General features: G+C 38.0%; 7 protein-coding genes across 9 annotated transcripts; 1 reads left to right on the top strand and 6 right to left on the bottom strand.

Moving 5' to 3' along the window:
- Positions 1 to 12249: 12249 nt before the first annotated feature.
- On the bottom strand, positions 12250 to 12988 carry LOC135157919 (uncharacterized; the record flags this gene model as incomplete). The annotated part of the gene is made up of 2 exons (XM_064115114.1): positions 12250 to 12339; positions 12371 to 12988. Coding segments are annotated over 2 exons (708 nt in total), but the record flags the coding sequence as incomplete, so codon positions are not given.
- A 3730-nt stretch (positions 12989 to 16718) lies between these two features.
- LOC135157918 (golgin subfamily A member 6-like protein 25) lies at positions 16719 to 20884 on the top strand. Its single transcript, XM_064115113.1, has 2 exons — positions 16719 to 18794; positions 18833 to 20884. The coding sequence occupies exons 1-2, from the start codon at positions 16719 to 16721 to the stop codon at positions 20882 to 20884; spliced, it is 4128 nt and encodes a 1375-aa protein (XP_063971183.1).
- A 556-nt stretch (positions 20885 to 21440) lies between these two features.
- On the bottom strand, positions 21441 to 22627 carry LOC135157917 (uncharacterized; the record flags this gene model as incomplete). The annotated part of the gene is made up of 2 exons (XM_064115112.1): positions 21441 to 21803; positions 22346 to 22627. Coding segments are annotated over 2 exons (645 nt in total), but the record flags the coding sequence as incomplete, so codon positions are not given.
- A 9045-nt stretch (positions 22628 to 31672) lies between these two features.
- LOC135157916 (uncharacterized) lies at positions 31673 to 42397 on the bottom strand. The gene is made up of 9 exons (XM_064115111.1): positions 42073 to 42397; positions 41141 to 41347; positions 40430 to 40774; positions 39647 to 39718; positions 38839 to 39047; positions 33927 to 34026; positions 33430 to 33545; positions 32713 to 32902; positions 31673 to 32457 (listed from the first exon to the last, which is right to left on the bottom strand). The coding sequence occupies exons 1-9, from the start codon at positions 42395 to 42397 to the stop codon at positions 31673 to 31675; spliced, it is 2349 nt and encodes a 782-aa protein (XP_063971181.1).
- A 3096-nt stretch (positions 42398 to 45493) lies between these two features.
- LOC129283232 (retinol dehydrogenase 8-like) lies at positions 45494 to 53967 on the bottom strand. The gene is made up of 6 exons (XM_064115012.1): positions 53540 to 53967; positions 51758 to 52033; positions 50274 to 50453; positions 49311 to 49404; positions 47521 to 47623; positions 45494 to 46505 (listed from the first exon to the last, which is right to left on the bottom strand). The coding sequence occupies exons 2-6, from the start codon at positions 52020 to 52022 to the stop codon at positions 46305 to 46307; spliced, it is 843 nt and encodes a 280-aa protein (XP_063971082.1). The 5' UTR covers positions 52023 to 52033; positions 53540 to 53967; the 3' UTR covers positions 45494 to 46304.
- Positions 53968 to 57127: 3160 nt separating this feature from the next.
- On the bottom strand, positions 57128 to 66610 carry LOC129282949 (uncharacterized). The gene is made up of 7 exons (XM_064114849.1): positions 66411 to 66610; positions 65470 to 65585; positions 64804 to 64873; positions 64167 to 64283; positions 63069 to 63251; positions 61108 to 61218; positions 57128 to 59833 (listed from the first exon to the last, which is right to left on the bottom strand). The coding sequence occupies exons 1-7, from the start codon at positions 66564 to 66566 to the stop codon at positions 59645 to 59647; spliced, it is 942 nt and encodes a 313-aa protein (XP_063970919.1). The 5' UTR covers positions 66567 to 66610; the 3' UTR covers positions 57128 to 59644.
- Positions 66611 to 74999: 8389 nt separating this feature from the next.
- Positions 75000 to 95296, bottom strand: LOC129282952 (uncharacterized). Of its 3 annotated transcripts, XM_064114928.1 has the most exons (9): positions 95081 to 95296; positions 94330 to 94493; positions 93688 to 93864; positions 91907 to 92022; positions 90466 to 90535; positions 83812 to 83928; positions 83138 to 83323; positions 81107 to 81217; positions 75000 to 78611 (listed from the first exon to the last, which is right to left on the bottom strand). In XM_064114928.1, exons 3-9 carry the CDS (start codon positions 93844 to 93846, stop codon positions 78408 to 78410), a joined length of 963 nt encoding a protein of 320 aa, XP_063970998.1. In that variant the 5' UTR covers positions 93847 to 93864; positions 94330 to 94493; positions 95081 to 95296; the 3' UTR covers positions 75000 to 78407. The 3 variants fall into 3 exon arrangements, with proteins under 3 accessions (XP_063970998.1, XP_063971000.1, XP_063970999.1); XM_064114930.1 differs by lacking the exon at positions 94330 to 94493 and having other exon boundaries at positions 75564 to 78611; positions 95081 to 95169; XM_064114929.1 differs by lacking the exon at positions 95081 to 95296 and having other exon boundaries at positions 75564 to 78611; positions 94336 to 94412.
- Positions 95297 to 102310: the final 7014 nt, after the last annotated feature.

Below are 102310 nucleotides of genomic sequence, written 5' to 3'. Positions count from 1 at the left end.
TGCCAATCGTGTTTTTCAACCCAAAATCATAAATATATGATTATTTTTACTTTTGTTGCTTTAAATGGATTTATTTTATGCTATTTATGATCGCAAAAGTGTCCCCGACTATTAAAGTTCATTGGAAAAAACAATAAAAAACAAAGGTTTGAAAAAACAAAGAAATACATAAGAGTTTCAAAAACAATAAAATACATAAGAAAGTAATTATATTTTTGCAATTTTTTTGTAGATATTTGTTAGAAATGTAAAAATGTATACTCTCACCAAAAATTAGCATTCTACTAGCTACATAAATTGAGTTAAAGGCAAAAACATACATAAAAAACAAATTTAGGGCAAATTTCATACGCAATATTTGCATAATTAATTTCAAAAAAATATATAAACAATCAATTTTTAGAAAATTATACTATACAGTCTTGTAGTTTACATCTGGCTATACGCGCATGCAAATTTTCACGGCGATCGCACAATCAGCGGCCGAGATCTGGAGAGGGGGGGGGGTCAAATTGACCCCTCCCCATTATATCTTGGTCTGAAATAGCCCAGTTAAGATAGTGTTAAGGTCCCCTTGGATTGTTAGGGTTAAGGTTTGCCCGCTGACTATCTTATTCTGTTTAAATTACTTTTCTTCATCTTTATGAAGCGCAAAGTTTCACCTGCTTTCGTGTGTACCTCAAAAGTACAATGTCAGTTTTATAGTCGATTTTGTTTGTGTATGCTTGTGCAACACTTCCATTTCATTCAAGTATTTAATGCTATTACATGTAGTCTACATGTATTTGAGCTTATTTCAAATAGTGTTTCTTTCCCTGTCCAAAAAGTGAGCACAACACTCAGATATAGACTCTATTTGTTAAAATGAGAATATTTATATATATGGAATGATGACATGTGCACGTAAGAACAGGGAGGAAAAGAACATGACAAAGCAATGGAGAAAGGGAGAATAAAGGGGGAAAGAGAAAGAGGAGAAAAAGAGTGGTGTTGAGAAAGAGTTTAATCAGAAGAAAATAATACACCACTTCAGAAATAAAAGTATTAAAAAATTACTGGTAATTTAAAATCACATCCATCAATTTACAACACACAAGCCTATGCGGTGTTTTAAAACACGTTTTTTTTGTTAAAAAAACAGGTGTTTTAAAACGCGTTTAAAACATGTTTTAAAACACACCGTTTAAAACGTGCCAACCCTGCCACTGTCGGGTATCCGAATATTGAAATATCCGTTTCAAGTCAGGCCTAGTTTTGGGAGCCCAGCTTTAGAAAGGCCATTGGCCTACATTGTATGCTGGCTCCCCCATATTCTAATTTTTTTCTCTCTCTTATTTATATTTCCATTTCGTATTTTATTGGTATACAATGTATTATTGGTTTGAATTGTACCCGGGAATTGTATGTTATAATTATGTTTTTAATGATAATTAGAAATAAATAAATTTATTTGCTCAGCTCTCAGCCAATGAGATGTACACATACATTTAGCTTACAAAAAGTGCCATTGAAAATCACTATTTGTGAAATGCTTTCTTAACTCTGGACAGACTAAACAGCAGCCATGAATATAATATACACCTCAATATAGAGAAGAGGGTACAAAGTACCTACCAGGATATTTGTTACATGAATTCAGAAATGTTTTGTTCAAGTTGCAAATTTGAATAATGGTGGAAACTGCCTCAAAAGCGATTGTAAACAGTGTACCCGAGAACTGGTGTTAGCTGGCTGTAATACATTGGAAACTTGACATCAGCAAAATGATTTTTTTTTTTAATTGAAACAGTCATGCATTGCACACAGATTTGAATGGGACTAACATGTACATCCTAATTGTTGGGACAGTTTGTTGTTTTTCCTTTTTATTTTGTTTTTATTGTAAGGCCAATTAGCAGCTTTTTGCAAAGATTGGTCTTTATTATAAAAATGAATAGCATTCTAGAGAAAGCTGATAGCCTTGAAAAAAATTAACCTCTGGACTTTATTAATCCGGGTTATTTGAATTAATTCCTGGATTTGCTTTGCATGTACATGTATTGCAGGGGTTTGACTTAATTCCTGGATTAGCTGTAGTGCTGTAGCCGAACCGCCGAACCGAACGGTAGTTCGCCGAACATGGCACTTCCGAACCGAACAGAACCGAACCGAACACTAAGACTTGGTTCGGAAGTTCGGCAAAAAAAAAAAAAAAAACGGCTTTCAGCTAATAAATTTATAAGTTTACACCCTTTCTAATCATTATATTTGCGCATTCTCTATTTAATCTTCTTTGCAATTGTATGTTGGAAGTATGCGCTTATTTTGCGGTTACTAGATTTTGTTTTCATTTTCATGTTGACATTGTGGTTTTTACGGCCCTGATTAAGAAAGGAGATCCGATGAACGATGTTGCGCGAGCTTGCGCTATAATCATTTTACTGGCTTTCATCATCTCTCGCTCTGTGGCCGAATCGCCGAAGCATGGTAAAGAAAACCAAAACTGTTTGAGTGTTCATTGGTTAAATCTAACTATCTAAAATATTGTTGTTTTTAGGTGGCGAACAAGATTCTTGTTTGAAAATCTTCAAAGTATTTTGAATGAACGAGCTCAATAAACTGAAAGTGAAAGATGAAGTACCATTAATATTACGAATTACGATACGATGTGATTAAGATCGTAACTCGTTTATTGTTGCGGCGGAGAATAAAGATCTGATTGAGGTGATTTACATTATTATTGAGGTGTCGGCTCGCTACTGTCTAGTTTTCATGATTTAGAGAGAAGTAAAGAGTTTTGAAAACGAGAGATCCAGTGAAAGTGGGAAATAAAGTGAGTGACTGTTAGAGATGGAAAGGAGAGACGCAAAACAAATAATATAGAAATGAGATGAGGTGAAGTTATCTTTTTTATTATTAACAATCAGATGAAAATAAAAATCAAACACTCATGAATGATTACGGTATAGAATATAGCAAGATCCCCTTCCCCTCGTTGACAAGTTAAATGAAGATAAAGCCATGCGGAAACATTCATCTCTTGGGGGAAAATGACCCCCATTCTTTACTTTTTTCTCCCTTTCTTATCAACTTCTCAAATTAACCATAAACAATTCGATGATCACTCTACTCCCCCTATCCCATTACAGTCGTAAAACTTTGCATCCCACTTGGTCTGTATGTTTATGGTCGAATGAAATCTGACCAATGAAATCATAGAAATCTCGGGAATTGCTCTTCAATCAGTGAGCTGAGTTTCGCGAGCAGACAAAGCACGTGGCTGTATGTACCGATGCGACAATCAGCGACATGCGATTGGTGGTTTAGTTCACCCATCGAGCCAATTAGCGAAAGGCGCATTACATAAGCACGCTTTCTTCGACACGCCCCTGGCCCGACTATGCCTACAGTTCAGTGCACTGGCGCTGGCCGCCTCGTATCACGTTTGGACGGACTGTATATATAAATATTCATGAGCTCAGAGTCCCGCTACTAGCTAGGGACTGCATGCGCTGGCATGGCCTAGCTGGTACGAGTGCGAGCGTAGTTAATTTGGCAAGTATCCAAAGTGTGGTCCAGGTATGGACGACTAGGAAGAGTCGCCATTTTAGAACTGTGAGTTACCCAATAAATCTGTCATCAGATAATCAAATTCGAGATAACAGTTGATTCGTTGAGCGCTATAACTTTCATAGTTTCATGTCAACAAGATAGAGATAAAATGGTTTGATGTGACAGAGGTACACGCGAGCACATGCAGTCAATCAAGTACAAATTGCTACCGGTACGCTACGTACCTGAATGAACTATAGCTTTATCAGTCTATCATTACCGAACCCCGAACCGAACCAATGTTCGGCAAATTTCTGCCGAACCTTGCCGAACCGAACCGAACCCGAACATGGCGCCTGACTTGCAGCACTAATTAGCTGCATGTATTGTAGGGCCTAGAGCCATAGTGCTTCAAACCTAAGGCCCCATATACATGAAGGGATCAGAGAAAAAAAAATAACAACCAACTTTTACTGACAAAAACGGCATGAACTTTTCCTACTTTATGTACACTGTACAATGATTTTCTTACAATAAAAAAGTATCTGTCATCTCCTCACTGCCATGTATTCATTTAAATCATCACCTACAATACAATGCAGGCCTACAGACAACACAATTACATGTGACCTTGGGTCTAGACTACTTTGTCACCACAGAAATTAGATCACCATGAATTTCATCAGTGTGTGAAAAATCAATATTATTTTTCACACATGTTTTGTTCCTTTATATCACTTTTGACTTGCTGGTGACAAAATATTCATAGAACCTCGATCGTAAGGGCCTTTGTTGCCAAGTCACACAAATGTCCAGAAATTGGTAAAACAACGGTCTCTCCGCACTGAACTCTAAACTATTTCAAATTTTAGAGAATGCACTGAGAATAATCTGAAAAAGTTCTCTGAAGTCCCTTCTGCAAACATTTCCTGCCAAAAATTTAAAATATATAACAGGTAAGGTCTTCAAGACTCCAATCTGTATGTTGGAGCCTTGGAGGGCACTTTTTTCAATAAGGGAAAGTCCAAGAATTCATGCGCGTTACGTATGGGACATTTCAGAGGCTTTTATGACCTGAAAAATAGTGTTAAATGACTTTGATTAGATTGAATACCCTCATGATGGTAGACATCTAGAAGAATAATCATGCAAAAAATGGTGACATATGACCTAATGTTAGACCTTTTTTTAATGAATTGTTTAAAAATGAAATCAAATATCGTAGACGTAGAAATGTCGGAAATGAAGTTGTATCCCACGGGCATAAACTATAAAGTTTCAAGTTTTTGGGCAGTGCGTGTAGATGTATGTAGCCTGGAGGCGTCTGGGGAGTAAAAGTCATCTACTCTACGTAGGCTTACTCCCCACTGACGCCTGAGACACGTCTAAGGCAAGTCTAGACAGCTGGCAGCCGTCTGTTTCGAGGAGTTTTTTAACCTTTTTTTTTTTTTTTCTCCTCATACACAGACGGCTCGCTATCGTGCAGCCACCATTAGGGGACTTACAATGCAAAATTCCCATGTCGGGGCTCTTCAATTTTTGTCTTAAATGAATCAAACTTTTGAAAATAAACCCGACCGAAATGCAAATTGATATTCCCTCTTTGCATTAATTGCCAAAAAACAGGGAAAATCAATAAAAGGAACAAAAACAGTGACTTACCTCGGCTGTCGCGCAACTTCACTGCCCCGTTTTATCCGAACTTAATAATACACATAAACATATGGCCATTGAGTCCCCACTCACACAACATGCGAGGTAAGTATACTAACCTCGCACAACACATGTGATTTCATAGTGCATTTTGACGTTTTCATTCATCACACGAATGTGAGGGACTAAACTACGCCAAACCTTTCAATATTTGTCCACTATGTTATTCTTGATCGTATGATTTAAATTTATTTGAAAAAGGAATTATAAATTATTTATTAAAGTGTTTTTATCGCTTACCTCCAAATCTCAACCAGGATACTTCGTTCGATCCGTCCTTAGTCATCCTCATACTGCACTGGAAATTACGCAAACAACAATCGAAATGCGAAATTTTCCTATCGAACATTCTCGATTCAAGTCGTCGGCGCATGATAGGAAATTGTACCAAAAATCAACAGGTTGCAATCTCATGTATATACTTATAGGTTACATTTCATCATCGCTGATGGCGCTACAATAGAAAATACCGCTTGACAGCAAAAAAAAAAACAGAAAGAGGAAAATAATGCTGAGCGTCTAAAATGCAGCTAGCAGTACAAGCTGCAGAACCGTAAACAAACATCTTGTGAATAATATATCGCGCGCCCTCTTTAAGCAAAAGTTTACAACCACGATGACCCTGCGGTATCTACGTGAAGATCACGAGAAAATGCTTTTTTTTTCTTAAAAACACACCAAAGAGAAGTCAAGAAACGATCCATATGGTTCGGTAAGTGTCATAGCACAATTAGAAACAATATTTTAAAAGGAATGGCATAGTTATTTTAGTAAAAAGGGTGTGAAAAATTCGCGTGCACCATGTGCATATGAATCCTTCGCACGCGAGATGCATTGATCCCATGAGTGTTGAGTCCCCTGTACAGATCGCGCTAGTAGAACTTCGGTCTCTGTATTTGGTGAGTGAAGCCAACGGAGTTCAGCTGAACAACCAACATAACAGAGACCTAACCTTTTGGTCTAAGACTAAGGCTAACCCAGGGAGCTCCCGCCCGCTGCGCAGGCGGTAGCCCAGGAGCTTACCGTGTATTTGACCATAGTCACCGGACTAGGGTGATTTATGGTCTAAATATTTCTCCAAATGAATTGTGAAAACAGAAAGTATACAATTACCACGATTATATGGATGAAGGTCTAACGAGTGGCAGTTTCCTGACATCAGGGGTGGTATTCTGAGATCCATTTTATCTCAGATAAAATAAAATATTTTATCTCCGTTAAAATCAGTGAGATAAAATACCCTTAAAATCTCTCCGAATTGGTATTCTGAGAACAATTTTATCTTCATTTTATCTCTGTAAGACACACCTATTTTTTAATCAATATCCAATTAGAAACGCGCTTTTATAGCTCTCTCATATCACTCAACCAATGGAAATCCATTCCGCTAGGAGGTGTGGCGAAGGAGTGAGATTGCGTCAATTTATTGACTTCAATACGCTTGCACTATACGCTTGTGCGTCTTTACAGAGATTTCTTTTTAACAAAAATGGCAATACTCTCATCTTTTTTTCGAAGTCTATATCGCATCTTTTCAAGCATCATTTCAAAGACAATATTAGTCAAGAAAAGTCTTATGAAATGCTTCCTGATTGTACAGGAATAACTTTAAGGTGTTGTTCTCAATGAAGATATCATTTTTTTTAATTTTCATGCCAACATTTGGAGTTAATTCACTTAGAAATATTGACGAAATGAACGTCGCGGAGATAAAATAGCCCCTACCCTCTTTTAAGTTTATTTCATTTTTTCTTCAAAGTAACTTGGGCGTAAGCACATCACCCGCGTTGCAATGGCCAGATACGCGATGGGTATGTCTACGCAGCCACTGCTCTGTTGCGTATCATCATAAATACGCAAGATAAAATTTATACGCAACATGAAATTTTAAATTTTATCTGAAAGATAAAATGTCATCTCAGAATACCAATTTCATTTTAAGAGATAAAATAAAATATTTTAAAGATAAAATGACCTCAGAATACTGCCCCTGGGCACAAACTGGAACCTCAAAAAAACGAAAAGTTCTCTACTTCTAGTTCTACCCCCGTCTCGATCGGCCATTTTTGTTAAAAATCGTAACAAAATGGCCGATCGAGACTGGGGTAGAGGAGAGAACTTTTCGTTTTTTTGAGGTTCCAGTCTGTGCCCAGATGTCAGGAAACTGCCACTCGTTAGACCTTCATCCATATAGGCCTAATCGTGGTAATTGTATACTTTCTGTTTTCACAATTCATTTGGAGAAATATTTAGACCATAAATCACCCTAGTCCGGTGACTATGGTCAAATACACGGTAAGCTCCTAGGCTCCCGCCCGCTGCGCGGGCGGGAGCTTCCTGGGTTAAGACTAAGGCAAGTCATGCACGTACGGCCACAAAACCTGAAACTTTCGCCCCCGAGATTTCTACTACTAATTCTACTTTCCCTCAGCTCTGGCTCTGAAATATCTAGCCCTAAATCATGTACATGGGGTTCAACTTCATTTCCAACATTTCTGCGATATCGATTTAGTTTTTAAAGAAGAATTCATTAAAAAAATGAGAAAAATGTTATGAAATTTGAAAAGATGGGAAGAGCTTACGAGTTACGCCAAGTTACGGCCGTGTTTTACGTCGCCATCTTCAATCTTGATTTCTTTGTCTTCCGCTTGGCGACAGCACGCACATCGCGTACACCCGACCCCCCATCCTATAGTAGGCTGATTTTTACTCTCCAGGAGCCTCCAGGCTAAAACTAAGTATAGGCCTAGATCTTGACCCAAGGCAAGAGCATTTTGCGGGCCTCTCTCACGTCTCTCCCACCCGTACACCCGGGTACCGGTACCGTACCCGTGGTATCGCTTCTCAATTTCCGCAGCACGACCCCATGATAAAGAATTACACGGTACACCCCCGATTCTACTCACCTTTTCTGTTGGAATTCCATGGTTTATGAGGTACATAAACCCCACCTTTGTCAACGCATCATGGACTTCATCAACAAGCTTTTCGAATTTCTTCTGGTCAGTTACTTCTGTATCTAAACGAAAGCAATCAAAGTCGATGATCGCAATGCTCTTCGCCATTTTTTTGTTCAGCAGTGTGCGATGGATGTGAAATATATTGATGATGTGATGCAAGATTAAAGAGCACGCAGCGCAGCATATGCATGATCCAACGTGTACGTACGTACCGCTCCGGTACGTACGTACGCAAGTGTCTTGCGCAATGATCGAATCTTACCCGAATTTTTGTTTGGATCATATCTGGAAGGCAAATCCAAAAATGGCATATAAAAATTGGCATTTTGGTGATACTTTCACCACGAGATTATCATCTGCGTGAAGTCATTGTGAGTTTCATAGTAATTAAATAGAGCAAAGCATTTTTAAGTGATTTCTGATTATGGTAAGATAGGTATTCGAGTTTCATATATGTTTCGCGAGGGAGTGTAACGAGCGAGCGGTTATATAATTGGAAAAAAAAATCAAAGCTGTTCGAAGTTGTAAATCTCGTTTTTTGGTCAATTACTGTTAAAAGGGCATCCTTGGGAGGTGTTGCGAGCGTGGATAGCAAGCTCAGACTTTTAGAAATTTCAATAAGAAATGAAAATAAAACATTCTGAGCAGTTAATTTTGCAATCATTAAAAAGATCTGCATCTAACTGAAGAACACGAGCGCGGAGTGCGAGCTGAAATAAATACTGACCAGAAAAGGAACATGTTAGGACTGCATTTAGTGACTCATGAAAAGGATACATCGAATAATGCAAGTGCGAAGCGAAGCTAGCTCATCATGTTCATAATTATCTCTCATTGCGCTAGTCCTGCAAATAATTCATTTTATTCATCCGGTTTAAACATAGACACATGTACGTACATGTTACAAAGGTCCAGGACCAAACTTAGCATGTCTACAATAATTACAACTTAACAAAATAAACTACTGAACATCGAACAAAGAAAATATAAATGCATTCAACAATCTACGATAACGATAGAAGTTATCAAATCAAATATCGCTATAGGGGCTGGTTAATGCTTTTCGAGTTCAAAATGTCCTAACAGATCCATTCTTGATGTTTACCACTTATAAACCTATACACACAAAAATCGCTCTGCGGGGGGGGGGTTGATTGTTTGGACCTCAAACACCCTTTTTTACTAGGGCGGGGCAAAACCTCATCCGCAGCCATCGTAGTCAGCTTTTGGGAATGGGGGGCACACTTTTATTCACATTAAATTCATATGTCTATACATTTTAATATACACATTTTATTTTACAGATGTGGATCGAGCTTTCGCCAATAAGGGGGCCGGGGGGTCAATCATGCACATTTTCCCCAATCGGCTGCTCCAAGCTGTTTTTTTAAGGGGTTGTCCGAACAGTCAGACTTCTTAGCTTTATTCTTATCTTTAATTTTGGATAAACTGTCATAAAGAGGAATTGTTAGGACTCATATTGAATACAATCTTTAACCGTTTCAAAGTTTAAAAATTGATGATATACATATATTTCAAATTGTTTGTTTATGTTTAGGTTTCACTATCGCCAATTCCCAATAATATTTGATCATAAAATGTTCCTTTTGAATTCATTTATTCATAATATCCTACGAGAATCTCAACAAATTAGTACATTTATCAAACCCGCTAACTACCTTAGCCCATTATATAGGTCAATAAGATATACTGGTCCAGATCCTGGAATGATATACCTTTAAAAATAAGTGGTGCTCCTACATTGAATGAATTTAAGTTTGAGTGTAAGTATTCCATTATTAGCACTTATTTGATTTAAGATATTGTTATATTATGTAAGCCTACTTGCACAGGTTTTTTTTTGTATTTATACGTATCTATGTAAAACAAAGTAATATTAATCGATACACGGCTGCCAGGGGCCGCGGAACGATTTTCAAAATGAGGGGGGGGGGCTGACCATGCAAAAATCACAATAATATGGTCATTTTTACTTTTTTGTACACGGTTTTGGAAAAAAGTGGGGGACTGAAGCCCCCAAGCCCCCCCCCCCCCCCCCCCGCTTCCGCGGCCCCTGACAAAATTAAAATTAAAGATAATGTGAAGATATAGGCGGATCTACCTGGCCGGAACGGCTTCAACCCCTATTTGCAAAGCAAAAAAAAATCAAAAGAAATAAACAAAAGGGGGAGGGAAGACGAAAATGAGAATAGTTATCGAGTAGACGTAAATAAGAAGAATTAGCAAAATTTTTTAATGTTAAACATCTATTAACAGGTTCCCTTCCGGGACAGTAAATCATTTATTTATAGAAATTCAGCTCGCGCTGCGGACTCGCATTTAATTGTTTATATCAGATACATAAAAAATATTGTTCTTTTATTGAAAACTTGTGCTCAAACTGTTCAGTTTTCATGTCGGAAAATTTTAAAAGTTTTAAGCTCGCTCATTGCACTCACATCAATTGTGTAGATAAATTACACTATGCCATGGTGAGAAAAAACAATTAGAATGCCCAGTTCGAGGTCGAAATATATATGAAAAGTTGCATTTTCTCAACTCTTACATCCTGAAATACATTCAACTCAACACAACATTTATTTGATATCATCGTTAAAGAAATATCGACAAAATCGATGAATTATTATGTTTTACCTCATCGCAATCGCGCATACAGTTTCCATATTTAGGTTTTTATTATAAATCACCAACGTAATAAAAAAAAATAATGAAACGCATTCGCGCATACATCTTGATTTGACACTCAAGACATTGTGACGTAACTGCTTCATTGACGCACACGCATCATGATCTGCGCATGGTAACAAAGTTTACTTTACAATTTCATCATTATTCACTCTAATTTTTTGATCGCATACCTGGGGGGCGTTTCATCAATATTTTCGTCCGACAAGTTGTCAAATCTGACAACTTTCCTGGATTCTGATTGGTTGAGAAGCACTGTTACTATAGTAACTGTCGGATAAAAAAGGACTTGTTGGATAAAACGTCCGACAAGTCCTTTCATGAAACGCCCCCCCCCCCCGAGCTATTGATAGCGAGATCGGGGTATTCTTTCATAATTTCAGAGTATTTTGGTCTTGAATCAAACTTTCACAATGAGTGACGAACGTAAGTCATATAAAATATTTCTCTTCCACGCCCACCGATTTATGATTTTATATTGAGTATTATTCTCCAAAACATTCTTATATCCTTTCACTTTTTCATCAACCCTTTAATTACATTATCAACTCTGTATCAAAGGCAGAGTAATCTAACCTAGATTAATTTTCCCCTTTGCGTTTCTTTTTTTTTCATTTCAGAAATCAATTATTCAACAGAGTCTACATCAGGGTTGACTTACTTCATTAATTATTTTATATTAAGTTACTATAATACTTAAAATTATTTTTATTACGTTCCATTATTTTTTATATTAATGATTGAAACCTATTCAAGATATTTTAATAAAGCAAAAAGTCAATAAATTTCAAACCATGTACATGTGTACAATAACCTAAAGTAACGGTGTTCTTGTAGTTGTAAGTTTTACATTTGATGAGAAATAACAAACATTGTTTTTATCATTTATGTCTTTTTGTTATTAGCAAATCGTGTGGTGCCGAGATTTCGTCAGGAGCTTGAGAAGGTTCTTGCCTGGAATGCGTATATATTTTGTATGACATTCCGACAAATCTGAATAACGGCTTTGTCAAGTGTCTGATAGAGCAAGGAGAAGAGGTGACGAATGGACAAGAAATCAGATGCAGGAAAGAATCGGAGGAAGAGGGAATACGGGGGCTGGAGACAAAGGGGGAGGGGACACAGCAGGAGATGAAGGCCGAGCAGAAGGTGGATACAGAGGAGGAGATGGTGGAGAAGTTGGAAGCGGAGAAGAAGGAGGAGGAGCTGGCAGAAGAGCAGGTAGTGATGAAAGTAGAGTACTCAAATGAGAAGGAAGAGATGGAAACAGAGGAGGCGAAGGTGGAGATAGAGAAGGACATGAAGGAAGAGCTAAAGGAGGAACTGAAGGCTGCAGATATTAATACAGAGGAATGGCTGGAAACAGAGGCAGTGGTGGAGGAGCTAATGAAAGATGAGGAGGTGGAGACAGGAAAGACAGAGCTGACGGCTAAGGAGGCGGAGGAGGAGCTGGAGATTACAGAGATGACTGCAGTGGAAGGGCAGGGAACAGAGCCGGTGGTGGAGCTGGAGCTAATGGAAGGGGAGAAGGTGAAGACAGGAAAGATAGAGCTGATGGCTAAGGATGAGAAGGAGGAGCTGAAGATTGCAGGGATGACTGCAGTGGAAGGGCAGGGAACAGAGCCGATGGAGGAGCTGGAGCTAATGGAAGATGAGGAGGTTAAGACAGGAAAGATAGAGCTGATGGCTAAGGAGGAGGAGGAGGAGCTGAATATTGCAGGGATGACTGCAGTGGAAGGGCTGGGAACAGAGCCGGTGGAGGAGCTGGAGCTAATGGAAGATGAGGAGGTTGAGACAGGAAAGATAGAGCTGATGGCTAAGGAGGAGGAGGAGGAGCTGAAGATTGCAGGGATGACTGCAGTGGAAGGGCTGGAAACAGAGCTGGCGGAGGAGCTAGAGCTAATGGAAGGGGAGAAGGTGGAAACAGGTAAGGTAGAGCTGATGGCTAAGGATGAGAAGGAGGAGCTGAAGATTGCAGGGATGACTGCAGTGAAAGGGCTGGAAACAGAGCTGGTGGAGGAGCTGGAGCTAATGGAAGGGGAGAAGGTGGAGACAGGGAAGGTAGAGCTGATGGCTATGGAGGAGGAGGAGCTGAAGATGGCAGAGATGACTGCAGTAGAAGGGCTCGGAGCAGCGCCGGTGGAGGAGCTGGAGCTAATGGAAGGGGAGGAGATGGCTCAGACAGGAAAGGCAGAGCTGACAGCTAAGGAGGCGGAGGAGGAGCTGAAGATTGCAGGGATGACTGCAGTGGAAGGGCAGGGAACAGAGCCGATGGAGGAGCTGGAGCTAATGGAAGATGAGGAGGTTGAGACAGGAAAGATAGAGCTGATGGCTAAGGAGGAGGAGGAGGAGCTGAAGATTGCAGGGATGACTGCAGTGAAAGGGCTGGAAACAGAGCTGGTGGAGGAGCTGGAGCTAATGGAAGGGGAGAAGGTGGAGACAGGGAAGGTAGAGCTGATGGCTATGGAGGAGGAGGAGCTGAAGATGGCAGAGATGACTGCAGTGGAAGGGCTGGAAACAGAGCTGGCGGAGGAGCTAGAGCTAATGGAAGGGGAGAAGGTGGAAACAGGTAAGGTAGAGCTGATGGCTAAGGATGAGAAGGAGGAGCTGAAGATTGCAGGGATGACCGCAGTGGAAGGGCTGGGAACAGAGCCGATGGAGGAGCTGGAGCTAATGGAAGATGAGGAGGTTGAGACAGGAAAGATAGAGCTGATGGCTAAGGAGGAGGAGGAGGAGCTGAAGATTGCAGGGATGACTGCAGTGGAAGGGCAGGGAACAGAGCCGGTGGAGGAGCTGGAGCTAATGGAAGATGAGGAGGTTGAGACAGGAAAGATAGAGCTGATGGCTAAGGAGGAGGAGGAGGAGCTGAAGATTGCAGGGATGACTGCAGTGGAAGGGCTGGAAACAGAGCTGGCGGAGGAGCTAGAGCTAATGGAAGGGGAGAAGGTGGAAACAGGTAAGGTAGAGCTGATGGCTAAGGATGAGAAGGAGGAGCTGAAGATTGCAGGGATGACTGCAGTGGAAGGGCAGGGAACAGAGCCGATGGAGGAGCTGGAGCTAATGGAAGATGAGGAGGTTGAGACAGGAAAGATAGAGCTGATGGCTAAGGAGGAGGAGGAGGAGCTGAAGATTGCAGGGATGACTGCAGTGAAAGGGCTGGAAACAGAGCTGGTGGAGGAGCTGGAGCTAATGGAAGGGGAGGAGATGGCTCAGACAGGAAAGGCAGAGCTGACAGCTAAGGAGGCGGAGGAGGAGCTGAAGATTGCAGGGATGACTGCAGTGGAAGGGCAGGGAACAGAGCCGGTGGAGGAGCTGGAGCTAATGGAAGATGAGGAGGTTGAGACAGGAAAGATAGAGCTGATGGCTAAGGAGGAGGAGGAGGAGCTGAAGATTGCAGGGATGACTGCAGTGGAAGGGCTGGAAACAGAGCTGGCGGAGGAGCTAGAGCTAATGGAAGGGGAGAAGGTGGAAACAGGTAAGGTAGAGCTGATGGCTAAGGATGAGAAGGAGGAGCTGAAGATTGCAGGGATGACTGCAGTGGAAGGGCAGGGAACAGAGCCGATGGAGGAGCTGGAGCTAATGGAAGGGGAGAAGGTGGAGACAGGAAAGATAGAGCTGATGGCTAAGGAGGAGGAGGAGGAGCTGAATATTGCAGGGATGACTGCAGTGGAAGGGCTGGAAACAGAGCTGGTGGAGGAGCTGGAGCTAATGGAAGGGGAGAAGGTGGAGACAGGGAAGGTAGGGCTGATGGCTATGGAGGAGGAGGAGCTGAATATGGCAGAGATGACTGCAGTAGAAGGGCTGGGAACAGAGCCGGTGGAGGAGCTGGAGCTAATGGAAGGGGATGAGATGGCTCAGACAGGAAAGGCAGAGCTGACAGCTAAGGAGGCGGAGGAGGAGCTGAAGATTGCAGGGATGACTGCAGTGGAAGGGCAGGTAACAGAGCCGATGGAGGAGCTGGACCTAATGGAAGATGAGGAGGTTGAGACAGGAAAGATAGAGTTGATGGCTAAGGAGGAGGAGGAAGAGCTGAAGATTGCAGGAATGACTGCAGTGGAAGGGCATGGAACAGAGCCGGTGGAGGAGCTGGAGCTAATGAAAGATGAGGAGGTGGAGACAGGAAAGGCAGAGCTGACGGCTAAGGAGGCGGAGGAGGAGCTGAATATTACAGAGATGGCTGCAGTGGAAGGGCAGGGAACAGAGCCGATGGAGGAGCTGGAGCTAATGGAAGATGAGGAGGTTGCTAAGACAGGAAAGATAGAGCTGATGGCTAAGGATGAGGAGCTGAAGATTGCAGGGATGACTGCAGTGGAAGGGCTGGAAACAGAGCTGGTGGAGGAGCTGGAGCTAATGGAAGGGGAGAAGGTGGAGACAGGGAAGGTAGAGCTGATGGCTATGGAGGAGGAGGAGCTGAAGATGGCAGAGATGACTGCAGTAGAAGGGCTGGGAGCAGATTCGGTGGAGGAGCTGGAGTTAATGGAAGGGGAGGAGATGGCTCAGACAGGAAAGACAGAGCTGACAGCTAAGGAGGAGGAGGAGGAGCTGAAGATTGCAGGGATGACTGCAGTGGAAGGGCTGGAAACAGAGCTGGCGGAGGAGCTAGAGCTAGTGGAAGGGGAGAAGGTGGAAACAGGTAAGGTAGAGCTGATGGCTAAGGAGGAGAAGGAGGAGCTGAAGATTGCAGGGATGACTGCAGTGGAAGGGCAGGGAACAGAGCCGATGGAGGAGCTGGACCTAATGGAAGATGAGGAGGTTGAGACAGGAAAGATAGAGCTGATGGCTAAGGAGGAGGAGGAGGAGCTGAAGATTGCAGGGATGACTGCAGTGGAAGGGCTGGAAACAGAGCTGGCGGAGGAGCTAGAGCTAATGGAAGGGGAGAAGGTGGAAACAGGTAAGGTAGAGCTGATGGCTAAGGATGAGAAGGAGGAGCTGAAGATTGCAGGGATGACTGCAGTGAAAGGGCTGGAAACAGAGCTGGTGGAGGAGCTGAAGCTAATGGAAGGGGAGAAGGTGGAGACATGGAAGGTAGAGCTGATGGCTATGGAGGAGGAGGAGCTGAAGATGGCAGAGATGACTGCAGTAGAAGGGCTGGGAGCAGAGCCGGTGGAGGAGCTGGAGCTAATGGAAGGGGAGGAGATGGCTCAGACAGGAAAGGCAGAGCTGACAGCTAAGGAGGCGGAGGAGGAGCTGAAGATTGCAGGGATGACTGCAGTGGAAGGGCAGGGAACAGAGCCGGTGGAGGAGCTGGAGCTAATGGAAGGGGAGAAGGTGGAAACAGGTAAGGTAGAGCTGATGGCTAAGGATGAGAAGGAGGAGCTGAAGATTGCAGGGATGACTGCAGTGGAAGGGCTGGAAACAGAGCTGGCGGAGGAGCTAGAGCTAATGGAAGGGGAGAAGGTGGAAACAGGTAAGGTAGAGCTGATGGCTAAGGATGAGAAGGAGGAGCTGAAGATTGCAGGGATGACTGCAGTGGAAGGGCAGGGAACAGAGCCGATGGAGGAGCTGGACCTAATGGAAGATGAGGAGGTTGAGACAGGAAAGATAGAGCTGATGGCTAAGGAGGAGGAGGAGCTGAAGATTGCAGGGATGACTGCAGTGAAAGGGCTGGAAACAGAGCTGGTGGAGGAGCTGGAGCTAATGGAAGGGGAGGAGATGGCTCAGACAGGAAAGGCAGAGCTGACAGCTAAGGAGGCGGAGGAGGAGCTGAAGATTGCAGGGATGACTGCAGTGGAAGGGCAGGGAACAGAGCCGGTGGAGGAGCTGGAGCTAATGGAAGATGAGGAGGTTGAGACAGGAAAGATAGAGCTGATGGCTAAGGAGGAGGAGCTGAAGATTGCAGGGATGACTGCAGTGGAAGGGCTGGAAACAGAGCTGGCGGAGGAGCTAGAGCTAATGGAAGGGGAGAAGGTGGAAACAGGTAAGGTAGAGCTGATGGCTAAGGATGAGAAGGAGGAGCTGAAGATTACAGGGATGACTGCAGTGGAAGGGCAGGGAACAGAGCCGATGGAGGAGCTGGACCTAATGGAAGATGAGGAGGTTGAGACAGGAAAGATAGAGCTGATGGCTAAGGAGGAGGAGGAGGAGCTGAAGATTGCAGGGATGACTGCAGTGAAAGGGCTGGAAACAGAGCTGGTGGAGGAGCTGGAGCTAATGGAAGGGGAGAAGGTGGAGACAGGGAAGGTAGAGCTGATGGCTATGGAGGAGGAGGAGCTGAAGATGGCAGAGATGACTGCAGTAGAAGGGCTGGGAGCAGATCCGGTGGAGGAGCTGGAGCTAATGGAAGGGGAGGAGATGGCTCAGACAGGAAAGGCAGAGCTGACAGCTAAGGAGGCGGAGGAGGAGCTGAAGATTGCAGGGATGACTGCAGTGGAAGGGCAGGGAACAGAGCTGGTGGAGGAGCTGGAGCTAATGGAAGATGAGGAGGTTGAGACAGGAAAGATAGAGCTGATGGCTAAGGAGGAGGAGGAGCAGCTGAAGATTGCAGGGATGACTGCAGTGGAAGGGCTGGAAACAGAGCTGGCGGAGGAGCTGGAGCTAATGGAAGGGGATAAGGTGGAGACAGGGAAGGTAGAGCTGATGGCTATGGAGGAGGAGGAGCTGAAGATGGCAGAGATGACTGCAGTAGAAGGGCTGGGAACAGAGCCGGTGGAGGAGCTGGAGCTAATGGAAGGGGAGAAGGTGGAGACAGGGAAGGTAGAGCTGATGGCTATGGAGGAGGAGGAGCTGAAGATGGCAGAGATGACTGCAGTGGAAGGGCTGGAAACAGAGCTGGCGGAGGAGCTAGAGCTAATGGAAGGGGAGAAGGTGGAAACAGGTAAGGTAGAGCTGATGGCTAAGGATGAGAAGGAGGAGCTGAAGATTGCAGGGATGACTGCAGTGAAAGGGCTGGAAACAGAGCTGGTGGAGGAGCTGGAGCTAATGGAAGGGGAGAAGGTGGAGACAGGGAAGGTAGAGCTGATGGCTATGGAGGAGGAGGAGCTGAAGATGGCAGAGATGACTGCAGTGGAAGGGCTGGAAACAGAGCTGGCGGAGGAGCTAGAGCTAATGGAAGGGGAGAAGGTGGAAACAGGTAAGGTAGAGCTGATGGCTAAGGATGAGAAGGAGGAGCTGAAGATTGCAGGGATGACCGCAGTGGAAGGGCTGGGAACAGAGCCGATGGAGGAGCTGGAGCTAATGGAAGATGAGGAGGTTGAGACAGGAAAGATAGAGCTGATGGCTAAGGAGGAGGAGGAGGAGCTGAAGATTGCAGGGATGACTGCAGTGGAAGGGCTGGAAACAGAGCTGGCGGAGGAGCTAGAGCTAATGGAAGGGGAGAAGGTGGAGACAGGAAAGATAGAGCTGATGGCTAAAGAGGAGGAGGAGGAGCTGAAGATTGCAGGGATGACTGCAGTGGAAGGGCTGGAAACAGAGCTGGTGGAGGAGCTGGAGCTAATGGAAGGGGATAAGGTGGAGACAGGGAAGGTAGAGCTGATGGCTATGGAGGAGGAGGAGCTGAAGATGGCAGAGATGACTGCAGTAGAAGGGCTGGGAACAGAGCCGGTGGAGGAGCTGGAGCTAATGGAAGGGGAGGAGATGGCTCAGACAGGAAAGGCAGAGCTGACAGCTAAGGAGGCGGAGGATGAGCTGAAGATTGCAGGGATGACTGCAGTGGAAGGGCATGGAACAGAGCCGGTGGAGGAGCTGGAGCTAATGAAAGATGAAGAGGTTGAGACAGGGAAGGTAGAGCTGATGGCTAAGGATGAGAAGGAGGAGCTGAAGATTGCAGGGATGACTGCAGTGGAAGGGCAGGGAACAGAGCCGATGGAGGAGCTGGAGCTAATGGAAGATGAGGAGGTTGAGACAGGAAGGATAGAGCTGATGGCTAAGGAGGAGGAGCTGAAGATTGCAGGGATGACTGCAGTGGAAGGGCTGGAAAAATAGAGCTGGTGGAGGAGCTGGAGCTAATGGAAGGGGAGAAGGTGGAGACAGGGAATGTAGGGCTGATGGCTATGGAGGAGGAGGAGCTGAAGATGGCAGAGATGACTGCAGTAGAAGGGTTGGGAGCTGAGCCGGTGGAGGAGCTGGAGCTAATGGAAGGGGAGGAGATTGCTCAGACAGGAAAGGCAGAGCTGACAGCTAAGGAGGCGGAGGAGGAGCTGAAGATTGCAGGGATGACTGCAGTTGAAGGGCAGGGAACAGAGCCGATGGAGGAGCTGGAGCTAATGAAAGATGAAGAGGTTGAGACAGGAAAGGTAGAGCTGATGGCTAAGGAGGAGAAGGAGGAGCTGAAGATTGCAGGGATGACTGCAGTGGAAGGGCTGGAAACAGAGCTGGTGGAGGAGCTAGAGCTAATGGAAGATGAGGAGGTGGAGACAGGGAATGTAGAGCTGATGGCTAAGGAGGAGAAGGAGGAGCTGAAGATTGCAGGGATGACTGCAGTGGAAGGGCTGGAAACAGAGCTGGTGGAGGAGCTGGAGCTAATGGAAGGGGAGAAGGTGGAGACAGGGAAGGTAGAGCTGATGGCTATGGAGGAGGAGGAGCTGAAGATGGCAGAGATGACTGCAGTAGAAGGGCTGGGAGCAGATTCGGTGGAGGAGCTGGAGCTAATGGAAGGGGAGGAGATGGCTCAGACAGGAAAGATAGAGCTGATGGCTAAGGAGGAGGAGGAGCAGCTGAAGATTGCAGGGATGACTGCAGTGGAAGGGCTGGAAACAGAGCTGGCGGAGGAGCTGGAGCTAATGGAAGGGGATAAGGTGGAGACAGGGAAGGTAGAGCTGATGGCTATGGAGGAGGAGGAGCTGAAGATGGCAGAGATGACTGCAGTAGAAGGGCTGGGAACAGAGCCGGTGGAGGAGCTGGAGCTAATGGAAGGGGAGGAGGTTGAGACAGGAAAGATAGAGCTGATGGCTAAGGAGGAGGAGGAGGAGCTGAAGATTGCAGGGATGACTGCAGTGAAAGGGCTGGAAACAGAGCTGGTGGAGGAGCTGGAGCTAATGGAAGGGGAGAAGGTGGAGACAGGGAAGGTAGAGCTGATGGCTATGGAGGAGGAGGAGCTGAAGATGGCAGAGATGACTGCAGTGGAAGGGCTGGAAACAGAGCTGGCGGAGGAGCTAGAGCTAATGGAAGGGGAGAAGGTGGAAACAGGTAAGGTAGAGCTGATGGCTAAGGATGAGAAGGAGGAGCTGAAGATTGCAGGGATGACCGCAGTGGAAGGGCTGGGAACAGAGCCGATGGAGGAGCTGGAGCTAATGGAAGATGAGGAGGTTGAGACAGGAAAGATAGAGCTGATGGCTAAGGAGGAGGAGGAGGAGCTGAAGATTGCAGGGATGACTGCAGTGGAAGGGCTGGAAACAGAGCTGGCGGAGGAGCTAGAGCTAATGGAAGGGGAGAAGGTGGAGACAGGAAAGATAGAGCTGATGGCTAAAGAGGAGGAGGAGGAGCTGAAGATTGCAGGGATGACTGCAGTGGAAGGGCTGGAAACAGAGCTGGTGGAGGAGCTGGAGCTAATGGAAGGGGATAAGGTGGAGACAGGGAAGGTAGAGCTGATGGCTATGGAGGAGGAGGAGCTGAAGATGGCAGAGATGACTGCAGTAGAAGGGCTGGGAACAGAGCCGGTGGAGGAGCTGGAGCTAATGGAAGGGGAGGAGATGGCTCAGACAGGAAAGGCAGAGCTGACAGCTAAGGAGGCGGAGGATGAGCTGAAGATTGCAGGGATGACTGCAGTGGAAGGGCATGGAACAGAGCCGGTGGAGGAGCTGGAGCTAATGAAAGATGAAGAGGTTGAGACAGGGAAGGTAGAGCTGATGGCTAAGGATGAGAAGGAGGAGCTGAAGATTGCAGGGATGACTGCAGTGGAAGGGCAGGGAACAGAGCCGATGGAGGAGCTGGAGCTAATGGAAGATGAGGAGGTTGAGACAGGAAGGATAGAGCTGATGGCTAAGGAGGAGGAGCTGAAGATTGCAGGGATGACTGCAGTGGAAGGGCTGGAAAAATAGAGCTGGTGGAGGAGCTGGAGCTAATGGAAGGGGAGAAGGTGGAGACAGGGAATGTAGGGCTGATGGCTATGGAGGAGGAGGAGCTGAAGATGGCAGAGATGACTGCAGTAGAAGGGTTGGGAGCTGAGCCGGTGGAGGAGCTGGAGCTAATGGAAGGGGAGGAGATTGCTCAGACAGGAAAGGCAGAGCTGACAGCTAAGGAGGCGGAGGAGGAGCTGAAGATTGCAGGGATGACTGCAGTTGAAGGGCAGGGAACAGAGCCGATGGAGGAGCTGGAGCTAATGAAAGATGAAGAGGTTGAGACAGGAAAGGTAGAGCTGATGGCTAAGGAGGAGAAGGAGGAGCTGAAGATTGCAGGGATGACTGCAGTGGAAGGGCTGGAAACAGAGCTGGTGGAGGAGCTAGAGCTAATGGAAGATGAGGAGGTGGAGACAGGGAATGTAGAGCTGATGGCTATGGAGGAGGAGGAGCTAAAGATGGCAGAGATGACTGCAGTGGAAGGGCTGGGAACAGAGCCGGTGGAGGAGCTGGAGCTAATGGAAGGGGAGGAGATGGCTCAGACAGGAAAGGCAGAGCTGACAGCTAAGGAGGCGGAGGAGGAGCTGAAGATTGCAGGGATGACTGCAGTGGAAGGGCATGGAACAGAGCTGGTGGAGGAGCTGGAGCTAATGAAAGATGAAGAGGTTGAGACAGGGAAGGTAGAGCTGATGGCTAAGGATGAGAAGGAGGAGCTGAAGATTGCAGGGATGACTGCAGTGGAAGGGCAGGGAACAGAGCCGATGGAGGAGCTGGAGCTAATGGAAGATGAGGAGGTTGAGACAGGAAGGATAGAGCTGATGGCTAAGGAGGAGGAGCTGAAGATTGCAGGGATGACTGCAGTGGAAGGGCTGGAAAAATAGAGCTGGTGGAGGAGCTGGAGCTAATGGAAGGGGAGAAGGTGGAGACAGGGAATGTAGGGCTGATGGCTATGGAGGAGGAGGAGCTGAAGATGGCAGAGATGACTGCAGTAGAAGGGCTGGGAGCTGAGCCGGTGGAGGAGCTGGAGCTAATGGAAGGGGAGGAGATTGCTCAGACAGGAAAGGCAGAGCTGACAGCTAAGGAGGCGGAGGAGGAGCTGAAGATTGCAGGGATGACTGCAGTTGAAGGGCAGGGAACAGAGCCGATGGAGGAGCTGGAGCTAATGAAAGATGAAGAGGTTGAGACAGGAAAGGTAGAGCTGATGGCTAAGGAGGAGAAGGAGGAGCTGAAGATTGCAGGGATGACTGCAGTGGAAGGGCTGGAAACAGAGCTGGTGGAGGAGCTAGAGCTAATGGAAGATGAGGAGGTGGAGACAGGGAATGTAGAGCTGATGGCTATGGAGGAGGAGGAGCTAAAGATGGCAGAGATGACTGCAGTGGAAGGGCTGGGAACAGAGCCGGTGGAGGAGCTGGAGCTAATGGAAGGGGAGGAGATGGCTCAGACAGGAAAGGCAGAGCTGTCAGCTAAGGAGGCGGAGGAGGAGCTGAAGATTGCAGGGATGACTGCAGTGGAAGGGCAGGGAACAGAGCCGATGGAGGAGCTGGAGCTAATGAAAGATGAAGAGGTTGAGACAGGAAAGGTAGAGCTGATGGCTAAGGAGGAGAAGGAGGAGCTGAAGATTGCAGGGATGACTGCAGTGGAAGGGCTGGAAACAGAGCTGGTGGAGGAGCTAGAGCTAATGGAAGATGAGGAGGTAGAGACAGGGAATGTAGAGCTGATGGCTATGGAGGAGGAGGAGCTGAAGATGGCAGAGATGACTGCAGTGGAAGGGCAGGGAACAGAGCCGGTGGAGGAGCTGGAGCTAATGGAAGGGGAGGAGATGGCTCAGACAGGAAAGGTAGAGCTGATAGCTAAAGATGAGATGGGGCTCGAGGAGAAGATGATGGCAGGGGAGGATGCATTGGTGATCACTTCATTGAACAACCTCACCAAGGAGAAGGAAGAGGTGGACGATGAACAGAAGCTGCCCGAAATGCTTGAGGAATCAACAGAGTTTGCCGAATCATTTTGGAATGAGATGTGGATGGAGAAAGTGAAGCTAGAGGAGGAGGACAAGCAGAAGAAGGAAATAGAACAGGAGGTTCCAGAGTTGCAAGACTTTAAAGAGGAGATAAAGATGAGCGGAAAGGATGGCAATATCAAGAAGGAAAGTATCGGGGATATCACGGACCAGAGAATCGTTAATGGAAGGAGACTGAAGTGGTGGAAAAGACTTTGCTGTTTTGGTTGGCGAAGGCGTAGAAGACACTCTTGAAAACATTTCATTGAAGAAATTGTAAATAATTGTAAATAAATTGTAAATTAACCTCAAGAAGTATTTAAATTATGATTTCTCTTGCAGTTGAGTAAATTAAGGTAGCAGATAGAGCGAGTGAAAGCGATAGAGAGATAAGAGTTAAAAAAATGAAGAATGGGTGAACAAAATGAAAGGAGAAAACGAAATAGGAAGAGGGAGAGAGAGAAAGAGGGGGGGGGCGGAAGAGGGAAATCGAAAGGGGAAGGAAAATACAGAAACAGAAAAGAAAAAATGATAAAGGAAAGAGAGTGATAAAAGAACATAATGAAAGAAACAAAAAAAATAGAAGTAAGAGAGATAGAGAGAAGGAAAAATGGGACAGGAAACAGAAGCGAAATCAAAGTGGAAGGGAAAAGGAAATGAAGAGGGAAATATCAGTTGTTAATTTTTTTTTTCAACAAACTTGAGAATCATAGGAGCTTAAGCCTTTTTCAAAGTGGGGGGGAGGGGCTTTGGAAAAAAAGTTTTGGAAGCCCCCCCCCCCCCCCCCCCCGCTTCTAATACCTTATTTCATTTTCAGATTAACGAACCTTATTTCGTTTTCGGACTAACGAACCTTCGGATAAACGAACCTCATTTCGTTTTCGGACTGACGAACCTTCGGATAAACGAACTTCATTTCGTTTTCGGACTGTCGAACCTTCGGATTTACGAACCTTATTTCGTTTTCGCAAGATTATCCGCAAGTGGACGCAAGAATCCGCATTGACCTATCGTCCGCATCTTTTTTCCGAAGGAATATAACGAAAAATTGGTGTTGAATGGGTCGATATCTAATCGAATATTTCAAAATATTTTATCTGTTAATAAAAACGTTTCATCCCGATACCTCTCTGGTCATGTAAGTATAACCGTAGGGCCTATACTTCAACCCCATCCCCCTCTCTCTTTTTTTCGAGTCTCCCCCACCCCCTTCTCTCTCTCCCTCTCCCGATCTCGTTTTGTTATTATTAAGACCACCGCACACCTACAGACTGGTCCACACTCCGATTCAAGTTGGAACAAATCGTATTTTGCACATTTTCTGAAAATGTGAATGTAAAATATAATTTTTTATTTGAAGTTTGAACCAACTGAAAGGGTATTAATATAAAAATTTTGGATGATTGCAAGCCTTTATTATTAGCAAAGGCCAAATTATTTTCAAAGCTTAGACGTCATTACGATTAGATGCCGAATTTGCTTTTATTCTATTAGATAGTATAGTCACAGATTTGATTTAGAACATTACACAATAAGATATTCCATATCTCAATATTAGCATCAAATTCTACTACTTTTTATTCCGAAATCGGGTCGCAGACCAATCGTATAAAGGCCACCGCACACCTTACGACTGTTCGCGATCCAATTTTGGAACAAATCGCATTTTGCTAATTTTCTGAAAATGTGAATGGAACATTATCATTTTAATTGAGGTTAAAATTAATTGAAAGAATACTAATATAACCATTTTGACAGATTGCAAGCCATTAATTTTCGAGTAAAGGCCAAATTAGTTTCAAATCGTAGCCAATCTTACGACTGCTATGACGTCATTAAGACTAGATATTAAATTTGCTTTTATTCTAAGAAGGATTATAGCATAGTCACAGATTTGAACATAGGTATTCGTACGATGATTTCGAACATTACACAGTAAGATATTCCAAGTTTCAATATTAGCATCAAATTCTACTACATGAGAATCAGAAAGGGTTTATGTCCGGACGCTTTATCGGAGAAAACATCCGCTTGTTATATGATATATTATTATATACTGAATTAAACGATATTCCCGGTTTATTGTTACTTATAGATTTTGAGAAGGCATTCGATTCAATTTCTCATGACTTTATTCGCAATGTACTACACTTCTTTAAATTTGGTCCGACCATTGTTAAATGGTTTGATGTGTTTTATGAAAATGCTCAATCTTGTGTTTTAATCAATGGACACCTGTCTCCCAGATTTTCAATAGAGCGGGGCTGTCGCCAAGGAGATCCATTGTCTCCATATATTTTTCTATTATGTGCTGAAATACTTGGCGTTTTGTTTCGACAATCAACGTCAATAGATGGTTTGAGGATGCCCTCTGGTAAATGTCATAAAATATTACAGTATGCAGATGACACTCTTCTGACATTAAACGGTTCAGAAAGAGAATTGAGTAGTGCTTTTGACATCTTGGAAAAATATAAAACAATATCAGGTTTGACTGTTAATATAACCAAGACACATGCAATATGGATTGGAGGATATAAGAACAAGAAAGACTGTATTCTTGCCAATAGGAATTTGAATTGGGTATTTGATGAATACTTCAGATATTTAGGTATAGATTTTTGTACAGATCTTCAGAAAATGACGGTGCATAATTACAATGAAAAGTTTAAAGAGATCAAAAGTCAAATGACTTCATGGTTAAGACGTTACCTGACGGTCCTTGGAAGAGTTACGGTTGTCAAGTCATTGTTTGTGTCTAAATTGAACTACTTAATTCTTTCTCTCCCGAATCCAAGTGAGTTATTTCTAAAAGATGTAAATTCCCAATTTCATAGATTCATATGGGGAGAGAAACCAGATAAAGTAAGTAGAAATCAAATGTCTCAGAGTTATTCTGAAGGTGGAGTAAAAATGATAGACATAAATCTGCATTGCCAGTCATTGAAAATTTCTTGGATGAAAAAAATGATAAACGGTTCCATTGACGGTAATATTATTTGTCTTTTTCAGTCTTTTTTGCATAAAACGCAAAACTTGGATCTTTATATGGGAAATAGCTATTTTTTTAGACTGGCACACGAAATTCAAAATCCTTTTTGGAAAGAAATGTTCTTAGCGTATAGCACACTGTTATCTATGCACTGTAATGATATACCTTGCCAACCCTTATGGAACAATGATTTTATCAAAATAGGTAATAGCTCAATTCACAGTAGATCTCTAAATAATAGGGGTGTTCGTTTTGTTAATGATATTTTAGATGTACATGGCAATTTCCTCTCTTTGAATGACCTTAAGGAAAAATACAATGTTCAAATAAATTTTATTTTTTACCGTGGATTATGTGATGCTATAAGAGACGGTTTTAGCAATGGCACACACTTTAGCAAGTTCCAAGAACCTATTATCCCTGATACAATAGCACTTGTTATGAAATATAATAAAGGTTGTTTACACATCTATACGATTCTTAAAAAGAAAAGAAAAGTGGAATGTAAAAGTTTCCTTAAGTGGAAGTGTATATTCGATATGAATGACAAGCAATGGCAATCGTATTGCTCTATTGGATTCAGTTGTACTACCGATGTGAATTTACGTTGGTTTCAGTTCAAAATAATGCAACATATTTTATATACAAATGAAATATTGTTTAAAATTAATTTAGCTCAACAAAAAGAATGTACTTTTTGTAATGTACACCGTGAAACAGTTACTCATCTAATTTGTGAATGTACATGTATTAAACATATATGGGACAGGTTTGAACAATGGATATTTCTTAAAACTGGAAATAGAATTTTTTTCTCTAATAAAGAAAAATTATTTGGTTTAAGAGGTTCAAGTAATTATGCATTAAATTGTTTATTGATAGTGATACGACAGATGATCTATACTTCCAGAGTAAAACATCAATTACCTGTTTTTGATAATATCAAATTTGCACTTCAGAATTATTTCAAGAATGAAAAATATATCGCAGAGTCAAATTGTAAAATGGTAAAGTTTACAAAGAAATGGTTTCAATTACGTGCCATGTTTACATGAAGTGATCTGTTCAGTTCACTTTCCATGTACAATGATACATATGAATATTATTGTTCATTTACTCCTTGCTTGTTCCTTAAATTGTTTACTATTATGTTAACCTGACAGTTCAATTTATATATTTGTTACAATTACTGTTGTATTGTATTTCGTTGTTATTAATTTGATTTGTCATTGAAAAGATATCTTGTTATGTTTTGAATAATAATAAAATCCCTGTGGAGGGGAAACAAATTGAAAAAAAAAAAAATAAATCTACTACGTTTTATTCCAAAATTGAGTCGCAGACCAATCGTAAGGTGTGCGGTCGCCTTAAGGACGTTCGACAGTTATGTTTGTGCGCATTATGATCTGCGCATAGTTTACACTCTGCGCGCTGACGTCACAATGGATGAACAGGTGATTATTAGCTGCGGGTATGAGCTGATTTTTCTCATCTTCTGCACTATAACTGCAGATCCGATGCGTTATTTCATGAAGCTAAAAAATCGAATTATTCAATGGACCATTAAAAAAAAATTCTCTACAATTTTAAAATACTTTACTCTGCAGTGCTGCCAAGAATCACGAATATTACCCCGAGTTTGAATAAACGGTAGAGTGGTTTTGATTTTTTTCTTCACATAGATACAAAGCATTCGGCGCATTTTTGGTGTTTTAAAAAACACATTTTCTCTAATAAAAATGCTGATAGTTTAAAAACAAGCACATGAACCCCTATTTTTTAATGTCTGTACATCTTAAGGCCACCGCACACCTTACGACCCGACCAGTCGCCGACTGGCTTGCGACTGAGTGAGGGGAGATGTGACGTCACAGCGCATGTCAGCTTCAGAGTCGCAGACCGGTCAGAGACAAGTCGCAAGGAAAATCGGAAGGATTTGACATGTTGAATCCTTATGACTGGATCGCAAGCTCAATCCAACTTCCAGCCAATCACACAGCAGAGTTGCACGATGCGTATTATGATAAACAACGCGCATACGCAGTAGTAAGCGCAATTTTTCAGATGCTATGCCAAAAAGCAAAAAGCGCATGCGTGAGTCGCAGATCGGATCGCAAGGTGTGCGGTGTCGAGGCTTATGACTGCCTTGCGATTCATCTCCCCTCACCCAGTCGCAAGCCAGTCGCCGACCAGTCGGGTCGTAAGGTGTGCGGTGGCCTTTAAGGCCACCGCACACCTTACGACCCGACCAGTCGCCGACTGGCTTGCGACTGGGTGAGGGGAGATGTGACGTCACAGCTCTAGTCAGCTTCGAGTTGCAGACCGGTCAGAGACAAGTCGCAAGGAAAATCGGAAGGATTTGACATGTCGAATCCTTATGACTGGATCGCAAGCTCAATCCAAATTCCAGCCAATCAGACAGCAGAGTTGCACGACGCGTATATGATAAACAACGCGCATACGCAGTAGTAAACGCATTCTTTTTGTTGTTATGCCAAAAAGCAAAAAGCGCATGCGTGAGTCGCAAATCGGATCGCAAGGTGTGCGGTGTCGAGGCTTATGACTACCTTGCGATTCATTTCCCCTCACCCAGTCGCAAGCCAGTCGCCGACCAGTCGGGTCGTAAGGTGTGCGGTGGCCTTAAGGTATACCTTCCTCTACAACTCTGCAAATTTTGGTGAAAATGACATGGATTTTGAATAAAGTGCATCATTTATTGTACTAGATTGGGATTTTGTTATCTTTTACGCCATTTTTAAGAACTAATAGTGCTGTTAAACTTAAAATTGCAAACAAATAGCACTATAAATAGATTCTCCATTCTAACGATACAACTATTAACTCTCTTGCGAAATTTGATTACTTTTTCATGTATTTTGAATGAGTAATAGAGGTTTAAACTCATTGCAGTAATCTTGGGCGGTCTAAAAATGCCAAATTCTTTTGAATGCGCAATTCTTAAGAACATCAATTTGGGTGAACTTTGAAGCTCTATAGCAAAAAATCAAGCACATGGACCTATGTTGATTTTTGCATATTTCAAATATTAAGGTTTTAAAGTATCTATGTGCAAAGTTTGGTGAAAATGACATGGATTTCACTTTAACTGTGGAACGTCCTTAAGGTGTACGGTGGTCTTTAAACATTTTACGAATTCTTGCCTCTTTATGCCGGAATCATCTTAAATACATCCATGTCTTTCTCCCTGCAGTCACTCTCCTTCCCTATTAATACTTCTCATTGCTATTCTCTATTTTCATTAATTAAGGTGAAGTCCACCACAAATGAAATTTGATTTGAATAAATAGACGAAAGTAAAATAAGCACAATGCTGAAAAAACAAACCATCAAATCGGATGTATAATGACATTTCAAAGTATCTATTTTCACAACAAGCCTCACACGAGTGGCATGCATATGAAAGAGTCGATGATGTCACACACTCATTACTTAAATGTTTTATAATACTTTTTATGTAAACCATGCAAAAGTTCTATTCTATGCAGATTTGACATTAAGTTAGCTCTGCATGGAATTACAATAGACTGCAATTCATTTCATGCTCACTTATCATACAAGTTGAAGCGATTAAACAATATCAAAACAAAATTAAACTCTAAAATGACGATAAAATAAGATATTCGAATATAATTAAGTTGACATAGATTTAACGATACACATACTGGCAATACATACACATCAATCTTCATTTAATTCGTTGTACACTATGGAATTATGTATGGAAAGTATAATGATCATTTGTTACAAATGAGGGATTGGAGATAAGCTGGAAGAGGCGGGAGGTAAATAGGTGTCAATACTCCGAAAGATATCTACTATAAAATGTGAAAAGTCACTGGAAAACGTTGACCCTTTTTTTTCACCGAAATATCGACAAACGACAGTCGGAGGATTACCCACGAGTAAACAGAGTGAATATTTGTCTGAAGCTAGTTTAGCAAAATGCCGTTTTTACAAACATGAAGATATATATTCAGGAAAAAAGTAAACAAATATAATATTTTTCATTTATCATTAATCAACACCAACGATTACTCTAGAGGAATGTTGCTATCATCTTTTTCATCAGTAATCATTTTAATAAACAAATTTAAAATAAATAACCTTTCATAACTTTTATTTTTATCTGTATTTATCATTTTATATTTATATGTTTCTATCCATATATGTATATACATAATTATCTGTAAATCTGTCACATATCTAAAAAAATAAACATATCTACCAATATACAAATTTGATGAAATTTACCTTTGTTAAAAAAGTAGATTATACAGGCCCTATCTGTTTATTTTTTTTCTTCTATTTTTGCATTAATCACTGTGCAATAAACTCATCCTAGTATAAGGAAGTATACATTTCATTGCTTGAGTAAAATTAATACATTATCAGTATGAACGTAATTATTCATTTAACGATGTTTTAACATATTTTCAGAGATATTTCATTGTTCATTCCTTTGTAAATCTGTTATTGATTTTATACACCTAATGATGAAAATACATGCATACGTTTAACTGTAAAAAAATGATTATAACTCACACGCTGGATCCGTTGGAAAGGACTAGAATTCCGGATCTTGTTCATGTCTCATAGCCCACCTGCTCACGAGGTTTTTAAGTACCCCCATAAAGTTTACTTCGAGGGGTTCGGGATATTCTATTGTCATCATTTTGCCACTTTTGCCTTTGCTATAAAGCCATAAGTAACTTCACAAGACCCGCGGGGGCCCGTTAAACAAATGGCTACGATCAAACGCAATTTCAAAATTCAATCACAATAGATTCAACCAACCAGGGAAGCGTTTCATCAACATTATTTGTCCTACAAGTTGTCGGATCTGACAACTCTTCTTGGCTCCGTAACACAAGGATTAGCGATCAATCGCTAAATTATTAAAATGACCAATCAAAATTAATATCACACATGCATTTGGCGCGAAATACTGACCAGGAACGAATCAGAAGTGTTCTCTCATATTTGCTATTCATCGCTAATCTTTGTGTTACGGAACCCAGATCTTGATTGGCTGAAAAGGCATTGTAACTGTAACTTTCGGATGGAACAGGATTTGTCGGATAAAACGTCCGACAAGTCCCGTTTCCCTGATGGCTGAAGCGAATATTTGGGAGTTGTGCTTGAATTTCTGAACCTCACATATAACTGTTACAAGTCTTCCAGTAATGAGGCCTCCCGCCTTTATGACTTATTTTCCCTTCCCCTTTCATCTCAGTGTATTTTTAATCTTTCATGAAATCGTCAGGTAAGTAGAATCGCATACATTCGTAATTCCGAAGCTTCGTTATTCCGAAGGTTCGTATTTCCGAAGGTTCGTAATTCCGAAGGTTCGATAGTCCGAAAACGAAGTGAGGTTCGTAGTTCCGAAGGTTCGTTAATCCGAAAACGAAATGAGGTTCGTAATTCCGAAGGTTCGTTAGTCCGAAAACTAAATGATTAACGAACCTTATTTCGTTTTCGGACTAACGAACCTTCGGAACAACGAACCTTATTTCGTTTTCGGATTAACGAACCTTCGGAACATCGAACCTAATTTTGTTTTCGGATTATCGAACCTTCGGAATAACGAACCTTCGGAATAACGCCACAAATGTTCGGATTAACGAACCCTTTTACGTTTTCGGATTAACGAACATCGAGGTATAGGCAATTTACGTGTTTCGGATTTACGAACCTTCGGAATAAAGAACCTTCGGAATTACGAACCTTCGGAATTACGAAGTGTAACCAGTAAAATGACCTAAGCCGAAGCAGCAGCATGTACAACAGTAGTGGCTGGCATCTCTTCCTCAGAGTGCCTTTGGCTCATCTGGTTATTGGTTTGCGATCGGCTTGTGTCAAACCAATCGGCGCTTCGTTGAGATCGTTCACGGTATGGAAACCCATATCCTCTCATTGACGGCAACGACCTGGATCCCATCCTCTGATCCCATCCTCCGCGGTGATAACCGGAGTAACGCTGGTACCGCGTCGGATGAGGGCGGTAGGGCGCGACCGGCGCGGTAGCCGCAGGACCCTTGGCGAAACCGCGTTCCCGCAGGAGATTCTCCACTCGTCCCATCTCATGGAAGTACTGCGTCAGCATAACCTCCGTCTCTCTTTTAAACGGAGGCGTGAACGGCGCCGGGGGAGGTGGGCGTGGTCGGTCAACAAATGGGCGGTTCACATGTGGCGGTGGTCTTCGACGCTCCCATGGGCGTGGTCCATCTCGCGTCTCGCTCCATCTCCAGTTACCGTGGTTGCTCCTCCAATTTGGCCGTTGACCAAACCCGAAGCGCCGCCCACCTGATGGTCTGTAGCCTCTCCGCCATGGGGGAGGCTGGATGTAATCATATTCACGCTGCCTGCTCCCCCTTTGCGACCACCATCGCTGCCCACCTTCGTGTTGGTAGAGACCCGATGTTGGGATATCTTCGCTTGATGACGTCGAGGCAGATTGATCTGATGTCCATTCGGGCTGTCTTGGTCGTCGAATGTGGCTCTCCCTCAGAATGTCGTTGTTGGCGTCGATAACGTCACTACTACCTGTTAGGCAAAAATGTTTAAATGGTAAATATCATTTTTTTTGTGCAAAACTCATTAAAAACTTATTCCTAAATATTTCAGAAATAGCTATGACATCTTGGGCGCGTTTTACTCGGAAGATCAGAACCAGAAGCACGATAAGCAAATGATGAAAATAACATGTTCAAAGACAACGGTTTGGTTAAAATCACATGCGTTCCACGTTTAAATGATCACATCTTTTTTCAAAAATTATATTCCAAAGAAAAAGCTCACTTCTGCGATAGATCCTCTCATGTTCACGCTGTGCGGCCTCTTTTGCAACCCGTTCTTCCATCATAGCATTCTGCAAGTGATGTTGTCTGTTCTGGAGCCCAACAAGTTCATTGGATAGGTTGGCGATGTTCTGCTCCAGGCCGTTGTACGTCTGCTGGACCTGGCGAGCCTGACCACGGAGAGCTTGTTCCTGGATAAAGAACATTTATGTGTTCTATTAGAGGAATGAGCGCGGGAAAAAAATACCACCCCCTCCAAAAAAAAAATTATATCAAATACTATATTTTGTTTACTTCAAAAATCAAAGGACATTTGCGTAATGAACCCCAAAATAGAGGGGTTACTACATGTCGTGTCAGTGGCAACGTTTTTTTTTATCCCGAGGGAGCAAAGTGAGCGAGCAAAAAATGTGACCTTGATTTTGTGATCTGTATTCTAACGTGATATTAATAAATTAACATCATATCTTACATATTTTCCTATCTTTTTCAATCGTTTTCTGTATTTTTTTTCTTAGTCCTGAATATTTGAAGTGCAAGCAAAAATTTTAACTTTTTTTTCTTAAATATAAAATGTAATTTATTGGTAGATATTGACGTAATATTCAGAACAAATTATCGTATTTCACCCTTTTTCATTCCCTTTCCTTTTTTTTTCAGGGTCGTCAATATTTCTACATTTTTTTTTTTTGGGGGGGGCATGGCCATTTTGATTTACCTGCAATGTTGCCTGTGTGACTGCAGTCCTCATCTCTTCGTTGGCTGTGTTATAACTCTTGATCTGTTCCTGGTATAGCTCCCTCTGTATCTGGGCTAAAGGAGTCTCCAATTCAGCTGATTTAATTTACGAAGGACAAAACGAGAAGTTACAGTTTATTGGCTGCAGTACTAGGAGTCATCATCATCCTCATCATCATCGTCGTCGTCACCACCACCACCAACAACAACAACAACAACCCCCATATCATAATCATCATCACCACCACCATCGTCATCATCATCATCATCATCATCACCACCACCACCACCATCATCATCGTCATCATCATCACCACCACCACCATCATCATCACCACCACCACCATCACCATCATCATCACCATCACCACCAACATCATCCTCATTATCATCATCATCATCCTCATCATCATCATCACATCATTATCGTCGTCGTCACCAGTATCATTCACATACATCATCATAAAATGTATTTACCACATGACAGATACTCGTCGGCTGGTTGATCTTTTGTCCTTTCCCAAGCTCTCAAGAGGTGACCGGTCTTTGCCTTTCTCAGCTGATCTCTCAGGAACACCTCCATTCGAAATAGAAGAGAGAAGAAAAGAGACAAGAGGAGCAAGTTTTATTAAACACAATTTCCAAATAAAAAGAAAGAAGAGAGAGAAAAGAACGAAAGAAGAAGAAAGGGAAGAGAAGAAAAGTAAGCAGAAAACTTTAACCCAGTTCCAAATGTTGATTTAATGACCAAGTCACTTCAACAAAACGGACCTCAAATCGAATATTATTCGCCATTCAAAGTGATGTATTAGCTTTGATAGTCGGTTTCATTGCACGTACGTGAACCGCCTATAGGCTATGTATCAACTCAGTGGAGCCCGCCATTATAAAAGCCCTCTCGCGGTAGGTCGCCTAACAGTCTTGTTAGCGACGCTTACGAGCATCTTCTTGCTCACTCTCCAAATTGTCTGCGATATTAAAATCCTAAAAACTAATGAAATCGTTTAAATTTAGTAAGACTATGAATGTTTATCATTTATATTGACTATCGGTGTATCAACCTATATCGAAATTATAAGCAAGTGTGTGTAAGAAAGCGAATTACCAGTCATTTTGATGAGTGATACAATATGCCAAAATTTATGAAAATATAGCGTAAATTTTATATAGCATTTCAAAATCCTTATTTTCAATATCCCCATAATTTTTTGTTGTTTTAAAAAATATCTTAATACATTAAATAGAATTTTCCCGACCTGGTAACGTTGGTAGCTTATTTTCTCCATCATTCATAAGAAAATTTTAGGCCTTCAAAATCAGGTTGTTTTTTGTTATATTTCTAAAAGAAAATAGTTAGATTCGAACTACTATACCATTGTTCTCCCGAAGAAGGGTTATCATCTCATAATTTTGTGTATATCGTACATAACATTAAATATTACGAGTGTAGCAATCAATGTTGGATAACATTTTTCACGATGAGTTACGTAATGAACTGACAAATCAAGTTCATTCTTAGCACGCGAGCCGCATAATGCTAAATTTTAGCGTGTGCAGACGAGGCTGATCGCCCTGGCTGTCCGTTCAGATTATCCAGTCCGATACTGGAGTCAGGTGGTATATTTTACGTACCTTTTCCCCTCGCGATGACCACTGTGCAGTTTAAGTGTTTTATTTTGATACTCAGTCTATGAAATTCATACTTTACCGATGTCTAAAAATGCTTGGAATATACCTGACACATAAATTATTTCATTTTCGGTGATTATTATTTCTTTCCTTAATTACAATAAGTCAACTTGATGTCAAGAACATTGACTGTATAGTTAAAATATAGGTTTGGGAAATATCGTGTTAAGTTTGTCCAATGTCATCAGCATCTCGGTATATGTTAAACAGAAAATATAAAACAACTATATGTTTTGTAAATTCCACGACCGCCTACACCATTATGGAACATATGAAGCCGACCTGCATGACCGCCGGGGGGGGGGCACTCAAATTATTTGTTAAAATGAAAGTAAGACCTTCAATATGCCTATTTTACCAGGCTCTTGTGATTATAAATTATAATCATGGTGAGTTGGGGGAGTGAAAAGGGTTGGATGAAATAGATTGGGGAGGGGTCGAGGCCGAGAGAAAAAAAGAATTAAGGGGCCAAAAGGAGATTGCAGGCCGGTAGAATGACAGAGGGGCAAATATTATTAGGGCAAGCTTTATTTGAGGAAGCTTGACCATAACAGGAGGGAATGAATAATAGAAGACAGTGGAAATTTAAATAGGGAGAGCTGATCTTTGAGATATATAAAAGCAAAAACAAAGAAAGAGAGAACAGGGAGATATAGAAGGAGGAGGAGAAGCCCTTGCAATTAAAATATATCAAACACACTTGTCTGGGGCGGCAGTGAGCACGGTGAGATGATGATTATTCCCCCCCCCCCTCCCTCTATCACCTATAGTCAGTAGCAGAGAAAGGGGGCTAATGGGACCAGCAGAAAATTGACTGATTGATCGATGAATTGAATTTGTTTAGCCAGATTGGCTAATAAAATCAATTTATTGACTGTATTGAATACAGTCACCAAAATAAAATACAGTAGCATTAAAATCAGTAATCTCGGACAGCTGGAAAGCTTATAGTAGGATCCCATTATGATAAAAGGTAAAAACTTAATATTTACACGATAAAAACAGGAATTACTATTAGAAATAAGAAAGATAAAGGGATGGTATATACAAAAGGAGGAGGAAGAGGAGCTGGATTGAGAGCCGAAAGGCTTCTCTAATCTTCCCTCCGTTTTCAACACAGAAACTACATTTTTTTAATTCTTAAAATTAATAAACTACTGTTAGAAAGATTTTTTTTAAAGTGCTTTAGATTGCATGGCCGAAAGTATAAAAACGAGACATTTCTCGCAAAGTGCCAATCAGCCCAGGTCATTACGAAATTATGTTTTGCTTTCTTGCAATGGTTATAGGGACTATCCGCCGAATCACGAGAGCCTGGTTTATCGCAGTTGTATGATTCAAAATTGTTGTAAATATTGCCATCATTTTTATTTTAACAAATCAGGAGCCGCCATGTCGTCTTCATGTCCCAGTTCGTGGAGGCAGCCGTGGAATTTACAAAGTTTACAGTCATTCTGTGATCTGTTTAACATACAGTGAGATACTCATGACATTGGGCAAACTTAACACGATATTTCCCAAGCCTTGACAATTCTTTCATTTTTAACTAGAGTATATACAGTCAATGTACACATTCTAAGATTGACTTTTTGTAATTCATGCACGTCGAAAGAAATAATAAAAGTCGAAAATGAGATCAATCATGTGTCAGGTATATTAGAGCATTTTTAGATATCGGTAAACTATTCATTTCACAGATTAAGTATCAACATTAAGCACTATAACACTGGACAGTGGTCATCGCAAGGGGAAAATGTACGTAGAATATACCACCCGAAACCAGCATGGCCAGTATGGGACTAGATAATCCCGTCCGACACACTAGGGATCAGCCCCGTCTGCGCACGCTAAAATTTATCATTCTGCGGCTCGCGTGCCAAGAATGAACTTGATTTTTTATCTTCATTACAAAACTCATCGTGAAAAAGATTATCTAACATGGATTAATACACTCCTAAAATGAATTGCTATGTATCATTTACACAACAATACGAGATGATAACCCTCCTTCGGGCGTAAAGTTGGTATAGTAGTTCGAATCTAACAATTTTCTGTTAGAAATATAACAAAAATTAACCTGATTTTGAAGGTCTGGCATTTCCTCATAAAGCCGAGAAACAGTAATCTATTAACGTTATCAGGTCGGGAAAATTCTGGTAAATGTAATAAGATATTTTTTAAAACAACAAAAAATTATGGGGATATTGAAAATAAGGATTTTGAAATGCTATATAAAATTTACGCTATATTTTCATAAATTTTGGCACTTTGCATCACTCATCAAAATGACTGATAATTCGTAATATAACCGGCAATTGCCTTTAAATTCGGTATGAGTTTGTACACCGATAGTCAGTGTAAATGATAAACATTCATAGCCTTACTAAATTTGAATAATTCCATCAGTTTGTAGGATTTTAATATCGCAGACATTATGGAGATTGAGCCAAACGATGCTAACAGGCGTTGCTAACAGGGTTGCTAGGCCCGAAAATCCGATTAAGCTCCGCCCACTTTTTACACTGAGTTGGAGGGATGAACGTACGTGATTGGTGCGAGTGACACACAAGAGAAAGACGTAAAAAAGATGGCGTCAAAATTAGGAAGTCAATGCTCGAGCATCTGCTTTAGTTTGAAATTAGACTTTGCTTTAAAACGGTTACGAACTAGAGTGGATGTTTGTGATGATGATAATGATGATGATGATCTTGATGACGGTGGTGGTAATAATGATGGTGATGATTATGGCGATGATGTTAATGTCAACGATCGTGAGTAGGAGATAAAAAAGGCTATAAGGAATGATATGAAATGGAATATGAAATGATACGAGATAATGAATTTAAAGGAGAATGAAACCCTTGAAACCAGCTGAATCCATATCAAAGAGAAAAATCAAAGGAACACATTGTTGAAAGTTTGAGGAAGATTGAATGAATAATAAGAAAGTTATGAGCATTTGAATATTGAGATCACTAGTGCCATGTAGATCCTCCTATCGGCAATGCGACCAAGATCTGTGATATCACACACGTACAACTCCCTCATTACTTTAGTACTTATTTCACTTATATTCTCACTTTTATAGAGTCTATCACAAGGTGAGGTGTTCTCTTTATGAGATGACAAGTACAGAGGTTTCACAACATTATATCATTGATGAATCGTTTGTCATATGATCAGAATGAGCAAAAAGAAATGTTTTGGGGTATATTTTCAGTGTCCAAATGGGAGAGTTGTACGTGTGTGACATCACAGATCTTGGTCGCATTGCCAATGGGAGGATCTCCATAGCATTATCTCGACATTCAAATGCTCATAACTCTTTTATTGCTAGTCCTATTTTACTCAAACTTTTGTTGATCTTATTTTTTGATTTTTCTGCTTTCACAAAAGCTAACTTGCTCCAAGAGATAGTGATAGGGATAGTGTGATATACCATGGCGGTGCCGGGCTGTCGAGGGGGCCAAGATAACTTGGCGTCAGGTTTTGTTTCCAACTTAATTACAGGGTTATGAACAAGTTAAACGGACCAGACCTTTCCTTGTGCATATTCTTTGTCCTTTTGTACCTTTTCCCCATTTTCTCTTCTTCCCCTTTTTAAATACTATTTTAAGCAGAAATCATAGGGGGTCGCCCCTGCCCCTATGTAGTACCGCCCCTGGATGAACCCGATGATGAGATGGACAATGATACTCACCACACTTCCGTCTGGCATCACGGCCTCATTGAGTGACATTCGATCTAGAGTGGTCTCCAGGCAATTAAGACTATTCTCTAAGAAATCTGCCTGTGCGTCTAGCTGAGCCCGTGCGTTTGCCGCATCCTGGAGGCTGTCCTCAAGACTACACCCGACTGGGACGTTGTAGTAGTTTAATTCCTGTGCCTCTGGTAGAATGATGACAATATCTAGAAAATACAGATAAATGAAACATTCACCAAATAGCGAAGACAACAATATTTTATAAAGATTTTTTAAAAATAAATATACACCTCTACACCCTCTACTTATTTATTAACTAACACAAATAAACGTCGTGAAAGTCATTCTAATGATTTGTTTTATTATATCAAATTATCAAAAACCCAAAATAACAATAATAAACTATTTAACAAACCTCAGAATAAAGGACATTCGAATCATCGCTGGGAACTAAGCCCCTTTTTAATGCACATTTATTAAGAATAGCGAAAAAATATCTGACTAAAAATCATGTCTCCAGACGGTATTAGCCAAGAGACAAGAGTGAGGGGTGGAGGTGGGAGACGGGAGGATAATGAGAACCACCAGAAATATGAGAAAAGTTCTTGGGAAAAAGGTATATCTTGTGCGCCTATAAATATTTTTAATCAATATATATTATTGATTATAATATTTCAACATAGAAGACCTCAATTTACGCAATTGCACAGAGCCATATGATGAATTTATTTTTTATTTTTGCTTTTTGTTATGTTCGGTTTATTTCACAATTTGAAAAGATATATGAAATACATGAATTGGTTACCATCACAGCTATCATCCAAGTCCTCGTTGCATCCGGTCGGCGGATTTTTTGGTGGCCGTATCTTTTCTTCTTCTGAAAAAAATCATAAGAAATTATTTTTAAAATATTTGATAAATTTCATCAAAACTAATAGTTGTCATTTGTGTCTCTGTAGTTCTATTATTGTAATTACTTGTTTATGAAATAAACCATTTTAAAATGCATAAATAGTGATTCGGTTGATTCTTTGTCTAATTATTTAATTACTTGATAATAATTTGTTTCGTTTATCTATAGAAAACATCTGTTTATTCACTCCTCGAGTACTCGGGTATTCGAAAGTCTAATCGTTACGTTAATCTAAAGTTATTAATTCATCAATCCTCGCAGGGCTTAGATGGGAGGGGGGGGGGGGTGGGGTAGGCAAGGAACCATGAAAATGATATAATTTTCCCCATTAAATAATATAACAGAGTATTAAAGACCCGCACTTGTCTTTTTGTCATTCATCCTTCTTCTGTCTTCCCTTTTCAAAAGCTTATTTTTTCTCTCTTCTCTCTCTCTCTCTCTCTCTCACTCTTATATACTTTTTTTAGGACTTGAACAATCTTAGGGTGGTCGACCCCCCTCGCCATGGTGCGCCGCCCCGGAATTAAAGTAGTTGACATCATTGAAAATTTGTTTTATCTATTTCGCTTCATTATCCTTCATTTAATTATCTAAGGTGGTAATTGGAAATGGGTTAATATGAATCAATACGAGACAGGATAAAAAAATATATGTTTTCTCATAATCCACATTTACCATTATCAATCTCAGCGAGTGCGGCATCTACAGCTGCCGATGATAGAACCCTCGAAATCTCGTTGGCGTAATCATCATCGGAACCAAGGTTGATGACGGATTCTACAACGTTCGACGTCGAGTCTCCAGCCCCAGAATCGACATCACCCTCGCGCCCATCGTCCTCGTCTTCGTAACGCCATGTTTGCATGTATTCACGGACGTCTTCTTCGATGACGGGACTGAGTGTCGGACGTCGAGACGATCCCGCTCGCTTGGACTCCGGGTGTGTCGATGGGGTCGGTAGGAAGATCTCAGGATCTATCTGGATATCGTCTGTTGTAGGCGAGGAAGCGTCAGATTCTGCTAAGTGTTGTGACAAGAGAGAAATATAGATCTGTTGGCGGGGCTTTGACATATAATTCCCGCGTAATATGGAAGTGTTGCATCTGACAGTGTAATGAAGTGACGATATTGTGCAGTTCGGATTCACTGATATAAGGTAGGGTCATTAATAGTTTTTTTTTTTAAATATTCTTGACGTAATGCATAAACAATTAATGAAAGATACCCCAAGAAAATAATGATGGAAATTATTTTAACGCAATCGCAATGTTTTATTGATAACCCGAATATAACCGATCAATGGTCTTGGAAAGAAGGTGGGGGAGGGAGGGGAGGAGGAGGATGAAAACAAAAACGAAACCAATAGGTCTTTTAAAGAAAAATCACCTTCTCCTTCCGGTTGTGGTCGTTGACTTCCTTCTTCTTTCTCTATTGGTTCGTCACGAGGAGGAGTGTGGAGACGAATTCCACGACCAATGACCACGAGAGATGATGGATCATCACATTGACGACGTTTTTTGTAAGTAACATCAATGCCGACATCATCATCGACTTCATCCTCTGTCGACTCAGATTCGTCCATCGGGGAATGATCTACAAGTAACGGACATGGTATTGAGGCTTGGTAGGTCAAGATTATTCTTACGAGTTTGCTCCTGTTTTGTGTGTTATTTTTTACTTCCTTCCACCCCTTTTTCTTCCTTTCCATCCTCTTCTTTTACTTTTACTTCTTCTTATTCTCCTCCTACTTTCTTCTTCTTTTTCCTTTTTTCTTCTTCTTTCTTCCTTCTTATTCTTCTTCGTCTTCTTCTATTCGTCGTCGTCTTATTATTATTCTTCTTCGTCGTCGTCGTCTTCTTCTTCTTCTTCTTCTCTTTCTCCTTCCTCCACCTAATTTTCATCATTATCATCTCCGTAATGATCCTCGACATCACCATTATCGTCATCCTCCTCGTCATCATCACAACCATCACCACACTCATCATTCCCAATAAATATCACCATAACATGCACCAATACCATCACCATCGTCATGGCCAAAGCCCTTACTTTTCATATTTTTCATTATATCGCCGCCGACTCCACCACCATAGTAAGCTCATCATAACCATCGCCATCTTCATTAATCATAATCATCATCATCGTCCTCATCATCACCACCATTAATATCATCATCCTCATCATTATCACTAGATCTAGACACTAATATCAGATATCATATCACCATCTTCACCACCAACAACAACAACGATGATATTATCATCCTTTCGGGCATGAGTGGGATTCATATGAATCACTTCACTTCCCTTTTTACTCACCTTCAAGAAATATTTCTTCCCCTCCTGAATAGCCAGCCGAGAGGGCATCTTCACTGCTGAGCAGTTCTCTCATGTCCTCATACCCAGATATTTCATTAAACTTGGCATTGTTCTCGTAAAATTTGTCAAGACCAGCATCGACTACAGTCTCGACTTTGGCTTGGTCCCCTGCAGCAGATAACTTTGCGACATCAAACCGCCCATGCTGCCGGTCGTCGATGTAGACTTGGGTATTGCTGGCATTTTTGTTCAGAATCTTTTCTTGGAGTTGGACGACTCTTCCATTTCGATCAAAACTTGAATCAAGTGCTCTTTCATCGGTCATGGTTACACGGCCGAGAGATGAGGTTAAGTTCACCTTAAACTACTAACGATTTTTTTTAAAGGACGAATCCTGTTTGAACAATTTTGAAGAAAAATTAATGAACGAAAAACATTGCCCTGTCCTAGCACAAAGTCAACGCAATTTGAATGGAATTTGAAAATTTTGTCGACTCAATTAAAATTATAATTGGCGCGGCGCATGCCAAAATGTATGATGCGCGCGCGCGAATTGCGCAAGGCGCATAGTGTGATATGACGTAATACACGTAGAGTGATGAAATTGATTGGTCGAATGTTTCCACCAATCAAAAACTAATTAAGACATAGAGGAATAGGGGTTCCCATTTCATAAAATTTGTTAGGCCTTAAAGGAGAATGAAACCCTTGAAACCAGCTGAATCCATATCAAAGAGAAAAATCAAAGAAACATATTGTTGAAAGTTTGAGGAAGATTGAATGAATAATAAGAAAGTTATGAGCATTTGAAAATTGAGATCACTAATGCCATGTAGATCCTCCCATTGGCAATGCAACCAAGATCTGTGATGTCACACACGTACAACTCCCTCATTACTTTAGTACTTATTTCACTTATATTCTCACTTTTATAGAGTCTATCACAAGGTGAGGTGTTCTCTTTATGAGAGGACAAGTACAGAGGTTTCACAACATTATATCAATGATGAATCGTTTGTCATATGATTAGAATGAGCAAAAAGAGATGTTTTGGGGTACATTTTCAGTGTCCAAAAGGCAAGAGTTGTCCAATTTTGGACACTGAAAATATACCCCAAAACATCTCTTTTTGCTCATTCTAATCATAATGACAAACGATTCATCAATGATATAATGTTGTGAAACCTCTGTACTTGTCCTCTCATAAAGAGAACACCTCACCTAGTGATAGACTCTATAAAAGTGAGAATATAAGTGACATAAGTACTAAATAAGTAATGAGGGAGTTGTACGTGTGTGACATCACAGATCTTGGTCGCATTGCCAATGAGACGATCTACATGGCATTAGTGATCTCAATATTCAAATGCTCATAACTTTATTATTATTCATTCAATCTTCCTCAAACTTTCAACAATATGTTTCTTTGATTTTTCTCTTTTATATGGATTCAGCTGGTTTCAAGGGTTTCATTCTCCTTTAATCATTTTTTCCATGATACCACGAAGTCTTGCTTTCGATTGGTTACTGAACGAAAATAGGTAACAGACGAGGGACTTGGGGTCAAATGACCCCCATATCTTCGGGACATAGAAAAAGAAGAGGAGAAAATGGGGAGGGAAAGGAAAAGAGGGTGAAATATACTTTCTGAATAATAAGTTAAATGTATTACAAAAATAAATTTTTATATTAAAAAGTGTTGGATCGCTTGCTGCACTCGCCTGCAGCTTTTTTTAAAAGAAATTTCTGGCTCTTTATGACATATCTGCCCCTCAAAAATCTCGGTTTACAACGGCACTGTAAAAAAAAAAAAAAAAAAACTGTGCTATAGACCCCTGATGCCGCTAACGGCTTTTTAAGGGGGGTCTTGTTATGTAAATATGCCTATTTTGATTTATAAATGAATATTTTCCTAAATCTTTTAGACCAATATTTCAAACTATAAAAAAATCACAATGTGATTTCTTAAATTACTCACAAAGTTAGCACAAGTCTTTAAACTAAAAGCAAACGATTTATGTAGGCCTCAGTAGGAAAAATAAGAGGGAGGTAAGTAAAGATTGAAGAATACACACAAAATGGTCGGGAGGTGGGGGCATAAGAGAAGGATAATAAAAAACTATTCCTATTTCTTTAATTTCTCTTGTCAAATAACAAGGAAGATGGAGGTTAGGGGGGCAGTTAAGGGGCCATGATCGTTATACAGTGCGTCCCACAAAAAACGAAACCGAGATTTATCGATAATTTATCATACAATGATACAATAGACAAATGACCTACCATTGTAAAGCTCAGAATCTCCTCTTTCATCTAAAATTACTTAGATTCTTTCTCATTCATGCATGAGTGAGCAAAAACAATTTGAAGAGGGGATAGCAAAAAGTCATTTGGCGGGCTGTATCTGGGTTTCAAAAAGAAAACCACATTTCTAAAAAGTTCAATAGCTGCTCTTTAATTTGATACCTCAATTACAGAAAATGGTCAAGAAATAACAAAGTTCTGGTTATTTGAAATAAGGCTTGAATTTCAATAATTTCATAAAAAATGAAGGGGTTCTGCAGGCTAGCGTTCAAACTCACTTCACACTCCGTTTTGTTGACGATCAGCCATGCATTAAGTCTTTTGTTAACCATGTGGGAAACCGGTGAAAACACGTTTATTTAATGAAATTATGGAAATACAAGAATTGTTTCGAGAGAACATAACTTGTTTACTTCTTGACCATTTTTTGTGATTAAGGTATCAAACAAAAGAGCAGATATTGAACTTTTTAGGCATGCGATTTGCTTTTTGAAATTCAGATACCCCCCGCCAAATGAGTTTTTGGTATCCTTTCTTCAAATTGTTTTTGCTCACTCATGCGGGAATGAGGAATATCAGATGAAAGAGGAGATTCTAAGCTTTACATTGGCAGGTCTATTGTATTTGTGATTAAGTTATGATAAATCATCGCTTAATCTCGGTTTCGTTTTTTGTGGGTTGCACTGTATAGTAGTTACAAAGGTTTGGGCTTGGGGCTGCAAACACGGAATGACACACATGTACGTCACAGATTCATAATTAAATTCAAAATCGTTTATTTATTTCGGTCCAAACAATAACGAAATATTCTCAGTTTGACGATGAAACAGAACAAACACAACAAAATAAGGGAATTTTTTATGTTTATTCACTTATCTATTATTATCAATATGATTATTTTATTTATTAATAATGTTATTATCATCACTATTCATTCATTCATTTATATATTTATTTATTCATTTAATATTATTATTATTCTCATTATTAATGTTAGTGTTACTATCAATTCATTTTTATTTATCATTATTATAATACTTTATTAATTAATTAATTTATTTATTTATTCATTTATTTACTTTATCTATTATTATCATTATTATTATCTTCTTTTTTTTTTGGGGGGGGGCGTATATAAAGTTGCTCGTGTAGGTTACCCGTGGCTTGAAAGACTTTCTTGTGTTAAACTTTGCACCTAATAAGATGCTAAAGTTGTGCGTGACTTTACCAAAAGCTTTATGAAACACATTACTTGAAACATAATATACATATTATTTGGCATAAAAAGTATTACGAATATGGTTACTTTGTAATCATGACCAATACAATGGTCGCAGGTCTCAGCAGCCTATCACAATTAAGGTTACCATGACACGTATAATAATGACAAAGTTACATAGTTGTAAATATTTGTGAAAAGGAAACCGCGAAGGAGAACGTTTCACCAACACCTTTTTTGTCCGAAAAGTTGTCAGATTTGACAACTTTCATTGATTATGATTGGCTGAGAAACACTGCTATTATATATGGTAACTGACAGATGAAACGGGACTTGTAGGAAAAACGTCCCTTTGCCCTGGACGCGATTATTTTTTCCTACGAACATTTTCTTCCCGACATCACCGGAAAGATTTAAATTAATTGGCAATGATTCGAGTAAAACCGGTCAGCGTAGCGCAATGGGATAATCCTTGCGCAATGGCTATGTCCAGGTTCCAATCCCAATGTAAAGGCAAGTACTTAAGATTAACAATTTCTCAATTTTTTACTTGAAAAAGAAAAAAAAGGGGAGGCTTTGGACAAAACAGAAGTCAATGCCATGTAGCCTAATTCAAAGACTCCGAAACGGCTTATCTGTGGTATACAGAAAGATAAAAGGCCGACATTTCCGTAAGAAAAAAAAATCGCCCCGGACGGGACACGTGCTGATCTTAGAACCAACTCTCCGTGCCCGTTACATCTTCTGTGACGTATCTCTTGGCTAACCAATCACCTACATTCGGACTGGTTGGGTAGCGTAGTCGTGGTTTCTCGGCCTCAATGGCTTTAACGATGACATCAATGACCGGCTCGGCTGTCTGAGGACTGAGGATGTCGGGATTGCTAATAATCTTCCGAAACTCCATAAATTGCTGCAGGAGAACAATAATTATAATGATGATAAGACTGGTAAACGTAGTTTTGATTTAAAACAAGCTAATTCAATTTAATTTATTAAATATAAATTATTATGTATAAATAATTATATATATATATATATATATATATATATATATATTGCAATATTTGTCTGGTATTCTTTCCCCTTTCCTTTTGAGGCCTTTATCAAATTCAAACTCTAAGCTTAAGGTGAAGGTCTCCCACTTTTCAAAATGTATTATGTCGATATACATGATATATGTATATATTTTTTTTTTTCTGCTATTTGTTTTAATAATTATTAAAAAAAAAATTATCAGGTTGAAATATATTTCAATTAGATTGTTAGAATGTGTATATGCATATGTTATTCATTATGTAATTTGTGTACTGTTATGTTATGTTAAGAAAAAATGATTACACTTGCACCCACTTGTTCAGTAATTACCAATCTTAGTCACAAACCCTTTTTTATGAGGCCGCCATCAATTACAAGCTTAACCGCTCACGATGGTGGCGGTCTCCTGCGTTCATTTGTTAGTGTTCCTTTTTTATCATTAAAATGTGAAGTATGAGCCCACACCATTTTTTTCTAATTATGTATTATGTTTACATCATTTTTTTTCTAAGTATGTATTATGTTTATATTTTATACATTATGGATTATTTTGTATATTACAAACAATGTAAATATTTTTGATATTGTATTGTGAGCGCAGAAATAAAAATAAAACAAACAAACAAGCAAATATACTCTTGTTATTGGAATGTCGAAATAAATAAATCAAATCAAATCAAATCATGTAAATATATATAAACATATATGTAATTTCAATATCTGCTATGCAGGCGAGACAAACGTAATTAGCAATGTGTGTTCATTTGTGGTAATCTTAATTATTATCATAAGAATAGAGGAAAACGGATGAGCAACGTAGAGGGCGTTAACACTACTGTGGCTGAAGGGCGTTGACACCCTCCCTCTGCGTTCGTTAGATGGAAATTTACCTTCTTTGTATCTTCGGATACACTGTTCTCATCTAAATCAGAGATCGCCATCATATTTTCTCCAAATTTAGTCAATACGGGCCCAGGCTGCACAGTGCTAATACTGCGAAATAAATTAATCGAAATGGAGGAGTTGGGAAACTAAAATATTTGTTTTAAATTAATTGATGAATCTACGGTATGTATTATACATCAATCATAAATTCATGTATGATTGAAAATAAACATCGAGTATTAAACATTGAAGGTCAAGTCCACCCCAGAAAATTGTTGATTTGAATGGATAGAGAAAAATCAAACGAACATAACACTGAAAATTTCATCAAAATCGGATGTAAAATAAGACAGTTATGACATTTTTAAATTTTGCTTATTTTTCACAAAACAGTTATATGCACAACTCATTGATGCGCAAATGAGAAAGTCGATGATGTCACTCACTCACTATTTCTTTTGTTTTTTATTGTTTGAATTATACAATATTTCAATTTTTACAGAATTGGCAATTGCGACCAACTTGATATAATCACAAACTGTTAAAGTCATGGTAATTGCACATGTTCGGGGAGGAATAAAATTTTGTTCCACACGATGACGAGGAGAAAATTAGAATTTTTCATATTTCATATAATGAAATACAAGAGAAATAGTGAATGGGTGACGTCATCTGTCTGCTAATTTGCATACCGACCAGGATGTGCATATAACTGTTTTGTGAAAGTAAGCAAGACTTTAAAATGTCATAACTTTCTTATTTTACAACCGATTTTGATGAAATTTTCAGTGTTGTGTTTGTTGGAATTTTCTCCTTTTATTCAAACCAAGTTTTTAATTGGGTGGACTTGTCCTTTAACGAGAAATGCCAGGGGTGTGTTTCATAGTGCTGTTCGCAAGTTAAGAGCGATTTTTAGGAACGACTGGTGAACCTTACTTAGGCGCTTAACCATCGCCAATTAACATTTTGGTATATACCATGTAGACAGAATCACCAGTCGTTCATAAACTCGCGCTTAACTTATGAACAGCTTTATGAAACACCCACCAAATGTGGTACCTAAAAAAATACATCAACCACTCAAGTGTCTTTTCTTATGAATAAATGAGTTTGCCAAAATTACTTACTCTGCATGGGAGAAATTGTGTTATTGCTGAGGAATTCTCAAAATTGGCATCGTAATCCTGCCAGATGTTATATTTTTCCAAGCAATAAGATATTATTCCACATGTGCTTATAATTCTTTGTTGGTGATCTTCAGCATTTCAGTGTGATCTTCTTTCAGCTTAGATTTCATGAAATCGGAAGCTCAGTTTACATGTATGTAACTATTCCAGATCTATATTGATCTACATAGTGAGATCGTGAGAATTATAACCTTGGATTCAGAAACTTTCTCATGAAATCATTGTCTGCAATTCTATTCATTTATCTTTAACAACGATGTAAAAAAAATCAGACAAAATAATGTTAATGATTCTACTTTAACTACCGATGAAAAATAGAAAAGAATTATACCACAAACTAATTAGGCCTAATTTTTTTTCAAAATTAAAGATGATCAACCCCGCTTGTTTGATTCTGTACTGCTGCTATATAACCCTAAAACATTCAATTATATATTAAATATATATATATATGTACAATATCAGAGGGGTAGTTTAGTTGTAATTCATATTTCATACATTTAAACCAACGAATGCAGAGGGCGTTTTGTTTGCAACCAACCGGCAGCGCGCCAACCGGCATTGCACAGTTTTGACACCCTCTACGTTCGTTGGTTTATACCACTTACCCTATTCCAAATTCTTTGAGTTGTGGCCGTAATGATTCGGTTAGTCCTTCCATTGCAAACTTACTAGCGTTGTACATGTCCATAAACGGAATACCTTAAGATGTAGAGAGGTATCCGGAAGAGGGGGGGGGGGGTTAGAGAAATAGTGGAAAAAATATTTATAATATACATGACAAAGAATTTGATTTCGTGATTATTTTGTGCCTTTAACTAAATGCAATATTTGATATCGAGAATAGAATGATAAGAAAACGGATACAACGACTTTGTGCGATAACCCCTTTACTCATATAACTTCCAAATTACGTAATATCACCATGTCGTACCCTATGATATTTGTCCATATAGGCTTATTTGACAGTTTGACGGAATTTGATGTAGACTGATTGGCGATTGCTTTCAATTCGGTATTTTTTTTTAAACGACAAAAAATAAAGTTTTTGTCAGGTGACTATATAGTTCCTATACTCTTCAGCGAAGAATATTGTCGTTAAAGTGGTAGAGTTAAAATTCTAAGCAACCTTACATCCTTAAAGATTAAGATATTAAAAATAAAAATTTGTTGTTTTCAATTTAAAACGTTTGTTGTAACTGCTAAACAACTGCTACAAAGTTTATATAGTAAACAGCGTTATTCTTGTGTCATTTGTTTCGCATTTCCGATGTCTTATTATTGCCAATACGTGGAATGTTTATATATATATATATATATATATATATATATATATATATTGTAAAGAAATGGATGAAGAGAACAATGGTAGGCGTAGCTTAAATCAAGGTTCCCCAGAGCTATCTACCCTTCTCTTCTCTTCATCCATTTCTTTACAATATTTAAATAAAAAGAGTTGCCAATGCTGTTGTACGTGTATAACTTTACACATATATATATATATATATATATAATAACATAGCATCCTTACTGTCTAAATGAAGCAAAAATAATTGTAATTTATGACCTACCAAGATGTCCGACAATGCTGCTGATATTGACGATACTACCGGATTTCTGTTTCTTCATGACTGGTAGAGCTCCTTTAATCAATCTAACTGTACCAAAATAATTGGTTTCAAACATGATCTTAGCTTTATCCATACCCATCGTCTCCAGAGGTCCGAAGAAACCATATCCAGCATTGTTAACTGAGACAAAAAAAATAAGAAGAAAATTATTTTTTTTTAAATCGGAAACCTGGTTTCTTTAAAGTGTGCTTGTAAATTAAGAGAACATTTCTTTGATAAAAAGTAAGGACGGTATTGAAGTTCAGGGGAAATTATAATTTTAGGATTGGCGAAGCAAACCTTTGTAGTAAAAAAAGTTAGAAGATGAACATATTTAGGTTGTAGCAATAATCGAAATAATCGGATAAGGGAACTTTGGCAACCGTGACGTAAAAAAATCAAGGACACAGTAAATGTATTGAAAATGTGATTTAAATGTCAATGAATAGCTGGGAGGTCTTTGTCGAAAATTGATGAACCGGAAGAGCAGTTTTGCCCTAAGTTTCGGAGCTGACGGAAAGTTGCAATTATGTCGTTTGTTACAGAGTCCAGGACGAAACTGCTGTTTCGATGCATTAATTTTCGACAAAGACTTCTTAGTCGCTCGTCATCATGAAGGGCTTTTGACAATACATTTTCGTGGATGTAGGGACGTCTCACGTCACTGGTGGATGCGAAAACCTCTTATAGTGAAAGGTAAAAGCGCATATTTCCCAATGCATTGTAATCACTTGAAACTTGATACTATACTCTGATACTTGAATTTCACACTTTTTATTCTGGACTTTTACAATGGGATGGAACGAAGTTTTGGCGTTATCATAATAGATGTACTTTTGAATAAAATCCCATTTATTCCATATTTGTGAGTTCATAGAATGGCAATCAGGCATCATTCTGGAAACAGATCTTGTGTTCGTTGCCCCATCAGCCAACATAATATTAACCATTGTTAAATAAGTATTCGGGAAGAGATATAGTTTGTAATTATCCAGGTAATAGACCTTTTCGTAAATGAATTCTGCACATTATAAAAAATGTTATTTGGGATAAACATTCAAGATGGTCGTCAAATTCATTGCCTTAAGCATTTGTGATTATAGGGCCTATTCCTTTTAAAAAGTCATTTTCGCCTCATTAACCGAAGAGCAGCAGAACAAGTGCCATGGTAATGGTAGGTCTTATTGATATTTTTAGCCCAAAGACAACCTATTTGCTAAAAATAAATGTAACATGCAATATACGATTTCCAGATGTGATCACTGATGATATATTCTAGTCGACTTGTTTATGGTATGTATATCTTTGTTTCTTAGAAGCTGAAAACCCCTGAATGCTTTGTCTGGGAAAGCTTTACGTATAATCTTTGAAAGATGTTGACAAAAATAAGCAAAATGGTTTGAGAATAGTTGCTCATGAGCTAATAGGTTAAAACACACTCTCACCTAGAACATCAATACGCCCGTGTTTCTCCATGATGAAATTATAGATGCTCTTAACTTGATCATCTAGTGTGACGTCAAGCTGACGTATGAACAGTGTCTTGTCGAGGTTGTCACCCGCAGCCTCCGTGAGGGCGTCCTTCTTTCCTAGGTTTCTCATCGTGGCATAGACCAGGTACTTGCTGTTTGGATCCTTGGCCAACCTGACCGCGAGCTCCATGCCGATCCCGGTGGAGCAGCCGGAGATGAGGGTGATAAGAGGAGCCATGATTCCCAACTCTGTGTTTATTTAAGAAAAGGAGCGACATTTTGGGCGATTCATTAATTCATTTTAATTGACAAGAATATTTTTGTTCTTTCATTTCATTTTTTTTTCTCTCATTAAAACACATTGAAATCAATTTGTAATAAAGAATATAGGCCTACTTACAAGTTTTATATCGATCTTTAATGTACCCTGTTTCCACTTTGTTGCAAGTCCACCTCCTTCTCACCCCCAAAATGCAAACACCCACCAACCACTCCCCACCATCACCAGCACCAAAATCTCGACGGAGAATAAATAGCACTTGTTTTTCGAGAAAACTGATATGGACAATTAATAGTACATATAGAAAAGAGAGTTATTTGGAATGAATGTCACTGTGCAGCAAATAAGGGAGATCAAGTTTATACGATTGTTAGACTTACCAGAAGATGGGTAGGGGTGATTTCATCAACAACCCCCCCCCCCCCAAAAAAAAAAGTAATTGGAATAAAAATAATAAGTAATAATAACAATATTAACAATAGTAATAATAATAATAATAATATTAATAAAGTAAAAAAAATATCTAAATCAATAAACAAAAATAAAAACTCATAATTAAGAAAAACTATAACAATTAAAATAAATAAATATGACAAGCCCCTCCCAACCCCCCCCCCCCAAAAAAAAAAGATAAGGTTAGCACCAAACAAACTTTTTTGACAAGAAAAAAAATCAAATGGGTGTGATCTAGGTGCCACGGATCCGCTCCTGGAGTAGACCTTATAGAATGTAAAGAAGCTGCAGTAATACTAATGATAAGCAGTATTATAATGATGGTGGTTGTATTGTGTAATATAGCAGTAATGCGCAGTAGTACTAGCAGTAGGAGAAATAGAAGAATTAGTATTATAGTAGCTGCAGCAGCAGCAGCAGCAGTAGTAGTATAGTAGTATATAGTAGTAGTAATAGTAGTAGTAATAGTAGTAGTAATAGTAGTGGTAGTAGTGGTGGTGGTAGTAGTAATAGTAGTAGTAATAGTAGTGGTAGTAGTGGTGGTAGTAGTAGTAGTAGCAGTAGTAGTAGTAGTAGTAGTAGTATAGTAGTAGTATAGTGGTAGTAGTGGTAGTAGTAGTAGTAGAAGTAGTAGTAGTAGTAGTAGAAGTGGTAGTAGTAGTAGTAGTAGTAGTAGTAGTAGTAGTAGTAGTAGTAGTAGTAGTAGTGTAGTAGTAGTAGTAGTGGTAGTAGTGGTAGTAGTAGTAGTAGAAGTAGTAGTAGTAGTAGTAGTAGAAGTGGTAGTAGTAGTAGTAGTAGTAGTAGTAGTAGTAGTAGTAGTAGCAGTAGTAGGAGTAGTAGGAGTAGGAGTAGTAGTAGTAGTAGTAGCAGTAGCAGTAGCAGTAGCAGTAGCAGTAGTAGTAGTAGTAGTAGTAGTAGTAGTAGTAGTAGTAGTAGTAGTAGTAGTAGTAGTAGTTATTGTTTTTGCTGTAGAAGTAGTGGTATATATGACCATAACAATGGAAATAAAATGAGTGACTCACCTATTTTGTTCTATACGTCTCCAATATTACCGCAAATGGACAGCACACACACCGAATAATGGGGGAGAAATCTATTCATGTGCCTTCGAGACTTCGCCCTTTTCGAGTTATGTAACAAAATCGATAAATTGTTTGCTCCGAGAGATTATGCAAAGTAGATCCTACAGGAATTAGATCGGATTGATAGATTGGAATACTATGGGTATCGTATGGAAACGTAAATCACGACATGTCTTGCAAAGGGGCGGGGCCATTGTGGGCGGGGCAAGGAATTTTCAATGGGAAAGGGAAGGCGACATAATTGAATTACTGAGGACTCTTTATCATATTACAGATTCTGCACTGCCTATAGCCCCTCTCCTTTGTAAACTCGTCTTCCCTCCTCTTCCCCATTTTCCTTCTTTGCCGTCCTCTTTAATCACGGTTGTAAAATCCCCCCTTCCCTCTCTCTCTCTTTTATAATTTTGTCGTCTATTCCAGTCAGTGCTGCAATGATCATAATAATTAATTATTGTAATTAGTGTCAATCTGGGCTCCGTAACACAAAGGTTTGCGATGGATTGCAAATATGTAAGAACCGCTCTGATTGGTCCCTGGTCAGTAATTTAAACCAAATGCGCTTGTAACATTGATGTTAATTGGTCAGTTCATTTAGCGATTGACCGCTAATCTTTGTGTTACGGAGCCCAGGTTTATAGAAATTTAAGAAAAAATATAAATTTCCAATAAAAAATACCTCAAAACACTTTATATGTAACAATTAACCGACATTATCAAATGGAAAACATATTAATCTTCTTCTTCTTCCGCTTATATCGGAGATCAACATCAGCAGGGTGCTGCATAAAGAATGTCCATCAGCAGTTAATGATTACAGATATGACAGAGAGAAAAGAGATGTAATACGGCTAATATGATCAACCAGAATAACTAGGACTGTTTAGTGTTAACTGGTCAATAATTCAAATTCAATTCAATTTATTTACTTTAATCAATCGGTCAGTCATAATTAAATACACATATATAACAGATTTTGAAAAAAAAAATAAACGTTGGATTATAGGAGCCCCTGGAGGTTCTTGGTAAAATTTGTGGTTGGGTCACCACCACGACATACGAGTAATACAAATCAATTTAAACATAAGGAAAAAGACAACAAGATGTGTGGGGTAGGCCTATATGTTCAATCATCAATCTACAGGATGACTTGGCAGTTTAACATTGCATCATCAATCATTAATGATTTACAATAAGCCTGTTCACAGTTGTAAACTGCGCACGAGCAGAAAAGGGTCATTGGAGACAACCATGAAGGTGGCTTTCAAATTCAATGACATAGGCATTTGTGATTTGATGATTATTCATGTATTCCTTTCAAAATATTTATCACATCCAAGCTGAAGAGTAATAAATAGAGCCTTCATAATCACTGGTATTTGACAGTAGCCTAAACAATAGTCAAATGTGCCAAAGGCAGACAATAAAACAGATTTCCAAACTTTATCCCCGATGTACTATTCTAGTCACCTGGTCTATACAATGCCTTTTGTTCTTAGAATTTGAATACTCTACCGGTAAAGCTTACGCAACATCTACATTTGAAAATGATAGTGCTTATCCTAATGAAAAATCACAAAGGTCATTGGAGAAAAGTTGATCATGAGCTAACCGTGAACTGGCTTATTTAACGATAATATCGTTACACTTCTAAAGACTTAGAGGGGGGCTTCGAGGAAGATTATCGATTCAGCATTATCATGATTATTCGTTTCTCTTTAATAATAATGATAATAGTAATAGTAATAATAATAATAATAATAATAATAACAATAATGATAATAAAAATGATAATGATAATAATAAGAAGAAGAAAAAAAATGATTATAATAATATGGAGCCTTTATACAGCGCTTAATACAATAAAGTTTTTAACCGCTTTACAACTAAAATTGGAGGTCAATAAAACAAGTAAAACGTAGTAAATGTAGATAGAAACAAAGTATGAATTACAAGTGTACAATATTAAGCGGTAATTATCAATACTAATGCAATATAACAAGATAATAACATATAGCTAGTCATTTCAACAGCTTACTTGTTTTCTTATGTTGATTGAAAAGATATGTTTTGAGTCGATTTTTAAATACATTGTTTTATATACGTTTTATTTCCTTTGTGATAAAATCTTTAGTTACATTTCCATCCATATTCGTCTTATTGTGTCTCACGAACTAGTAAAAATAATTCATTTTCTTATTATAATCATCAACCATGTCAACACGACCACTACCACAAACACTGTACAATACAAGAATCTTCTAAATTTCAAATAGAGCTAGGAGAATTTATGATATTTATATCAAATGATGAAGTTTTTTGTTGAAAAGAACCATGAGAACGGTATCATGTTATTTCAACGAATATAATCTGTTCATTTTGACCTGTTGAAGAGATAAATTCTGATAAATACCCTCTGATATAGTGCATTTATTAAAATTCGAGTAAATTGTTGGGGTTTTTTTTAAGTGCATCTCATTATTACTATCATAATTAGCATCATTTCCATTTTTATTACTGGTAAAAGGGCACAGCATACTTCTGAAAGACATGATTTGTATTATATTTCAATTCATAATTAGAATCATATTAGATCCAATATAATTGATTTACACACAGTCATCTACGTATTACTTAAAAAAGCTTTGACATTCAGAGTTTATCATTTACAAATATCGATAATTATTTTGTTGTTGAAGAATCAAACCCAAGTAATTAATTACCTACTTCAACAGTAATCAAACCTGCATGAATAATGATTGTTTGACCATAGCCCTCGGAAGCCGACCAAAATTAAAGATAAAATAAAATGAGAAGATATGACAAGAAACAGAGCAAAAACGTAAAACAGTAAAATAAACCTGGTTGATTTCATAGCAACAAGGGTTCAATATATACACTACATAAATTACTGAGTGAGGCGAGTTTACCATAACAATTATTTATCTATCTATCTATCTATCTATCTATCTATCTATCTATCTATCTATCTATCTATCTATTTATTTATTTATTTATTTATTTATTTATTTATTTATTTATTTATTTATTTATTTATTTATTTATTTATTTATTTATTTATTCTATTTATTTATTCTATTTATTTATTCTATTTATTTATTTATTTATTTATTTATTTATTTATTTATTTATTTATTTATTTATTTATTTATTTATTTATTTATTTATTTATTTATTTATTTGTTTTCTTTATTTGATACTGAAGGGTAGGCTTGTTCAGTTATGTAAAACTGCTTTACAAAGGCGCCCTGCATTTTCAATAACAAATAACTCAACATCATAGCAATTCCTTGCATGTAATATACAAATAATGAATGTTTATGAGTGCAATGGACAGAATACTTCATAAGGTGAAAGATGAAATGATCGATTCAACGAGGCGTAGCCGAGTTGAATGGATCATTATTTCATCTTTCACCGAATGAAGTATTCTGTCCATTGCACGAATGAAAAAACATTCATTATTTGGTTTATATGACAACTAAAAAATGATTTCCCCCCCCCCCCCTCCATATGAAATACATGAATTTCGATGCAAAACATGCTCATGCAGTGCGAGTTCGGTCTGTTGCAGTGATTTTTACGTCATTACAACATGCGCACTGCTGGTGCATGAGCTGCATGCAAAGAGCTGCAGTCTCGGTGCGCGAGTGCAATGGACAAAATCGAATGGATCCAAAATTGCACGATGAATGGATACAAAATTGCACGGTTGATGACGTCATTGCAAAATGGGCTGAATGAACGATATCAAACAACCAATCAAATCGCAAGGATCTATCTAGGTGTCATATAACATATAATTAAGTAAAAATAGAATTCATTACATACATATAGAGTGAATCAACAAGTATTATGTAATCATTGTATCATCAAGTTATTCCAGTGCTATTGCATGTATGACAGTCAGAACTTTAGTGATTTTCAATGTTTTTTAATGCATGGAGGGACGTGCATTTTTTTTTTTTTTTTTTTTTTTTTTACAGTGGAGCGAATTAAATAAGACGGCAGCAACATATTCAAACTTTCTTTTATAATCCTTCCTTGGGCAGGGTATTCGAAGGGGACATTGTTCAGACTTCAGAGTATCGTGTTTATAAGTTAGTACGTTTGCAGATAAGTGGTTCCAGATAGGCTGGGCTAAATCGTTTTGTATTTTGAAAGCAAGAACACAACATTGATACTTAATACGTTTGCCATTTGAGTGTAGCCAACAATTCATGTTGGGGAGTAAGATAATCCTTATTCAGAATTATTCAGGTATACTTATTCTGCAGTTTTTGTCTTTTCTTGGTTTTTGCAGAGCTTCCCCAAGATGTGCATCAATAATCAATGTAAGGTAAAATCATGGCAAACTATAAATTCTTAAGAATCCTAGGTGGAAGGAATTGTTTGATTCTCTAGCTTATACAACCTATCGTGCAAGATATTTTAAAAATGATACTACATACAGGTTATCCCCACGTCATGCCAGAGTCAAGTGTTACACCCAAGTATTTGATGATATTTACATTTTCTATGGGTTCATTTCTATATTTTATCTTTAAAACATAATTTTTCAGTCTTTTCCTATGACCAAAAGCCATGACTTTTATCTTTCTTGGATGCAAATGTATATCGTTATTACAGGTTGTGCCAATAGACCAGTTCGTAGTTACTTCAGGGACAATTTTGGTCAAATGACCTTTTAAAACTTTCATTATGATAGGCAGATTTCAAAGCAAGATATTACGTAAGCTTGCCTTACATAGCAGGATGAATAGATTGAATAGACCAGGTGACTAGAATAGCACACCAATGAACCCTTTATGAAGGTATTTGTCGCATTCCTACTTTGAATGCATATCATAGCTGCATGTTGCACAATGTACTTGGCAAACTGTGAAATACCAGTCGTTCGTGGACGCATTTTTTTTTTGTGGATGTAAATGAAAACCACAATTCAAAAGAATATATAAATAATCAAGACATCAAAGTTGGTGCTTGTCTCATTAGATTTTAAACCACCATGTCACTTTAGTACAAATGACCTTCCTCTGATCATGCGTATAATCTTTTTGATCATGCGCAGAAAGGAACTACGAACTGGCTTATTACAGATAACATCAAAATCACTTTGCAGATTTTTTTTAACCTCCTTAGATAATACATCATAACAGAACAGAGCAGTATCATCTGACAAATTTTGGAATTAACATTCAAATTCAAGTTACATATATAATTGATAAAAATACAAAATATTAATGGACCAAATACGGATCCCTGTGGGACGCCCGATCTAATTTTTACACTTTCACTGATACAATTATTTACTAGACAGATTGTCTCCTGTTTGTTATATACGCTTTCATCCAAGCATATTCGTTACCCTTAATTCCATAATAATTCCATAAAACTTCAGTTTTCCAAGATTGAAATTGTGTGGATAACAATTAGTGCGTTGGAAGTTGTGACGAGCGCTAAATGAATTGCATCGTCCTGAAATTAAATGTTGCTGCTGCTCTTTATGTATGTAAGGCAAAATATATTTCACGAACCTCTTTTGGTAAACATTCTACATTGATTCCCTTTTTTGTTTGGTTTTGTTTTAAGGGTCAAGGGCGGCGTCAAGATATTTCATTGAGGAGGGGGGTGCACATGACGTGAGTTACTCCACCCAGAGTTATTCCTTCATACTCTGAATCGTTCTTTCTTCCTTGCTCTCTTTATTTTATCTCTTTTTGGGGCTTCTTTACTTTGAGAGTCATATGAGGAAACTGACTCCTGTCCTGCCCCCCCCCCTCATGTGGTGGCAACCCTGTCTACACAGAAAAAGAGGGAAAGAGAGAGAGTGAGAGAGAGTGAGAAAAAAAAACTTTGAATATAATATATATATATATATATATATATATATATATATATATATATATATATATATATATATTAATATAAAGTATTAAATTTAAATTTACAGTGAAAATCGAAGAAATTTTATGATGACGAAAATAATAGATATGACTGGTTGCCCAAGATAAAAGACATCTATTATCAATTATTCTTAGCGCGGACTGCCTGGAACTGTGAAAAGAGATATTCGGTGCTGTCAATTGGAGGGTACTTGCTTGTCCCGTCAGTACATTCAATTATTACGTCATTATCCGGGTAGCCAAAAAAGATCAGGGACTGGCGATCATGGTTAAGTTCCATTTGATCACTTTGGATAGCGACCCGATGTTTCTGTAAGAGAGGACAAATAAAACAAGTTTATTTGGTATTCTTACGTCGTAAACTTTTGGGTAAATGTTTGATTACGAAATTAGTTTTGATCTCTCTGATGTCGTTTAAAGCTAATGGATGAAAACAAAGAATGCTATTTGAATATGATGAAAAGCATTGGCGTACAGATGGAGGCATGAACCCCCCCCCAAAAAAAAAAAAAAAATAATAATAATAATAATAAATAAAAAAAAATAAAAAAAATAAAAAAAATCACGACCTGAAAAGGAGAAAAGGGAGAAAAAAAAAATAGATGGAATCTGATACCTTTTTTAAATGTATATAAACATCTACAAAAACCTAAATTTTGTATTACATAAAAAGGTCAAAATTTTCACTCGCTCGCTTAGCTCGCTCGCAACTTTCTAGAAATTCTACCTCACACGCAATTCCTGGCCCCTCGATTTCTTTCTTCTTCTTTTGTCTGATTATGCTTCTGATGTAAAGTGTTTTGCATGACTACAGAGCACATAAATTGGTCCAAGTTAAAAATTGGTTATGTAAACAAATCTATTAACCAAGTGATATTAAAACAAGAAAGCATTGACGGGTTCATTCTGGAGCAGGGGCCGAATGCTTTCAGTAATTTATCGCAAAGGGTGGGGGACAAACAAACAGTTTTACAGGGAAATGTCAAGAGAGAGAGAGAGAGAGATTAGTGGGTGTGTGTTAGAGAGAGGGGTGAGAGGTGGAGAGACCGAGAGAGAGAGAAATAGTAGGTATTGAAAGCGGGGGGGGGGTGATAAAATCCATTACTAGCCGGAAGAGTACCTCTTCCAAGGGATATGATAAGTGCAACTATAATGACTATTATTGCCTCTGCTTTAGCTCAAGCTGCCGCTTCGAGCGCTCAGTGCATTCAAGGAATTAAGGCCAGGGGCCCGTTTTATAAAGAGTTGCAACTACCATGGTAACCTTGATTTAGATTGGCTGCTGAGCCCTGTTGCCATGGTAGTTGCCATAATTGCAAAGGTACAACAGTTGTAACTCTTTATGAAACGGACCCCTGGTACCTATTCGCCTCATCAGGTGGGTGTTTCATAAAGCTGTTCGTAAAGTTACGAACGACTTTACGAACGACTGGAACATGTTCTTAGGTCATAAACTATTAGGGATATCACATAGCATAAGAAAGGATCACCAGTCGCTCGTAAAGTCATTCGTATCTTACGAACAGCTTTATGAAACACCCACCTGGGTTGAACTCGGAACAATGACGAGAAAATCAAACTTACTGTCGCGACCAGTATATCTGACGTCCATCTCTGCATTAGATCTCCAATGTTAACAACCACAGTGCCCTCTATCGGTGGTGTCGGTACCCAATTGTTGTCAACATTTTTCACCTGAAAGAAATCGCGGTATTAAAAAGACCCACGTCATCATTCATTCATCATACATAATATACAGTAAAATGACACCATGGATTTGTAGGACATTGTTAAAGGCCTATAATGTGAACGGTTGCATGTCCAGCAAGAATATGCTTTCTCCCAAACATCGGTCAGGTCGCGGAATAACGTAATCCGCTCTTTCGTAATAATAAAAACAACCTGATTTCCGAACGGAATAGCTTAATTGCCATATAGAAAAAAAGATATCCCTAATGATAAATATCTTTAAAATCAGATTTCAAGATGTTACCCGATATTACTTTTTAAAAATGAGAGAATTCGGTTTACGCACCCCCCCCCCCCCCCCCCCCCCCCCATCGACGCGAGCAAAGCCATAACGCTAAGTTGTGCAACGACAAAAAGCCAACGAGGTTGATTCATCTGTTTAAGACATCGGTTCAAGACATTCGGTTCCGTGTGACATTCATCTGTTCAAGACAACTCGTTTCCGAGTGTCTTATATCGTTCATGATGTCTATCGGGGCGTTGCAAGAAACTTTAGATGAATTGCAAGTCCATTTTCGGTCCCTAGATAAATTACATATCTTGCAATTAATTGTAAATTTGTGACTGATTATTGATCTTCTTCTTGCAATGGAGTGTAATCTGATTTCCTACCTAAATAAAAATTGATCTATTGATTGTAAAATAACACAGAAAATTTGCAATCGATTGCAAATATTTTCTTGCAACACCCCCCCCCCCCCCTATGTCGAATATACCCAAAGAAATATTGATTTCACATTTTCACTTTAAAAAGTTGTATCCCTTATTCACATTCTTAAAAATCGAATTTCCCTCGGTTCCGAGTGTATTATAAGTATAAAAGGAATTTTCACTCAACGATGTACGGAGAATTCACGAACGCAATAATTAAAATGCCATATTTTATGACAACAAACAGCTGGACTTGGAGGTCTTTGCCGAAAATTTGTGAACCGGAGCAGGAGTTAAGGATTCAGTTGCAGAGCTGACGAAAAGTCAAGGACTCATCTGCTGTTTTGATTCACCAATTTTCGACAAAGACGTTTTGTCATGACAGGCATTCGACAATGCAATGGATGATTTCAAGTACGGTGTTGATATCTGGTGTTGGTGTTGTGACAACACCAACACCAGCAACAACATCGTACTTAAAATCAGGCTGGTGTTGGGATTGACCTCGGAAAATATGACGTATTTCCGGCAGTTCGTGTTGAGGGATGGTGTTGAATGTCGTCTGCTGAACCCAGCACTGCGGCTGGTGTTGACGATCTACGTGCAATTTCCCCATCCTCCAACACCAACCCCCAGGGATTGGGAAAATCATGATTTCAAGTTCGATGTTGGTGTTGGTGTTGGCAATCTCAAGCTCGTGAACAGCCCGAACAGGCGGTGAACACGATGAAACATCCCCGTAAAATTAGCTTTTACAGTTAAGATGAGTACAAATCATTTGAGCTTTATATATTTTGATGAAGAATAGTGTTCACTCTTTCGAATTCTTGAATTGATTAAAGCATTTATATTCTGTACGATGAGAATTTCATGCATTTCTCTCCGATTTCATTTTCGTCGTCGATACTTCTCGCGTGAAGTTGAGTTGATTTAGCAGCGCAGCGCAGAGGCGTTAAGTCAATTTGCTATCGATAACGTAATCCGTATCGTTCCTCTGAACCCAGCTCGATGTTGGGGCTCGGTTCAGCGGCATTTTTACGCTCTCAACACCAATACCAACACTGAACACCGAACTTGAAATCACCCAATATCTGTTCTTGAATCCTCCGTACATCGCTATGCAAAAACCTTTCCTGTCAGCCTACCTCGAGACCGGGATTGTTCTGTATGAGGAGTGTAATGCCTCCATAGTCAGAATGCTCTCCGCAACGGAGTTGACCCTCTTTTATTTCTACACCCTCCAGGGAGGGGTAATACGCACTCCTCAGGGTGGTGTGACTCTTTGATGTTCCCGCCAATTTGAATTTGTCCTGGAAGAAGTGCGGGTCCTAAAGAAACAGAATGGGAGAAAAGAATGCTTTTTTGAAATACCGGTTAAGGATTACTAACCGCCCTTTCACATGGTAAAAAAAGGATCGTAATTTGAATGATGATTCCAGTGAAAAATAAGGCTAATGATGAACATTAATCACGTGTGAAACCGAATTAGAACATGATTAGAATCACGAACGCTGATCACAGTCATGATTACAATAGCAATCATCATTACAATGATGATTCAAGATTCACGTGTGAAAAGGCCCTATGATTAGTATCGGAAGTTATTGCTTAAAGGAATGGTCCAGGCTGGAGATATTTATATCTCAATATATAGAGTAAAATTTACAAAGAAAAATGCTGAAAACACCAGAGTTTAGAATGTAGAACGTCCAGCTTCCAGTATCTTTTTCTATTTTTTTAATATAGAAAACTCTTTATTTTAAATATTGAAGGGTTGAACATTATCATTTTGACATCCTTGTTAAAAAGCATCATAGATTTTTGTTCAGGACAGTCAAATGCTCTACATAATTATGTATATCTTTGAAAATACCTATATTCTATGAAAACAGAAACAGCGTCATGCAACACTATGAAATATCACCATTATATTGTGATCATCAACACCACATAATCATCACGATCGTCTTTATCATCACCATCACAATCATAATCATCGTCGTAGTCATCACTATCAGCATCATCATCACCACCATTAGTATCAATGGTCGTAGTCGACCTCGTCGTCACAATCACCGTCAAAACTACCACCACCACCAGCGTCATCATCATCATCATCATCATCATCACCATCATCACTATCGTAACCATCATCATACTCATCGTCATCATCGTAATCATCATCATTGCCATTGTCATCGTCACCATCATCATCGTCGTTGTCATGGTAACAATAAACTTACTTGGAGTTTTAAGCCTCTGGCCATGACCTCCATCACTCTAATATTAAGGGGAACCATCGCGTTGAAGAGCTCGATCAGAGACGATTTAAACTCTGGTAGGGCGTTCTCTGGAAACGTCTACATCGAAAGAAAGGTGATTTCGTGAGGGCAGAATGGCAAATGCGTTAAAGATGATGAGGGGAGCAGGGAGGGAGGTGTGAAGAGGGTAGAGGGCTGACTGAGATAGAAGAGAGAGAGAAATGGGAAAAGAGAGGGAGAGAGAGGGGGGAGTTGTGGAGACAGACAAAGAGATGGACATAAAAAATTGTACTTTTGAATAACTGCGATAGATTAAATAAGATGAATGATAAACTATTTTTAATAAGGACCATCGCCTCCCCCCCCCCCCATTCCGTCATGGCCCTGGGGAGCGGGGTGCTACGTGTGTTATTTTTCAAAGGCAGCACCCCTTGGTAATGTTAGGAATGGTCAATGGCCAAAATGAAACAAAGACGCCCTACATTTTTTTAAAATGAAAACCTTTTTTCTTGGTTTTTGTTCTTGTTTTTGCTATTCAATATTTAAACCAGCACCCCCTGTAAAAAAAAAATCGTTCCCTGCGTACCGCCCTATGTTAACGCTCTACCACGTATATTACCTTTTCTCCGGCCGCTGGACAATAGTTGAACACTTCTTTCAGATCTTTGAAAAGTACATCCGGATTCGTCCTGAAAATTAAAGAGAAAATGTATAATTACTTGAAATTTTCAATAGAATGCAAATATAATTTTTGAGTGACTTATTAACAGAACATGAAACTGATACAAGGTTTAAGCCTGGGTTCAGAAGCATCTATAAGTAAGAAGTATAATTTACTAAAAAAATAGAATGCGAATTGAAAGTCCAAAAATTGGATTACTACTCACTCAAATATTTCAGGTGAATTAATGCGAAACATATTACTTCATTTTGAAGTTAAATCAAATGGAAAGAAAATTAACCTAAATTTGCTTGACCTTCATCACCAGCTTCTACTTCTTTTATTTAAGTTACTTGGCTTCGTCTTCTTCATTATCTTCTTCGTCTTCATCATCTTCTTCTTCTTTATCATATTCTTCTTCTTCTCCTTCTCCTCCTCCTTCTTCTTCTTCATCATCATCATCATCTTATTCTTCTTCTTTTTCTTCTTCTCCTTCTTCTTCTTCATCATATTTTGTTCTTCATCATCATCATATTCTTCTTCATCATCATAATCTTCTTCACCTTTTTCTTCTGCTCTCTCATGTCTGTTTCCTTTTCTCTTTTCATCCTCCTCCTTTCTTACCTTTCCTCTTCCATCCGTTGGTATCCGTGGTTTGTTCCCGTTGGTCCAGCATATTTGTGTTTTTCTTCCCCGGGTAATGAGTAGAATTTCATGGAGGAAGAATAGGCATCTTTAATCTAAATATATAAGAAGGAGAATGAAAAGCCAATTTGTCGAAGTTATGGTGTTTCTGAAGGAACCATACTGTCACCACTGTTGTTTTTCCCGGGTTACTTTACCAATTCAATATCGAACCCATTGTGGCTCAGTGGATAAATCTCCGGACTTTGAACCACAAGGTCCGGGCTTCAAATCACCATTTGCGGCGGAAGCCAAACAATTTAGGGGGGGGGGGTCACCTGAAATTTTGTGATGGACGCAGGCAAAAAAAAATTACAAGCAAAAAAACACAAATTTTAGGGGGGACCAGAAACTTTTTAGGGGGTCCACCGGAATTTAGGGGGGACGCAGGAAGCAAAATTGACAAGCCAAAAAAAAAGGTTATCAACTAAAAATTTAGGTGGGGACCGTCCCCCCACGTCAAATTTAGGGGGGGGACCTCTTCCGCCGCCTATGCAAATCACACCGCAGCACTCGCGTCCTTTGGCAAGGCGTTGTCACTTTCCACCCAGGTGTAGTAAATGGGTACACGGTAGGAAAGAATTCTTTGAATGCTCAAGCGTCCGATCAGGGTAGCCGTGCTGAAGCCAGGGTAATAGTAAGCGCTATATTGTTATCATCATCATCATCATCATCATCATCATCATCATCATCATCATAATCATTATCATCATTATCAATATTATCACATGATCATTTTAATACCATTCGAGTGCTCCGAGATCAAAGTAATGCACATATATCAAACAACCCTATATTATCTTAATGTAGTTTATATCAAAATATGCATACTAATAAAGTCGGGAAACCAACCAATGTTCCAAACAAAGTTATACCCTTACCTTTTGAACTGGAATCCCGACGTTCTTCAAGTACATGAACCCGATGGTAGTAAGAGCTTGATGAACTTCATCAATAAGCTTCTGAAACCTTTCTGGATCTGGGCTCTCACGATCCAGACTGTAAGCTGAAAAATCAATTAGAGGCACTTTGTCCATCCTGCCCAAAGCAGGTCAGAGTATATTCGTCCGAAGTGAGTGCCTTTTTGCCAGTAAGTGATTCGATTCTACCCAAGGTTTGACGAAGAAATTGTTTGTGACACGATTCTCGGTCGGAAGTCCCCGGATTGACGGTTCAATAACAGATCGACCAATCTAGTTATAACGCTTTTCCCCAATGACATACCATCGGTCGGTTTGAAATCGGTTTCGTTACATGTTGTGGATGACCCGGTCAAGAACAACGGTCAAGTTCGATGAGTGCGTACGTGTAGCGTCCTTTCAAAAAATCTGGAATTTCGCTCATGGAGGGTGTCAAGTTTTAAGCTACAAAATCTCACGAAAACCTATATATTGCTACTCTGCGGAGGATCAAACCTACCCCCCCCCCCCCCAATACAGTGATGTAACAAATTAACGGACAGGGGGCAGCTTCCCCCCCCCCCCCAAGCTCCCGGCGGGTTCCATCTGGTAAATACAAAAACGGGAAATGGAGAAAAGGAAGGAAAAAGAAAGAAAGAAAGAAAGAAAGAAAGAAAGAAAGAAAGAAAGAAAGAAAGAAAGAAAGAAAGAAAGAAAGAAAGAAAGAAAGAAAGAAAGAAAGAAAGAAAGAAAGAAAGAAAGAAAGAAAGAAAGAAAGAAAGAAAGAAAGAAAGAAAGTAAGAAAGAAAGAAAGGAAGGGGAAGGAAAGGGAAAAGGAAAACTAAAACATAACAAGGGAAAATGAATAAAGCGGAAAAAGGAAGGAAAGAAGAACATACTAGAAAGAACAAAATTATCCTGAAAGACTAATACATTAATTCGCATGATTAGTAAGACAGGGAAATAAATTAAAAGATGACAAAATGGCACGGGAAAGAATCGTGGGAAGGGGGATAAGGGAAAACAAAAGCGGGCAATGAAGGTAGAATGGAATGAGCTTAAGTGGAAAACGATGGGAAGAAAAGAACAAAAAAAGAGAAGAACTAACATGACCGGGATGACGATGATTTAAAATAAAGAACGGGAAGAAAGATTGATGACATATAACATTGTGTATGAAGCGTATAAAGCTTGCTATATTTTATGCAATAACAGGTCTCAATCGGGGCAATAAAAATCCTTAGCTGGGGCAGCTCGACATATCCCCTATATGCTTTATAATGTCCCAACCTTAGTAAATCTTTATGCTATAGCAAGCCATAAAAAGCCTCTTAATCTTTACTTTGGCTAATTCTCCAAAGCTACCGGGGACTCTGCCCCAGACCCCATGTAGTAGGGCTCTTCATCTGTATTTTGTAAAGGGCCCTATATAACTCCCCCCCCCCTATATGGACCCGTCCTGCATTAAGCTTTATGTTGAAGCACTAACGTACGAAGGTGCTTGTTTCACAGCCGAGGGGAAATAAAAGAAAGCAAAGGACGGAACGAAATGAAATGAATGAAAAACAATAAGATAAACAAAATTTGCTGAAAAGAATGTAAAATCTATAACATAATCAGAATTCCATTTCAAAGGGCCATAAATTTTCTGACTTGCATCGCTCGCAGGCAACTTTCTACAATTTTTTCCCACAATATCTATGTAGTTCCCTCAAAATAGTATGTTTATTACGCAACTGAGTTGAAGTAATGTGTTGTGTAAAAGCTATGACCCCATAAGTTCTACAACCATGAACAAAAAAGAAAAACGAAAAGCGTAAAATATGACGTTATTTTATAAATATTATGTCTAAATCTATCTCAAAGATAGATAGTCGTGTGAAGGAGCTTTTTTTCTCGCTCGCTTCGCTCGCTCAGGACTTATATAACCGAGTTTTTGCCACACGCGCCATATACTGTGCCCCAACTTTTTTTTACTCATCACGTTAATGCGTCCTAATTCTCGCGCACAATCATTAAAATATCCCTTTTACGGCGGCGTATAGACAAATAAAAACAAGCGAAAGGGAAAGAAAGAATGGTGAAATATAATATCATTTTCTAAATATTTTGTCAAAATTTGATCTTTTTAGAGGCTCGCAACCTTTTTTTCTAATAATAAATGTTGCTCGATACGCGAGATCTGCCCCCAATATGTTTGCCTCATTACGCCACTGTCAATTGAAACCACGACCCTGGCCTGTTACGTCCCTGCAGTAAAGGTCTGCAGCAGAGTTTTAACGGCTATAATTTTACTGCAAAGGCATTTAAACACAAATTCTTTGCAGTTCTTTTTTTAATTATTATTGTAAACAGTCTCTGATAAAGTTATTTCCTCCAACTTGAAAACAGGAAGAAATGTCTGTATAGGGGGGCACTTTATTCCGTTTGAACGAAGCAATGAGTTTAATCGCCACAAAAAAAAAGAGACAAGTGCACAACAGGCGAAGGAATCCCAAGTTTCTACAATTTACCGCCATTATTTATGGTTTATGAATTATTGATTCATATTCTTGTCAAAACATATAGGCCTTTGGACTTTATACCTCGATCAAATATTGACATTATCGACATCATATAACATATTATAGGTTCATTAAGTTCATTTTCCACATTCGTGAGTGTTCGTACATAATTTATGTAGGAAATGACAAAACATCAGAATAGAAAGCATGGTACGGTACGAACAATACATAAACTACTTTGACCGAAAATTAATCTCGTAACCATTCAAGATTTTAAAAAAATGTTGGGCAGCATAAGTGTCCACGCAACAATTGGATAAAACTTTATCCAATTCTGGGTAGTTTTAAACCAATAGTGTACTTTGGGTGAAAACTACACAGTATTGGTTGAAAACTACCCAGAGTTGGATAATTGTTTAAACCAATTGTTGTGCAGACAGTATGTTGCCTAACCTTTAAGGGCTTATTATATTCACTCGCATTCGTAATCACTCGCGTCGCGTTGGTAATCACACGCGTTTTTTATTTTTGGCGATTTTTTTTTCATTTCGGTGCGATTTTTTTTCTAACGGTGTCTTCAATGGGACAAACACGCTGGGAAAATAAAATGAAATTGAAATTCGAGTTTCGTTTTAAGCCGGCAAGTGCCTTAAATAAGATGTACTCGACTACTGTTTTAACATAACAAACAAGCAAATCAGCCATGTGGCTCAACTAACTTAGAATAGATCCGGACTTCTACTGTGTCTTATACGAGGACTCCGAGTCGGAACTTGCCATATCTGCCACATCGATATTACATCGTATCATTCCCATATGCGGACATGCCTGCATGCAATGGCCCCAAGGCGGCCGGACCCGGCCGCGGTCGGACACGACATGCATCGGTAGCATGGAGCAAGCTAACGTGAGTCGAGCTGAGTTAGATCCCACGTTATATATGAGGCGCCGATTGTACCAATATTATATAGAACAATTATTTGTTATATAGTCATTATTCATTGAATAATAACTATTATTTATATATAATTTACATTCTATTTGTAAATAATTACTATTATATAAAATAACATTTCTAATTATTTATATATAATTCCAAGTAATACTTCATTATTTGTAAATAATAATAGTTCGACATTCTATTATCTATAAATAATGATTATTTGTTTTTCATTATTTATAAATACTGATTATTTGTTTTTCATTATTTGTAAATAATGGTTATTTGTATATAAATTACGATTATTTGTATATAATGGCAAACTGTAAAAATCGTTTATAAATAATGATTATTTATAAATAATGGGATATTCAAACAAAAATATTATTTATAAATAATGAAACACGATGAATTTTCATTATTTATAAATAATGGGAAACTCAACAAATTATTTATAAATAAAGAAATGTGCACTGGCATTGTTAATAGATAATTATCATTTACAAATAATAGAAAACTCGACAAACTTATTTATAAATAATAAAAAAACGAATTGCAATTATTCATAAATAATGAAGTATGCAGTGTCATTATCTATAAATAATGAAACACAAAAATTATTATTTATTGATAATGAAAAACAAATAATCATTATTTATAAATAATGGAATGTCGAACTATTATTATTTACAAGTAATGAAGTATTACTTGGAATTATATATAAATAATTAGAAATGTTATTTTATATAATAGTAATTATTTACAAATAGAATGTAAATTATATATAAATAATAGTTATTATTTAATGAATAATGATTATATAACAAATAATTGTTCTATATAATATTGGTACAATCGGCGCCTCATATATAACGTGGGATCTAACTCAGCTCGACTCACGTTAGCTTGCTCCATGCTACCGATGCACGTCGTGTCCGACCGCGGCCGGGTCCGGCCGCCTTGGGGCCATTGCATGCAGGCATGTCCGCATATGGGAATGATACGATGTAATATCGATGTGGCAGATATGGCAAGTTCCGACTCGGAGTCCTCGTATAAGACACAGTAGAAGTCCGGATCTATTCTAAGTTAGTTGAGCCACATGGCTGATTTGCTTGTTTGTTATGTTAAAACAGTAGTCGAGTAGGCCTACATTTTATTTTAAGGCACTTAATTGCCGGCTTAAAACGAAACTCGAATTTCAATTTCATTTTATTTTCCCTGCATGTCTGTCCCATTGAAGACACCGTTAAAAAAAAAATCGCACCGAAATAAAAAAAAATCGCCAAAAATTCAAAACGCGAGTGATTACGAACCCGCACGCGACGCGAGTGATTATAAACTGCCCCTTTAAGAGTGTAGCCAGTTGCACAATTAATAATATATGTGATTCAATTTTTTGGAATCGATATAATATTCAATTAATATTCAGTCTAAAAAAATTATCTCACTTAACACGGATCTTGAGTTGTACACATAAATTCTTAGGAAAATATTCATTTACGCGTACCATAAAATATAAATTGTATTTCCATCATGGCCATATGGTTCCATACGACAAAAGGTCTGTTCTTTTAGCAGTAATTTGGGTTGAACTATTATGATAAAATAACACGGCTCATAAACTTAATCATACGCATGGCCCCTTCTTAATCGGGGAATTAGGGGTGGTTGATGACAAATTGCACTCTATTTAATTTCATTTCCAATCAATCAAAGACAATTCAGTCCTTTTAATATCGAGGGTGACATGAGACCTCAAAATGCCAAAAATAAATAAATAAAATGTGGAAGATGCAGGGAAAGGATTCACGTACAAATGCTTAATTTACAGACTGAGAAGGACCGATTTGGTATTTAATCCCTAATGGATCTTGGGACACTTCTCTCAAATCAGTTTCCCCAGTGTTAACTTAACACCCAAGGAAGGGGGTATCCCCCCTCCTTCCACTCTCACTTCCTCTCCCCCATCTCTCTCTGAGGGTGAAATTCAAATTTTGGAAGTGTTACATCGATTTCTACACTTTACTTCATTTGCGCTACAAACACCTAACATCACTGAGGGTGAAATTCAAATTTTGGAAGTGTTACATCGATTTCTACACTTTACTTCATTTGCGCTACAAACACCTAACATCAACACTAACACTGGATTTTAATCACGGTTTACGTCATCAACACTTTACACCAACACTTACACCGAACTTGAGTAACAAGTTTACCTTCAGCACATTGATTTCCGAGATGCCAGAAAAGATACAAAAAGGGTAGACCAGTTTTCTGAATACCACAACCGGTCTTCAAGTAAATTTAGTTGGCCTAGTTCTCAGTTGAATACAATGTGGGCTAAACCCATTTGGTCTACTACCAATTGTGTTCTATTTGTTGTTCCGTCTACCCTACTTGGTCTTTAACCAACTAGTTTATAATTCTCATTGATACCCAGTTAGTCTGACTCCCACTTGGTCTACTTATTATTTTTACTTTATCAAACATAAATTTGGTTCATAACCGTGGAAACTATTAAGTGGCGTTTAATAAGGTAGATTAGATCATATTCGCAGAGCCATTAGACTGAATTAATGGTTCACTGCAAAAACGCCGGTGTTGATTTCGCCAGTCCGGTAACTATATTGGAAAACACCAGAAGAGTTGAAACACCATTCTGCATGCTTTAGGTTAGGTTAACACCAGATAGGCATTTAAACAACACTACTCAGCCAATATTGGTTTGATTCTTAATTGGTTAATTGTTTCAACACTTTCGTGGTGTTTCCGATATAGATACTGGGTTGGTGTTAAAATCAACACCGGTGTTTTGCCGTGTAAATGGGCGAAATGGCAGTCAGACCAAATGCTTAATAGATTTTGTCTTTCCGTTAATGCCCACAATCATTATATTGATTATTATAGCATATGAACGTCAAGTTTGACTTGACCTAGATGGACTAGTTGGACAAGACCATGTCGGATGTAACCAAACAGATAGTAGATTAAGGGTCTTTTTCACACGAGAATCTTGAATCATCATTGTAATGATGATTGCAATTCGTTTTTAGAATCATCGGACCTTTCACACGTTCACTCAATAAGTGATTTATTGAAATCGAACCTGAGCGATGGCGGTATGTGTCCTTGGTGACTTGTCAATCAAAGCACTGCATCGCAAATACAATACACTTCATTTTTTTTTTTTTCGTGATGGTCACGTAAGCTCCGCCCCTAAAAGACATTTTGGAGGTCAAGCGTTTCAGACGTAAAATTCGTACCGTAATTTGAGTGAAATTTAACTGGAATTCACCTCCGGAGTAGCATTTGAATTAGTTATTGTGATTAGCGTTCGTGATTCTAGTTTGGTTTCACACGTGCTAAAAACTCGTCATTGGAATAAATTTTCACTGGAATCATTCAAATTAGAATTTTGGTACCGTGTGAAAGGGCGGAAAGTTGGCTTAAAAATTAATTTTACCAAAGAGGCGGTGAAGGAAGCATAACAAAACAAGACAAAGAATAGCCACAAGATAAAAAAATAAAATAACAGACACACAAAGAAAGCTAAAAGAATGGCCAACATTTTTGCGGTGCAAAATTACTATTTTATCAAAGCTCGCTCAGAATATTTCTGATTATACAAAATATATTAACACATGGAGGGCAGCAACAACTTTAAGGTCAAGTCCACCCCAGAAAAATGTGGATTTGAATCAATTAGAGAAAAATTAAACAAGCCTAACGCTGAAAGTGTCATCAAATCGGATATAAAATAAGTTATGCCATATTAAAGTTTTTTTTTTCACAAAACAGTTATATGCACAACTCAGTGATATGCAAATGAGAGATTCGATGATGTCCCTCACTCACTATTTCTTTAACTTTTTATTGTGTTTGATTTCTACAATATTTCCTTCTTTTACAAATTTGACCATGAGGACCAACTTGACTGAACCATAAAATGTTAAAATTATGGTAATTACAAATGTTCAGGGAGGAATAACACTCTTTCATGACAATGAGGAGAAAATAAGAATTTTTCATGCTTCGTATAATAAAATACAAAAGAAATAAGTGGGTGACGACATCAGTTCCCTCAATTGTATTGTATACCAACAAGGATGTGCATATAACTGTTTTGTGAAATTAAACGAAAAAACTTTCTATATTTTACATCTGATTTTTATTAATTTTTCAGTGTTATGCCTTTTGGATTTTCTCTTTTTATTTGAATAAACTCGATGTTGGGGTGGACTTTAACACTGCAAAGTGTTGCTGCCCTCTATGTTCGTTGGTAAATGCGTCAGTTTTTGTAGTAAATATAATGTGTTGTAATCAGTTACTAGTAGAATGATGGAGGACGGTGGCATGTAACAAAAAGATTATATTCAACATCAGATCAACAAACAAAAAAATAATAATCACACTACCGGCATATTAAAAAAACTTGCAATAATAATCATCTTCCTTCATTAAAATGCACTGATTATTATGTTGCTTTCTTTATTTACAACCAATGGCAAGATTTTGTGAAAAATCAAACAGAACGAAAGAGAAATAGATGAGAGAAACTATTAATTCGAACACCATTAACGACATCATAATTCACGCATTATAAAAATACAAAACATCAAATAATATATATATATATATATATATATAAATTTTTCCTACATCTATTTCACTACATTTTTTTTCGTTGGGCTTACACCTTTACACGTATATTTCAGAATTTGCATATATCAATATAAGAATGCTGGATAATAAAACATATTAGTTGCTAACAAACAGCAATTATCAACATAAAAATAACTAATGGTTACATGTACACATGTAGATGTATGATACAGAATCTATGATTATAATCATGATCACCGCAAACATTATCATCATCACTACCATCATCGTAACCATTATTATAATTACTTATCATTATTTCAAACATCATAGCAAGAAAAAAGGAAAAAAAAAGTTCAAACCTTCACGGCTTTATCCCTGAATCAAACATGTTAATAATTATTTAGTCATTCCAAAACATTAAAGGTAAAAGAAAGTAGTTGCAGCAAACAATTATTTCACTTTGAGAAAGCCTTTAAAATCAAGGTTAAATGCCACCATATCATCATCATAGATCTAGACTCTGGTTCATTTAAATAAACTGATCTATATGAAATACAAAAATGCATGTGGGACAGTGCATTAATTAATACTGTTTGGAAAAATACCCGACATATCATGGAATTTCATGCTTATTTTGCTAATTTCTCAGCAATTACACATTTTTTTCCCAGATTTGATTTCTGAAAATGGAAAAAGAATTAAAAAAAAAACATGAAATTAACACAAATATAATAGAACAAACAGGTTGGCATAAGTTATACTACTTTCAACCAAGCTAAGAGATATAAGGTTTACTAGCTTAAAAACAAACAAAAAAGAGAAATATTTGGCAGTGTTTCGCAGAAAAGTTTGATTCTAGAATAATATTATATTACAAAGACAACCTCAGCTACATATGACGGAAATATATTGAAAATGCTGGTTATTAATCAAGGAGAATAATTTCAGGAATTTGATTTACAAGCACAATATTGTATGAAATGATTGGTGGGTAAATGATGTGGAGGGTATAGATATGGTAAATAGAAATACATGTATAAGCATATAGTAGGCTAATTAGTACACAAAGAGGTAACATATAGAGTACTTTGACCAGTGATCTGTGACATACAAGCTGGCCTCAGAGCTTTCCCAGGCAGATCACAAAGCTTTTTTTTATTAAAGAATGACAATATTAAAATAGAATCTCATCAAATTATAACTTTGTTAACGTCTACAACTATATCACCTCGACAACAAGCAGACACCTAAAAAGATTGAAACTGAAATTTATAAATTCAAATTTTGAATATATTCTAAATTCAAAATTTGAATTGGAAACACATGCTGAGTCTGTGCTATGTATTTTAGCAGAAATCTCTTGAAGCATCTTTCACAGCAACTATCCAGCATTCCTCATAATTTTTTTTGTCATTGGGGAAATGTGGAAAGACGCTTGTCGGCTTGTGTATTCATACTTATGACGCAGTCACATTTCCCCTACGGCAGCTGCACGGCAAGACGAAAACGGCCGTTTTAACATTTTATTAATAGCTACACATCGGTGGTTTGAATAGAAATGTTCTCAGCTCGCTGTAAGGCCATCGGAGGGGAAAGGTGACAGCAGCATAAATGATGTGGCACTGACTTCTGTACAGGTGTCTACTGTTTCAATACAGGATTTGAAGAAAACAGTAGGCTCCCCTTTTTCCGGTTACACTTCGTAATTCTTAAGGTTCGTAATTCCAAAGGTTCTTTATTCCAAAGGTTCGTAATTCCGAAACACGTAAATTGCCTATACCTCGATGTTCGTTAATCCGAAAACGTAAAAGGGTTCGTTAATCTGAACATTTGTGGCGTTATTCCGAAGGTTCGATGTTCCAAAGGTTCGTTAATCTGAAAATGAAATAAGGTTCGTTGTTCCGAAGGTTCGTTAATCCGAAAACGAAATACGGTTCGTTGTTCCAAAGGTTCGTTAGTCCGAAAACGAATTAAGGTTCGTTAATCATTTCGCTTTCTGACTAACGAACCTTCGGAATTACGAACGTCATTTCGTTTTCTGACTAACGAACCTTCGGAATTGCGAACCTCATTTCGTTTTCGGACTAACGAACCTTCGAAATTACGAACCTTCGGAATAACGAAGCTTCGGAATTATGAATGTATGTGCTTTTTCCTGTAATTATAAATTTATAATACTTTTGTTTACTTATCTTGTTAACAATTTCACCTTTTAACTATTGTTATGTGCAGTTGAGAATATACATATAATATAGCATTGTGTAATACAAATGTACAATTTATTATTTCATTACTGGCAATTTATCTAAAATAATGCTATATCCATGTTCATATATCTACACATTTAAATGATTTTTAGAATCTTATTGTATTTGAAGAAATATGACATTTTATAATGCTGTGATAAAGAATGCTGAATAAATAAAAGGATTATAATTCCAGTAAAATGCAATGATGTTCTAAAAATATAAATGGTTTGTCCAAGTATATTTTGAGCAGAGACGCGAAGACAAAAACATTCAGAATTTCATTATTTGCATAATTAATCAATCAATAAAATATATAAAATATTCGTTTTTTGAAAACTTAATTATAGAGTACCAAAGTAATGACATCACAAAACACTTTTTTGCCACTTTTTTGATGAAAAACCCCCACTATCAGAATTTGGTGAAAATCAGTCCACGGGGTCCTGAGATATGACCTGAATACATAATTAACCCTATTGTAGTCAATGTATTATTGGCCTAGTTCCTTACTTTTAGAACCAGGTCAATAATACATAGACTTCGGTGGGGCTAATTATGAATTCATGAGGTCATATCCAAGGCCCCTCACCCACCATGTTTGGGATGTGGGGGGTTTTCATAATGCTCTACCAAAATATGGTATAAAAAGTGCTGAAATGCAAAAAGTGAAAATTGATGAGGTCACACTTCTGTACTCTATACAATCTTGTATTTTACATACGGCAATATGAGGGTGCTAATTTTTTGCAGCGATCGCTCAATTAGCGGCCTAGATCTGAAGGGGTAAGGGGTCACATTAACCCCTTCCCCCATGTAGTAAAGGTCTGGTCTGAAATAGCTCAGTTATATTAGGGTTAATGCTGTACAGAGTTGCAACCAAGACAAAAATCACAGTCCAATAAGTTGTTTCATTGGTGAGTAGTTCATGATTCAAGAACATATATTGTCCATGATTTCAACTGACAAAGTTCCTCTAGGCCAATCAGGTGCAAGGATTTCAGTAGCTTATAACAAATAGTCAGAGCAAATCATTCCATGAAGTGTTCCCCTGGTCTACAACCATCTGAGTGAGAACATACATTGATTTTTCTAATCACACTCCCTTGGAAGGCTTGAAATTGCAAGGGAAACAGTTGACTGATCTACTACAGTGATGTAAGCTAGGACTCCATTCTCACTATACTTTCTAAATCTAGTTTACTGGTAATCGGTTCAGGAAACTAGTTTGGAAGATCGCTTTGCAAGCGTTTCCATTTGATTAGCCAAAAGTGGTTATCAAAATATACATGGAATTGAGAGAAGTGGACTTGTTGCTATGGGAATGCTCTCAGTGGGGGTGACACGTTTTGCGCAAAATTCGAAACGCAGCGTAGACATTCTACACACAGTGTGTGGAGTAGCGCGCTCAATATGTGCGAAGATCGCTCCCCAAAGAACGGTTGTGTCCTCACTTACGTTAAAACCAGATTAACAAGGCAAAGCGATCTTCAAAACCACATCGCGAGTTGGTTTTCTGAACCAGTTTGGAAGATCGCTTCCAAGACCGCTTCGACCGTTCTCATTACATGTTAAACTTGTTTCCACTGATCTATTTTTAGGATGGTAGTGAGAACGGTGTCTATGTACTTGATTTTGAATCGATTTAACCCCGACACAATATATACTTGCTATTCTTTCAGTAAGCGGTGAGTTTGGTAACACCCGAATAGGTTGCAGCAAATCTCATATCAAGATATTTCAAACCTGTGGTCGGTGGGTACTTGTTGGAATTGTTGATGCACTCGATGACGGCATCGTTGTCAGGATGGCCGAAGAATGCCATCGACTGACGAACCTGCTGTCTCTTGATCTGATCGAGGGGAATCATGACTCGATGTTTCTAATGTTTCAATGAAAAAGGGAATGCAAATCATATTATATCTCGCATACATTTGAAACGTTGGAATTTGGGAGATATGTTTGAATAATACATCAATGCATTTTTTTTTGGGGGGGGGGGTATAAGCAGAGAAATTCTGCCATCCACTGGCAATAGGAAGCAGCTTCATGGAATGAGTTTCTGAGTATTTAAAGTGATCATTTCACTTTGTTCTGATTTTAAAAAGTTCTCACTTTGGTGATCATTTCACTTTGTTCTGATTTTAAAAAGTTCTCATTTTGGTTCTTAAAAATGGGCTACATATCAGGCTAATTATAGTGTAAAAATACCATCCCAAAAGTTTCAAAGTATCATATCTACGGGAACAATTTTTAAATCTTGGAGATGTAAACCAAAGTTTGAAAATAATTGGGGGTTGGTTTCAATGACTATGTGTATACAGCGAATCTGTGCAATACAACGCATTAACTCTAGATGAACACAACATGACCTACATACAGTGTGTGTACAAGGTATACACTGAATGTACAGTGCAGCTAATAATAGTGTGTGTATACGAGATACACACAGCAGAATGCAGCCAACACAGCCAATGGACTTTTCGAATTGGAGAAACTGGTCATAAGCTGAACCCGTCTACCAGACAGTTCTCACAATCAGGCTCATAAATTGCTTCTTGTATCTAAATTAAGAGTTTTTCATCCTACTGTATATTGTGGGCTGTTTCAGGGTTTTTGAGGACAAATACAGGCACTAATACACATGTTTCATCTCAGTTTGAGAATTTTTTATCAGCTGCTCACAAAGTGAAACAATCCCTTTAAGTGAGGAAAATGTGTCATTGTTTTATCTGGAAATGTTATAGTTACATGCTTTTGAAATGTCTATATTTCAGAAATTAGAGGATGACTCCTTTAACATCATGAAGAGAATACAGAAAATATCTCAAATCATGAAACAAGTCAAATTCGAAAAAAAATCAGGTGCTTCTTTTTGTCAGTGGACGGCAGAATACCAGGTTTGATTCGAGCCATCTCTCAATCAGAGAGTTTGGGGTTCCAATCCCATCCCAGTCCCAAAATGTCAAGAACAGCACACTTTTAGATTAATATCTGCAACTATTATCTATATAGACTGTTTTAGTGATGCAGCAAAAACACAAAGTTTCTTTCAACGCCCCATTATGCTTAATTCGAAATTGAACATAAATTTCACTCAATGCCCCCTAAACATCAAACACCTCTTCATCAGTTTCAATGTATTTTCCCTTGAATTAATGTTGTATAGGTGCATCACATTGTTATCCTATTCAAATTCTCTTTATAAGCTCTGCTTTGTTAGGGGTCACCCAACTATCATTGCGTTTTATTATTGTTTAACCCTTTAGCACCTGAACCGCCCAAGACCGCCCTTCCTATTACACACTGAACCGCCCTTAACCGTCCGTACGTTTTCTTTGCGCTATAGTATCTCTTGTCTACGATTTACCGTGGTAATATTGCGTGTGCATACCGTATAGGTTGGCTGCTACATAGATCTGCATAGAAAAGTGTATGCTCCTATTGAGTATAATAGAGAAAAACCGATTGACATGCATCGGTGTGTAGCAAGTTCCAGACTGTTGCGCAGTCGATCTCAGCAAAGATGGCTGCGTCCATGTCTCGGAAAACCACTTACTTCGCCGAAGAAGCTCGGGCCTTGCTATATGTTCATCAAAACGTTGGATATCACACAGAGTGACATCTAGATGTGAGTTGGAATTAATTTTTGACATATTTGATCCAAGATTTGGCGAAAACTTTAGTATTCTGTCAGTGATACTTTACATTTTTTTGAAGGCGTGGGACTGGGGCAGCTGAAACCCGAACTTTTGTTTTTTTTTCTTCTCGCTCTGCAAACGATTGTCAAAGGTCAATATTCGTACATCTGATTGAACTTTGCCATGTACCATTCTATTCAACAGGTCCTATACTACAAAATAAATATAACTTGTAATGAACAAAAGTAAATTTATAAAAAAATATTTCAATTTTTTTGGAACAATGCCTACTTATTACCAGTTTTATTGTTTCCTCCAGTGAGTAATTGCCATTATGCATAGGAATCTGTAGGTGCTAGAGGGTTAAATATTATAAAACATTGTATGTTGCATAACTGTAAATCATGTGGTTGTGTAATGATTGTTAACTTTATTATATTTCCACAGGGTAGCCTCTTCAGTTAACAATCTGCTATCAACGAGGACCTTCATTATGTGGTCCGGTGACAATTGCTCCACTCTAAATTTCACACACTATTCGAATGACCAACTTTGACCCTGGGTTTAACACTATACCCTACCCTAAACCTAACATAAAACCCAATTGCAAGCCTAACCCTAACCCTACATCTTAGACGAAATTAAGCCCGGAGCAATTGTCGCAGGAGCTAATGTCGTGTCACCCATTTTGTGTACCACTGTACGTGAAAGTGGTTTGAATTTGAATTGAACTTACCGAAGCAATTAGTTTGTCAGAAGTCCATCTTTGCATGAGATCACCAATGTTAACAACGACCGTACCTTCAATGGGTTTTGCAGGGATCCATTTATCCTCAAGGTTTCTTACCTTTAAAAAAAGAAGAAAATGTAGATAATGGCATACTATAGATATATACTAAAGTTTATTTCTAAAATATGGGGTTTTCCCCAACAAATAATACAAGAATCCTGCAACTACATGTACTTCATATGAAAACAAGATCAGCCATGTTTGATACAGGGATGCCAATATAGAACTGATAAAAAGTATGAAAATAATCTAGAATGAGTTATTTCATAAAGAATTGTGTTTTCTATTGCTGAAAACAGGGAATAATTTCATTGTATCTCATCTCAATTTGCTCCACATTTTTCAAAGAATGCAACACAGAAATTCTTTCATATTTTTTCCATAGGATTCAGGAATGTATAGAACTTATATAGTTGAGAGCTTTTTAATAATAACCAAAATGTTAATCAAGTTTGGTAGGCAAAATTATTCCCTGGCTGAAATAAGTTTAAAACGTCTCAGGACACTGAAAAGTGGAATCCCTGTTAATAGCAAAAACAGGTTATTACTTATATTGGTTTCCTTTATGTTTTCAAGAGCAAAAACTTCATTTTATTCCTAACTGTATGTCCACCTTCTCCTGTCTTCATCACCCCCCCCCCCCCCTCTTTATTTTGGTAGAGCATGATGAAAAAACCCCACTACCAAATTGAAGTCAATGTATTATGGGCCTGGTTCCTAAATTTTAGAACCAGGTTGATAATACATCGACTTTAAATGGGGCTACAGTGTAATTATATATTCATGAGGTCATTTATTGGGGCCTCATGGACCGATTCCCAACAAATTTGGGTTGTGTGGGTCTTTCATCATGCTATACCAATATATGGGATAAAAAGCGCTGAAATGCAAAAAGTGAAAATTGATGACGTTTTGTACTGCTCCTGTTCATCCCATTCCTCACTTCTCAACAAAAATTGTAGCTCTACTTTATGTTACTAGCTCACCATGCAATTGCTCTGTGACATAAAGCGGAATATTGCAACTTGTTTAATATGTGGCAAAAGATTATTTTTTTGGAATTTAACTCTCAGCAAAATGATTAGATGAACCAAATATGAGTTCACTGTCATATTGAAAACTGAAAGGCATAGATTATTTTTATTCTTGGATAATAAATCACAATAATATTTTTTACAAGCTTATCTTAAAAGCTGATTCAAAATGTTACGATATATCTTGTATTTTATTTCAATTGATTTAGTACGTTTTTGGCAAAAAAGTTTGTGAAGTTTTTTTTTTTATTGATAGATTTGTATTTGATTTTTTTTTTTAATGATTTTTTGCAGTTTATGTAGTAAATATGAATTATAAATGAAAATCACAAATGGCATAATTGTATCAAATCCTTTTAATAAGTCAGACAGAAATGGCAGGATATTTTACACTCCAGTGGCCTTGGGTTTCACATTGAACAGGACAAAGAGCCAATAAGAGATTAATGTCTTTAATCCTTGACTTGTCTCTATGCTAGTTTGCTGTGCACACCCTTCATATGAAGAAAGTGGCCTCAAAAAGAAGCCCAGAGACCATATCAATGACATGTGTACAGTTGGTCCCCTGAAATTAAATCAGCAGGTTATATTAATTTGTGTTAGTCTTCTGTTCTTGCAGTCTCCCACTAGACTAGGCCGAAATCCTGGAAAAACAAACTTATTTTTTTCTCTCCATAATCTGAATGGCCCCCACACAAAACTTGGTCCTCTTCTATAGTAGCAAGCACTAATATTTAATATTAGACCAAGACCTACCTCTAGACCGGACTGTGAGTGTTGGAAGGCCAAACTCCTTTAAGAGCAGGGTTATTCGATCATAATTTGAATGTTCCCCACATTGGATCTGGTCCTCTTTCTCCACTACATTATCAAGCATTTATCTTTAATCCTTGACCATATAATTCACCTGAATAAGAAATTATAATCCTAGACCAAGACCTACCTCTAGGCCAGGCTGGGGGTCCTGGAACAGCAGGGTTATCCCACCATAATCTGAATGTTCCCCACATCGGACCTGGTCCTCTTTCACCTCTACATTATCCAGCGATGGGTAGTACAGCGTACGGAGTGTAGAATTGCTCTTCAAGGTTCCAATGAACTTGTGTCTTTCAACAAAGAACTGCGGATCCTGCATTAGAAATAAATCCATGTAACACCAATAAAAACATTAATTTGATTGCACAATGAAATACATCATGGGTGGAAATCCCAGGGGGGTCCCCCCTACCCGAAATAGTAGGGGGACACAATATTAAATGTCCCCCTACTATTTATGGTCTTTTATGATGGAAATCGAAATAAAACATGTAATTTGGACGAGATGACCTTACTTTTTGGGGGTGATAACCTTTTTTTCCCTTTTTTTTTGCTTGTCAAATTTTCCAGCCCTTGGTCCCCCCTACCTTGGGGGGGGGGGGAGATATTTCCACCCTTGAAATACATAGCAAAGTAATTTTGATATTGCAGCATTCTAATATTATACATTCTTATATTATACTGTACATGTGTGAGTGTCTATTAATATGACACTTTCTCTCTCTCTCTTATTTTTCAAGCAGATATTCTGTTTCCATGTTATTGAAAATCAAATTTAGCAGTTTAATATTTCATTTTTACCTCCAATTGGAGTCCTCGAGCCATGACTTCTAGAATCCTGTTATGAAGTGGGACCAAAACTTCAAACAGACCTGACAGCGATGTTCGGAATTCAGGCAACTCCTCATCTGGGTAAGGCTTTTAAAAATATAAAGAAAAAAGGATATAGTTTAATTTTTTTCATATCTCACATTGGTTTGCCTACACATACTGTCCTTGGGGATATTTCATAGAGATGTTACACTTAACTTTATGAACCACTGAAACATAGGTGGTTTTAGACAATAATATAGGATCATTTACCACAAAAATGATCACCAGTCATTTGTCAGGGAATAATTTTGCTTTACAAATTGGAATAGCATTTTATGGTCATAAGAGAAAAACTCTCAACTAAGTAATAGACAGTCCTATGTAAAAATATGCTATACAAAAGACTTTATGCATAGAAGTCTTTAAAAAATGTGGAGCAAATGTAAAGTGTCTCACAACTTAAAAACAGCTTTATGAAACATCAACCAGGAGAGTGTTTCATCAATATTTTTTGTTATCTGACAAAACAAACTTGTCACCTCAGTGAACGCTCCTCAAACACTGAACAAAAGAATGTCAGTGAGATTTTCTCCAGGTTTTTCTTACATAAAAACTGGTGCTAGAAAGTTAGTGAACCCTATCAGAAAATGAGCCTATTTCAAGTGTTCAAGATCTGTCATGTTTTAGATCTATCTATATGAGAAGTCAAGTGATGAAATACATTCAATGAAGTCTCTTTTTCTGGTTACACTTCGTAATTCCGAAGGTTCTTTATTCCGAAGGTTCGTAATTCCGAAACACGCAAATTGCCTATACCTCGATATTCGTTAATCCGAAAACGTAAAAGGGTTCGTTAATCCGAACATTTGTGGCGTTATTCCGAAGGTTCGTTATTCCGAAGGTTCGATAATCCGAAAACGAAATAAGGTTCGATGTTCCGAAGGTTCGTTAATCCGAAAACGAAATAAGGTTCATTGTTCCAAAGGTTCGTTTATCCGAAAACGAAATAAGGTTCATTGTTCCGAAGGTTCGTTAGTCCGAAAACGAAATAAGGTTAGTTAATCATTTAGTTTTCGGACAAACGAACCTTCGGAATTACGAACCTCATTTCTTTTTCGGATTAACGAACCTTCGGAATTACGAACCTAACTTTGTTTTCAGACTAACGAACCTTCGGAATTACGAACCTCATTTCGTTTTCGGACTAACGAACCTTCGGAATTACGAACCTTCGGAAATACGAACCTTCGTAATAACGAACCTTCGGAATAACGAAGCTTCGGAATTACGAATGTATGCGCTTTTTCTGGGCTCGCCGGACATTGTAGTATTGCTGTCTGCATTTAACACTCAGCATGAAGGGGTGAATTTTTTGATGGGGTTCACTAATTTTTGAGCACTACTACTTATGCCTTGACTGAAAATTGGCATTTATAATAGTTGATTTTTACCCTCCTTTTCCTTTAAATCTAAACTTCCAATTTTGCTAAAAACACTAGAGGTAGTTCCATAATGTAGACCACATTGCATGGTATGACTGCAGATTTCCCAGGTGAAGTAGGGTTGCTAAAACCTGTTTAATAAGGGGGGGGGGGAATAAACTGATGAAATGAAAATTGGTTTTATTGTTGGTACATACTTTGGGAGATCATGATTTCACCTGCGCAGCCCTAAAATTATGGAGTGGTTTGCCATATAGATCCTCTCCATCAGTAGAAACATTCAAACGTAGACTAATAAAAACCTAGTATCTTTTCAATAATTCCCATACATTCCTTTTTCCCTTTTCTAAATTTGTTTTGAAGCATTTCAGAAGTCTACAGAACAGTAGAATATATGCACATAGTTTCTGTGTTATACAAATTAATATATATTACGGTACATGCAACTTGAGTCAATCTGTCCAGGGCCCCGTTTCATAAAAGACTTTATTAAGGTAACAAATGCCCAATTTCTATGACAAATTTACCAGCAGCCAATCAGATTGAAGGATTTTAGTAACTTTTAACTGTTACTGGAAATTTCTTGTGATAACAAGTTTTATGAAACTTTTATGAAACAGGCCCCAAGCCTCTCACCCGAATCTGCTATTTTTAAATTTAATGTATTTCTACAGCAAAGGGCACACATCAGCCTGAATGGTATGTGAGGCCAATCAGCCCATAGGGAATATTTCTAAACATAATCCAAGTTCAGATCCAACCAGGTCACAACGCTATAATCTGTCACAATATTTTCAGGAAACTCTCTCAAAATTTGACAAGTTAAGCACACTCTAAAAACAGAAAACATGTAGGGTGTCAGAGTATAAATCACATAAACACGAACTAACAAGGGTTGATTGTATTCAAATGTGATGTCAGAAAATGTTAGATGTATTGTACATGTACATGCCTTGAAGTATGTATTGTATGTAACTTTTAATCGTTTTGTATTAATACATGACTCTGCATCTAGTATGTATCAGAGATAAAAATTGCACATCAGGGCCCCGTCTTACAAAGAGTTACGATTGATCCGATCAATCTCAAGTATATGGAAATCCAAAAATGTCATAATGTTTTTCTTTCGGAAATTTGTTTGATGCCCTTTGAAAACAAAAAAGAAGCATACTGAATTGTCAAGAAAACAGTGAATGTATGAATATACATCATTTCTAGTAATTATTTTGAACAAAAATGTGTTTTAGGTGTTGGCGTTGCTTGCTTTCCATAGTTGCGATTGATCAGATCAATCGCAACTCTTTGTAAGACAGGCTCTAGGAACATTAATTATAAAAGCCATAATGCAATTTCAGTAACCCTTATGTTTCTGGTGCAACCTTTTTTCCGAAATTCCCCCATGCTTTGTAATAGTGAGAGTTGGTAACGTTGTCTGGGGTTCAAACCCGGGGGTGGGGGGGGGGGGCACTTCCATTGACGAGTAGATACCATGCGTGACAAAAAAAAAACATAAAAAGGGTCTCTTTTTCAAGATACGTAATAAGGGTGTCAATGTCAAAAACACTAGAATACCGGTAATGAAAAAAGGTATATTTCGAAAGGGAGACTACATGTTTACGGTCAAATTTGCGAGGGTATAAAAAGAATTATAAAGGATAAACTTTTTGCCCAACAAGTGTTTAGGGTTTGATTTGAGAAAGGTGTATGGGATGTTACTAAACCCAATGAAAGTTAAGGTAAAGCTGATGCCCGTGATCACGTCCGTGACATAACAATTAAGATATCGTTGTATACTTGTTTAGGGGGTCAATTCAGGGAATACTTGCCTACATGTAGGGTACCGTTTTGTTTCCAATAAAAGGGTAGGGTTTCACAAACCAATACTTTTTAAGGGGTGCATTTTCAGATCATGCATGGAAAATACTTTTTTAGGGTGCTTTTGAAACCCCATGGTCACGCATGATATCCACTTGTCAATGGAAGTGCCCCCCCCCCCCACCCGGGGGATTCAAAGGGAAAATTACATTCATTAGCCAATTCATGTTCACTGTACACTGTAGCTGTGATAGGAATGACCAAATTTTTTTCTTACAGAACGAAGTAAGTAGTTATACCGTATGATTTCCCAGCTATAAAGATTACCACCATTTTTGTTTTGTTTTGTTTTATTACATTTTTTTCCCCCCAACTATTAAATCCTCCCGTAGACATGGTATCAATAGGCTATCAATGTGGTCCACCTATTTGGGGATTTACTCTCAGACATGATACTGTGTAAAAAGCTGAATTATTTATTCTTTTTTAATGGATGAATTGAAATAATTTTCATGCTGTTATTAAAAACTTTGAACAGGGACCCTTTTCATATAAAATACTATCAAATAATATAATTTTGTATACAATAATCAGTGATAATTGACTACAATAACATGTACATGTGTCTGCCACACACAAGCTGTAGATCATGCTAAACTTGTTCTATGTCCCTCTAGTTGATAAAAGTTTCAATATTAAAGGGTCTGTATCTGCAGACTAACTAGTTCAAGCGTGGGAGGATTGGAATTTTATGCCTGTTTGAAAAACCAATCCGACATGGATCTAAAAATGATCAAAATCTTCAAATTCAAGTGACCTTGAACTATATATTGTGGGAAAATACACATTTCTCCAAGATTTTTGACCACGTATGTATTTGTGACCTTCAAGTAGACTCTTTCTGCTTACATCACATTTCCAAGTTTGGGTGTATGTACCCCCATATTAGTCTGTAGGCACAGACTCTGAATGAAACTTTGATCAACAAGTGGGTCTCCAAGCAAAGACTAGCACATACAAAACTTGCTGTTTCAATTCGGTGGATTCACAATACGTTGCACCATCTGCCAGTGGCAGCCGACAGGCCAATTTTTAACTTCGGGATCACCATAGCGCGCAGGTGCTGGCAGCGTACGGTGCTCGTTTTCTGTTTAATAAGTGAATGTGATACGTTATATGGCAAAAGCGGAGGAAAAAATAACAAAAAATGGTTTAAATTTCGCAAATAAGTGTGTGACAATTTTCTCTCCCACCTCCCGGACCCCGGTAAACAGCATAATTTCATGCAAGCCGGCCACACGGCGTCAACCAGTGAAGCCACATCGCACGCGTGTGCGCAACAGATGTCGACTTTTTCCCATGTGGCATTGCAGGTTTCGGCCTGTCCGCTGCAAACGATATCCACCGAATCCACCGAATTCCTGAGCGAGAGGGCCTTTAGTACACAAGGCATCAATAGGATGCACATATTCAGACTCTTAATCTCAACTCGAGAGAAGGGTTTGCACAGCAGACTACTTCTATACCATGTCACTAGTACACCTACATGTAAATGTACGAGCATGAAAGAGGGGGGGGGATACACATACTCCTTGGAGGGTAAACAGAGAAATAATGCATTCAGCCACCCCCCCCCCCCCCTCCCTAACCCTGACATGGCTCCCAGGGTAGGCCACATGTACTGTGGTTATAAAGTCAACAGAAACTAAGATAAATATTTCAGAAAAACAGGGAATGTCTTTTTTTAGAAATATGTCAGACTCAGACCTACATGTACATGGAAGGGCATTCATTAGATTTTGGAGAAAACCATAAATATTTCAGACCTAATAGTGCATGTTTATTGATCTGAAAAGCAGGGGAAATTTCCCTTTTTTTCATGTCAGGCATGATAGGGTTTTCATTGAAGTACACGTTTACCAGAAAAGCAGGGGAATTTATGGTTATAGAAATACATTTTGGGGCTTTTATTATTAAAGAAAATGATTGAGAAAAATGGCAGAGCTCTTTTAGGGCTTCCAATGTAATCAATGACCTCTATTATCACCTCACGTAGATCCCATTCATTAGCTTTGAAAATCCCGGAATGTAAATAGAATCATACTGAGTCAACATCCACCCACTCAAGGCTAATATGGCATCAACAAAGAAATCAAGGCATTATCTAAATACATATTTCTTCTTTAAACATGCAATAATAGTAATAGGTTATGCACTATTGCCCCTCTCTTGCACAAAAGCACAGCTGCCAACCTAAACAAGACATTTCAGTAATAAGAAAACAGTATATTGATGAGCATACCTGTATATGCTAAGAAATTACAATGAATAGGACAACACAAAACTAAAGCTTTAAAGAAATCACTACATTGCATGAAACCAACTTATGTATTTTTCTCATTTTTTCAGTACCAACTACTGAAAATCAGTACAGCAAAGTGAGGGAAGGAAGAGAACAGGGAAAAATGATATATACAAAAAATAAAAGAATAAATAGTAGTTCATATCTACATGTATAAAAGTTTTGTTATATTTAAACATCTTTAAATTGAAGCACAGTTATTTAGCACATCCCAATTTTTAAGCCAACATTTTGATTAATCCTCACAAAAATACAGGGTATCACTACTCAAATTCTTTACTTCTAGATTTTCTCAATGTGTACATTATGCACAGGGGCAGATCCAGGATTTTCCAAGGGGGGGGGGGGCACACATTTTCCTGAATAAAATTTGACAACCCCCCCCCCAAAAAAAAAAAAGGTTTTCACCCTCAAATTAAGGTCATTTTGTCCCCCAAAAAAGATGACAAGCAACAAAAAAAGGGGGTTCTCGAATTAAAAAAGGGGGGCACACTTGTGTTATAATGGCATATTTACATTACAAATTTAAATTGTGCCTCTAAGAGGGGGGGCATGGGCTGGCTGCCCCCCCCCCCCCCCTGGATCTGCTAGTATGTATGCCCATAAAGTGCTGTGATGTGGGGAATAAAGTACATGAAATATGTGTCATATTGGATGAATTCAATGGCAACAGATCTGACATGAAAATTTGAATACTGGGTTCAAAATGTCAAAATATCTTGACATTTTTCTTATAACAATACATACATGTAATCTTTGGCTATCATATGCAGTAAAACTTGCTTTAAGTGTCCTGTCTTAATGGAAAATAATAACATCAGAAGTTTTTTAATAGATATATGTAGTTGTTATACAAAACTTACAAATAAACTGTTCACATTAAATCAACAGATCTGAAAACAGAATTCCACTCAGTCATGACTCTTGTATGATTAATAGGCCTAGAGGATATTTATATTTTCATACTTGACCCTGTACCAGATATTGAGATTTTTTTTAATTGGCATAATACAGTGTACTTACCCTATGTTCTGATGCTGTAGTGCAGTTGAATGCTTCCTTTAAATCATTGAAAGGTCTGTCTGGATTCAACCTAATGATAGAAACAGAAAATTAGAGAATAGGCTGGTAGTTTACCTCACATACACTGACATTTTTTTATTCCCCTGTTTCATTTATTTATATAATGAATTTGGTCATCAAATAGAAAATTCAGCTCACTTTTAACCTGGGGGTAGGCTTTGGTATAAAGTGTGAGGAATGTTTAATTATCATTAATCATGCAATGTCGGTATCATATATTCTTTGTCTCATAAATCTGTTTTTTTACATTGGATGTAGGCCGACGGCTACTTCTCAGCTACAACTAAAATGCATTTGTTAAAAAAGTGGTTTTCAACATTAAAGTCCACACCATTATAAAATAGAAAGGCAATAAAAAGGAATAAAAAATAAGTACGATATGCCAGCATTCCCAGCAAATTAAATTACTTTACGGTCACAAATCGCCAAAGCTATTATGATCATTTGAATATCAATGTTGTAAATATTCTCAATTTTTTTTTCTGTAAAGCAAAAATGATCGAGTACTAACTACGTATTATCCTTCAATGGACATAATAAACGAATGGAAATGAGACAAAATAAACTCTATTTTTGCCTCTTGACCTAAAATGACATTTAACCTCGACCTAGTGACTGAAACTCGACTCTTATGATAGCTGCATGCTGAATAATATACTAAATAATCAAACACGATTCATGGACAATAAAGTGTGGAATTTGGGCATTTTCAAAATGTATGCTAACAATTATCTGATTGTACAGGTCTGCATGTAGTCTTTAAAGGACAAGTCCACCCCAACAAAAGGTGGACTTGAATAAAAAGAGAAAAATCCAACAAACATAACACTGAAAATTTCATCAAAATTGGATGTAAAAGAAGAAAGTTATGATATTTTAAAGTTTCGCTTAATTTCACAAAACAGTTATATGCACATCCTGGTCGGTATGCAAATGAGGAGACTGATGACATCATTCACTCACTATATCTTTTGTATTTTATTATGTGAAATATGAAATATTCTAATTTTCTCTATAATGTCAAGGGAAACAACTATTAATTCCTCCCTGAACATGTGGAATTAGCATTGTTTAATACTATATGGTTCAGTCAAGGTGGTCCTTATTGTCAAATATGTAAAAAATGAAATATTGTATAATTCAAACAATAAAAAACAAAAGAAATAGTGAGTGACGGACATCATCGACTGACCCATTTGCATGTCGCTGAGTTGTGCATATCACTGTTTTGTGAAAAATAAGCGAAACTTCAAAATGCCATAACTTTTTTATTTTACATCCGATTTTGATGAAATTTTGGCATTATGTTTGTTTGATTTTTCCCTATTTATTCAAATCAACATTTTACTGGGGTGGACTTGACCTTTAAAAGATGACTTACCCTTCTCGTTCCAATTGGACATATCCATGGTTTGTATTCTGTGGCCGAACATATTTCATTTTTGTCTCCGTAGGCAGTAAAAAGAACTTCTTTGAGTAGTGAAATGCATCTTCGATCTACATGTATATGACAAAAATAAAATACAGTTTATCTTGCATTCTTTCATCTTCCATATTATAATCATCATTTTCTTCATCACCTTGATCATTATTACAAGTTTATCTTCATCACCTACTAGTTGTATATTATGACCATCATCAACAACATACAATCAAGACTATCATTAAAGGTCAAGTCCACCACAAAAAATTATTTGAATAAATAGAGAAAAATCAAACATGAATAACACTGAAAATTTCATCAAAATCGGATGTAAAATAAGAAAGTTATGACATTTTGAAGTTTTGCTTATTTTTCACAAAACAGTTCTATGCTCAACTCAGTGATATGCAAATGAGAGAGTCGATGATGTCACTCACTCACTATTTCTTTTGTTTTTTATAGTTTGAATAATATAATATTTCAATTTTTACGAATTGGACAATTAGGACCCCTTGCTCGAACCACAAAATGTTAAAATAATGGAATTACATGTATTCAGGGAGGAATGAAACTTTGTTTCACATGACAATGACAAGAAAATCAAAATATTTCATATTTCATATAATAAAATACAAAAGAAATAGTGAGTGGATGATGCCATCGGTCCCCGCATTAGCATACCGACTAGGATGTGCATATATAACTGTTTTGAAAAATTAAGTGAAACTTAAAAATATTATAACTTTCTTATTTTACATCCGATTTTGATGAAATTTTCATTCTCATGCTCGTTTGATTTTTCTCTATCTATTCAAAATCAGCTCCTTTAACACCTTCATCATCATCATCATCATCACACCATTACCATCATCATCATCGTCGTCATCATCATCCCGTTTCTGAGCATCATAATAATTATATCAATGGTTCTCACAATAGAAATTGTGCTGATCTGAATATCACAATACAGTACCCGGGTAACTAAAATATTTTCTTAGAATAAATTGATTGCCACCATTGTACAGACTTACATTGTACAGTCATACATGTGCATGTATCATTTCCTAAAATTAAAATAAGTAATACAAAGAAACATGGACAGGCCTTGAACAATCTATTTTCCTGATACAACTTTGATTCTATATAATTACTGAGATGTAGGCAGTATATTTCCTGGTACTTTTTCAGTTCTCATTTTTATACTTGTTCATTCAAAATTCAATGGACATGGAGAGTTGAAAATAATTCTTTACATTGATTCAATTATTCAATTCAATTCTATTTCATCATTCTCTGAATGTTTTGGGTAAGAAAAAAATGAATATGTGTCATTTGCAACAATACATGTATACTGCTTTATCTCTTATAGTTACTGCAAGGGCTTATCCTAGTCTGCTGAGCAAACCCTTCACTCGAGTTAAGGGTCTGAATTGCAGCCTACTCATGCCTTGTGTACACACACACACACACACACTGAAGGCCTGAATTGAAACAGCAAGTTTTTTAGGTGCTAGTCTTTGTGTGGAGACACACTTGTTGATCAAAGTTTCAATCGGGTCTGTACCTGCAGACTAGGCTTATCCAGGGCCATTCAAGGGATCAAGGCTCTTTATATTGATTGGCCTTTGAAATTTGCTGTGCCCTTGTGTATTTCCTTCCATTTGCACTGGCTTTGTAGAAAGCAGTGTGACCTAGAAGTGGCCTTGTCCTAAAAATGTAGAAAGCAGGCCAGGATTTACCGTTTGAACTGGAATTCCACAGTTCTTGAGGTACATGAAACCGATGGTCGTAAGGGCATTGTGAACATCGTCTATAAGCTTCGGAAATTCTTCTGGGACAGGATTCTCACGATCCAAGCTGTATGCCGAAAAATCAATGATTGGCACACGGTCCACCATTGTTAGTTTGTTGATTGGCTGGGATAAAAAAAGAACAAAGAGAAATTAAAAAGGAAGTCATTTTTATTTAACTCATTTAGGGGACAGGGATAATCAATTAATCATTTGTAAATCCTTGATTAGTGTTAATTTCTTCAAACATTCCAAAATATTTTAAGTCATGCGGCAAACAATGCGAGATACATACATCAAAAAGCCAAGTCCCCAAAGGGGAAGTTTAGAGATCTTACATTTTTGTATCAAAATACATTATTTTTTAATTCTCATAGATTAATTAGGCCTAGAGATACTGATATAGCTTTATAAATTATTTACAAGTTCAGACTTTTCTTATTTGCAATGAACATTCACAAGCACCTTTGAGAGCAAAGTTTTTCTCACATGAACCATTCACGTTCAGAGTCCGGGTTCTGAAAAAAAAATAACACCTGCGAAACAATCTAGTGCAGGCCTGCTATAAAATTTGTTCGAATCAATACGTACAGGTACCGGTATTACTAATCTCTTGTATAGACTGTAGAAATTTTAGGCCTAGATCTTCTTCTTCTTCAGGTTAAATCTGCCTCCTTCAGGATTGCAGATTCTTGCAGATCTACGTGATATTATTTGACTTGGGGGGACTGCAGTGGCCCAAATAGTTCTGGAATCTACAGTACATAAGAACATACATACAAAAAGAAGTATATAAATTAAATATATAAGGCTTTCAAATGAATTTAAATGAGCTTCTATGAATAAACATTACTTTTACTAAAGGTTCAAACCATTCAGAGTAAATCAACTGAACCATGGAATGAACATGAAGAAAAGTCATTGCAAAGCCAATTGTAAATGTAAAAATATTGAAAGAGAAAGTAAATGAATTGAATTGAATTAGCCAGGGAAGGAATGCAAAGCAGGAGATGAAATTTGAAAGGATGAAGAGCAAGAGCAAGCATTCAAGAGTGTAAAGCAGCCATAACTAAGAGGAGTCTTTGTAGAAGTGGGGAGATCAAAGGAAAGGTAACATCAAAGGAAATAGAATCATTCAATGCATTGTGTCCAAAATAAACTCCTACACTTTGCTTGGACAGTTGAGTTGGAGTTTACTTTAATAGGCCTAGACTCTAGAGTAGAGGGGAGCGCGAAACCTGGCGGACCTCTCCTGTGTTGGAGCTCCCGGGGAGAGGCGGCAGAGGCAGAGCTCCATGCAAGAGTCACTGTCGTAATAGTTGATCTAATTACGGTAGTTTACCTTTTTAAGCTTGTGCCGTTTCTTGTTTGTAAAAGTATAATGTTAGATTCCTTAGGCCAGGGAGTAAGAAGTCAGGACGTCAATTCGGCAATCCGGCCAGATTCTTTCTTTCTAGTTCTACTGTACTAATAGCTCCGATCCGTCGTCGCATTGACAGGATGATCATCACTGTGCAGTGTTAATGTTGTTAGTGTTAGCAGAAATATTGTCGAAGTCAGATCAAGGAGATATGCACTCCATCCAACTAGCATATTATTAGCAACGGTACCTATACCGTAAGGGTAGCACGGCGCGGCCGCCGGGCGCTGCGGCTAGCCTGCACCTAGCCGGCCTCGACGAGACCTCGGACGCCGCTGATAAACACTGATCTCAGCTCAGGGTTATTTAGGGGAGAGGGGGGGGGGGGGGTGACGAGCTTAGCTAGAAACTAGAAAGAGAGGGGGAACCGGGGGGGGGGGCAGCCCAACATAAAAGTATTAAAAATATATGAAGAGCTCACTTGCAAACGGGGTTAGGTCCATTTCTCATCAAATTTGATTTTTTTTCTCTATTAATGTAATAGACTTATATAGTTGCTCTATAAAAAAAAGTTGAAATTCCCATTAAAAAGTGAACTAAAATGGCAAAGAAAAATCATTTTTTCGAAAGGGGTTAGGTCCATTTTAATTTGGTTGCAAAAGGGGTTAGGTCCACAAAGATTTTTATTAAAGAACTTTTTTTTTAATATGAAGACAGGTAGATTTCTTTATACCCAATAATTAATGTTTTATTCATATATATAAAGGCCCAAATTACTGCCTACTAATAAACGCTAATAAAATGCCTCATCATGCAATAACTGATTTGGGTAAAATTTATCAGCTTTTAATTCCTATATCATCATGAACCCCCCCCCCCCAAAAAAAAAATGAATAAATAGATAGATAAGTAAATGAAAATAATAATAAATAAATAAAATAAAAATAAAGAACTAACGATCATTCATTCTCTGCGATCATAAAATGATAATTTTAAAAAATCGCTAGTGACCACAGCGAGCGAGCGGAACATTCTAACAATGTAAAACTTCGTGAAAAAAAATTGTTTCATATCATTAAACCCTTTTCCGTCTTTTCTTTCCCTTATAACTTTAATTCCTTTTGACGTGAAGCTTCGAGATCATGAGGGCGGGAGGGGGGGATGCCGCCCTTGGACACAAGTGTCTTCTGCAAATGATGGACAAGTAATGAATAAGGTGCAGAAATGAACCATGTAAAAAAGGCACAAATTTGAACATTTTTATGTCAAGTAATATGCACCTTAAGATTTGTATCTTTTCGGGTGCAAACGAGTATTTTTAGTGCAAATATTGATAAAAGGTGCATTTTTGCACCTTTTTGATAATTAGGGTGCAAAATTACATGTACCCCAAAAGGTTTGTAAAGTGTTTCATTTACGGTAAAAAACAAATTCTTAGTGTGTATGTAATTATGCCTAAGTTTATCGTCACCCCCGTCGTCACCCTGAACTGAAAAATAAGGATGAGCGCAAGGACAATTTGGGCTATACCGGTAAACAAGCGTCGAACTTTGGTAAACGGTCATCGTCCAAGGCCAGCGATCATTGCTGTGACTGAAACCCCGCCAACTGGTCGATTGTAATGATTATTTAGGTGAGGAAAATACGTGTTGTCTTTGACAGCTCTTGAATTAAATGGAAATGCCAAAAAAAAATTGTTTTATCTTTAATTCATTATCATCTGATCATGCAATCATAATTGTAAAACAAAAATAAACAAATTTCTTGCAAGATTTTCGGAGGGGGGGTCTTCGTTCTTTTTTTAAAGGAAAATCATCAACAGAACTCGATGCCCAAAGACATTACATGCAAATGTTAGATGTAAGTATTACAATATTATTGTAACGTATCTACAAAAGTGCTCATGTCATACAATTTTTGATCATCATATTCAATTTGACGGGTTATATTACCGCCCTCTCTTTTTTATTGCATCTGTTATCATTATTTTATATGCTCCCCAAACAACAACAGGAAAACATAAAATTATGGCTTTGTTTTTCAGGATGCGCAATTAAACTTTTTGAATAAAAAAGGGAAAAGTGTAACCTGTAACCCATTAATGAAATTGATGAGACACTGCATTGCTTTGTTGTAAATCATCAGTGGGCCAAACAAACGTGTGATGTCAAAGAGAAGAAGCAAGACGACGCATCGAATACCGGCCTTGCAGGAGGTTTTACCGATATGTCATGTATTGCAGAGTAATTATGTTGCATTCATATAACGGAAAGAGGCAGACATAAGAGAGTAAGTGATTGAACTGACGCGAAATATACCAAATATCTCCCTGAAATGACCGGGGGGTGTTAAGATGACCAGCAGCCTGAAGGCTATATCATTTTTCCCAAATGAAATAACAGAGAAAACACATTTACAAGTTTCAAGTTTATTTCATTGATTTCAAATAAAACATAGAGGATTATGATCAATTAAAATTAACAATTTTCACAAATTATCAAACAAAAGTTACATTTGATAAACTAACATTTCTATCAATGAACAGAGTCACATATTAAACCAAATAGTAGACTTGTTAACTGCAAAAAAAGGAGTGAACGCTGCATTTTTTTAGTACAAATGTGCCTCTTGGCATGTATATTCCTTGAACCCATTCGAAAAATTTTATCCATAGAGACACTCTGTATCTATGCTAATTAACCCTAATTTGCATAAATTATGTAAATTAGCCTCTAAAATGAGTAATTTACTAAAAACACTTGTAAAAATGTAAAGCTACATCATAGAAATGTTAAATTTGATGCAAAGCCCATGTGGAGGTAGCAAAAGAAAACTAATGAAAAAAAAAATGCGGTACCCATACATTTCATTACCTAACTTGCATAAATTATACACATTTTCAATAAAAGGGCCTCTTTTTCAAATGATTCTGGATAATCTAAATTGAATAAAAGTATCAATAAATGTGGTATGTAAATAATAAATGGTAGAAATGTGTCTTAGGGTTTGGGAGAGACATCGGACAAACAAACTTTTTGAAATATGCAAATAATCCCTTATTACCATAATTTATGCATAAAACTGCAAAATGCTCTGAATATTATAGAAACACCGCATTAATAGTAAAACATGTCTTACTCGGGACAATCTAATGATGATGAAAGGAAAAGAAACTACACATGAGAAAACTATATCTTCGTAGTTTTCAATATTTGCGTTAAATTTATTTGTTTGTGATATTCAGTGCATAAATTATGCAAATTAGTACTATTTAAGCTTTTGTGTGATTTTGAAAGATTTAAAATTAATAAATAATGATATATTTGTTAAACAGGGTTATTAGAAAGTATTCGGGCTCAAGGAATTCACTACATCTATGCAAATGACCACTTATTACCATCAATACATATTGATGAGTTTACTTATACTAATTCCATGAATAGGCCTAGTGTAAAAAACTTCAATTACCAAAATTAGGCATTTTACTCAGTACTAACGTTATATTGATGGAGGAAAAGAAAACATTTATCCATCCATATCGTCGTCTAATTTGCATAAATTATGTATGAAGTATGCATAACTTATCATACATTATGCAAATTCGAACACAAAATGGCAGTTTATATCTGTTTCCCAATTAACATTGTGCCACAATGAAAACTAACGTTCATTATGACATGAAAGAGATAAGTAAATACTGATAGAACAGTTTGTTGGGTGTAGAACCAAGCAACTTTCCATATTATGCTAATCACAGTTGGTGTAATTATATAGTTCCAGACAGTATTATTTAATTGCCTGTAATCCCTGTATGAACTAAATTGATTCTCTTCTAACATATACATAGGGGTTATATATAAATTTACAAAAGTTGGTCCCACAGTTAAAGAAACTTTTGGAGTTTTAGAGTTCACAGTCTAAAACTTTTAGAGCTTCCTAAACGCTGCGATGCCACATTTAGCCAAACAAGTTTTTATATTTATGACACCTCCTCTGCTCTTGGTAAAATTAGAGAAAGACGGAAAAGGGCATCATTGCAGTTTTAGTATTTATTTTTTGTTCTGGTTTCTCTGAATGCGTATTTTGAGCCATGTTTTAGTCAAATGAATTACAAGTTACATACGATGTCATTTAGGGAACTTTGCACTTCAAACATTTTCTTGTTTATTAGTTCCTACTCTGTATTATGTAACAATATATTCTGTCATTTGTTATTTCTTGTTATGCATGGAGAAAAATAAAACGTTGCTTTGCATTTTACATGTAATGACGTTCTGGTATCCATAGCCTAACCTCATTGGGAGCCTCTCGAAGGTACTCCCCACCCCTTTCTCAATATCAAGAGTTATATAATTTTTTATTCGAAATTTTCGCTATCATTTCCACTTATCTTTAAAAAAAAGACAGAGGACACATTGTTCTAAAGGTTGCATGAAAAGACGTCCTTCACATTGAAGCCTATACCCTATACTATTTTTTGTTGCTTGTCAAAGTAGACCCATCACTTTTCTTTGACTATTATAAGTCTATTTAAAATATCCTTTTAATAACGCCCCTTCTGTAAAAGGGGCGCTTTTGCTGAATATTAAATCAGCTTATATTTTCATTAACGTCCTAAGATAAAGGAGGCATAAAGATTGTGACTGTACTTCGACAGTCACACAATGTTGGATATGCTTCAATGTGCCGGATTTCTCTACCTGTAACTTGCAGCCAGGCAGAGTTTCCCCTCTATGTTTTTTAAGAAATCAATAAAATAAACATAATGGAAGTGACTTTTCCATGTAGGAAAAAATGACGTTTTGTCCCAATTGAGAGTTCCAAAAGGACGCTGGTTCAAACATAATAGTCAAATGCAGAATGAGATGTGATACTTTCGACAGGCATGCTCCTTTGTGGAATAGGATGTAATTAACTTATAACATGAAATCGACAGAGCAACGTCTCATCTATCTACTAAACAGAGGTTCATTAATACTAAAATTTGCTTTAGTAGGCGTTAAAGATGCCTTTTTGCCACTGCGGGGGCTAAAAAAACATGAAATATTTCAATATAGTCCAAATATGGAAAGGGAAGGGGAACTAGCTCCCTTAGAAGTGGCTTTAATTTGCCAGAATTTCTTATTTACATAGCCTGTTGCACTAGAACAATGCCTCCTCAAAGGCACTGTGAACTATTTTTACAGGGGTGCTGATGTAAATTTGTAAAGCAAAAAAAGGTTCAATGTAAAATTTTTGTCCCAAGAAATTTGACAAGCAAATAAACAAAAAGGATTGCACTATACAAACTGAAGGTCATTTTGGTAATTTTTTTTTTCGTTTTGTCACATCTGCCGGAATTTCAGGGGGTGCTGTCTATGGAGAATAATAAGCGCAGCACCCCCCCCCCCCCAGAAAATATTGCGGGTGCTTCAGCCCCCGCTTCCCAGTGCCAGGGCCTCCTCTATATAATGTAGATGCTGCCTTTAATAAGTGCCCTTTTCCAGATGAGGGCTTCATTTAGACGATATTCTAAATAAATATTGTCAAAACAAAATAAAGGGTTGGGCAACTTCGACAGGCCTTCGTCGTGTACACGAACCTATTTTATGCGATATAAAACAATGCCTTCTATGTTTTTTTTTCCCCAAGAGGAGAACGTAAAGCGGCTTTACTGTGTGGTAGAAATGCATCTTTCTTCCAATTGGGCTCTAAAAATATTTAAATTAAACATAGAATGGAATCAATAAAGGGGTTTGAGTAGTTAGAGCTTACGTGTGGCTGTTCTTCAATGTACCACAGCTCCTCTACATGTCACTTGTAGAGTATTTTTTCCTCAATTTATTCCAAGATATCAATACAAACAAAAGTAATCTTTTGAGAGTTCTAAAGACAATAAACTATTTTTGAATACATAAAACCAAAAGGGGAAAGGGTATCCTAGGCATGCTCTTGTTGGTTTATAGCCTTTACTGTGCTAGAGCATTATTAACTGCAGAACAATATCCCCTCTATATGATAATAATGATGATAATAATAATAATAACACTAAATATAAAAATATAGATATAAAAGTTGCTTTATTATACCAAAAAACGCCATTTGCCTTGCCGGTGGCTTTAAAACACGATATTATTTATTTGGTGTCGAAATACGGAGAGAGGATGGGATAAATTCGGAGGGCTCCCGTGGGCGTAGGCTTAAATAAACCAAAAACTTTCTTTATGAAACATGTTGACTGATGTCTCATACATCTGTCTTTTCCAAGTCGATAATACAAGTCAAACTTGTTTTGTAAAGTAGCAGGAATGCCGGGGGAATGCAATTTTGCCACTTCGGCCGGGGTCGAGATAGATATTTAATAAAGTTAAAATATGGATTGAGGTGGGGTAGGCCCTACATTCGTCATGATGGATGTGTTTACATTTTTGAAGTGCCAGAGCTTCATTAAAGCAGTAACCTGCAAAGCAATGTCTCCTGTAAATTTTCTAAGAGAAACAAATTATAAACAAATAACACAAATGGTGTTTTACCGATACCGAAATGCATTTTGCCCGTAGATACTATAGGTTACGGTGTGGCAGACACACTAACAAAAGAGATACGAGAAGCCGATGGAAGCTATTGTGTTGGGATTGTGTTAACTCGAATGACATACCATTGATCGCTTTATTGTCGGATTCGTGAGTGTGACTGTGACATAGAGGTTTGTTTTGGTCTCGTTTTAGCGCAATATCACGTAATACATTTTGATTTATTTGCCCTCTTTCTAAGCAAATTAAGACACTAATACAGTCATGAAGCATATCAATGTTTTCGCTAATATATTCTCTTTCGTGTAGAATGTTGACATTGTGTATTAATTGCTGTTATTTATAAAACACTTCAGGATTCATGAAAGAATACTCTGTTTTCAATTATAATTTGCATAATTCATGTAAATTTGGTAATAATAAACAAGGATATCCCAATCATTTTATGACAATTTTCTTCCCTTTCTTACCCTAAGTCTTTATTTTCAATTTTAGGGCAGTTCTGGTTAAATATATATTCTTAAATACTTGTTTTCACTATATCGACATAATACTAGTATGCAAATTTATGCAAATTACTTGTTTATTTGCATAGATACAGCGTGTCTCTTTGGATGAATCTTTTTCTTTTGACTCAAGGAACATTTGTGCCAAGAGGGACATTTTGTACTAAAAAATGCAGCGTTCAACCTCTTAACAA

The sequence above is a fragment of the Lytechinus pictus genome, unplaced genomic scaffold, assembly GCF_037042905.1.
Source record: "Lytechinus pictus isolate F3 Inbred unplaced genomic scaffold, Lp3.0 scaffold_20, whole genome shotgun sequence".
In the NCBI taxonomy this organism is placed as follows: Eukaryota; Metazoa; Echinodermata; class Echinoidea; order Temnopleuroida; family Toxopneustidae; genus Lytechinus; species Lytechinus pictus.
This window is presented reverse-complemented; position numbering and strand designations above follow the sequence as displayed.

What these genes read in the sequence shown, in the direction of transcription:
- LOC129282952 (XM_064114928.1), bottom strand. Translation starts at nt 93,846, where the DNA reads ATGGTGGACCGTGTGCCAATCATTGATTTTTCGGCATACAGCTTGGAT. An exon ending in GTCCAATTGGAACGAGAAGG is followed by an intron (nt 90,536 to 91,906) that starts GTAAGTCATCTT and finishes TTCTATCATTAG; the next exon opens with GTTGAATCCAGACAGACCTT. An exon ending in CTACAGCATCAGAACATAGG is followed by an intron (nt 83,929 to 90,465) that starts GTAAGTACACTG and finishes TATTTTTAAAAG; the next exon opens with CCTTACCCAGATGAGGAGTT.
- LOC129283232 (XM_064115012.1), bottom strand. Translation starts at nt 52,022, where the DNA reads ATGGCTCCTCTTATCACCCTCATCTCCGGCTGCTCCACCGGGATCGGC. An exon ending in CGGGCGTATTGATGTTCTAG is followed by an intron (nt 50,454 to 51,757) that starts GTGAGAGTGTGT and finishes TTTTTGTCTCAG; the next exon opens with TTAACAATGCTGGATATGGT. An exon ending in CAGCATTGTCGGACATCTTG is followed by an intron (nt 49,405 to 50,273) that starts GTAGGTCATAAA and finishes CTACATCTTAAG; the next exon opens with GTATTCCGTTTATGGACATG.
- LOC135157918 (XM_064115113.1), top strand. Translation starts at nt 16,719, where the DNA reads ATGGCTAAGGAGGAGGAGCTGAAGATTGCAGGGATGACTGCAGTGGAA. An exon ending in AGGAGGAGGAGCTGAAGATT is followed by an intron (nt 18,795 to 18,832) that starts GCAGGGATGACT and finishes GGAAAAATAGAG; the next exon opens with CTGGTGGAGGAGCTGGAGCT.
- LOC129282949 (XM_064114849.1), bottom strand. Translation starts at nt 66,566, where the DNA reads ATGGACAAAGTGCCTCTAATTGATTTTTCAGCTTACAGTCTGGATCGT. An exon ending in CCAGAGGCTTAAAACTCCAA is followed by an intron (nt 63,252 to 64,166) that starts GTAAGTTTATTG and finishes CTGTTTCTTTAG; the next exon opens with GACCCGCACTTCTTCCAGGA. An exon ending in AGAACAATCCCGGTCTCGAG is followed by an intron (nt 61,219 to 63,068) that starts GTAGGCTGACAG and finishes GATTTCTTTCAG; the next exon opens with GTGAAAAATGTTGACAACAA.
- LOC135157916 (XM_064115111.1), bottom strand. Translation starts at nt 42,397, where the DNA reads ATGACCGATGAAAGAGCACTTGATTCAAGTTTTGATCGAAATGGAAGA. An exon ending in GGAAGAAATATTTCTTGAAG is followed by an intron (nt 41,348 to 42,072) that starts GTGAGTAAAAAG and finishes CGTTACTTGTAG; the next exon opens with ATCATTCCCCGATGGACGAA. An exon ending in TGAGAGGATCTATCGCAGAA is followed by an intron (nt 32,458 to 32,712) that starts GTGAGCTTTTTC and finishes TTTGCCTAACAG; the next exon opens with GTAGTAGTGACGTTATCGAC.